This window comes from Anguilla anguilla, chromosome 13, assembly GCF_013347855.1.
Source record: "Anguilla anguilla isolate fAngAng1 chromosome 13, fAngAng1.pri, whole genome shotgun sequence".
In the NCBI taxonomy this organism is placed as follows: Eukaryota; Metazoa; Chordata; class Actinopteri; order Anguilliformes; family Anguillidae; genus Anguilla; species Anguilla anguilla.
The window spans coordinates 25,094,818-25,226,466 of NC_049213.1; the positions used below are offsets into that span (position 1 = coordinate 25,094,818).

At 40.8% G+C, this 131,649-nt stretch overlaps 3 protein-coding genes across 4 annotated transcripts; 1 reads left to right on the forward strand and 2 right to left on the reverse strand.

Moving 5' to 3' along the window:
• Nucleotides 1-40,730: 40,730 nt before the first annotated feature.
• mst1rb (macrophage stimulating 1 receptor b) lies at nt 40,731-69,085 on the reverse strand. Its single transcript, XM_035386728.1, has 21 exons — nt 68,708-69,085; nt 63,850-65,148; nt 56,037-56,213; nt 55,283-55,405; nt 54,153-54,323; nt 53,111-53,271; nt 52,536-52,671; nt 52,158-52,294; nt 51,021-51,197; nt 49,788-49,887; nt 49,481-49,699; nt 49,042-49,188; nt 48,081-48,234; nt 47,759-47,854; nt 47,044-47,250; nt 46,762-46,842; nt 46,239-46,420; nt 45,224-45,333; nt 44,763-44,928; nt 43,692-43,828; nt 40,731-42,455 (listed from the first exon to the last, which is right to left on the reverse strand). The coding sequence occupies exons 2-21, from the start codon at nt 65,050-65,052 to the stop codon at nt 42,224-42,226; spliced, it is 4,116 nt and encodes a 1,371-aa protein (XP_035242619.1). The 5' UTR covers nt 65,053-65,148; nt 68,708-69,085; the 3' UTR covers nt 40,731-42,223.
• Nucleotides 69,086-70,909: 1,824 nt separating this feature from the next.
• Nucleotides 70,910-80,058, reverse strand: mon1a (MON1 secretory trafficking family member A). The gene is made up of 6 exons (XM_035388706.1): nt 79,844-80,058; nt 78,930-79,081; nt 75,047-75,472; nt 73,346-74,111; nt 72,999-73,146; nt 70,910-72,685 (listed from the first exon to the last, which is right to left on the reverse strand). The coding sequence occupies exons 1-6, from the start codon at nt 80,041-80,043 to the stop codon at nt 72,545-72,547; spliced, it is 1,833 nt and encodes a 610-aa protein (XP_035244597.1). The 5' UTR covers nt 80,044-80,058; the 3' UTR covers nt 70,910-72,544.
• Nucleotides 79,006-87,397, forward strand: traip (TRAF-interacting protein). Of its 2 annotated transcripts, none has more exons than XM_035388708.1 (16): nt 79,006-79,103; nt 80,874-80,986; nt 81,648-81,705; nt 81,830-81,916; nt 82,354-82,393; nt 82,533-82,660; nt 82,830-82,924; nt 83,454-83,567; nt 83,809-83,896; nt 84,121-84,210; nt 84,573-84,661; nt 85,150-85,305; nt 85,408-85,453; nt 85,734-85,847; nt 85,991-86,041; nt 86,481-87,397. In XM_035388708.1, exons 2-16 carry the CDS (start codon nt 80,889-80,891, stop codon nt 86,643-86,645), a joined length of 1,419 nt encoding a protein of 472 aa, XP_035244599.1. In that variant the 5' UTR covers nt 79,006-79,103; nt 80,874-80,888; the 3' UTR covers nt 86,646-87,397. The 2 variants fall into 2 exon arrangements, with proteins under 2 accessions (XP_035244599.1, XP_035244598.1); XM_035388707.1 differs by lacking the exon at nt 79,006-79,103 and adding an exon at nt 80,505-80,683.
• Nucleotides 87,398-131,649: the final 44,252 nt, after the last annotated feature.

Sequence of the window (131,649 nt, forward strand, 5' to 3'; positions counted from 1 at the left end):
GATCTATTCCAGCTGGTCTTATCAATTGCACAAATCAATTTCCTGCACAATCAAACACAAACCCAGACATGTGGATGTTCTGTTCAGAAGTACTGCCAATTTCCAGGATGTTTAAAATTCTTGTATACATTTTTTTGTTCTAATTTTAAATGCATCACATTGCTTCTGTGTAGAACGTGATAAAAGCACTGCATAAATGTGCAACATTTTATTTTCCGATTTTTGTTAATAAACAGCCTCCATCACTAAAATCTCAATCCACTCCCTGTGAGCATGGAACCTTAAGACACTGCCCTCAGTAAGAAACATGCTGGAAGACAGCAGCACAGCAGTATCAGACCTGCCAGTGAAGCAGTTCTTCACATTATTTTGCTGTTCTTTGCAAATATGTTTATCAATGTTAATAGCCAACATTATACCTGCTCTTTGACTTTTGAGAGAATAATCATTTTCATAAAATCCTGGCACTTTTTAAGGCTGTGACACCCCAACATCCTCAGTAGAAGGAAACTATTGTATCTCTACTTAAAAAAAAAATCCTTATGATTGTGTAAACTGTGCACAACTGTGCCATTATTTGCTGTAAACTAATTATCCCTGGACTCTCAGGGTACTAAGTTGAATAGCTGAGATCCAGTGAAAGAAAAGCAATAAGAGCTACAGAGACCTTTGTCAACAGAGCCATGCCCAGAATAAAATCCCAGTAGACACAGCTGTGGAAGCTCAGGAGAAGAACAGACTTTGTATGATCACTTTTAAAGATGTGTTTCACATTTTTATCTCACATTTTTATATGTGTATATATATATATATATATTCAAATTTGCTATGCACCAGTAATTAAAATTTGTTTAGTACCGTCATGCTAAAGAAAACTGCATGCAAATTTTATTAAAGAAATTCCCAGAGGGATTTAAAAGGCAAAGGATCCCAGCTGACTAAATGAAAATCTAAATCTCCCAAGCATTGAAGCTCATCTGTTTACAATGCATGGAAGCACGTACGACTTACATAAGGTAACATATACACCCAGAGTTCTCCATCTTAACATTTGCTTGTGAAATAAAAATAACATGTTATAAAATGCAATGTTCTGTTCTGCTTCCAAGTTAGTGTGGTGAGGATTCCATTATTAAATTTATTTCCCAAACTCCTCTCAAAAGTGCTCAGAAAGTAACCAAGCCTTTTTCACTTGTCACAAGTGTTTTAATGCTCAGAAATAGCTTGGTTGAACTCGTGACTATGCTTATGGGACTATGTGACCAAATACGAATATTTATAACTCTGCCAGATCTCCACAAGAGTAGGTATAAAACAGCAGAGAGACACACACAAGAGAGAGAGAGAGCACCAATAAGAACAGATGTCAAGGACAGACAGAAATTGCTGTTTTTCTCCAATTGTTTATCCTCAGCTCCAGGGCCACCCTCTCCCTATACACTGCACACGAAGTCAGCTCAACTGACCTAGCTGCAGAGCTGCAAATAAATAAATAAAATAAAATAAAAATTATATATATTTATATGATATGAAATACAATAAGGAAAGGCACACTTAAATCAATATTTTCTCAAAATATAAGTAAAGTGTAAGGTGGGCCTCCCTCATTCCCCAAGTGTATTAACAAACTATTCCCTGAAAACATTTAAGTCCATAATTGTGGTTGAGTGCAATTTGAGGTACTTGACCCAAACATTGTAGACAGTGTAATTACATGTGAAGTGACTAAAGATTACATGGAAACATTTTATTTTTAAATGGCAATAGAACTGGTAATACTGCAAATGTCAACCATATATGATCCTAAATCAGAACAATAACTCTCCTTTTTTGTTAATTGTTCATTTATGACCTATCCCATGAGTTCCATATGGTTTGAGACAAAGACATATTTTTTCTTGAGTTGGCTCTATCATTTTATTAAAGGGTATTTTTGTACATTTTGTCCTCACCTTGTAGAAATTACAGCACTTTTTATACATAACCCCGATTTCAGGGCACCATCATTTTTGTGATAAATGGCTTCACGGGTGTTTCTGATTGGTCATTCTGATTCTGATTGTGTTCAGCTGCTTTTTTAGTGCAAGTATAAGAGAGCTTTCAGTATCTAGTCTTGATTCTAGGCTTTTGATTGCCTTTGGAGTCAGTTATTGGCATTTGTCAGTATTAGAATGAATGAATGATTGCATTTATATAGCACTTTTCTGAATGCTCAGTGCTTTACAGTGATGAGTGGGAACTCACCTCACCCACCACCCATGTGTAGCACCCACCTCGGTGATGCATGGCAACCATTTTGCACCGGAACGCCAATCACACATTAACTAAGGTAGAGAGGGTGAGAACATTTGTTGGCCAATTAAATCAGGGGATGACTAGGTGGCAAGTTTGAAAGAGCCAGGTTGGGAATGTGTCAACATTATGGAGATCACGGTATAGGTCCTCACTCAATGAAAAAAAGTTTCTGTTCTGATCAAGGAGAATATGTGTTTGACTTTGCAGTATTACTAGTTCTCTTGCCAGTTATAAATGAAATGTTTTCAATGAAGGGTCTTTAGTCACTTCACATGTAGTTGCACTGTCTACAACATTTGGGTCATTCTGCCGCAATTATGGACTTACATGTAAATGTTTTCGGTGAACAGCTTGATAGTCGAGTCTCTGTGTTCTTTTTTACAACGCATGCTTCTAATGCTTGAGTAGCCATCACACTAAACCTATACAATAATGCATGAAAATAAACACTGCATTGATGAAGGGTGATGAATGGAGAGAACACTGTCCATTTTTCAGGGATCAAGCAGCTAAACTTAGCTTTCTTTGGGTTTGCCAACCTGGTCTCACAACCCATTCATATCCACCCATTCGACTCCACACTTCACATTTTTACAATCATTTCGAACCAGAACAAAAATCTACCATTTTTCTTTCTCTAGTGAAACAGTAACATCAAGTAACGATATTGTACGTATTTCGAGCATACGTTTATAGAAAACCTTTCTTTCTTAAATTTTGTGAACGCATTTAATGCAATATGTTGCATTATTCTCTACTATTTTTCATTTCTCATTTCTCCTTTGTGTGGGTGGCTATTTATATATCCCGTGTAGGTGCTGGAAATGTGCTGAATAGATATGAATGGGTTGTAAGACCAAGCTGGGATTCCTTATTGGTAGTAAAGGGGCTTATTCCTCCAGTCAGTGGCTCTGCTGCTCTGGCCTTATCCTCTGTTTTCCCCATTAGTGGTGGAGGCTAGAAAAGAAGAGATGCCAGGGAAGCAGACGGCAGGCTGAACCGCCCCCCCCCCCCCCCCCCCCACAAGAACCTGGGAGGGAACATGATGCTTTCGTGCACGTCTTCTCCCCTAAAATGTAGAGAGCTGCTCTGGAATTAAAGGAAAGCTCTTTCTGACTAGATGAAAGGAGGTGACAGACAGATATGCATAAAGAGGCAGCATTGGCAGCGAAGCAGGATTAAATAAATGGTGAGAAAATAACAGGGACATTTGCACCACAGCCAGCCAGGTTAATCCTGAGCTGGATGTGCAATACCTGCTGCCCACGCTGCAAAAAAGAATACATTTCATCAATTACATAAGTGAAAAAAGCTGCTATTAAAACATTTTTGTGAGCTGTGCACTGGTTTTACATACAATTTTTACCAAAGTGGAGCAACATAAATTCATTGCAGCATTCAATGCATTCAGTGTACTGTAAAACTGTCTCACACAGCTGAAATCTGTAGTTTATGAAAGGGTCACCACAGTTCCGTGGGTATAAATGTCCACAGCAGTCTATGCTGCCTCTGGGTTAGCTGATGGAAGATGGCTTGTTTCCAAGGCTCCCGCTCTGTTGGCACGTTGTTCCTGATTGCTCAGGATGTGTGTGACAGTGAGCCATGTGCACACTGCACAGGACCATCCATACTGCCTAGGTGTTAACTCACACACTCAAGTGTAACAGCATTCATCATTTCGACTAACACACACACATCAACATGCATATATACACACCCCCACAGACACACACACGTCCATGTACCAACATATACATCACACAAAGCCAATCAAAATGCTGTTTTGAATAATCTAACTTAATAAACATTCATATTTTTTTATGTAATTCTATGAATTCTAAGTACAGAGAGAAACAGTTCTGAAAACAGCCATTTGTAAACACAAAGATGTAGCACATACACACACACACAAACGCACACTACTTCCTGCGCTCAAAAAATAAATTGCTGGACTTGTTTAATAAATAAATTAAATCATGAACAGTGGTTACACGCAATATTAAGTATACTGCATGCAAGTACAAGTAATTAATCAGTTGAAGTCACATTATAATATTGTGTGCAACCACTGTCCATAATTTTATTAGGCAAATCCGACCATTCATTTTTATTTGTGCATTTTCATCCATGATACATGTTACAGTGCAGTGCTTTCCTGAGACAGCCTTGTACAGTACTTCCATAGAGGCTTTCCACATCCTGTGACTGGGAGCCATGTTCATGGATGGACAGAAGTGCTAAAGAGCCGCAGCACTGTAGGCCTGTGTAACATGGGACTTCAGCAGTCGGGAACAATTGGCTTCAGTTCTGAGACTGCCTCGGGGGACAGCAGTCCAGCATGAACTGCAATGATAGCACTGGCCTTGGGTCTGTGCAAAAGTTCTGCAGGCAGCGATTGAAACTGAATCTGTAAACAAAGAAACAAAAAAAAAAAGAGACTGAAACACTGCAGCCCTCAAATCTTTCTCTTTCTTAGCACTACCCTTGACTGATTCACTGTTATTTTTGCATTCTGGTTCTTTTAAACTCTTTCTTCTTGCATTGTCTTCCCCAATCTTGTACTCTGAGTTTGTGCAATGCTCCCCGCCATGGTGCTTCAGCAACACGAGTGTCATTACCCTGGCATGCAAGTCTGAGTGACGTTCTCTGTGCTTTCTCGCTGCGCTTCGCTTCCACTGAACCAGTGAAACTCAAAAATCAGCGCTTCTACTCGATTACAGGAGTGCTCAAAATGTGCGTTAGTAAAAACACAGCAGCCTAACATTTTTAAAGACCCTTTTCAATTTTTAAAAGAAGGCAATTATAACAACCACAGTTGTACCACAGTACCACAGTAATCCTCTTCATTATCATCATAACCATCATCATCATCACTTTACATTAAGAAAATTATGCAAGCACAATATCTACTAAGGACTGAAAAAAATTAGCTGTTCATACGTAGCCTGAGGGTGGTCGTAATGCAGAAATGTGAAATACACCATTCCAGGCCTCAGTTCAGCTTTTCAGCTGAGCCATTCACTCATTCTATTGTAATAAAATGATGGATTGATGGAGAGGAGGTTGGCTGATGAAAATGTCTCCACCAGAGCTGCCAGTTCCCTCACTTGCTTCTTTCAACTGCTTCTTAATTTCAATCCCACTTTATTTTCAGCACGACATTATACTGTTTGGAAACATTTACTATATTACCACTTATCTATGGAGAATATCTCACACTGTGTGGACTATCCCCGCTATTATTTTCTGCTATATTTGCTGTTTGTTAATGAACAGTAAATGGACAGCCATTATGTGCTAAGTAGGCACAGTAATGAGGTTATACTGTTGGCATTTCACATTTGTGCTTATAACAAATTAAATGCTTATAAAAAATAATTTAAAAAAAATTGACTTATACATTATTTATAAAACTGTAAAATCTGAAAAGTATTACTCATTTCCAATTGGCATTCTTTCAGTTTTTCTATATATATATATATATATATATATACAGTGTATGATGATTATAACAGTATAAATTAAATGGTTATCCTATCTTTCTTTCAACAACACCATCATTTTTTATACAGTTTCATCAACTGACAGCCAAGATTAGGCCTGACAGGAAGAAAAGAAATGCCAGCCGCCTCCCCAGACACGCTTGGTGGCAACACAAAGGGGGACATGCCAGTCACTGGGCCTGCACTCCTAGGGTGAGGAGGCAGCCTCTGGGTGAGCCTCCTCCTGCACCTCCTTCATCTTGTCCCGAAGCTTTTGATCACGCTGGTCCCTTAAATGTTGACAGCTCCTGAAGGGCTTGTGCCGCCTTTCACCAGTGCCCCCTGCTGTCTCGAAGGCCACATATGTGTGTCAATGGCTAAATGTTACTCTGCTTTTTTTGGGCTGGGTCCTCAGAGGGTAGAAAGAGTGAGCACAGAGAAAACTGAGAACCTGGCTCAGAGGTGGGTGAAGGAAACATGGTACCAGAAGCATGCATTTAGAAAAGCCCAGCAACGGAATAAGAATGAATGAAATAGCAGGAAAACTGAGGGACAAACAAAGAAGGAAAGTGCAGGCAACAAAAAAAGCAACATCACATCCCAGTGTATTCATCTGCATTTTACTGACCCAGTGTCCACTTAATTATACACCTGCATGTTAGTACAAATAGCCTGCTCTCCAAACAGCAAATCATGTGGCTGCAACTCCATATATCCATCCATTCGTTAGATGAATCATTAGAATGGACAAAGCGTGTGATCTAAACGACCTTGGCTCTGGTATATGATTGCCGGTTCCAGACATGGTTGTTGCAACAGCTGCAACAGCTGCCCTACTGATGATTTTCATACGCTACAGTTTTCAGTTTAGAGTTTACAGAGAATGGTGCGATAAAGATATAAAAATATCTAGTGAGCAGTGGTATGTGTATCTACACACCTGCACACATACATACACACACACACACACACACACGTATCCATATAGCCAGCTGCACACAAGCAGCTGGTAGGTGGCTTGTGGGTAGATCTTCTGTGAGTTTTGTAGAATGAAGAACCTTTCCATTGACGGGGAATGAAGGAGTGTCGTCAAAAAACCAGAAGCCACTTGAGAACATCTGCTGTCAGAAACATTTAATTCCTCTTCATAAAAGATACAGATTTTCTATAAGTACTCTGCGTTGCCATAGTTATGTCAAGGCAGTGGAAAAATACAACTGAATGAAACGCTAAATAAATAAGCACATTTCTTGCACAGGGCACAGTTGCACGGGTGCAGAACACATTAATAACATCCTGCTTGCATAAACAGTAGAGCAGACAATGGCCGCAAAATGTATTGGTTCAGTCTTACATCTAGTGATCTGGTATTCTGGATGCAATTTTTCCCTTGCTCTCTTTACCAGTCAGTTTGTTTTTGGCTTTGGAGGCAGTACATTTGCCTGTGAAATGAGACCAATATGTCCTCCACTGAAAAACATTTTGACTGTAAGGTTTTGTAAGCCCTAAATCTGCGATTACGGATGGCTTCACTGATCGGCTTCTGCCCAGCAGTTGTTTATTTATCAGGTGTGTGTTTTAAACTGATAAACTTACTGTTCATTGTTTTTGCCTTCATGCAAAATCAAAAAGTGAAAGCCATCAATGGTTCCCTCCATTTTCCAAGTGTTGATCCAACAAGGCCACAGATGCATTTCTATCTATGATGGAAAATAGTCATGCTCCATCAAAAACAAACCCATGAATAGACACTTGGCATCAGTCTTTTTTAGGAGATACGAAGTGAGAGATTGTTGGAATGCTTTGACTGTGTGTATGTATGTTTGTGTATGTGTGTGTGAGCACACGTGCGTGCATTTATGTATTTGCTGCGTGTATATGTGTGCTCATTGGACAACAGCAGCGCAGTCCATCTGGAGAGGAGAGAATGTGAGTGGCTAACGTGTTTTTCTGCCTGTGTTCACAGATACAGGAATGGAAATCAGGGCTCTGATTGGCTGAAGGTTTTTTGATGTTTCAGGAGGTGCTGAGCCATAGCTCACCTAACGACAGTTGCAACACATCTAACAGAATTCTTGATCAAGCTTTCCCAACCTGAACCACAAATAAATACCTTCCCTCTTGCAGTGCATAGGTCCTGAGATTCTCAGGGAAAGACACCTCTTACTGCAGCTCAGTGCCTTCTTTGTTGTTGTTCCAATTAGTACCCACAGTCAAAATACACGGATAAGCAAGGAAAATATTGAAACACACTTAACACGTTGCGACACACCACTCTCCCTTGTGTTTGCAGTTTTATTTCAAGGTAAAAACAAATTTAAGAGGAAAAAAAGAGAATTATGCCTCAGTGGTACAGAAAAGCAGTTGATTTAAATCAATGGCCTCATGGCAGAGAGTCTAGGAGAAAGAACACTTCTTCCTAGACATTATGAGAACTTTCTTCCAAAGTCAACTTCAGTTTATTTGACTTTTACTTAATGTAAAATGTTCAGAAAAGGTGTCATTCCTTGCTGAGGGGTATTTATGAATGTCTTTGTGTCTCAGGCGATTTCCCCAAAAGTGTATTTCTTCCGACTAAAGTGCTGTGAGCCACTGATAACACATGATAGCTCCACCCATTGATGGAGATTCACTCCTCCATTACTGCTGCCAAGCCCTGAAATCAGGAGGCTGAAATCTATTTGTGGTTTTGTGAAGTGAACCACCCCCAAAATCTGCCTTGTGTGAGCAGTCAGCAGGGCAGATAATGGTGGAGTGGGGACTATAGAGCAGAGGGGCATTTTCATAGGGGTTCTCATCTCAGCAAATTTAACAAAGTGGCCACAATAATAGGACCAGAGTGTCCTTATACAGCCTGGGAGTAGGATGATGCATGTTGCCGTAGCAACAGCAAATGTGTGGGTCAGGTGGGTGTGAGGCAGGAGTTGGCGAGTGGGCGTCCCTCTCAGTAGGAGTGCAGTAGTATTGGGTGGGGGTGTTCCAAAGAGTGTATCTCTCTCTCTTCCTCTTCATATATATATATATATATATATATATATACACACACACATATGTGTTTGCATTGGTCAACTGTAAAATAGCGATTTTTTGCTCCTTGATATCTCTGCTGTTTCAAAACCAATCGTGAATCCATTGGGCAGATAGACTGCAATCACCATAGGCACACCAAATATTGATTTTGGTACAGCTATGTTATGCCATTAATAATTAATAATGAACAATAATTTAATTATTATTAATAATTTCTGAACTATTTATTGCAGTGTATGTTTAGGGCATTATTTTAACATTCACTACAGCAATCACATAGAGATACGCAACAAGGCCAGTATTAATGTCTCCTAATGCAGTCCAAGCATCTTGAGCCCCTCACTCCCCGACAGAGATGTTTCCCAGAGGTCGCGCAGAGTGCTCTTCCTGGATTTCATCCCATCTTTATCTGTTCTTTAATTAAATGCTTCTACTGGACAGGAGTGGGCAATTAGAGCTCACCCTCAACCATGTCTGTCCCCAGGGGGGAACGCTGAGAGGAACTCCCTTCACCCATGAATGTTTAACACCGCTGATCAAATAAATAATTCATCAAATCAGCACCAGGCTGTGGGGTATGGGCTGTGGCCCAGTGGGGTTGTGTGGTGACCCTGACCTTCCCCCTGACCAGCGGATGTGCGTGTCTGACAAAGCATGCACTCAGAGACATTTCCATACACAGCATCTCCAGTGGGATCAGTGTGGAGAGTTTGGTTTTAGCAGAAAACCTCATGTTAATATAGTGTTTTTGGATATTGAATAACAAACAGTAACAGATGTATTTTTATATATATATGGTCATTTTCATACATGCTATTTCCATGTGTATTTTCTGGAAAATATTCCTTTATAAAAATAAAACTCACAGAATATAAAACAGAATACATAAATAATGAATGTGCTATTTTTGAATGCATGTCATAAATGTTAAGATACATGTCTTCCTCAGGTTTTGCAGGGTACATTTCACTATATATATTCATGTGTTAGTGTTCAGTATATGACTTATGGGAGGTTCTTGTGAGATTTATATGACCAGAAACAGGACACCAAATAATATATCTTTTATATTTTCTTGTTTAGTTAACAGTAAATGTCTCAGTGTTTTAAAGGCATATTCACACAATTATTTCTGTTTTAATACTATTCACAAACCAGTAAGTTTGTTTGTTTGTTTAGAAAAGAGTTTATTTGTTCCCTCTTCTGCTCAAAGACAAAGCCAACAGCCTGTGTGTACAGTATCTTACTTGAGCCCAGAAAAGGATTAAATCAAAATGATCCCAACTTCTGAAATTCTCCATTCAAACATCTTTCACTAAACACACATCATGCATTTAGACTATTCTGTGTGTACAAATGAAATTAAATCTAATTATTTTGTTTTTTTCTGTGAGTAAGATCAGGAAAAAAATGAATTCTCGATGACCCAGTAAAGATTATGTAATGTAAACATTTGGAAAAGGTGTGATTTTTGCTTGGAGTTGAGCAAAAACACACATAATTTTTCTTCATGCTGATCCTAAACCTTTATGCATAACATTTTAATTCTTCAAATCAAACCAAAGGGATAGCAATATGATTTTTCTAAAAGAATGTTGCTTCACAAGACACGAGAGTCTGAGAATTATGCATATAGTACCAGAAATAAATAAACCATTATCATTTTAACAAAAATCCAAATGTATAAATAAAACCCATTTAAATTCATTAAGCCAGATTCTGCCTCTGCCATTGGCTACCTACACATCTTCAGTGTCATACAGTTGCCTTGGCAACAAGCACACCACAAAGGTGCTATGATGAGGGACAGGCAAATGGTGTGTGGAGCAGGAGGGCGATTTGTGATATAATCATGCAATCAAGGATGTTTACTTTACTCACTGTGACCTCACAGGTCTCCACGGCAACAAACCTAGCGATTATATGGCTATTCTTACAGTACGCACCAATATGCATGTGCTGTATGTACACAAATTTCATATTTCTTTCTGCACTATAACAATGCATTGCTCTCTGTGACAGGAGAGTGTACGTTAGCTGAATTTTGGAGCTCATTGCAGGTCTATGTTGGCAGTGTTGGCCTCACAGTATGGTGTGCAAGTGGCATAGAGAGAATGGGGAATTCAAGGTTAATGCTTTCTGGTGAGAATCTTCTGGTAAATGGCACTGGAAGGCTCCTGTGCGGTGTCACCTGTCCACACATCTATGAAAAGCTCACCTGCCCACTCAACACAGACCCTGACCCTGAAGACCAGCCAAGTCAGAAGGAGGCAGGCCAGGCACACAGCAGATCTGCAAGCGTGTTTCTGCCTAAGCGACTGGATCAGCTTCCTGGTCCATAGCCAGGCCCACACCATGTACCAACACAGCCTAAATGGCATGCACCAAAGCAAGCTGTCTCTGAAATGTCTATATCATGCAACCTCTCCACAAGGGCCCAACAAGGTAGACTCGCCACACTCTTTATTGAGCCATTGCAGAATACCTGACAGATGGCTCCCAGCTGTACGCACACTTCAGTATGGAGCACTTTAGCCAATTTAGCCATGCTCAGGGTATGCTTTGATAATTCAGAGGGGCTTGTTTCAGTTTCCTCAGTTTTTATTTGCATTTGACCAATTAAGGGATTTAAACATGGCACTCACTTTCACCTACATCTACGGCGTGCTATGTATATTTATATATAGTGAGCTAAATAATGTTTGGGGCAAACACATTTTTCTTAATCTGACTGCCCAATCCAGTTCCTCATTTCAACCCCAGTTTGGCACAGCTGGTTCTGCTAATTAGCAGTTCAATGACATCTCTAGCTACTGAATGAGGTGTAGTTTATTAGGGTTGGAATGAAAATCTACAGGACTGGAGACCTCAGGAACAGGCCTGGGTAGCCCTGTTCTAGGTACTTCTTAGCAAACAATAACCTAGCCATCCTGCTGGAGCAACAACAAAGGTCTCTGACTGAAACATCAGTAATACAGTTTCTGTGTTGCAATTATTTGTCCACAAATACCACTTCTGTTGTTAGAAGCAAAAGTAAAATGTTTTTTTAGAGGTATTCAATAGCTGAGTTGGATTACCTCCTAACAAATTCATGTTTGCGCTCTTTATATAGGTATTTTTCACAATATCATAGTGCATAGCCCTGCTTCCAACATCATAAGACTTTAAAACATAGATTTGCTATGTTTCAGGTAAGACAGTCCTACGCACTGCACCACTGTGCCGCCGATAGTGGGCCAACTGTTTCTGGATGATCGGACGAGATGCTTGTTAGGGCATACAGCAAAGTCTGACAATTTCCTTAGTGCATCTGGTTGGGTAGACAAGTGTCAAGTATTTGGTGAGTTTTTATGCTGAAAAGTCAGTGATGCGACGGGGCCCCATGTGTGATTCTTGTAACGTGATTGGTGGATTATTTTGGGCAAACAATCATTTTATTGGCTGCTGGAGCTGTCAATGAAACACAGATAGATAAATTACTGGATCTGTCAACAAAATTAGCTGGAGCTGTCAATCAAATGATGATAGATTACTGCTGTATTGTTTAAGTGTGTTAAATCAGGCTCCCCATTTCACCCTAAAAGGGGTGTTCCGGGTCCAAGCTGATGGCTAATTGATCAAGCAGTTAGTTTATTGCAGAGTCACAAGAGGAATGTGACAGACACTTAATTATGCCTTGGTTGACCAGAAAAGTTAATGGTGAACACAACTAAGCAGAGGGTCAGCCCCATGGTCAGGAAGCCAGAAGCCACAAACGTTCCTGTGTATGGTTACATCCTTACATATATATATATATGTCCCTGCACTTTTGTGTAAATTTTGTAAGAAACAAAGAAAGAAAGAAAGATAACAAAAAAACTTGCCCACAACAAAGGACCAAATCCCTGGCCCACTCTCTAGAACCTCAGCTCAAGCAGACCACAGAAGAAGAAAGGGCCAGGCGGAGGACATGTTGTGCATTGGATGGGTCTGCACTGAACACCACTGTGGCCCAGACATTTCTGCTAACAAGTTGGCCCTGCCAGCAGATCAAACTACAGGAACAGGCTGCTCCCTCGCACGGCCCATTTCTCTACACCCACCTAGAGAGACTGGGCCTATTGTCGGGCGACCTACATTCACAGCGCCTGGAGGAGCTGTAGCCATCCGAAATCCAATTACCGCAAAGTGCTCTCGCCGAGAGAACACGGCAAACGCAGACGCGAACCTTGGTGCTGCTGCTGCTTCGCAGTTGGCAAGCATGCGTAGACCACTCCTCTACACTTTAAAAGCACAGAATTGGGTGTTTGATACTGCTAAGAGTTAAGGACCATGAATATGTCAACTATGTTTCATGAGATCTGCAGTAGATCTACTTACTTTTTAAGGTGCAAACCATCAATGTGTGGTATAATAGGGCAGTTGTTCTGCTGTAAAACCAACACTGACTAACCCAAGCCAATAATGCGTCTGCAAAAGTGATTAATTTCAACAAAATTTACGAGACACATTTAAAGTCCAGTAAAGATATTAAAACATTAGTCTTTATATTTCATTAACTATCTATCAAAACAGACAAAAAGTCATCAGGAAAAACTATTGTCTTATGAGAGTAGCCTACTGTTGTTCATCATAAGTAATTTATAAGTTGTTATAATTCCTGATGCTATTTGCAGTAGGTAGGTTATAATGATGGCACAAAGCAACCATTAATTTCTACATCACTTTGAAGAGCTGAGGTCCTAATTTAAAAAGAACGGATTAAAAACACTTCAGGGTCTGACATCACATTTAACAAAGAGGAACATTTAACAGCCCTTGGGCATGTAGAAATAGACTGAATGGGGAAATGTCAAAAGTCAAAAAAAGGTCTATAAAATGTTTAAAAACTCGGCTCGGTTACTAAAATCTGATTTGACAAAGAGCTCGTGGCATGTTCTTCAAAGACTTTAACAGGGATGATGCTGCCCGTGAACAGTGTTGGAAGTGTCTGAATCACCGTGCATTTAAAACTCTTCACCCTCAGTGCAGAGATGATTGCATTATATTTGGTACCCTTACATAATTCCTGATCATAAATCATTAAAGGGACATAGTGTACTGTACATGCAGGAACAGGTAGATAAGTTGCAGTTTATTTGGATTGGTTTAAAGTGAGAATTATGGCAGTGTTGCTAATATGCAATGGGAAACAGGCAAATACTGAAGCCCTGTTTCCCTGGGCAGTATTGTGTGCATGTGGGACTGCTAGCCATTTAGCAGTTACACCTTCACATTTCCATTTTTTGGATTGTGTGGTGCATCACTGCATGGTGGAATAGCGCTTTAACTAGACTCCTGGGAAGCCCTAATAGGGGTGTTTCATTAAATCCACCAACAGTGTTTCAGCACCTATATAGGCTGAGACCATCTTGTTTCCCAATTCACTGGTCACTGAGCTTCAGCCTCGCACGAACATTATTACTGGCAGAACAGCATCGCCTGTTGGCTTGCCCATTGTGTCATTAATGTGATTGATGAAATGGAAATGCATCGCGTAAAAATCTCAGTTTAATCTGACTGTCTCTTTGACCCCTTCACGGGGGACATAATTTACAACAGCTCATTTGTGATGCATGCCATGAGAATCATCCTATTCCAGTCAGTCCGTATTCCCTGCTGTGCTCCATTAAAGACCAGAGGCCTCACTGATAAAAATGGTCTTGGATTTGAACTTAAGCGTAACCTGAAGATCATTTCCCAAGTTGTGCTTACGTTGGTTTAAAGTGGCATATCTGTGTCTTATGCACCTATTATATGTAGTTCTTAAATACACTTCAGATGAATGTGTTTTACAATTACTGTTTTGTGAATGTGGCAAATAACAGCTATTTCATTCTAAATAAGGTTGCATTTCAACATTTCATGCCTTAAATTGATTTTCAATTAAATTCTTAAAACTCAAAGACGCACATTTCAGGATTTGGGTGCAGCCTTCAAACGTGCAATGCCTCTACGCACCCAGCAGTTAATGAACTTACATCTAGTATAAACTTTACATAGAGATACGATCATATCCATGTCAAAGTGGGACTGTATAAATAACTACTTAGTAATGTATTTTTTTGCCCAAGCCTCTATCTAAGATAGAATTTGATAATAAGACCATTTTATAGGCCCCAGGTTTGCCTTTTCTCTCTTCTCTGTCATCACCAAAAGTCCCAGGAAGGACCTGAAATCTCATTTTAACTATTGCTTGCCTTACATAAACCGAGGTTCAAATATCTGTCATCATAAGCTGCCATAGAGATCCACGGGTGTGCACAATATGACCTGCAGCATCTGTGTGCATGACAGCCAGAGTTTATGAGCCAGAGTCGTGTCCCTTGGGCACCCTCAGGGTCCACTGAGCTGATTATAACAGGTGACATATATAGAATATTCTGCTCATGCTGGGCTTACCATACGGCAGAGTCAGTGGACCACAAGGGTCAGTGGGTGTGACTGTACATTAGCAGTCCTACCCCAGTGAGCAGAGCTCTCGCTCAGATCAGATTGAAAATTTCCATTGCTTTCCTGTGATATTTTAATGATAAATTCATAATTTTGAAGCATTTCCTCTGCTCCTGCAATAGTAAATCCCCATATTTTTTCTTGAATTTGGGTCTGTTTCATGAAATTTCTATAAACATGTCTGTTATCTTGTGCAGACACAGACATGTTCATGCTTAGTGGAAAATATCAGATAGTTATTTCAGGCTTGATATTTGGGACTAGCGGCAGTGAAAGCCAATTATTTATTTATTTACTTTGGATTTATTTCTATATTTTTTAAATATCATGGATTTTCTGTTAAATGTGGAGGCAGATGCAGAGCTGGATATATAGGAGGAGTCAGGGCAGGATCTATGCTAAGATGGATGCTGTCACTCCAGATAAGATTGCATTACAGCCTTACCAATCCTGACACTGCAGTCTCTCTCTCTCTCTCTCTCTCTCTCTCTCAATAAATCAGCATGCTAAGCAAAGGAAAATGACGGCAGGCGTAGTGCATTTTATATCCTTGAAAATATTTGAAAAGCTTCTATATTGAATTTATTGCACTGTAACTCATTCATTAATGGTATGATTATTTAAAATTTCAGTTCTGGTATATAAACTTTAATGTGTATGTAATCCTGTCTGTGTGACATTTGCCAAAAAGAATAATGTAGAATTTGGATTTGAAAGAGAAGAGGGTGTGCAGGCATACTCTGCAGATGTGACAGTGTGCCCGGTGGGCAAGGATCAGAGGCTGTGAGGGCATGGCTCGCTTTGCCAGCTCACATTAACACTGACAGGATGGGGAAGAAGAAGCTGGCAGTGCCTTGTAAGTCGTGCTGATGCACAAGATGGCGACTCCCATGAAACAGACAGAGATAACCTCTGAGGGCCCCCTTGGCTATTGGCAGTGTCAGTGCCTGAGTGTCCGAAACAATTTGCGCACATACGTTTGTACTGTGGCACAACTGGGCCAAAAGGGCACAACTGGGTCATCTGTTCAGATAGAGCACAAACTTTCTATGTGCATTTTTATTTATATTCTTGTTTTATTTTAAAGGTTTTTTTTTCTTTGTGCTGGCAGACATAGGGCCTCATTCACGAAACCTTACTTTTGTTATTAAAAATGTTCCTACGCAAAAAACAACATGAGATTCATGACATATGTGCATAAACATAGACAACCGTAAGCAAATACAGATAAGAAAAAATTATGAATGTCAAAATGTTTTTGGAAACATTCTAATATGCAGTTCATGATCAACTGTGTTTCATGAATGAGGAGTGATGAGGAGTAGAGATGTGAGTAAAGTTGATAATAAATGCTAATGATGAATATATAAATGATAAATATTGATTTAATCAAGGGAAACTTCTTTGAATTTTGTGAATGAGTTATGAAGGGAAGATACAATCAAAAACCTTATGCTCCCATAAATTCATATGACCTTTCTCAGACAAAACATATTGGGTCTAATGCTACTGCTTTACATATTTCTAGGCACCCAAGATCATAGACTCTGCAGGTATAAATGAATTCCTGTCAAGTACAGGCATAAAACCTAATTTAGACCAACTGGCCGGACAGACTAAAACGAATGGGCAAATTATTTTATTATACAGATGAATGGTAGAACTGAAGTGAAGTCAGAAATGATTAGATCTTATTATTATTTAACAGTAATAAAAACAATGTTTGAAAGAACAAACATAGTCTTAGGCCCAACTCAGACAATCAGATTTTCACTCCTGCAGAGTGAAGAAAGGGGGGAACATGAGTTTAAGGACAAAGAGGATAAAGAGGAGAAGGAAAAAAAATTGCAGAAAAATAGTTTTAAAAAGAGGGGGGAGGGGTGAAGTGAAGTGATGTTGTGAAGTCACTCCAGTACTCCTGCATGAGCTGGATGACAGATGGTTTGCAGCCTTGTGGAATACAGGACTATATACAGACTATATACAGGACTGTGACATTGCTAGGGCTTTGGCACAGTTCCGTCTAACAGGAAATATATACATGTAGGCCATTCTCTCGGTTTTACCCTGTAAGGCTCATGTTTCACAGGTAGATATACAAAAGAGACGAGAGCAGTTACTGTTTTAAAATAATAATAATTTTACACAGCAGAACTGCTCTGCTTCTGTCATAATTAATTCAGATGACCTATCCTCACATCTGAAGTCATTAGACGATGTAATGCATATTGACAATATACTTTATTTGTACTAAAAAGACTGCGTGGTTTATATGGCCTCTGTATGCATTCTCTGATAGGCACAGTTGACACCTGCTGTGATTATTTATGAGAGAGGACATAGCTATGCAATACATGAGCATTTTTTTAAACTGATGCCTCAGTTTTAATGAATAGATATTATACAATACTGCGACATTATACCCCGAAGACCAAGCGATGATGCAAGTTCCTGATGTGCTGCTATAACTCCAAGTTCTATCTTCTTTTCATTTTTGTGAGTGTCACACCCGCAGGTTCATTATAATAAGCCCCAAGATATAGAATAGACAGCTCCTATAACGACGTATTCTCCCCGTATTATCACTTCTGCCCACTCTAGACAAATCCTCTGTATATGTGGGGAAAAGGGAGCCAGTGCTCAGTTAACATGGTTTATTCACTAATAGAAAAAACATAAAAACCTGCAAAAAATAATTTTCTCATCATTTAGAGACCAGTAGAAATAACTCTTTAGAAACATTAACTTCTCTACCCTTCAACCTCATTTAAGCACACAGAATTGAGAGCTTCACAGGGCCACACAAATATTGTTTTAATTTACACTTAATAAATATGCACAATTTTTCTACATAATTGTCTCTTTTTGCTTTGAGTTTCAACAGAGCTAGTTCTTGTTGGCACATCCGTCAATGTGTAATGTTGGCGTTTGATGTGCACTTCAAATGAACAATTGTCCAGCAAAGCCAGGCTTCAGTTAGTGCCTAGTGCATAATGACATATTTAACCACATCAAGCACCTGCAGCTCTCCATCACTGATCTAGCACCTGAAGGAGAAAAAATGAATCATGCACACACAGACACATACACGCACACACACAATAATGAATCACACGCATACACATGTGTGCTCACACACACACGCACTCTCACACACATGCATAGAAACATACACAGGTATACATGTATGCATATATACATAGATACATCAAGGCACCTTCCTGCCTCAATCTGATCAATTTTCCTTTTGGCCCTTTGGCAGTATCTTCCCATATGCAGCCCAGTATGCACCCTCCCCTTCTTTTTTTCTAAGGGAAGTCTTTTCAAAAGGTGCCACAGACCTTCTGACAATTCTCATCAAACCAACCCCTGGGCATGCCAAAGGTTTGAATGTTTAAAGTGAGTCCATGCTTTTTTTTCCTTCTTCTTTTTCTGTGGGAACTGAGTCTTTCTTTGATGTCTCCTGAACTTGAAACAGAGAACCTTGTGATGAATGCTTCCAAATGCTGGAAGCCACACCTTCCTTCTGCTGTCTTCCCATGCCCAGATATGCATATCGAGCTCTGCTGGGACTTTCTGGAAAGAATGTTCAAAGAATCCCAAGTGCTTTGTTAGGATACAGACATTCTTCATCTTACATCTCCCAAAACCTACTAGCACTCTACAGCAGAGCATTTTTTGCAGCCAACATCATAAACGTATGGTAAATGTGAAATATGAAATTAAGTAAAGCACATTTCCATACAAGAAACACAAGATACTAAGAAACAAAGAGAAATTATGAGTTATGTCAATGGCCAAAAGTGGATGTTGACTTACTAGGCCAAAGCTGACCAGCTCAAGATGGTCTTAGTTGGCTATAAAGATCATTGTTTTTCATTCAGCACTTAATATTTGGTCACAGAAGCTGTTTACACACTTACTGCTCCTTGTTTCATGGATCTAAATTGTTTGCTAATTTTCAGGTGAAAATGAAAAAACATGGACCATCCCTGCACTAGGCTGTATTCAGGCTGTATTCTGACCTGACAGTGTGCAAATTTGTTCCACAATCCAACAGGCAATTGTATGATGATAGTCATGAACAGTGACTAAAGTATTCCTTTTTATTAGTCATTCACTGGGTTTATATGAATATACGATGACAGAGCAGAAGAAAATGCTACACAGTCAAATTATTATTGTTTTTAATTAATAAAACTTTAAGTACAATATTATAAAATGCTACGGCTAGCAAATTCATCTGCGCAAGCATTTTACCGTAGTCTGCCTGCAATAGTTTATCTTGTTTTGATAAAATGTCAGTAATGCATATAATTACATACAATATACTGTCACTGCATTAAATGTTTGGGCTTGAAATAATTTTTTTTGGCTGCTGACAAATGCAATACTGTAGGTGTATAAAAACATTACAATACCAATCAAACATTTTATACACTGTAGAAAAGAGCGTCAATGAAAATGTCAAAAAGGTCAGGTTTTCTAGATCTAAAAGCAATCATAAATTATTAAAATATTTTTATGTGTTTGCTTTCATGTTCATGAATTTATATATTATATACTATATATATATATACTATATTATATTATATATTTATATTTATATATATTTATATTTGTTTTATTTATGAGTCTAGGAGAATGTATAACTTCTAGCAATAAAACTGACACAAGGACAAAAAAGTGGAATACCATGGATAGTTTTCTCTTACAGCCCAGTGATGGGTTGTCATTTTAAATAATCTTATTGGAAATTCTGTTCTTGAAAAAAGGACTGTGTTAATAAATGGGCTATTACCTAAAGTAAGAGCCCTGAAACCTGTCACCTGTATCAGATTCAATGTCCATATTATTAGTGAAAATTCATAGCCCTTTTGGAGAAATACAGGGCATTTTTGATGTACAATGTCAATACACAATACCTATAAAGTAACATAATAATAATAATAATAATAATAATAATAATAATAATAATGAAGGGTGGTACGGTGGTGCAGTGGGTAGCACTGCCGCCTCACAGCAAGAAGGTCTTGATTTGAATCTGGCCTGGGTCATTCTGTTATGTTCTCCCCGTGTCTGTGTGGGTTTCCTCTGGGTACACCGGTTTCCTCCTTGAAAATTTGTTCCTATTGATGATGCTGTGTGTGTGTATGTCACTTGTGTATTCCCACTTGAGATCAACTTGCTTTGCACAGTAGCACAAATGCAAAATATCACTGAATGCATACCTGTAGAGGAGAGACTTGTAATAAGTCTCAGTTAGACTCATTTCCGTTTTATTCTTCATTGGGATCGTTTTAAAAAGAAATGCATGCTGATGATCATTCACATTAGGGTCTTTTTTTCATAACCACATGTGCATATACATTTCTTATTTGTTTATCTTGTTTTTGATCTTTGTATATATTTATAACTGCACAAATAATTAAACAAAATTATTATTTTTTTAAACTAAACCATTACTGAGCCTCTCAGAATCCAATCAAATTATTTTCTAAGAACAGATGAAAGACAAAGGACATTGGACACCAAACTGATTAAGGACCCTCTATGTTTACTGGACACATGCCGTGACAAGAGGGTGAACTCAACTGCTCCCTTTCCTTTGGAGACAGGAGGTGCAATAGCAGTGTGAAATTAGGGGAGAAAGTGACAGAGAGAACTGCTGTTAGTACACAGCCTCAGTGACAGCGGGGAGACATGGAGAGCAAATGTTCATTAACATGTCCAGGAAAAATACTCCTCATTAACACTGATGCCCGGAACTACTGAGCATAGTGTCCCTAAGAAAGGTATGCCCTGGAATATAATTGAGAAACCAAGTGCTGTGAATATAATATACCACAGTATCGAAACACACGACTTAGTTTGTGATGTGGCCTTCTATAGGTTACACACAGTCCTATGTTTTCTGTTTTATTTTGCAATATTTTATCATTTTCCCCTCCGCTCACTTGATCAGAGTCTGTCTCTTCTCTAGTATCACATACAGCATATTAACACCATTACACTATATATAGGTATGTGCCAAACTATATTCATGCCTCATTTCTTGGCTTTTGTTCATTTAATTTATTGACTACTTTTACATCCAAAATTGTATGGTCCCAGTGCTTTTGAATGGCTGTTTTTTACAGTAAAAATTTATCAACTATATTGCATAGAATAATTACAATATCCAGTCCAAAGCACAATCTATCCATCCAAACAAACACAGGCACAGAAACAAAATAAAAAATAAAAAATAAATAATTTGCACTCAAATAAACAGCACCTGCGTTTCCAGATAAAGCTTCCTGTGGACACAACCGTTTTTCATGTGTGTTTGTGCTTGCAAATATAACCGATAACAGGCACATTATCGTAATGTACTTAGTTTCCTCATTTATCTTAATAAAAAACAAATATGAAACAAATTAAATCAAGCTAAACAACCAAACTGAATAGTGGTTCACAGATTGGGCATCTCGTAGGTGGTAGTCATCTGCAGAGGACTGATCTCAGTGATCTGCTAAGGCCTGCACAGCTTGCTGGGATGCATCCATTTTGCCCCCACCATCCTGACACCATCACTCACAAATCTCTTTCCCTCTGGTTTAACGTCCTTATGTTTTCAACCCTTTTATGGATTCACTGCAGCATCAAAAAGATTCTATCTGTCTTCATCATCTGTAAAAGAATGTGAGAGGGAGTAATCATGGTTACTGCTTGACTAGGGTGGTGAAATCAACAGTGGCTGAAGAGTTTATCCTCAGTTGGCAAAAGACAAAGAGCAGAGATGAAAAACATCAGTATGTTGCTGTTAGTAATCCCTGTTAGTAATCATTTTTTATTGTGTATATTTTTTTGCCAGTTTTTACAATTATCTTTCAGTAAATATCATTACAACTTATGACAACAACTAAAGTAAATACTTTAAATACTAGCAATATACAATGTAATGAACTATATTAAAAGCATTTCACAGTGGCACTAATCAGATTGTTGGACTTTTTTAATTTCACATTTATTGACTTGAATTTGGAATGGATAATTGTGCAATTGTTCATGCTCATTGCGGCAACCCCCTGTGCTAGTTTGGGACCGTCCATACAATAGAACAGTGTATTAACAGGATGGGTCACCCAGCAAATTATTATTATTATTGTTTTATTGCATCTATTTTATAGTGAGTGGTAAATGTTTTTTATGCACTGTGCGTATCCCAAATTGACAGGAAACAGAAGCCTTAAGATTTAAGGGGGAAACACACTGATAATTTTCAGTTGGTTTCTATGAATGGAGTTTGTTTTGTCAGCTGTGTTTATTGTTCCAGGTAACCCAGTTTTGCTCATAACATTTGGATTGCCATATCAAGCTGTCACAATAAAGGATAATATAAGCTCCACAAGGCTTTTTATCTCTTTTCTCCCGGGCTCCAGTTTTCTTCTATGTCTGCACCTAGGTATCTAAACAAACATTCACAGCTTCAAAGGGATGGGCATGAAGAAGCATCTATTTTAATGTGCCTGAGATATTGGCATAGTTATACATTATATGATAAAAATGATTCATTAAAATAATTTTTAAATAATTGAATCTACTGACAGTTTAATTCCATTGTATTCTGTGTGGATACCTATTGTCACGTTTGAAATTCACAGCAGTATCACCCCTATTGTATAACAGGTCTCTGAATCTTTTTATTTTTAAATTATTTTATTTTTTTGAAACCCAGAAGCAAAAACAATGAGTATTTTGATTCTTTGTGTGGTTACAAGAGCCATATCCTTCTAGGTTAAGGTCTTATTTGAGTACTGTATACATAAAAAGCACTGCCACATACTATTCAGAGTTGTGCAATACATGTGTTAATAATCTTCAGCTATTTCTACATGAGTAGCTGAGTCATTCTGACTTTTAATTGGGGAGCATGCTTCACTATCCTCCTCCACTGTGTCGTTGTATCTGCGTAATTAAATGCTATGGTAATTCTTGTTGCCGGGAGTGAGAGGCTGGGATATTTGCTCAGAAAGACTGAGATAAGTGCCCTGCTTGTGATGCATGGAAGAGGAGTGTGGCTCTCCAACAGTTTGAAGTGTTGATATGTTTTAAGCAGTGTGGATAAAGGAAGCTCCATTCTCTGAAGCTTTCCACTGGGGAGGACGGAGAGAGAACAGAGAGCACCACACGCTGGCGCTTCATCAAGATGCCCTGAATAATAAACCCGCTTCAAAATATTCATATTCATTTTTCAAAGAAAGAGCTCAACAGAGGAGAAAAGAAGTCTTTTTCAAAGAGACCTGGTTGCTACTTTTGTGGTGATGTCAAAATTTGGTGCTCAGGACTGGGCACCAAACAAAGAACATAATTAACAGTTACTGGTTAGATTGTATAGGAGAATGCTACAGAAGTGGGAATGCAGTAGATGTTACCTATAATCATAATACATTCAGGGGAAAATGTCATTACAGTTACATATTATGCTCTTCTGCCCTGCATTTGTAATGAAGAGCAAGTTTGCCAGCCTGAGCCATCAGGCCACTCCAGCTAGTCTAGAATGCTGCTGCCTGCCTAGTTTTCAACCCCAAATTCACTCATGCCACATCACTTTAGAGCACCTTTCATTCAGTTCAGATCACACACTGCTACACCAAGCTGTGAATGGCACTGCCCCTTGCTATCCTCAGACAATGATCTCCAGTGCACCATGCACTCCAGTCAGACCTGTCTGTTCCAGTGCTCCTGCAGGGGCCCCAGCTCTCCTCTACTATCCCCAAATAGTATAACAACCTCCCTCAATCAGTCAGGAAGACAGATTCACTGGCTGTTTTCTGAAAACCCAACTTTTCAGACAGCACATTCTATTTCTATGTAAAAAATCAACTCTTCTCTTCCACCGGGGAAGCACACTATATTAATATTAAATTAAAATAAAAGTGACACTTGTTTTACATTATGCCCTCTGAAGTCTACTAGTTCCTTAGAACTTCTCCAGCAGCTAACAGACAATATACTGGAGATCCCAGACACTAATCAGAGACAAAGATCCACCACCTTCATCCTTACTTTCAAGGGAAGGATAAATTGACCAAACACATGGACTGAAGGTATATAATTACTGTATAGTGGAATGTAAAATGTAAGCCCCTTTCAGAAGACATTTTAGTCGTTTCAAATTTTGTGTAGAAGTGTTGCAGAGAATTTGATTTAATGATTTAATTAACATCATAGCCAACAGAAAGCAAGCCCATGGCACATGAGAAAGTAAAAATAAAAAACACAGGGGTGATGAAATTTCTGAAATGTGTGCATTCACTTTGCGCTCATGATTTTAATTGCTTTAGTTTTTTAAATTTCAACATTAATTTATCTCAATAAGTGTAGGTTCCACCAATGGGGACCAAAAGATCACCAGAAAAGCACACTGCACTAAATAGGCATAACCTCATACTTCTCTTATGTTCAAGCGGAGAAAGAGAACATTATGTAAACTAATTTGATGTGAGTACACCATGCAAACACAATCTCATTCTGGACATAAAGACAGTGATAAACTTAAATCTACTAAGGGACAGGAGCAAGTCTGTTTCCAAAACTATTTGTTGGTTTGTTCTTTTAACTTTAAGCTTATTTGTTTTCAATGCCCATTATGTGCCTTCTTGGTGATATTGCTCTTCTTTATTCCTGAGACTACCACTGGTGTTCTCCACTTTCTCCTCTTCGTAAGATGGTCTGAATGACAAGATCTGCTAAGTGCCCATAATGTCATGCAGTGATTGAATTATTGTTTGCTTGATTTAACTGACTGATTGATTGATTGATTGATTGAAATGTCAGAAGGCAATCAGAGTCACAGCCCAAGCATTGCAATGTTGGGATTTCACAGTGGCAGGGCTAGTTGGTGTAGAAAAAGCCCTTTTACCTTCTGTGATGCCAGGCTGAGTGTGAAGACACCAACAGAGTGCAGCTCTGCTCCCTCACATGGGAATAGGTTTGGATGGCCTGTCTCTGTGCACAGTAGCAGCATAAACACTAAAACACAAGCAAGAAGCCTTCCCTTTCCTTTGCTGTGTTGAACTAAAGACAGGTTTATTCCCTAATAAAGCTGGTTGCGAATGTGAGTGAAAAGAATACCAATATGCTGCTATAGACTAATATCTTTTGAATATTTAATCACAATTTCCATACTCTGTGAAAAAAACCAACTGAGCCTTCAGTTGTACTGCCATGTAGTCTGGAGGGAAATGAATGCAGGACATTTTTCGTCTTTATATACCTTTTTTTAACACATGGCATATTGATGTAGCTGAGTTTGTGTAACTGAAAACGCATGTATGCATGCTATGCAGTGCAATTGTGCACTTGCTGGTTGGAATTGTCACACATAAGAAATATAAAAATTCATCGCTGCTTTTCCTTTTTATTTTTCTAATTTGTATTTATTTTGTTTAAATGTAGTGCCTTATGGCACATGCGTCTCTTTGGACATTTATATAAAAAGACTATCAATATTTAATTCAGTTTTACATAAGACAGAGAGTGCTCCATTATTTTATTTACAATACTGCCTCATTTTCCCTCACTGCAAAATATGATTTTGGTACTGTTGATTATAAGAGAGAAATAAATGCATATAGCTTTATATACTGTATCAATACACAAATATATATACACTTTTTCTTATTTGACTCATTATGTACAAATGATGGAGCAACAAGGGAAGGTGCATTCCAGGGTTTTTAAAGCGGTATTGGGGACATTTGGAGTACTAACTCACAGTCAAGTTGCAAGTTGGCCTTATTTTGGGGGTCATTAGGCTTTGTGTTCTGACCCTCACAATTCACAAAGGTACTCACTTTTGAAGACTCACCATAGATTCTTATGCTTTGGGGTTAGGGATTGCCTCCCCACAAGTGCCTGCAGATCCATTTTATTGTCAATTTGCATGCACACCGATCATACGTACACATACTAGGCAATGCTTACCTCTAAACGTAAGATTAACATTAGGAACTGGCTAAGAGTTTGAGTTGTAACAGTAGCATGGACGTATGCACATTGCTATAGAACTATAGCTCAAACTAGAGTTTTGCCAGTGAAAAAGAGGGGAAATGAATGAATGGCACAAAAAATTAAGGTGCAACAGAACACTGGGAGAAAAACACATCATGACGCATTAGCACAGGTTGCTAAGAAACAGTGTTAGAGCAAAAATGCACATGCTTTTCAGTCATTGAATGTGGTTCACCTCAATATTTCTACACACACTGCACTTCGAAATTCATGTAGATTTCACTGGAACGCTTTGTTAATTAAGAGCTAGACAGTTATTCATCAATAAACCTTCAGAATTACTCTCAGATACTGTCAATCACACATATATTCCCTCGCCATGATGGCAAAGTATTTGACAGCCTCAATTATCAAAAGCACACAATGAACAAAATGTCTGTAAACATTTGAAGTCAGTAAAATCATTACAATCACAATGAAGGATGAAGGATAATGGAAGGATGAATTATCACAGTCACAGAATTCAGTTAAAAATACATTTTACAATTAGACTACAAGCATAAATGCATAGCAAAAATAATAAAAATGGATAATACTTTCTGCAACTTATGGTTAAATAGGCATTTAAAAATAAAATGTATTATTATTATTATTATTATTATTATTATTATTATTATTATTGCTGTTGTTGTTGTTGTTGTTGTTATTACAATAGTGCTTCACGTACGGTTCATGTATGCACTACTAAGGTGTGCTCTCTGTCTATGCTCACTGACATTATTATGTGAGTGTGCGTACATGCGTGTGTTGTGGGCAGTGTGCAGTATTCATGAGTACAGTATAAGATGTTTAGTATGTCGCAGGCCATTACAAAAAATGAATTGTGAGATATCTATTAACTGGATAACATGAATAATGCAGGAGCAGGTCACCCCTGAGGGAGTGGGTCCAAGAGAGAACAAATGTTGTTTTTCCATCACATCCATCAAAGGGCTCCAAGGCACATACAATATAGATTCCTAATATAAGCCAGATGGCCAGCTCCTAAATTTCTTCTTTTTTCTTATGTCTTACTCTCAAAGGCTCTGGTAGGTAACAGGAATATCCAGTGCCTTTACAGTTCCAGTGCAAGAACCTCGACTGCCACAAGAATTGTCCTTGGTCATGTCCTTCACAAATATTCATAAGATATTGGAATTGGAACTGGAACATTTCAGCCTCTGCTTTAGAGACAGAATAGTCAGGGTTAATTATACAGAGCTGACCGTCTGGTTTGTCTATAGAATCTATGCCTAAAATTACCACCGATTCATCCAATAGCATCTCTCTTATACTCCAAATAACATCACAGATCCATAACGCTTCCCAGGAATCTTCTCTAAATAACCAAACATACTTTAAAGATGTAATGGATGTGGGTTTAAAGACACCAGATTTGATTAAAAAATGAATCCTGAAGTTGTCATCTCATAAGGCATTCACAGATAAGACGCCTGATCCAGAGAGCTGTTTCAAGAAAATATTTTTACCAACCCAATCAGCTTCCTGTGGTTAGAGTGCTTGTGAAATATAGTACAGCCCCATGGAAGCTACTTAACATCATGCTCCATTATTTGTGCAAAAACACCCAGTTGATTTACTAAAGCACCCAGATTTAACCCAGATTGATTTAACTGGACATTTTAAAGCTACCATAAAATTGTTACAAGTCCTCTGCATTCTGTTTGTTCTCCAAATAGCCCTTTTGTTCACCTGAAAATAAAAATAAAAATAAAATAAAAGTGCATTTTTATAGTGTATGAAATGTGTCAAAAAATGTCTGGATAAACCATAGTTCAGCATGGGAGCAGGAGTTACTCAATGAGTTTTTTTTTTTTTCATTAGTTTTTAATTCTTATTATTTTTTATTTTCTCATCATATTTCATAACAAATAGCAGGTCCTTTCACCTGCTGTGATGCAGTGCTGCTACATTGCATGACCATTGCAAGTCTGAAGCGTCTGTGCCCTTAACTCTTACATTTAGTCAGAGACCATTTACAGTGACATCATTACGCTCCATCGGTTGTAACACCTTCCCTAGAGGCCCTTCTAATAAAAACCTAACATCAAGGCTATGAAGGCTATGCACAGCCTAGGATTCCAGAGGGGCCTAAGAGGTGTTTGGTCAAGGTTAATGGTGTTTGGTCAATTCCATGGAATAGATTTATTCAGGAAAGGTCAGTTTTCAGCACAGAGGGCTACGACTCCTTCAGCTGTTGCCACTGACTTAGGAATCATTCGCACTGAGGCCCAGTGCAGTTCCATACATTTCAATTGTTTAAATCCTTTTATTTGTGTGATAGTTAACACAGCCCTCTCCCCAAAAATGGAGTAGTCCCTATTTATCACATGAGAGCAATGCATCTGGTTAATCAGGTGCCTGCAGTCTGCCTACACTCACAGTACAGAGTGTGCAGTCTTCTAACACAAGGACTGCATTTTGGAATGAACATCTTACTTTTCTAATTGCCAAATCTTTTGAGACAGAACAATTCAGGCAGCACAGTATGCAGTCACAGCTCAAGGTAATTGAATTTACTAGACTTAAATTAAGCTTTTTTTAAGACCCTTGAGGGCTGGTTGTAAAATAATATTGTGCCACTTACGAACTTTCAGCCATTGCATGGTATTATCCAATTACAGGGTATAAGTCACCCTCTTATTTTTTTTTCCCTTCCTTTCAAGAGGCTCGTCTGCCTCTACTGGAAACATTTCCCAAGACACAGCTCGGTCTCATCACAGACTGAATATCTTTCATCCAGCTGAAATGCTCTTCAAAGGACTCCCAATTAATTCATTTTAAGTTACTGATTACAATAGCACTTATAATAGCAAGTTTGCTCAACTCTCAAGGTTCTATAGATTACAAATTCTAAGCTCTGGTGACAAGCCTTTTATGTTGGCACAGCAACTATAAATAAGTTGTATTAACTCATACTGTGCTGTTCAGCAAACAAAATATTTATAGCTTTGTGAACAAAATTTACGTTACTCTGTTCAAATACAAAACCAAAATGTAATGTTCATGTAATTAAGTTAATGTAACTACGAATGTTACATTGGGCCAACATAAAAAATAAAGGTGTTTGTGGCATAAATAAACAAGGCATAGCAAAATTCTTCTTTCTTCTATCCATCCATCCTTTTTTCCTTTTTCTATACAGTTTGCTCCTGGACAAGATTGTTTAATGTTTTTTTTTTCAATTTTTTATGGAAAAAAGACTTCAATGTGGCATTGTACATTTGCAATAACAAATACGTTTGACTTATTAATGGAAGCTTCGTAGACTGATGGGAAGCAAAAATGGTAGAATGAGTTTCAGGGGTCTGGCTGTAATTTTCCATTATTCATATGACCATTGATTGCCTTTTAAACCTGGCTGTGGTATGGCAGGTTTTTCTGAGCTGTGAAGCTGTGGATAACCTATAGACTCATTAACACCCCATGCTCAGCTATACACCATGAGTCACGGAGCCCAACAGGAGCACAGATCCTCTGACCTGCCAATACTGTCAGAGATCAATGACGTTTTTTCCCCTCTCTTGTGATTCCAGCAGACGTCAATCCAAACCTTACTCAAACCTTTCTAAGCCCCCCTCTGTTTATTCCTCCTGTCTGATTCTCTTCTTCCTGGTGGGCTAACATCTGAGCCTGAACAAGAGAGAGAATGTTTGGTTTGGTTTGACTCCCTGAAGAGTTGTTTGGGAAGGCCTTGTGGAAGCATAGCTTTATTCTTTCTTTCCTTAAACATCATATTTTCATTCTTTTGCTTGACTTCTCTCTCTGTTTTATAATACCTTTATTTTTCTTTCAGTTAAGATCAATTGTGCTTATGCTCATTTTATTCCCATATTATGTGACCCATCCACACTAGAGCAGTGCCATCAGAGGATAAGCCACCCAGCAGTCTTTTGGGTGTTTAATTTTTTGTAACTTGTTTACTTGTTTGTTTCTTGTTTGTTTCATTTTTGGCAGTAACATTTATTCTTTTTTTTCTTAGCTCCAGGTTTGGAGTTGTCCATCCATTCATATTGCCGCAAAGCTCTCCATTAAATTGGAGGAGCACAAATAAGTAGCTACTCTCCTTTGATGTGAAGTCACTCCATTGGTGATTTAAACAGTCCTTTCCTAAGTAAAGCTATGGTCAATTATACACTAGTGTTCTATACGTGATCACTTCAAAAACAAATTGTTTTTTAGTTGGTAATTCATTCATTTATATGAGATGTAATATTGTTTGATAATGTGAGTCATTGTATGGAAAGGGGTTCAGGCTCAGAGGTCAAAATATGTTTTGCACCCGGTTGCTTTTATGCAGCATGAGCTAGCATAAGTCAATTTGAAAAGATTTCACACTCACTATGATTTCTCATTCTTCCTGTATTGAATTTCTCCACTGTTTCATCCATGCCATGCTATAATCACCCTCTCATTTTTTCCTATTTTTCTCGCTTGAACATGGACATATTTTAAGCCAATGCTGCATATTTGTTTCAATGCAGCTTTTCATCTTATTTTCACCTTTAACATTTCACCACCATTGCTTAAATAAAAATTTTTTAAAGTCCTGTGGCTCAGCATTTTCAACCGCTATACAAGGTCACGAGGATGATTCGTTGCTTTTAGGAAATTAAAGTAAGTAAAAGATGAAGGAACAGGAACATTCCTCCATGTTATATGAATTTCTGTGGATTTACATAAATAAGCATGGCTATAGTTTCATTTGTGCCATGTTCATTTCCATAAATCGGTCAAAGGGAATAATCAAAGTTGAATAGATGATTTGTATGTGCAAAGGGTAGCCAGAGTATGTTGAATATACCTATCTCCATCTACAGAAATAACAGTCACACTTTGTAAAATTAGTCATACTTCAGTTAATCAGCAGAAGCACACACAGGTCTGTAGCATGATTCAGTTGAGGCAGGGTGGTATTATGCTCAATCCATGCAACACATGCAGACAATCTCTATTTTGGCCCATTGAGATAACTATGACACAGGAACAAGGTTTTTCTCGAAATGGAACAATTCATACTTATAGAATGGAACTTAAATGGATGGGCTGCTTTGTCTTTGTATGCCTGTGTAACATATTCTGCAGTAGATTTTAAGACCTGTCTGTGGTAATTCCTGACATCTTTCATTTACTGAAAAAAATCTTGTGACTGAATGTGACTCTCACACATCATATGTGTCACATGTCCCTCCCGCATGTGATGCAAAGTCCTCCTGGCTGGCTGAAGAACTATATTACATAATTGAACCCAGTCACTCTACAAGAGTGGCCAGTGGGTGCAGCTCTATCTCATCAACATTCATGCAGAAACAAGCCCACACTCTGACAGGAAGCAAGGTAATCGTTGTGGCCAGGCAAGTCTGGCCCCAGTGATTACAAACGCAGGGCTGGATGGGGCCTGCTGTGCCTCCTTGTGTTTATTGATGGAAAAGCATCAGGGTCAGTGGCAACAGTGGCTCTCACCTAACACATGGTGTCCTTCCTGCAACATGGTCATATGCTACAGCAAGTTTTTCTGCAGTTCACTCTCCAGTTCAGGGACCTCACCTGTAAATCCTTATTCTCTCCAGTTCAGGGGACCTCACCTGTAAATCATTATTGTCTAGTTGTATGTCACTGAAAACAATCACTGATGTCTGTTTGTGGTATCCACATTCATAGTCAATCTCTCCTTGAAATAACTATAGTTTTCTTAAATGTTTTAAATATAGTACTTGTATTATTCTGTTCACTCACTTGCATCATTACAGAAGAGAAAATTATGTAATTAGATGCTCTTTTTCTCTCTCTAGTTCTAGTGATGGATTAAAAAAAAAAAAAAAACCTTGAACATTGCTGACGCAGGCCTGGTATTAATCTTTAGGTCATTTGGAGAAAAACTCAAACATTCAAACTCAAAGACAACAGCCCATATGACTCCAGAATAAAATAAAGAGAAAATATTGCTTTGTGAAGGAAAGGTATATTTTAAAACCCTTAGGCAATTTATTGCAGCATGGAACAGTACGAGCTCATCTAAATGCTGACTGTCCTGAAACAGTACAGGCAGATCTCTGTAAAAATATACTCACTGGTCTGCGGCAGAGACAACTTACTATGCAAATCTTTTGTTTCTTTGCTATGGATGCAGTCTGATGACACAAGTATGGTTGCAGATGATGTCCCATTTCACACAATGGGTCACCTCAGGAAGGTACAAAAGCCAAAAACATAAGAAGTCATGACAGACAGCTTTTTATATTGGTATATGTTTGTACCCAAAGTTCATGTTACATTTTATGTTTAATTGCAAAAGGACTCTAAGCTAAATTCTTCCAGCTCTATAAATAGATAGGGGTTTCAACCAAAAATGTACTATCAAGCAAATCATGAAACATGTTACCATTATTGCGTGTGGGGAATTCAGTTTGTCCACATTACATAATTTATTTAAGTGCGTCCAAGATCACTTGGTTCACAGGACTATGGAAATCATTAAACATGCAAGCTGAAAGGTTTGAATATCAGAATGTTCCATAGGACTATACATTCCCACATTTTTCTATATGTGTTTGTTTATTTATTACCTGACAGGTTGTATATTAGTGCACACCATACATCTCTGAACAAACGGTGTTTCATCTTGCAGTGTGTAGGTATTTTATGTGCGGTATTGCTAATGGTACGGGATGTCAGTAGCTTTTTCCACAGCATTCAAACGAAAATAAGGCATGAACGACAGTAATGTAATACTTATCGAAGTGTGCAATGTGCTCAAGCCACTGATGAGATGGGGCTCAAGGGTCAGCCACAAGCAATAATCTTCCATTTGACTGGGGAGGGGGATCCCATCCCAATATGCACTCAAATAAATGTTCATGAAATGAAATGGAAAAACAGTGGCGTAAATCATGAATATAAAAGCAAGGCAGTTTTGCAAATGGCATGGGGACCAGCCCTTCGCCTTTTGCAGGAAGAGAGGTTTAATTTCCATGTCTCCCCAAGATTAAATGAGAACCCATAACCATAAGGGTCTTGTGGGAACAGATGCTAAATGACAATGAAGCCCTGCATGCGAATATTTCAGTCGGCACTGTGCGGTGCTTTCTGTTAGAATGCAATTTAGCAGAAAGCCTTCTTTACCCCCTGGAGTGAAGCTCTTATATCAAGAGAAGAAGCCCTGTGGTGTGCAGTGGTCTGGAAAAGCTGTACGCACACATACACACACACACACACACACATGCACACAGTACAGATGGACACACAAACACACACTTTCAGAAAATATTTTCTAAACTCTATAAGTGGGATTTCCTGGAAAGCCTAAGTGAGAAAGTGCAGGAAGAATGCATGCTCTGACAGACGATCCTAATGCATTCTGCTCTGCTCCACTTGACTAAATTGCCAGGGTGTGAGACAGTTGGCCATGTCTGGCTGCTTAAGGGTCATGCTTAAGGTTTTGAAATCTCCATCTACAGACGCTTACCATAGCTGTGGAGGGGTGGGTATTTCTTTGGGATCAAACTTTAGACCTTTGCTAAATTCAAGGCAACAATTTCCAACATGTAACATGGCAAGCTAAATGCACATAAGCCCCTAGCTGGGTGCACAGTGGAGCTAATCAACTAATCAGCATCACCATCTGGAGTGCACATATTCACATACGATAAATTGGCCCCACAATATACCATTCTCGTGTCCATGGGGCACACTTCGCCTTGTGCAGGACATGGAGGTAAGCTCAGTGAAGCATGGAGTAGAGGGTGTGGGAACCAAATTAGAAGGACTGTAAGAAGTGCTTGAGATGATAGCAATAAAGAAACAACTAAACTCCACACATTTATGCACATTTTGAGGCTTGGTGCTATGCAGCCCATTGACAGCTTACTCACTTCACTTGCTAGTCAGAAACAAATTGGTATATTATTAGTTTTTTCTTTCAATATGAAATATATAAAATTACTTGTAAATTGTTCTCAACTGAAGTTAGTGGTGAATTTATTTGCCTGTATTTTTTTTCCATATCAGAGGTCTACGACAATGTGCAACTGACTTACATAAACAGTGAGGTCATTGTACACCAAATACAAGAAGTTTTTATACATTTTGTTTTGTGTTTTTACCTGCTGAAGTGCATTATGCATATATTATAATAATTTTTTTTTTCAATGTGAATGTGAACTTAGTTTAGTATCTATGTTTTTAATGCATTTTTAATGCATGCTTTTTAATTATTTTGATCTTGGTGATGTTCTGATCTTCAGGCTTGCCCCAGTATGACATCAAATAGCCTTTTTGGCTGATTTCTGCTTTAGCGAAAACTTTTTGCCCCCCCACCCCGATACTGTGAGAAAGATGCCACAAGTCCTTAAAATGACTCTGAGAAGCTACCAGCCAATAATAAAATGAGGTGAAGACTGATGGATGTAATGATGTCCTGTAGATGTAAATCTTCATCAGGCATTGGGCCTGGATCTCATTTCCCCATGACACTTGTAAATCCAGCCAAGAAAATTGGCTGAGAAACATTCTCATCTTGAGCAGTGTTTGTCAGCTATGGCATCTATAAGTGACCACAGGAATTGTTATGTTCTCTGGTATGGGACATAAGACATGAGATAACTCCACATCAGCAATGCATGTTCAGTTCACAAGCACATGCAATGAATCAAACATGTGTGTCAAGGCTTAGCAGAACAGAATGGAAACTTCTCTTGAGTGGCAAGCTAATTTAACCTGTGCAGTCCTTTCAAAAAACATTGTTAGTTCTGAGTAATGAATTTTGAATTGGTCAGTCACTCATTGGCAAAACACATATCCCCTCTCCTTCCCCCACCTTGCACCTCTTTCTATTTTTGTCCACACGTTTTCTATCAGAGAAAGCGTTACATTGCATTTTGGCATTTAGCAGGCACTCTTTTCTTGACTTACAAAAAGCCAGCTGTGTGCATGACTCTGTGTGTGTGTGTGTATGTGTGTGTGTGTGGTAGGAATTGAATTAAATGAACATAGCAAAACTTATTTTTGGCTGATAAATGCAACTGGAAATATATGTCCCAGTGTCCTCACCATCATGTAAAATGCATAACCAGTTATTACCTTTTTTAATACTGGAAACAAAATATTTATTTAGATTGATCTTCGTGATTAGCATCTCCTGCATTAATAGCTTCATGTAATATTCAGGAGGCCATAAGAGCCAAGTCTCATTAAAGATGACTTACAGTAAGAACAGCGAGGGAATAAAGTCCAGCAGGCGGCTCCTGAGTGGCTTTTCCATGGGCCAGAATCACATCCTGACCTCGCATACAGGGGGCCCCACTGACAGATGCATCATTAGCCAAGCTGTAGCATTGCAGCAAATGAGGGTATCAGTTGGAAGCATACTCTCAGGCTTGTTCTGCTATATATACTCCCCTGGCCCATCAGACCCCTCGCTGTCTGCCTGCTTAAATTGTACATTCCTGCAGCAAAGTGCCTGCCCAGCTAGGCTGGGGCATTGCAGGGTGAATTACAGCAGGCAGCTGGCTGCATGTGGTTCAGAGGATGTTGTAATGACTACACATTCTGGGATTTAGCCCTAGCAATTACCCACACAAATGCACATATTTACGTGACAACACAATTCATTCCTTCCTATAAGAAGTGTGGTGGGGCTCTTGTCTGTGGGCTGTGTGCGCCTTCCCACTGCTCAATGATAGGGGTAATGCTTGATCCACGTCTACCTACCTCCATGAGCACTAATTTAGCTGTACCTTGCACACGACTGAGCAAACCTGATGCTATTTCAGCTAAACTGCATGAAGTCGGATTCCAGCAGATACTAAATAACAGCTCAAAGACTACCAAACTGGCAATTTATTGCTTTGTTCACCATTGTAACCCTGCAGAGAAGCAGTGCCAAAAACTCTGTGTACATGCTAGCATGTGGTGTACCAAACTTATGATATAGCAGTGAGGGAAAGGGCCTATAATTATTACTGGGCAGTTCAAACTGGGGAATTAAAATTGTGGATAAAAACAATTTTACTACCAGAGCCCAGCAGAATACTGATGTTTCCCTCTGGCACAAAGAGAGGCATAGGGCCCATTCAGACAGAAATAAAAAACATACCAAGTGAACAAAAAAAAAAATCACTAATAACTTATACAAAAGAAAATAACTTGTTGAAATCAAATAATTGTCATATTATGAAATACATCAGTAGCGCAGACTTGTATTAAAAACATTTACTTGGAGCATAAACTGCAAGTATTTCCAGTAAAGTGTAATGATCAAGGACTTAAATGACTCAACAACCGATTAAGCAAGTTAATTTTCCAATTCATGAAACATTATTTACAAATAAGAACCTTGTATAACTTCAACTTTGAAAATGTTTCCTAACTCTGAAAAGAGATCTACCTGTACATCAGAGAGACCCATTACATGGAAAATGGTACACACACACGCACATGCACATGCCCGTGCACACACACACACACACACACACACACAAAATGACACGACTGCTTTTAGCAATTCAGCAACATCTTCCATCTGTATTTCTGTGTTCCTTAAATTTACATCATAACACAGTGGTAACTAACCATGCTGTTCTGATCCTTAAAATGCAATGACCAGCTAAATCTTAATGTGCGGTATGTTTCTGTCACTTAGGAGCCACTAACTGACTCTGCACCGCTTATCACATGCCTCATGAGGGTCATTGAAAACCAGAATAACCAATGGGCAGGTGTTGCATATTGTCAGCAATAGGTGTGTTCTCACACAGTGCAAACAATAGAAAAATGCAATACAAACACATGTAAATTAGCATAAAATGTCATTTCTATCATAGTAATAAAGGGATATGCGGGATTTGGTGTTTGCAATGCCTTTAAAAATGTACGGCACTTTACAGAACTTTAGTAGTCCTTCAATAACTAATAGTGTGGTATCTTTGCTTGAATAAACAAGTGATTATTTATCAGTAAGACCATATGCTCTGCATTCAGCCTTGATTCAGTTAAAATGATTCTGTGATGTTTGAAATATTTGAACTCAGGTTGCTCAGGGAGTCCAATATCTTGGCAACTGTTAGTACTGACTCACTGAAACATCCCCCAGAGAACTTTCTGCCAAATCACAGCCTGAAGGGGCTAAGTGTCTAAAAAACAGTCTAAAAAATAGAGGTGTAAAATCCAGGTTCATAAAGTAATAAAGTCCTCTCCAGTATTTTGTCCCAATCACCTGGATTTGCACAATTTGTCAACCAGGAAGTAGAACCACAGTAATCAGTGAAATCAGCTGACTGAGTTCATGGGTAAGAGAAACACACGGCAGGGTTTTTACTTTCTGAGCCTTGGACTTTCCACTTCTGCTGTAAACCCTTGAAAGACCGATGTTCCGCTCTGCCCTTCATTCGGGCCAGCTGCAGTCCTCTCTCACGGCTCTGGTTCAGGGCCACTAATTGCCTTGGCACTCAGGCAGTGAGCACTGATGGTCCTGTGTTTACAAGATGAGCTTTCCAGTAGAAATTAGCACAGGCATAATCCAGAGGGACAGGTTCAGCCTTCAGTGCGAGTGTATGTCTATGTTGCTATGGGAGAACATGTCATCTCTGGGGGAGAGTTATGATTGAAAAGATGCTAAATCTGGCTTTTTTTTTTTGAGAGATGAAATGATTTATTTATTTATTTATTTATTTTCCTGCTTGGAAATGGAAATGCCTTGGCTGTGTCCTTTTCACACTAAAATCTTGGAATTGATTTTGGTTTTTTGTAGCTAGCACATCTAAAAGTCACTAGAAGTTGCTAAAAGACATCATATATTAATTTGCATGTTATGATGTGATCACACATTCATTTACATATGAAAACATGTTAACTGCTTTGAATAGAATATCTAATTTCATTTTATATATTATGGCTGTATTATTTTATATATGTTGCTAGAATTGTTGCTAGGTTCTTTTTTTGAAATAAAGTTGCTGAAGTGAAAAGTCATTAAATCAAGTGACAAAGTCACCAAGTTGGCTACAGTGCATTTGTCACGGATCCCGGCGCATTGGGTCAGACTGAATCACACTGAATTGTGATAAGGTTGCAGATTTGCATTCAGATATGTGTATTTCCATAAATAAACAACAATATTGGGATAAATAAATATAATTTTAGTCTTGCATTAATATTTATAAGACAAAGTGTTTTTAATGCACTTTGGCACAACATCAAACTTCATCTTCAGCTTCTTTTCACAGGAGCTGCCCATTCGTAGTTCATCAACCATTAAGCCTTCTGTCTCACCAGCTTCTGCAATTTATGATCCCCCATTTTTTCTGTAATGCTGCTCCCACATGACATAAGCACAATCATTCAGGCATGATGCTGTTTAATCAATAGCTTTTAATATTACTCTATTTCAAACTGTGCCTTAGAGACCCTCCTCCAATGCAGCTCAGTCAGCATGAATCTCTTTCCTCTTGCCAGGAGAGAGCCAAAAAAAAAAAAAAACTCTCTACTCTCTACCCCTGCCTCTTTCTTTTTTGGATACCTGTAAAATATTTATAGTGTATTTATAAATAATGCACAGTACATCTCCAGAGTCAAAAATGTTCTCCCAGATAAAGAAGAGAAGCCTCGCTCACTCTCTTCTCTGTACAGTGCAGAGGCCTTACGGCACTCTGTCAGGTATCCCACAGACTGACGGGCCAGTTTGACAGTACTTAGAACTTTCAGCTCAGCAAACCTGGATCCTGAATTCTTCCCCATAGCAAACTCCTAATAGTGATTTTACACATAAAGCCTGATTACCCTACAAGCTACCCCTGAGCGTGACTGCAACTACAGTGGGGGAAATGGAGGTGTGTGCATCATCACTAAGCTCTGGCCTCCATCTGGAATACCTGATGTTCAGCACTACTGTACTGTATGTTTCTGTAATACAAAGATAGATTAATTGTTTGGCTAATATAAGTTTAATAGTGAGATTGAGACCACAAGAATGGCAGCCAACTAAATGGAAATAATGCAGGTGAAAGTCAGATTTATGGTTCGGTCATGGTTATGTGCTACAAACCTACACTGTAATTATGTGATATGTCTCACAAATAATGATGGACCAAATGGCAAACTGAGATTTCCATGTCATTAGATATTTCACTGAACGTGTATGGCTTTGCATAAATAATTTTGTATTGTATACATAACATCAACGAACAAAGTCTTCTCATCTTATGATTAAATTTAGCATTTTTACCATGCTATGCATTGCAGAAAAAAAAAAACCTCCAAAACAACGACGAGCGCTGCAATCGCATGCAACACAAGCAGAGCAGAGGCCCGCCTTTATCACGGGAGGAAATACAAGCCATCTCTGTGATTATTCACACGGCACAGAGCTGGCAAATCCCATTTTATTTTGAAGTGGATTTTTAGAAAATGAATTTGAGTGGGTAGTTAACTCAAATGCCTAAAAAAGAGCAGTGTACGGCATTTCTTCTATCCATACACTTAACCCTAACCATAAGGAGCTGGGCTCAAAGCCCATATCTTCTAGTAAAAGCAGAACACATCGTGTAAGATCTTCTACATTTCATCTTTTTAAAATATAAATTAGATTTGATCTTTGTGCATTGCTATGAAAAGCATGTGCAATATATTGTGACATTTCTCAGAAAAGCCGTACAGTAGCCAAGAGCCGGAACTGGACCCTGAGGCTATACTGTTAGGATGAGAGGGTGTGTGACTAGAATGGAATCTTACAGCATGGTAGAACACAAGGCCTGTATCTTTGTCGCATGAGACGTTAAGCTCTGTCATTCTCTCCTGGGGTTAAGCACACCACAAATGCCTGATACTCTTCAGAACTGGGATGCAGTTAATGTTTGAAAGGTTTGAGTTTAGATTATGTGTATATTTATATTATATATGTTTTTTTAGTCTGCATGCCAAGACTATTCTTAGCCAAGATCACTTCTTGTTATTGTTTTAGTTTTTTTTTTTTCCAGCAAACTGATAACGTTTTTTTCAGAGTCTTTCATTACATCTTTTTGATTTTAGTATTTAAGAAAATACTTACGGTAAATATTTATTTGATGGAGTAAGGTCTTGATGAGTAGGACACAAAGAGGTCCTGATTCTTGCTCTTACAGTAAGTTATGAGTACCATTAGAGGTTAATTCTCCAACCCTTATATTTTTAATTGTTGAACATCTTTGGAACTACAGAGTAGTATGTTGAATATATTAAGAGTTTGCGCTCTGAGTTTCACAACTCTGAGTGGACTCTAACAGCGTGGTGTTTAGGTATCGGCTCTGGGGATAAACTGGGGAATATACTGACCTCTGGTGGGGAAAGGGAGCAAGGGATGTACCACTAAATGCAAGAGAAGCAGGCACAGAATTATATCATTTATGACAATGACTCAAAAACTGACAATATTAAAATTGCTTTTATTTAGCTGATCCTTGAATTACTACAGTCTTACGCATGTAACTCCATTTATGCACAGGTCCATATGTGTTTGTGTGCACCTGTATATGTGCTTGGGTGTGGACAGCCATGTTTATATTTGTACCCAGCTTGGCAAAAGAAAATGCTTACATGATTAACCAGAGCAAGTCAATGAGCTAACACTTTTATTCTGAACCTAACATTTGACTATCCTTTCAGGTGTCACACAGTGTTCTCAGAGTCTTATACACTTTGCCCGGTCTTGCTCAGAAGGCTGCTGGTTCCTAGCCACATGTAAGCACAGCAATAATAGCACATCACTGAACCCATAAAATGAGCTGAGAATGTGTGAGTGAGGAGTTTCTGTTGGTTTACCACATAATCCTTCAGCCACATGCCACAATAAGCGACCAAATAAATAAGAAAAAAATAAAAAATAAAGAAGGTCAACTCATTCAAACACTTCTTTTGCAAGAACAGCAGGGACATAGCGAGGTGCCACAAATATAGTTTTCATATTTTTTAAATAAAAAGTCCATTCTTTTAGCATTCCATTCCTTGATTCAAAATATACAATCAAAATATTTAACTACACACATACATACATACACACACACACACACACATCATGAAAGTTCACACATTGATACAACCACATTTACAATAGACTGCTATATATATATATATATATATATATATATATATATATATATATATATATATATATATGCAATACAGGCCACAAATATTAGGCCACCAGTGGTCTTTAAATGACTTTGAGCAGAAAAGTATTCTGTTAGTATATGCTCATTTATTAAATAAAAAACCAAAGTATACGCATTTATTTTCAGTTTCTACCTATAATAATGCAAAAAGATGAGTTTTGCTTTAAAAATAATCTTAGGCATGACTTTCCTCAAAATAGCCTCCTTTGGCAAATTACTTGAAGTCTGTCCAATCATTTGTGTAAGTAAAGCCAAAGGAGAGTCATATCTAAGATTATTTTTTAAGTAAAACTCATCTTTTTGTGCTATTGTAGACAGAAATAATAAAAAATATGTTTGTGTTTGTTATTCAATAAATGTGCACAAATCAACTGAATTCTTCTCTACATTAAGTTTTCTTTTTTTCTTCTTTTTAAAACCACAGATGGCTAATACCTTTGGCCTATACTATTTACACACAATTACGAGAGAACAACAGGTTTAAATAGTGCTTTGGCACATTTGCCAGTTGAGTCCTACCAAGGAATGAACTAGCAGACAGACTCATTCCTTCTGTGCCGGGGAAGCCCCTCCATGTAGTTTCTTCTACTAACATTACAGACAGCCTGGCTATAGCCTGACATAACCATAGGTTTCCCTATCTGTTTTAAACCCCTTTATTCAGGAGACAGGAGGCTTTGCACCACCTTTAATGATGACCATGCTGTGTTAGATAGGTTGACCCTGGGGTGTTGATCAGTTGACCTTTTAGACAGTGTCTGAGTCATAGTCGCATGGGTCGGAGGAGTCATACTCGTCTGCGGACTCTGTGAGGGCAGGGTAAGGGCGGGGTTGGTCCAGGTTGACGTAGGTGACCTTGAGGCTGATGTAGTGTTCCCCCTCCAGGTTGGACAGAATGGACAGGACCTCCGAGACCAGCGTGGCGAAAGAGGGCCTCAGCTCTGGCTCAGGGTCCCAGCACTGGAGCATAACAGCATATCTGCACAGCCAGAATAACCATCATCATCCAATCACACCGCCTACTGCTTTCACCAACACCAGCCAGGCTCAAGATAACATTAATGCTACTAATTGAAAAAAAACAAAAAAAAAACATTGGTAGCCTTTCTGCATGGTGCCCTACAACTCCAGTGATCATCCAGCAGAATAGATCAGAAAATTCAGAAAGAAAAGTCAAGACGTGACTTTATAATAGTATAAACAATGTATAATGCACTATGCAAATATGCCAGCTAACCAAGTCCATTTACTAAAGGACAAATTTATACTAAAGCAAAAGCTGTGGATTGGCCATGGTTGCCATGAACTGGGTTTAGCATTAAAATTTCTCATTATGCCCTTCTACACTAATCCATCACCAAACACTTCCTGTTATCACAAATTTCCAATGTGTTGACTTTCGCTCTAAGGACACTTAAGCGAGGCCATGTAAGACCCTAGGGTTTATCAGTAATGTCCATTTGTAGACACAGAGCAGGGCGTGCTGTCTTTTTGGTGTGTTCCTGACTGCAGCGTTAATGTAGTTACAGTTTTCTAGCTTCCAGGGTGCTCATTAACTCCTGCAGTGCAGTGCCAACGGATGGCCTGAAAAACCTGTGTTGGACACACACTAAAGCAGTGCAATCCACTAACCCTTTCATGCTTTATAGAGATTATGGTCCCACAGAGAGGCTCATTCATAGTGCAAATGAGCACAACTGTGAGATGTGATTGTTCACTGCCTTTTGGACAGGTGAAATTTACAACAGGATTTCCATCAGTGCAAAATACCGTTATCACTAACACACACAACTGTAAGGAGCTTTATGTGGCCTCTTAAATTTTCTACCCCATAAACCACCCACTCATACTCTTAAGTATAGGTTTGGGAATGGGAAAATCAGAAGACAGACAGCAGGAATATTTAATTAATAAAAAGGCAGAGGTTCAAAAAAGGGAAAACCAGAGTAGGACAATCTGTAAAGGCACCAACCAAGAGAGGAAGCTGGGCTCTATAGTAGCAAATTCAAGCCTCAATTTGTTATGACCAGAGGTCACATGTGGTGAGTAACAGTGGTGGGACACAGTTACACTCAAACTCAACCATAAAAATACATGGTGCTCTATGTCTATCCATGTATTTTCTGGGTTTTACATTGTCTACGAACAGAGCCGACAGCATTTTAAATGTATGCAAATATCACTGGTAGAAAAAAAGTCAGTTAGGAAGTCTTACAGAGGATCTGGGCAGTATTGTGGCTGTGGGAGTCTTCGGCCCTTCATTAGGTAATGAGTGACGTCATAGGGGTCGACTTCTGGGTAGGGACTGGCTCCTCTGGTCAGCATCTCCCACATTAGGACCCCAAAGGACCACTACAGAAGGGCAATCAACAGCATCAGGCAGTTAAACGCGACTCAGGACACAGACCATTCCTACTGGCTGAATTCTGGCACATGGTTCAAATTAAATACACAAAATGTAGAAAATTTAAATGGTGCTGAACTGACTTTTAGGTTGCAAAATATTCTCCAGCAAGACACTAATGGAAATATCATATGGGTAGAAGCTATATAATCACTACAAACATAGGGGAAATCTTCTTAACATGTTTATATACAGTATACTGAGTGTGTGTGTGTGTGTGTGTGTGTGTGTGTGTGTGTGTGTGCGTGTGTGCGTGTGTGTGAAACTGGCCAAACAAATGAATTCCCCCTATTGCTGAAAAATATGCACTGCTGCTGCAAAACTTGTTAAGTAATGCCAAACATGCTGCGGGGGTCTGATCATCCAAAACTGGTGATTACATATGATTACATATGGTTGGCAACTACCGCTGAGTTGGTGATATGCTGGGACAAACATCTTTGCCATTTGGCAAGCATGCAAAACTAAAGAGAACTATCCATGAAGGGTGTTACAATTGGATATTTGTGAGTAAATAATTCATAGCACTACAAAATGTTACAACTTTTGAGTGCGCTCCTTGATGTACGGTCACAATCCACCTGACTATGTCAACAATGTGGAGCAGTAGCTACATTCTGGAAATGTAGGCAAGGTACAAGGTACAAGTTACACAAACATATCAGACGCCCAAGTGAAATTCTAGCAGCATAAGTGGCCTGCAGTATATGCAACATGTTTAAATCCAAAGGCCTACTCTAGCAACTGATGACAGGCCCCCCAAATGAAATATACAAATATATATGGCATGTACTTTTCTGATTGGACAGCATTATGAGTCCATATGATTTCAAGCGCATCAAAATGAAGGAGTTGGTTATTCCTGTCTATTCAAACACTCACCACATCAGACTTGGTGGTGAACTTTTGCGTCTGCAGGCTCTCGATGGCCATCCATTTGACGGGCAGCTTGGCCTTCCTGTGGTCCTGCACGCTGTAGTACTCCTTGTCAAAGACGTCCCGCGCCATGCCAAAGTCTGCCACTTTCACCGTGTATGACTCATCCAGCCTGCCAAAGCAGTCATCCACAGAGGATAATGCTCATTACCGAAGCTCCCAGCACCCAAAAAACAATTTCACAGTCAAGTCACATTAAGTCCCTGTCAGAAAACACAGCACGCGTTTTCCAAACCCCGTCATCTCCGGTGGGCTGTGGCACCTGGCTGTGCCAGTGGTTCTGTGGTTGTGTGTGGAAGCAGGGGCTGTACAGACGGACTGTGAGGAGACATTCCTTTCGAGAAATAAAGCAGAAGCAGCACCTGCTCTCTGTGCTCCATGGACAGAGGTACATGGGACTGACTCACATGCAGTTACGTGCTGCCAGGTCTCTGTGCACAAACTTCTTCTGCGCCAAGTACTCCATTCCCTTGGCCACCTGAAGCCCGAAGCCAATCAGGTCCTTCACTGTGGGATTCTGGCATATGAGGTCACACAGTAAGTTACATAGATTCATTTGTACCAATAAAAAGAAGATAAGAATAAATTAACACTGATGACAGGAACCAGGTGATATGTATGTATAACTGAAATGGATCAGCACTGCTGTGTTGGTGCTAAAAAAAATCCATAATTGGACACATTCTGCCATCAACTTATCACATGACCCAGTGGATTGCTCTGAAGTCTCTCTCACTATGTCTAATAATTAAAATGAGAATAGAGCCTGGCCAGTGTACAATATATATAGTCATATGGTACAAAATCAGATAAACTATAACTGATTGAAGGCAAGCACATTACCAGTCAGCTAAAAGCGAAATTAATTTGCCCAAGATAAGGATAACGTCATTATTATGAAAGGGCTACGTTGCCAGAGATTGCTGCCACGGTAACCTACTGAAAGGCCTTCGCTTCACTGCACCCCACGGTGCTTACTACCAAACAAACTGAGCTACACTCGCTGCACTCAGCCCCCCTTTGACTCTGCAGCAACCACGTTTTTTATGATTCTGATCAGGGTCACAGCACCAACGTAACGAGTTAGAGAACCACCCGAGGTGAGATTTGATACCGGGAACCTCACTCCAAAGATGAACGTGTTACCCGTCAGCTAAAGGTGAAATCGCCCCTAGCTAAGAGGGGGTGACGTACTTATTTATGTCGCCAGAGAGTGTTGTCACGGTAACCTGCTATAAGGCCTTCATTTTTACTGCACTTGATAGTGCTTACTAGCAAACTACCTGAATTACATCTGCTACACCAGTCTGTGTAACAGAGACAGGATGAAAAAAAAAAAAATTATCTGAGCTACAAAACATACAGGACCGAAAAATCCATATTAAATTAATTCTTTATCAAATGTTTTGAGAAACTGCTCACCCTATTCTCACAGCGGATGAAGTGACGCAGGTCCCCATGCTTCATGTAGGGCAGCACCACTAGAGGGAGCCCTTCCTGGGGCAGCAGTATCCCCAGTAGGGACAGTACATTAGTGTGGTGGAAACCCTTCATCAAGATGCCCTCTTTCAGAAACTGCTCCACCTCCTCCACATCTGTGATCCCTGAAAACAGGACACAAGCACATAAAAGGGGCTGTTTGTCTGCATCTGGACCTACTACTGGAGGATTGGCATCCATTTCACTCTATAGACAAAAGTCTTTTGATTGGCTAAAACACAGTGATTGACAGGATGTGAGCACACCACCCATTATGGGGCTGACATGGCTCTCTTCATTACAGCCCTACAGTTCTCCTCAGGAAGCAGATGAGTACATGTAAAGACAGATATTTTGGGTCCACATGTTTATATTAGTTCAGCATCTCAACTAGACCTATGTGGTGCTCTAGACAATATGTCATGCCTTTTTCTTTACATCAGCACATGTTAAAAGAGCTACTCACTGTTTAAGGATTTGACCGCGCAGTGGATTTCCCTGTCATTGTGGTCCATAAGATAACCGTGATAAACTGTCCCAAAGTGACCTAAGTAGGCAAAAAAAGGCCAGTGGTTCAGTAACAGAACAGTAAACTCTTTGAAAAAGGAATCATCGTCTGGCAAATATGCCCACGAGATGCAGAGATGTTCATTCTAAAGGGTTAGAGAATGGCCACAAGTGGAATCCACACATGCATGTGTTTATATATGTATGTATTGTGCGAGAGAGGTGGCATTAGGACCCCCACCTTTGCCGATGATTTTGTGGTGATGCACATTGAGCATCTCTGCAGGGATGAGCACGTCCTTCACCTCCTCCAGAAGCTCTGGCCGGAAGCTGGACATGGAGATCTTCTCCGGGGGCATAAGGGGGGTCAGAGTGCTGTCCAGGCTACCAGCGTAGGCCAGGCCGGGGAACACCACTGCACCCCCCCTGGCAGAAGTTAGGGGCAGGTCTGGGGGTGAGGTCAGGTGGGGTTACTCAAGGTCAGGTCACCTTTTTAAAACCACACTGTATAGCTCTGTCCATCTGTCATTCTTTCATTCTTTATTTCTCTCTATTTTATCAAAAAGTGATTCATTGGCAATACATAAACAGCAAATAATGAAAACACAATACAGTACAATCACTAAATTATTTACTACGACAATAGAAAAAAAATACTAGAATGAGTTTAGGTGTACTGTATCAAATGGATAAATAAAGTTATCACATTTGGATCGCAATCAAAGCAAACCTCTCTTCCTCCTCTCTCTCTCTCTGGCACAGAAAAATAATTCCTCTAGCAACCACCGCCTTTGTAACTTTATTGAGCAATAAGAACAAGTTTCTTCATGAAAATGTACTTCTGTAATTGTTTTGCTCCTTGCCTTCCATGCATTTACATTTCTGATTACCACTGGCTTTGGTCTATATTCTGGATTTGTCTGGGCTGTGATTGGCGGAATGACTGGCGGGCTCACCTCGTCTGTAGTCACCCACAGGAGATATGTCCGCATTGTTGTTAGCTTCAGTGTGATTACGAGGAAAATGAGACAAACGGTTCTCTGCCAAGGAGGCTGAAATTCCACAGGAGGTATACTAATTAGCCACTGGGACTGGATAGACCAAATGAACAGCATTCAAGACAATGTTTCCACTGGTACAGAGTAGGTGATAATTGTCTTTTCATTGAAATCGTGTGATGCTACCATTCAGCAACACAGCATTTCGCAGCGACACAAGTCATTGCCTATAGAGAGGTCACTGAACCAGCCAAAGGTAAGAACATAGCCCTGCCCGCACCTTTCTTCTTCTTTCTCAAGTGCTTCATCACAATGAAGGCCAGTACTGCACCAGCCACCAGTGCACCCAGAATGCCCAGCATGATGCCCACCATAGAGTGGTTACTGACAATGATCACCCGTCCGACGTCCTGCACCTGTCCATTTACGGAGATCTGGAGAAGGGGACACTCAGTCAGGACCCTGTTTATGTACTCACTGCAGTTAAGGTGTGTGTGTGCCTGTGTCCGTGTGTCTGCGTGTGTGTGTGCGTGTGTGTGTGTGTGTGTGTGTGTGTGTGGGTGTGTTTGTGTTTGTCTGAACTTGAAAATCATAAACGTACACCCGTATAAACCAATCACCCACACACACAGTCATCCATTGCTTTTTAGTCTAGTTGAGCCAGGGGCGAATCATTTACAATATCACAGTGTTTATGTTGTCTAGAAAAGAAATCATTGCATAAACATTGCATCACTCTGGAATTCTGGGTTTGCTCAATCACATTCCTGGTAACCTCTAGATATACTGGTCTAAAGCCCAAGCTACTGGTGTAAAACATGGCATATGCTGGCATATCCCTACTGATTTTCTGTCTTCAGCAATGTTGGTGATTCAATTCCTATAGGGTCTTTGCATCCGAGAAAAAGTACTACTACTACTACTAATAATAATAATACTAATAATAATAATAATAATATAGTTGTTATTGTGGTTGTTGTTGGTCTTCTTCTTCTTATTATTATTATTATTAGTATTATTATTATTATTATTATTATTATTATTATTATTATTAATAATTAATTAATTAATCTTATATATGAGAAACCCACTGTATAGAGGATGTCAACAATGAAAAACACAATAAGTTAGTAAAAAAAAGTAGGAGTAAAAATATTTGCTAAACAGTTTCAAATGATTATGTTGATTTTTAAATCACTAAATAAGATGATATAATGAGTAACCATAAAACCAAGCCTCACCTTCACAGGTAAACCTTCACTGGGAAAGGTCAGGTTTTTGGGAATCCTACAGGTTATTTCATTGTCCAGGACTTTGGCATCACAGTCTACTCCTCCTATCGTCATGGTGATGGTCATACAGGAACTCACGAGGTTCAGCTTCTTGTGCTGTTAAAATTTAATATTAAAAAGCATCACAGCGGCACCAATGGCTCAAACCACAACCAAAGTGACCCCCTTGCTCAGCGTATTTCAGGGCGATTGTGCTGTCACAGCTGGGTGCTGTGCCAAGCCGTTCCTCACAGGTTTTTTTTATAGGTTTTGTTCTAAGGATTGCCAAATTCCCTGCAGATTCCACCTTTTCTATCAAGGCCTTAAATTATTTACTTCTACATCCGAGACACATTTCAACAGTCACGATGCCTTGTTGTTGCAATAGCAACATCCCAGTTTTACGTACATGTAGGGAAACTTCGTCCTGACCGGTGAACAGCCGCAGTACATGGCCCTCGTTTTCGAAAGGAATGGGTTCTGCATACGGGTGATATGAAAACTCCTTCTTCCAGAGCCCCTTAGCTCCGTCCATGTCAAAGGAGAGCTCCCCTTCCTCAGACTCATCCCTGTGGAATGAAGGGGCCAGGCACTCCCTGTGCGTGGGACTCGCCGTACCATTGCACTCCTGGAACAAGCAGGAAAACAGACAAACTTGGCAGGGTCCTCTAAGAACCAATCAAAGAGTGAAAGGCAGTGCCCTCAGTAGCTCTTACCCTCTGCACGGGCTTCAGGTGGTTCTCATTGGGCTTAAAGTGGACGATGGCCCTGTAGACTGAATCCAGATGCCTGCCTCTGATGGTGATCTTGGATCCTCTGGAGTTGACAGAGAAATGCTCAGTGTGATGGTTAATCAACAAATACAGACAAATAACACCACCCCGCCCTTTACAGCCAAGGGCATGGAATGCCCCAGAGGGCCCTGAAACACAGAACAGTGTCAGCTGAGTATATGGCAAGCCTTCCCAATAGACACTACTAATTACGGAGGAAGACCGTTGATCAAATAGGCTGCCACACCCAGAGTCAACAGCACTGCACAGAGGTGGGAAGCCCAACAGGATGTTTATTCTGCATTAGCAGTGTGCACATCTCACACCAAACAAATCCTCTGCACATTCCCTTGTCCTTCTCCAAAGAAAAGAATGCATTCATGTCTTGGCTAAGTTCTACACTGGGAGAGTGAGACCTTGTAAAACACAAAATGGGCAGACCTTTTTTTTTGCCCGATCAAAAGACTTGGCTCAGGGCAAGACACTACGGGCTAGATTTACTAAAGGATTTTGACTGCTTTCCGGATGCATAAGCAGTTGCTACAAGGCCGCAATATCTATGTTGTGTTTACTAAAAGGTTGTAATGGGTGGAAGTACTTTTAGGATGTAATTTGTAGGGATTACGTCACTGCGACTTTCATTTTGACGCATAATTGAATGTGTTCATGCGTATGTATACCAGGAGTAAACCTGCTAAAACAGGGTGGAGATTGTGTACATAAGCTCAATTAAGTATTTCATCTAATTTATTAAAGCATGCATTAATTGCAACTCTGCAATCAAATCAGTTTCCTTTTTTGGCTGCATGGGGTAGAGACAAATGAATGCATCCCCTGATGCACAACACTCTAGAAAAGAGATGGGATTAAAATATGTTTCACATATTTTTACTAAATACTTCTAATTTATTTTCTGATAAATTGACGTATTTGACTGCGAAAACAGAACCAGTCTTGGTAAATCAATTGGTAATGTGTCAGTGTCTACAACCGCAACAGAGCCGCAATATTGTGAATGGCATTGCTGCTATTTCCTTAGTAAATCTGGCCATATGATTGGTTCATATAACTCATGGTAGCCCCAACCATTTTGGGTTAAGGTGGTTCATCTGTCCAGTACTGCTGAACCACTACCTCCTGAATAAAGCAAACATTTTCTCAGCCATGTGCACTTACCTGTCAAAGCTGCAGTCAGGGAGGACCTCGGTGATCTCTGGTGTCTCTTTGAAGTGGAATATCTTGGTGGAGAGACGGTGTTCATCAATATGCATCCTTAGAACAACATCTCTCACCTCGGACACGCGTGGAGACAGGCAGACAATGGACGAGATGTTTCCCTTCAAGACTGAAACACTGGAGGCACAGAGAGATATATTTAGAATCACAATACAGTAGTTGAAAGGCACATTGAACCAGTCTTTCTGGTCAACCTGAAACAGCTCTCTTTTTTGGACACTACAAGCAAAAACAGCAAAATGAACAAATATTTAAGCTGTAGAAAAATGTAAGTTTGCTAGAGACTCTTTAAGCTGTAATTCTTAGAGAGCAAATGGAAAAAGAAGCGTGAACAGCAATATAATATGCTGGTCAAACTATTGGTGTGTGTGTGTGTGTGTGTGTGTGCATGCGTGTGTGCATATGTATGTGTGTGTAAGCCCTCATATAAATGTGGGGTTCATGCAGATAAGTATAGCTAAAACACAAATTAATTGGATGAACCAAGCATTCATGTACTATAAGGCACAAGGCATAGGACTTGACTGTTCATCAACAGACTGCAGATTCAAATCTGAATAGGCCCTTTACACCTAGCAACCTAATTATATGGAGACACATTTTTGCAAAAACAAAGTTATATGCACACACTATCTATGATCTAGGATGTTCTCTGTTACAATCTAGTTACAGTAGTGCAGACAAATGTAACAGAATTAGACTGAATCACATGGGGTTTCAATTTCAGGTGCATGAGACAGCCCATGTAAAATAGAGGGAAACACAAATATTACATTGTTCTAATCACTTTAGAAATAATCATTTCCACAACTAATGATTCTATGTGGATGGAGAGACCAGCTCTGTAGCACACGGTTTGACACCAGATCAATTCTTTTGTCAGCACACTTGTACCTATGCTGATCACAAACATCATTGCATTCTTTCTTTGTTAGAGTTTGTTTTCCATTCTCCATCAAAGCACTGCTAACAGAACAACCTTTGCAAACCGAATGCAGTAGATGCTCAGACAGACAGAAAGATAAATAAGACATCCACATGGACACAGGCACGTGGGCACTGTCTGTGCTCCTTCACCTTTTGATCAGACACGTAGCCTCACCCAGAGTGACTCCCCTGGTCTTCCCTGCGTTCAGGTGAGGCCCAGTCATGGTGATGAGGGTGCCCCCATCCCGGGGCCCATAGTCCGGATGGATCTTCACGATCTCCGGCACCTAGCAGGGGGAAAACAGACCATTAGAACTCACTAGCCATGGGTCCACCGTGCAACTTCCCCTTTTAAAAACTAACTACAGGAATATATAGGTATCTGGCCCTTTTTGTTATGACCTACTGTACATTGCACTAAATAATATTATTTATCCATTATTTCAGTACAATCCTGTGGTATAGGGTAGGGAACACTGCACCATTGGTCTGTAACAGTATAGACATCTACTTAAATGGGGACATTACCACAAAAGTGAAGCCCTGAATCTGAGCTTTCCCGTCGATGGAGTAGCGGCCCTCCACCTTCCCTTCATGCACCTCTGCTACGATATCGACGGGCTGAAGGAGTTCCTTTGCGCCTGTGTGAATCTCACACACCAAGCTAGGGGACATCAGAACATACATTTAACCCAAATCCCCAAATCTTACAATTTAACACAAAGGTCTGTATTTTAACACAAATACCCTCCATTTCTTACCCCTTATCTTTAATCTAGTCACATCCCCTACATCCCAAAATGTAAAGGTAAATTTAAATCTTACTTTAATTTGCTAATACTAATTTTGATTAATAATACTATTAATGTGTTATTTATAATTTTATAATTTTGGCACACACAGCTATACTGCTAATGCTGCAATGTTTACATGTGCAAAACAAACATGGCTAGCATTCCAGGGCCAATGGTAGTACTATCAGAACAGGGAGAAACTTATAACTAACACTATTGAAATAAGCAAATTGCTAAGACCATTAACACCTGAATATTGTTATTATGAGGAATATTAATTTCATAACCAAATAGCAGGCTGTTACTTACTGTGTGCTGTTGCTCTTCTCTGGCATCACAGTGCAAGTGGTCTGTCCCACTCTCACCTTGTGGGTTTTGGGACTGATGACGGGCCGCAGAGGTGACTGGAATTCCCAACCACACAGGGTCAACTCTGTCTGACCATCAGGGGGCGCTGTCTTGGGGAAGAACTGTGCCAATCGAGAGATAATATTCAGTGGTCATTATTAGCTGTGATAATAACAGCTGCTCTGCAAACCACTTCTTACCCTTTTTCTTTTAAACAAAGATAGGGCAGGTATGGAATTAAAATATTAAGAAGACTAAGTTAGTGCATTATACAGTATTCCAAGAAATATCTGTTGAAAGGTTAATTAAATAATTATTGAAGGTTGTTTGTCCAACATTGCAGAAAAACCAAAAAATAACTAGAAGCAAGATACACTTAAATTCAAGTGCTTGAGAAGTAGTACTCATCAGCTAGATGTAAGGATCAATTCACAAGAGGGTGACTGTGAATTCTGTGACTTCTTATGCAGAGAGTGGTCAATGTGTGGAACAGCCTGCCAGGTCACATAGTAGAGGCAAAACCTCTGAGGATTTTCAAGACCAGGCTTGATAAAGTGTTAGATACTATCTGGCCTGCAGGTAATCGGAGCACTAGATACAATTCAGTCAGGAAAATGGTGAGCATTGTTGGGCTGAATGACATGGAGCACCCAACGATAAGAGAAGAATAAGGACAATATCACTGAGGAAGGAAGGCAGGTGGACAGGAAATTGCAGATTTTAAGCAAGAAATGACTGCAGAAAACAAATTGTGGCCTTAGGGACAGTACTGAGTTCACACAGGACTGGAGAGCTAGGAAAAATAGATTCCTACAGCTTGAATGCACACTTTCACAATTAGGCAACAAAACACGAAGTTTCAGGCCAGGTTTCAATCAGTATTTGTACTTAACTTTGACTAAATAACATGAATTTAGTTTTGATTCAACATCGAGCACAAAAAGTCCCATAATCATTGTCTATACTGCAGAAGGGCTTTCCCTTCATGGATTAAGGACCTCACCTCAGTGATGCTGGGTGGACAGGACTCGTTCCTCCACCGGCCCCCGCACTCACCCTCCCAGGAGCAAACCCCTCCACACCACCCACACCCCATGAACCTGGGAGCTCTCAGGCACATGGTACAGGTCAGGAAATGCCGACAGCCTGGCCCCTTCTGTGGCACAAGGATCATCTAGAGACAAGAAAAGGTACTGTTACAGTTGTGGCCAGCAAAAGATGGTTTTCCCTTTCATAGCTGGGCTCCTTCTGAGATTTCTTCCCACAAGGAAGTTTTTTCTTGCCACTGTTTGAGTTCAGTCTTTCTACCCACTGCAGAGTTTGTTTACCTCACTAGTTTCTTTTCTTTTTTTGTGAGGGGGTGTCAGGTGTCAGGTGTATTGTGCTTTTTTCCCCACTTTCCTGTAGACCATCTGTGACAGTGTTCATGTAAAACGCATTTTACAAATTTAATCAAACTGGACTGAATTGAATGGTGGCTGCATTATTGTTCATATTGTTTGCTCAGCAGTACAGCAGGCATACCACATCATTAAAACCCCCCAGGACTAGAATGTACTCTTATCAAACTAGTGCTAACAATTCCATCCTGACTGCCAGGCATGAGTGTTACAATACCAGTAACAATACAATGAATGATATAGAAAAAAATAGTCCATATCTTATAATAATAGAGATTTAGAAGATATTGATGAAGATGACTATTCTTATTCCTTGTATTATAATTGTAATGTATGGAGTTAAGGATAAAAGCATTCAAAGACAGAAGAAACCATTTTGCATGCCTTTGAATGTGACATATACAAATTACCTACATTTTCAAACCATTGACATTAAAACTTAAAATACTGCTTAAATACTATATAAAGGATATTGAAATGATAGGAATAAAAAACATGGAAAGAAACAAGTAATGAAACATCATTTAAGGAGTTAGTTTGTTGATGAGATGCATTTCTCTCTGCCCGTGATGTGCTGCCAGATGTATTAATATTGTTAGCTCTGTGGTAAAAACCCCTCCATAACCACCATATATGAAGTAAGATAATATGAGAAAGTTGGAAAAAGGACAAAAATTTCATTCTGCCCAGCTTAAACTGTTTTCATTATGACAGTTATAGATAATGGAGTTACCTTGTTTCCAACTACAAAGAGTAAGGATTCTGCTGAGTACACAGAGGCAATGGAGGACACTCTCTGGTTCTCCACCAGGGAGTAATTAGCAAAGATGATGGGGCTGGATCTTCTGAGGACCAGCTGCCAACAAAAACAAACAATCATTAAAGATGGATCCCATTACCCGTGGCTTGCAAGCACACACCCTATACTGTCTGTAATATGGCTGTGCTTTGCTGCAAATCTCCAAAAGCCTGCTGGAGATCATGCTGTACAAGAACCGCACCAGAACTTAATTAAGTGAAATGACGGGGCACTTCTGCCCCCAGCTTCAGAAATATACTGACACAGCATCATTGGGATAAGTGATAAGCCAGTATAGAATGTAAGGCTATACTACCAAGCACACACAAATATTTTGCGTGAGCAGTGTACACTGCTGCTCCTGCTGAACATATAAAACCAGCTCTCTATTTCAATGCACTGCTTGTCGGATGTTTCAGCTTGTTAACAAGAACCATGCAATATGTTGCAAATACATTAGGTACACGTCCTGTTAGTTGAGTATAGTGGAAATGGTGAGCTGAAAATGGTTAAATTCTAGTGTGTGCACTGGGTAAAAAAAGAACTCCCTCTAAATATTGTGGTCCCACAATTACAGTTCAACTTTTTTATGTTCCATACTTTTTGCTTAAGAGTTCGGTAATGAACTTATTATAAAACAGAGTGAGTAAGTTCTTGGCATTGATTTCATTCCTTTCCTGTGTTGTACCTGCAGCAGACGCCCCTTAGAGGTCCCTATGTGCGCCACAGTCTTGTTCTCAATAGTGGTGACCAGCAGGGAGGTCAGGAGGACGTTGCGCATCTGCCTGTTGAAAAGGTCCACTCTGTAGTAGGGCTGGGACACCATGGTTGGCTGGTCCTTGCACGTGGCATCATTTTCCATGCTCTTCTCGTTGACACAGAAGTGAAGATTACAAAAAAAAATAAATAAATAAGCAAAGTGGGCAGTAATTTGAGCATAATGCAAGACTAGAGAGCAGAGAGCACCTCAGGCCCTTAAGGACCACAGCATTCACACAGCCCAGGCTAATAGGAAATGTTGAAGATTCCACAGCATTACCATGCATTCAAAATTCAATTAAAATAACCATAAAGCACATCAAGCATAAGTGATAAATCCAGATCCAGGATATTGTCAGGTTTATGCTCCTGATCCTAAATTATAAATAATTATTTATCTAAAATTGCAATGAATATAAATCACTTCAAATTCATGGCAAGTCAATGCACACAATTTTCAATGGCCCCCACAGGACAGGTCTGTGATTGCCCAAAGCACCATACTGTTTGCCATTTTAACAAGCACTGAGGCATACAGGGAATTTCCACAGGATCTTAAGCAATTCTACATTTAGAATTAATGTGCCATTAAGCTAATATACCTTGGGATGTAACAACAGCCTCCACATCCCTTGACAGGCCTAACCCATATGGCAGGATATTTTTCTTTGGTATTTCAGTAGGGTTTATGTTTTCATCAGTGGGTACATGTTGATGTTTTCCCACATTGCTACATCTTAGACAGTGATCACACCAAACTGCCCTTTAAAAAAAAAACATCCTACTATGTCAACACAATAACAGATATAAATATTGCAGGGCCCTGTCATTATGTTCTCTGTCAGTCACCACCCTATTACAAGTAGATACTTGTGTTACTCTAATACCGAATGAGATATTTTCATCATAAATTTAACAAGATATTTTCCTGTACCATAGCTCAGAATGAGCAGCTCCCTGCTTTGCCAGTCTCACTCAGATATAATAGCAGACAGGTACCAGTACGTAATCTGCTTTACACATTATGCTGTATGCTGTAAGGTGAAACTGCAATTGTGAAATTGACACTCAAAAATAAGGCCAAGCCGGTCTATGCCTTTTAGGGAGATATTCTTTCTGAGCCTAAAATTAGTCTAAAATAAGTCTGGTTATCCCTTTTTCCTGATATCTTAAGTTGCACTTGACTCACACTGCTAAACTTTGATACGCCTAAATAGGTAACATGGTCTTGTTCACATCATCAATACTTTAGGGCTGTACCCTAGCTCTGCCAATAACTGATACATTTTGCAACAAACATCACAATGTTTTCTTTTGGCCTCAACACTCATTTATCTTTAAGTGAAGAGCAACTGCAACCATTTTCTGGGGTCAGCGACATTTTAGCAGTATGCATGAATAATAATAAAAAATTAGAAATTTGGGATGGATTACACAAGCACAATTCAGGTGAGTGAGGGGAAACATGGCTTCTGAGGTGTTTTTCTCCAGCTCGATGAACCTTCACTCTAAATGCTGTGCAAAGTGATTAAAAGCAAGCATTTATAAGGATGCTCAATCCATGGCTAATTCTGTTGTAGTGCTTTTAGTACCACTCTTCCGAGAAGAGATAAATCAATGAAACTTCTCAAACCCACGCCTCTGCACGCACACACACTCAGAGCTATCAGCAACCTGTGTCATGAGAGCCTGTTACGAAACTACAATGACATGACATAACAGTCATCAAATTGTTTTATTGTTTTAAGAATCACAATTTCACATGTAAATTTAACATTATTTAACAAAAAACAAAACACGAGTCTTGAAACAGCATACTCGGTTACAGTACCCTTTTCCACTCTCATTTTATGAGTGGTATTATTTTTATAGTTCACATGTGTACTCTTCACATGTTGGGTGTTCACATGTGGTTTTTGAACACATATTTTTTTTTGTAAGGGCAGTCTGTATCCAGCCTCTCATTTGAGGCAAGGGTTCACCTGATCCTAATACAGCACTCCCAAAACTGAGCAAATATTTCAGACACCCACCCACCATGAGCATTAAGCTGAAAACAGATAGATACTGTATGACTGTTCATCCCTTAATTATATGCTGTAACTGCACAAAAATTACATAGCATAGCTTTTCTTTCAGATACCTGGGAATATGCTTATATATGGTGTCAGGAAGAAAAAAAAAGCTAAGGGAAAGATAATGGGATTGAGCCAGTGTGTTGCTGCTTGGCACCTGCAATGCTGTTCCAGCTTTTGTTTGTGATGGATGATAATAATCCTGCTTCCTGGAACTGTACAATTGGGGAGTTAAGAGTGTATGTTTGTAGGCTTGGTGGGATGGCCATTAGTGGCCTCATATTATCAGCTGTATCCATTGTGTTCGTAGAGTGCCTGGGGGATTAGCTGGTCAACATCACCAAATCTCCACAACCCTGGTATTCTGAGACCGAAATAGAGGCAACTTTATTACCAGCTTCCTGCCGGAACCGGGGGCAGGTTCTCTTATTAAAAGGTGGTGAACAGGACAGTGATGCAGTGTTACCGTTACTGGGTTCACTCTACTGGAATACCAAATTTAGACCTTTCGTAGAAATCGCTAACAAACAATATAGTGTTAAGACTATATTTTTACTACAGCCAAAGTAGATATGCATGAAAAAACACAGTGCGGGATATTTACTTTTAGTCACCTGTAAATGTTGTTTTAACTTTTTTGCAATACTAGAAAGATAAGATTACTGATGGACACACATACACACACACACACACACACACAATTATCCCATTTCTAAAAGCGGAGAAGAAAACAGGTATGGTCCAAGCGGTCTTGCTTTACTGAAAAAATCCCCACCATTAGCAAGAACACAGCAGTGACAATATATCTGGGCAGCAACATAAAATTGATCATTTTTATGGTGTGATATGTACCATAAAGCAAACAAAATATTGTCTTATAACATCAAATTAAAACAATGACAACATTTAAACTCTGTGTTGATGGCTATGGATCAACATAACCTCTGCCGGCTGCATAAATAAATTGTGATTATTTTGGAAAGGGACATCTGGAAGAAGCTTGGTGAGAGCAAAATGGACATATGCTGATGAATGAATTAATGGAAGCTGTAAATGTTGATTGAGCTTCACTCACTGGTGTCAATAACAGTAATCAGAGCAATGTTTTAAAGTCATTCTTAATGAATGTTATACCACAGACATAATGATGGGAACAGGCAATTATAGCGTCTCTTCTTTCAATTGCATTCACTGGTCACATTATGAAATGGAATAATGCCATTACGCTTAGGCAATAAAGCACTGCAATAGGCAGCTTAATGGACGGCATGAAGTTTCATGTTTATTTATTTTCATGCCTCCTCCCATTTTTCTCCACAATTTGGAATGCTCAGTCCTGCACATGCTGCAACACTCAACACAACCTCTGTTGTCGATTTGAAAGTGTTCAGGCAAGCACGTACGCAAGTCAGGCTTGCATAGACTGAGGCAAAAGAAAACACTTCATGAGCAGTTCAACAGATGAGCATGCCTGGGTCTGATCAATCAGTGGGTGTGCACTGACACTGCCATCACGGCCGACAGAAACTCACAGCACTGACATCTGGAAACCAAATACAGAACATGGTGCCCATCCATGCACCAGAACAGTGCCTTAACTAGAGGAGCCACACAACAACCCCCTTATTTTTGGTTTTTCATCTTAAAAGACCCATGAAGCATTCTTTGATACATGTACATATTTTTCCTTCAAACAATACACTGAAAAACTTGGCTCAGGTGAGTGTGTTTCCATGGCTTCTATCCCTGTGTGAGTGAGGAAGGAAAGACTCATCAAACGAAACAGAATGGCAGGGAGGAAAACCCAAGTCACAACCCCAGATCATAGCTGACTGATAGCCCCCAAGAGAAGCAAGCCTCAGCTTAATCTATGGTCAAATAAGCTTGCAGGAAGTGGGCATGAGATACACAGGAAGCAGGAAGTAACCCGCTCTGGCTCCGTGCTGTGATTGGGATGAGTCTGAGTACTACATCCAGAGTCACCAGCCAGCAGTATTTGTACTGTCTGTGACAGTGGACTCAAAGGAACAAGGCTGAAGTAGAAACCGTAAAGAGGTCAGTTCTCTGCTGCAGGTAAAAGAGCTCCAAATGCAAGAAGTGTTAGTGGAAACCAGCAACAAATTTGACCTCACCTCATGATCTTACAGATAAGAAACATGATGAAATAAAATGCAATGGATCATGTCTGATATCTGGACATATTCAGTGACGAAAACTAAAATTCCCTAATCCCAAGACAACAATCCACAGTGTGGATGGTTATCATGTCTATTTCAAACGCAGAAGGCTAAAGCCCCAATGGAACAAATTCTTGGCTGCAGTGCAGTGTTTCCCAGGCAACAACATTACCAACATACTTACGTCAGTGGCTTACTAGAGGGAATGTACTGCTCAGTCATGCGCAAATCAAATCTCATCAATGATTCTGCACCACTCAATAATATAAGTGACCATAAGCAAGAGAATGCCCACCCGCCCCAGCACACACACACACACACACACACACACAGGAGGACTACTTTGTTGGGTATCCATAGAAAAAAGTATTTTGAGAGAACGGGAATAAGAATCTTTGTCACCCAGTGCTAGGGAGTAAGTAAAAATTGATGTGATAAAAAAAATCATACAAACATATGAAAGGAACAGAGAAGAAATTATAAGAAATAAAAATATATAAGAGATCATCTGCTAAAAATATAAAGAGCATAATGTGATACACTTTTTTTGTTATCTAATGGGCAGTCATTTGTAAAAGTAGTTTGGAAACTTTGGCTGTTAACAGAAGGTTGTACAGCTAAAGCAGATTCTGGGGGCTTTGCTAATGTCCTCTTATGCAATGCATTGTTTACTGTAAATATGGAAGATATTTCAGTTGTACTGAATAACAACAACCACAACCATATTATTTTAACTGTAGATGTAATCAATTTTTATCATATTTTGAGTTTTGTCAATGAGTATATCATAGTCCTTCTTCATACTCTAGTCTTAAATATTAAACTCAGTTGTATGTTGTGATGGCACATTATGTGTACAGTATATCAACGTATGTTATTATGTCTTGGAATGCCAATCATATTGCAGTGTATATTTAATTAGACTCACTTAGCAGATGTTCTTACCCAGGGCGATTTAGCCTATAGGGTAAGTACATTCTATACATTCTGTACACACTATAAGTACATTCACCTGATTAATACGAGCAATACCTGGCTATCAACATTTCTGAACTAGAACCAAAGTATACATTTGAAATATATGCCCATAACAAACTTCAAGCCAAAAAACTGACTATACTGCAACTATACTTGATTGATTGTTTTACACATCAGGGATAAAAATGAAAGCTAATTCAAAGACTTCTCTCAATATTCTTTATCTCATAAAATGAGAACTGTTTTGGTCAACTCAACCTTCTTCTAAACTCACTGAAAGATTAAGTGTAGTAAAACACCCTAGAACCAGGAGTTGGGTTCCATTTGGATGGTGCCCATTAAACCTTCCGCTTGGCAAACAAAATAACTATTGTTATTATACTATAATCAATGATGTCATGTATATCCATCTTTGCATGCTTAATGCAACTGAAATTGAGAATTTTTTAGTTATGTGACACAATCATGCATCTGATGAAGATGCTATTCTGTGCCAGGTGATTAAAAAACAGTATTCCCCACCTCACAAAAAGTAGATTATATTTAAAATGCACCTTCCTTTAAATCTCATAGTATTTTTTTTTTAACAGAACACCAAGTGAGCACTAGGCCCCTTTCAAAATTCTGTTTCCTTTCTCTAGTTCTGCTTAACAATGAATAATTATCATTGAAGGGGGTAAAGTTTTTTCCCATGGAAGGTAACAACATGTTATTTTAAAAGGAATATAATTTCACCAAAAATAGAAAACTTTATCCTCTCTTGCACCTGTGCATTATTAAAGCAAAATAATTATCTGAGAGAATTCAGCATTCAGGAGAAAAAAGCATTGGTAAAAGCATTACAGGTCAAGGCAAAAAGAGCACTTCAAAATCATTATTAGGCTAAAGGGATTGTGTAGAACAATGATATCCTCTAAGCACTCCTGAACAATTTAGGAAATGGGAGCATGAGACAGTGAGGCAGGGAATGTTGCACAAAGGGAGTTTAAGATGACTCAGCAGCAGTAATGCCTTCTGGGAAGCATATCTATATTGCCAACCTGATTATGAAGCTGACTGAGGCTTGGCTTGATTAAAACCTAGATGGAATAGCTGGGAAAATCAGATTGTTGTTTGAGGTTGCTTTGGTTAGCCAGTAGAAACATCTATTGTACCAAACAGAAATTACTATGCCCCAGTGCAGTCACTGGGACTTTTTTCGGATAAGACGTTGCTTTTGGTCATTAAAGTGCACTGGAGGTTTGCCGTACGTTATGGCAGGAGCACACTAGTGAATTGTGGGGCACAACTGGTAATTCCAATGAGGAGGAAAACTACTATTTTGCTTGAAATACACACAGAAGCAATTTTCACCATAATTTCATCTGCTGCCGAGAGACCAGAAAGTTAGATGGACAGAAAAGTGTCCATGCTGTGTATTAAAGTTTATAGTGATAACTAACACCTTGGATTTACTTTTTCATAAAAAGATTCCCCTCATAAATCAGCCAAGCCTGCATTCCACTGCTAATCGTGTCTCTGTGAGTGAGCCAAGAGAGGATTTCAGCAAACACTACATCACGCCTGGCTGCAGTATGACTCCTGGATAAGGTAGCACAAGTGACATAACTCATCGATGACATGTCTTACATAAAACATCATTCATCGCATACTCCTCATTACACTTTGTCACCACCTCATAGGTAAAATGATTTATGTGTACACAAATATTAGATTCACACAAATATAATCTAAAGTAAAATCTGTTTTTTCTAAAACTGCAGCAGTACTGTTTAATTCCTGGGCAAGATATTGCCATTATGCCCATTCATAATTCAACTTGAACTGAATTAATTTCGCGCTGTAAAACAGATCATTTAAAATAAATATGCACAACATTTCAAATGGTAGGCCAGCCTACTTTATAAACTTACAATTTCACACTTAAGGCTAATCATATCATGGGTATCATGGCTATACCATTCCATTACAACACTTAAGACGACAATGATAACAGCCACATGGTCATTTTAGTTTGTGCTAAATGAATGGCACATAAGTTTCAATGGAAACACTTCACTGGGGGAGAGTAATCATTTACCATCCCACATATAGTTAGCAAAGGCATTGTCTTATATACTCGTATGGTTGCTGCATATTTCAGTCACAGCAGCTGCAGTGAAATGCTCAGACTTGCAAACTTTACACTAATTGCCATCCCTGCATGACATTGCTTGCTCCCTTTGCAAAAAACACTTTTTAAATATAATCAAACAGTAGTCTTGCTTCACCATCTGGTCTGAGTGTTTTGCAACCTACAACATCCACAATTTTAACCGTACTTGTACCATTTGTAATTATTGTACTTCCTGAACAGTATATTTGCATTAAGTTTTTTTTTTCATTCATTGGTGAATTGATGTTTAGGCTATGATTAAACTGAGTAAAATACAGTTCCAGTGTCAGTGTGAGGCTAAGGCTGGGGTGAGACAGGGTGTGAGTGGGTTAACAGCCGGGCCTGTGTTGGGCTTACCTCGTGGGGACAGTTTTCACACGGCCGGAAGTAGCAGAGCCCCCTGGACAGCTGCTCTGGACCGGACTTGCAGCACGCGTCAACACCCTCATCGATGGCCTTATTTACATTGGCCACGGGGAACGCGCAAAGGGCGGAGTCATGGTCGGGCTTCCCAGAGTCGTCAGTCACTGCGAAAACGCCGTACAGGATGTCTTCGTTCTCCTCGGCGCCCAACTCCTCCGCCAGCTCCTTCCCAGCCTTTCCAAAGTGCGCAGCCTGCAGCACGTTGTACACCACATCCCTCCAGTCCTCCCTCCTCCTCCTCCTCCTCCTGCGCTTGGGTTCAAAGCGGCACTCCAGCACCACCTCACGGTACCGCCGTATATCCCACTCGTTACGCGGGAGCCGACCCAGTCGCGTTTGGAAGGCGGAGGAATCCTGATTCGGACTCTCCCTCTGAACAGACAGGAAGTATACGTAGTCCTTTGTGAAGAAGCTGTAGATGTAATCGATGCGGTACGACCCGCGCAAGCCCGGCAGCACAGTGAGGCCCTGGACGTCGGTGTGGAACCCGTTTTCAGTTGACAGTGGCCGACGCACCGATATCGACTTCCTGCCATACTTCTGGGCCACACTATCATTGACGGTTGCCGCTACAAAGAAGTAAACTGTCTGTCCCTCCTCCACCATGGTCACCTTAGTGCCCAGGGGGCTGGCCAGGCAGTCCGGACAGTTAGTCGGGGAGTTGAATTCCTTCCTAAATAAACATTTGGAGGAGGAGGGTGGCCCTTTCTCCACAAGTTGGTGGAAAGAGCAGACGCCATACTGAGAGCTTCCGCAAGTGTACAAATACATGAAATACGAGTCAAACAGCAAGACCTCATTGTCTGTGTTCTCCAGTGTGCCAGGAGCCCTTTCAATATCACACAAGTCACAGACCCTGCATTCAGGACTACCCACGGGACCTGTCCTCAGCACCCATTTCTTACCCAGAGTACCGTTTACTGCCTCGATAACATTCTGCGAGGCCACATAGACCTCATGGTAGTACGGATTAGTCACAATGTTCTGTATGAGGTCACGTGCCTGAAAGAAGGGCAGCTTGTAGGGCACTGAGAAATCCACAGTTCTGGGGGGGCTCGCGGGGCAGGAGGTGAGAGCGAGAGCGGCAAAAGTCTGCATCCAGACACATGTCACCAGCAGGGCGGCGCTGTTGACCATCTCCACTACAGGGGCAGGAAGATGAACACACGGATGTCTTCTGTTACCTACCAGACAGACGTTCCCTCCGGATCATCTTGAGAGGACCGGCAGGAGCTTAATGGAAAAATATGAATGTCAGAATGACTTAATTAAAAACTATCTTAAAAAGAAGGAATCCACTTTGCAGTAGCAGCAACAGTGACAGGCTAACATGAGTTTTTCTGATAGACAAATATCAGTCTGGTTCATTTACAGGTATATACTGTATGTGGATTATGCTGTGAAATAAGGTAATAGTATTATGTTATCATTATGTTATGATCCATTAAAAGCTACTACATTCCAAAATAAAACACGCTACGTAATAATAACAGTAATATGAATCTATGGTGGTAATACAATATGTTATACTTCATAACCAAATCGCATGGGAAAGCTTCTGTTCATAATACAATAGGAATGTAACTAAAAGCTTTTGTGTCTGGATCAGACTACAATCAAGATTCAAGACTGTGTGCTCATGGAGACCATGTATGACAGGATCCTGAGTCATGGTTAATAAGCAGTGTTACTGGCTAGAACATGTTCTAACTCTGTTGGAGATCAGAAGCTCATAGCTACTGTATAACACTAACATATGAATTTATTGTTTCAAACACCTCAGTGAGTGTGAAGCATACATAGACAATACATGACAAATAGTAATGGTTAAGAATATTGTATTGCATAGTAAACTAATAATATGTAAATATGATCAGTAGCAGCACTGAACAACAATGTATCCTCTGGTCAATCAGTTGCATCTGTCTACTGAAGAAGACACACACACACGCACACACACACACACACACACACACACACGCACACACACACTCTTTGGCAGCAGAGCAACATCTTGTTTCAAAGAAAATTTGAATGACTAACTGTTCCAACTTTGCTCTTTCTGAGTTGGAAAGGTTGTTGATTAATAAAACTTGCACCATAAAGTAAACTTGTTAGAGTTTAATGTATTCAAATTACAAAGCCTCATGCAAAAAAGCATGAAGCTGAAATTATGATTTGATTTTTCATATCAGTTCTCTCTTTGGAGTTTTTGCCACATATGCTGAAGGAATGTTAATCAAATAATGATAAATAATTATAACAAAAAACAAAACCATGAACATAATCAAAATGGTGCCTCTGTTTCCATTTATGCAAGGATTGCTGGTCATCAGGGTTAGGTACAATTATATTTCAGTTAGTTGGTGCTATCAATTTTAAAGTATTAAATTATTCTTTTTAAAATACCCATAATTATTTTTCAATCAATACATTGAATTTAAACCAATTTCCCAAATTTTCTGAATTAAAATTAATTGATAGATATGATATGGCAATAATCCAGATCTGTTAATCTCCATGAAACAACATCCATGGATTTTGTCACAGGGATTTCACAGTGGAGGATTCTACTATATATAACCTACTTGGTGCTGAATTTGTTAAAATTAAGCTTTCCAAGTTTTGTAGTAGTAATAGTATGAGCAGAACTTTATGTATTTGCAGTCAAGCTGTTATCATTACCCCAACTGCACTTCAAGAAGTGATAAAACAATTTAATTACATACCAAATGCCTTGCTTATTTGTTTGTTTATTATACACACTTTTTTTCATTCAAAAAACAATGTGTAAACATGCCTTTTCTTTTATAATGCCCAAAGTACTTAGCATGTGAGCCAGAACTCTGGGTCAATGATTAACAGAAAAATCACAGTTTGGCCATCAGACCAGGCCTGGACCTCTCCACTTTGCATTCTTGTCACACTCCGACGTGCCTTTTGAAGTAAAATATCCGTACGGACTAATGGTTGTACAATATGCACCTTCTAAAGCAACAGATGAGCTGATGATTATTCAAATACATGACATGGAATTTTCATGGTTGAATTTTATTTTTATGTGGGTGAGGGGAATGGGTTGTGGTCAGACAAATGCATGCAGTCATGCAAAGTTTATTCTGAATAAAAACATATGTTTTTCAGTCCTGAGAAATGAACTGCATGGCAGTATTTGTAATCATTTAAAGATTAATACTTCCACTGTGACACTTGTCAAATGTTAATGTGTATGGCTCTACCTAGAAATGACTCAGGCCAAGGGCTAACCATTGTGGAACATGACCATACATATTAATTGTAGGAACATGCTTTTTTCAGGTACCTGGTTAGTAAATCCAAGGTCAGACAAGTTTCCATTCTCTCTCATGGTGACAGAACTGTGCTTAGAATATAACTGTCATTCCTCATTTATCCCAGTGATGAAATTTCTTGTTGAGTATATCTTGTTTGTGTATTATTACAGCTTATTGTTATCATAAGGAACAACAAAATCTAATTAATTAATTCGTTTTGAGTGAAAAATTTGTCAGTGTTCACGAAAATGAATCAACCGTCAGAACTGCAGTAAATGGAAAACATATGTCTCGCTCACAATAAACACCAGCTGTGAATCATGGTTGCTGTTTGGGGTGGCAAGTCAAGGACATGTCCTATATACTACACTGTACTCTGCTACAAACACACACACACACACATTTTTTTTTTTTTTTTTGGCGGTTGGAGGGAAACGTTTAGAAAAAGGTTTCTAAGATTTCAGTCTCAACACCATTCTTTCAGTGCCCTTAAATAGAAATGGATAAACTGATAAACTGGAAAGGTGAGTTCATGGCACGTCTATGGTCTAAAATAAACCTGCTGAAGTCTGTATTGTCATATTGGCAATCTACCACAAGGACATGCTGCCAAGTACCATCCACATGTACTTGGATTGCAGTGCCCCAGGAAATGTTCAAGTCCTCAAGTGTCTGCAAGCATAATGTCCTGTCAAAGGTCCCAACATAACTTTAAGGGCATTATTGTCACTCATAGGAAGCACCCCACCCCACACAAAAATTGCTTTGACTTATTTGCCCTTTTAAATACTACATGTCTTCAAATGTCCCATGCACAATATCCATGAAATCAAATGCAGTCATGCCACACTAATGCTCCTGTTTTGTTCCTGTTATTCAAGTCGATATTTTTACTACACATTTCAGAAAAACACATACGATTTCGTAGTTTGTCAGTTTCCAGACGTCATTAATATTGTTTGTATTAATATGGGGGAAAAGACTAATTAGCACCCCCTCCAGGATTCATTTACCGGACATAAATTTACCAATAGGAAAAGTCTCTCCTGACAAGCTCAGGCATATTTTATTTATTAATATCGTGTTGTAAAATGCATAATTCAGAAATAACTATTAGGTTTTCAGAAATATAACGCGGTCTAATAACTTTCCACAAATACATACGCAGCATAATTCCTGCAACCACTTTATAAATCAGCAGCCTAATCTGGCAGTTACGTATTCAAGTCCTAAAGCGAGCTGTACAGTAGCCAACTGGACATAATTATTTTGTACATTCCATGACAACATAATCCACATAGGTACAAATAAAGAATAACTAATGAATCATGAAACTGCACTCTTCAATACTACACCTCATAGAAATGCAGATGGATTTTACAGATATGGACTAACACAGAACGCGTGTTTTTTTTTTTTCTTTTTTTTTTTTGTTTCAGCCCGACGACAAATTGAAAAGAAATGTTTGTCAACGGTCTGGTTGCGTTTCGAGTACGTACCTGTATGAGAGAGGTAAATGAGCCCTGGCGCACGGATGGTTCACTGCATGGCAAACTTTTCAAAGTTATCCAACGGAGAGGCTCCAGTAAATATTGTTAGCCTTTGTATCGGGTACTTGCTTGTTGATACCGCATGTGGATATTTTCAATCCCAGACTTTTATAATAATGCGTTAATGTGTAAGGTAATCTCTTTATTGATTTGTTTAGCAATTTTAAAAAGATGAACCGTACCCAGTGGAACGTTTTGGTCACAAACTGGTTCGTAGCGCTCTACGCATCGATGAACACTTGCTCCTCCCTTCCAAGGGGATGCACGAGATTACACAATTCTGTACAGACAGCTATCCCATCATATCTTAAATTTATGTCGGAACTTCCTGAAGAAACAAAGAAAGAACAAGTGCAAATGAAATGAGGGCGGGAAACTGCAGTTTTCGCTTTTTGTGTTTAGCAGAAGTGAAGCATTTGTATTATGATTTAACGATCGCGTCATAATGAGCGACTCGCGAAGAGGTTTCATTTATCATACCACGTCATTTCTAATATGTGGCACATCACTACCGCGTGTACAGCAAAGATGACCTGAATTAAAAAATTACTCTGTACTTTAAGTTTTCAAGGAAGAACGAAAATTTAAATTCCGCAGGTTGCTAGACGTCCTTTTCAGTTATGAAGAATAAACTGCAGCTATTTAAACCTGCACGTTGAACCCAGATGTTTCATGCCCACCTGCTCCAAACATCCTCATGTCATAACATGAAGGTTTGTTAAGAAACACCAAAGCCTTACCAACTGCTTGAACAAGTCAGGGAGTTCTACTGTAATACTGCCCCTGCATCCTGTCCTGTAGGCTATGCTTCAGGCTTCCTGTGAGTGACAAAAATTAGAGATCTACAAATTAATTAATATGCTCGGCTGAATAAAACAAGTTTATTTGCAATAATATATTTGTTGCATTTAACATAACTATTTGAATCCATTTTTGCTAAATGACTTGTAACACTTGCAAAACAGAGGTAATAAATCATTTAAATTCCAGTCAGATGGTCCTCAGAGAATTATTTCAAGGTGGTGAGACTGAGAGAATGGCCTTTGGACAAGGTATTTTACTTCCAGAGAACGCTCAATCGGTGTTAAGGTAAAGTGTCCGAAATCTGGACTTCCTATGGATTTTGGATGTTGGGCTGAAGTCTGCAACTGCAGCATAAAAGAAAAAAGAACAAGACCGTTCACTGTACATAAGCAGATACCTTAGGAAACATGATGAAATTAAAGCATTTGTCAGATATCATTGATAGAACACTGATTCCGCACAACCAGCCAATCCTCTCACAGTAAAATAAATACACTGTTGGTTTAGGTCTGCAACAATTCCGACAGAATGAAACCAGCAATAAAGACAACGTTCAGCAGAACTCTGTATGCACGTGCATACAAGCTTGTTCACACTGCCCACAAGTCACGTAGCAATAGCCAATATTGTCAGTACAGTATGAATAGCACAATAATATTAGTTCAGCTTTGAAAATCTAGTATTTTTTGAAATATGACAATTGAAATACAGTAAAATTATTTTTCAGCATTTCAGCATCAAAATTATGCAATAAGATTTTTTGCTACGTGTATGTAGTTAAATATTGACAAAGGTGAAACCACAGCCTGTGTAGAAGGTAATGTTCTGTTGTACAGTAACAAGTTATTGCACCATAGTTAACCAATGAAGTTACTGCACATAGCAATGGCCTCACTTATATCGGAGTGTGGCACAGTGGTGGCACTGCGCTTGTAACCGAAAGGTCGCAGGTTCGATTCCCGGGTAAGGACACTGCCGTTGTACCCTTGAGCAAGGTACTTAACCTGCATTGCTTCAGTATATATCCAGCTGTATAAATGGATACAATGTAAAGTGCTATGTAAAAAGTTGTGTAAGTCGCTCTGGATAAGAGCGTCTGCTAAATGCCTGTTATGTAATGTAATGTAATATCACAATAAACTTCCATTCATTAAAGTACCAAGCAGTGCACTCTTTGTGACAAAGTGAGAAATACACTGAAACTTTTAATAAAATTCAAAATAAAAACTAAAAATAATGAAAGGCAATGTATTCATATTTCAGGTTTACTTAATGTGTGTTTGTGTGTACTTCAAAAAAAAAAAAAAGTGGTGCAATGACAGAAAAGAAAAAACAAATTACTCACAATTACCTGTTTAATAATTTTATTCATATTATTAAGACCTCAAGAACAGTCCTTGATGCTTGATCCCAGAAATAACCATAAACTGCCCCGATGCAGAGGTGGTCACACAGGGATGTACAGAGCACTCGCAGTGTGTAACAGTATCAGTGGTCCCAGGTGTAACTGGAAGCAGCTTAGGGTATTTGCCCATTAGTGGCTTCCACTCAGGATAGTCATAAACTTCTAGTACGACCTGGAATGGCTCACACTGACATGGGTCACTGGTGCTACTGCCATATCTGCTCCTGTCCACACACTTACAGCTTTACGACAGTCCGAAGTCGCGCAGTAACCTCAACTTAAGCACAAGCTTCCGCTGTAACTGCTGTCCGAGTGCCCAGCTGAAGTGAATTAGTTGAGACATAAAGGGAGATAAAGAAAGGATAAACCAATAAAGCAAAATGACTAATTTATTACTCCATAAAATTATGAAGTGCCTTGTTTCAAAATAAAACAAAAGGCTTGTTGCTGAGTGCTGTAACAACTGCAGAGAAATTGAGATTAATGTTTGCAGTGAGACATACAGATAGTTACTGGTCTGCTGAGCTGAATGGGAAAGGGGGCAGATGTACTGTATAGTAATAAATAACAATCTTGCTTGTATGCGTCGACTATGGAGGCTAGTCCATGATGGAAATACACGTGCAAATTTTAAAGGGCCCCATTTAACCCCTTGATAACAAGACACACACTCAGCAACAGAAAAATGTAAGTAACAAATTACATAATCGGAAATTAAGAAAAAACAACACACTTTTCATGTCCTCTCTAAAAGCATAAAATAAAACCAAGCCTGGAATGGAGAGGCACATAAAGTGTGTACATAGTAAAAAGGTTAATAAAGTTTCCATCACAGTTGTAAAGGTCCTGGTGTGATGAAATTCTCAGTTATTGTTCTGAAGTAGTTACATTCTTTGGAACATATTCATAAGCACACTACTTGGTCCTCCTGATGCATTTCCAGCAAGTTTTTAAAACTGCTCCCCATGGTGCCCGTTTGTTTGCTTTACTTTATTTTTTCTCACTAAAATAACCAACAGGGGTATTTCTGATATGTTCACATGGCAACTTATTACAGTGACAGGTCTCTACTTATAGGCAAAAAATGTTTGGAACTCCAAATGCAAGCACAGCAGTGAGAAATTAAACTACTATGCATCATGACAAATTTTCAATATTGTTATTCTTGTTATATATTATTTCTATCATTTTAATTTAAACATTAGCAACGCATCTCTCCCATACTAGATACCCTGATCACTGCAGAAGCCGAGATGGTTCACTATTAGCTAGGAAGCAGATTAAATGTAAACACTGAACCCAGCCACTGACCGCAGGCTGCAACCCTGACCCACGGTCAGCCGTGATTGAGTCAGCACACGCAACCCCACCGACCAATAAAAGCCACGAATGCACATGAGCAGCAGGTGTGAAATTAAGCCACAATCTACAGGGCCTACGCTTTTGACCTCAGCCCCAGTTCTGAATAATAGGGCTCTGATGGGTTTTGCTCAAGGCTGTGGTTTCGCGGCTTTAACAGCAGTGGGTGTGCATGACAGCCTGTGCATTTCCTGACATGGTGGAGGGCGGTGCGGAGCTCAATACGTCTGCGGGCTGAGGATGAAGAGACGGTCTTCCTCTTTCCTGATCCACTTCAGCAGCTTATTGATGGCGGATATAGCCAGAGCCTTCGTCCCCAGGGGACTGAAGCACAGGTAGAGCTCAAAGCCACTCGTTACCTGGGGGGGGGGGGGGGGGGGGGGGGAGAGCAATCAATGCTGGTTTAGCCTTCTAAGAAAACCTAAATTCAATTATGAGGGTCCAGTACACATTGCCCATATGTATGCACTTCCTCAACAGGTGGTCATCCACCTTTTAAAGGGATCATTTATACACATGAATAAACAGGCCCGTCCAAAGCATTTGCTTGGTAAGAAAACCCATTTTAAAAGTGTGGCAAGCGCTCAAGAATGAAAAAGGAGCTGTTGATCACAAAGGATTGGATTGACCCAGGAGTTCGGTCACTTGCCCTTCTCAGCGCAATGAGCTTACCCAGGACAATAGGTTCTCCCTCTCTGCACAGTGGTAGATGAAACGTAGCGGGCGTGTCGGGTGGTGCATGCGACTGTGCAAGTACTGGTACAGTCCCATGAGCCTCTCCTGCTCCTCCTCGGACTGGTATGGAATGGGAATCTCAGGACTGTCAATCAAGAGGAAAGAGAAGGAAGTCAGAGGAAAAGCATGCAAAACAGGGGAAAAAACTACAGATAAAAATAATATGGAAAAATGTGGAAAAATACATGCACATATCCTCAAGAGAGGGAGGAACCCGGAGAGGGAAAGGGAGAGAGAAAGAGAGAGAGGAAAAAAAGAGAGGGAGAGAGAGCATAAACACTCACCTGGTGTAAAGTCCAGAGCTCTTGGACTTGTACACAAAGTGCCGCAGTTCTGGGATGCCCACCTGGGACACGGGGTAGCTGGGGGCCAGCAGCGCCTCCTGCAGGGCCTGGTAGGTGCTGCGGCGGCGGAGGCGCTCCAGGAAGCGGCGCTTGCAGTCAGACAGTGTGAAGAAGTCCTCCCGGTCGGTGGAGATGAGGATGAGGCACAGGTCCGAGGCGGGCTCCAGGTAGGAGATGTGGGCGTGGAAGAAGCCGGCGGTGTTGAACTTGGGCAGGCAGATGGGCGTCCAGCCCTCGCCCTCGCGGAAGGAGGAGGACGAGCCCACCAGGTTATACAGCAGGTGCAGGTCCATGTGGTGCAGGTACTGGTCCTTCTTGCGCACCAGCGTCACCAGCCTGCTGCCCGCCAGCAGGATGGAGAACACCAGGTTCTTGGCCTTGGCGGCCTGCAGGCTGGAGGACACCACGTCGCGCAGGGAGCTGGGCAGCGGGACGCAGGTGACCGCGCTCAGGAAGAGGCCCGGGTCGCAGTCCAGGAGCCTGAGCAGGTTGTCCGTCAGGTGCTCGGAGCCGGCCAGCAGGCGCCGGAGGTCGTAGTTCTGCTTGATCTGGAAAACGTGGTTGAGCTGGGTGAGCGTGAGGAGGCTGATGATCTGGTAGTAGATGTACAGCAGCTCGCGGGTCAGCTCCCGCTCCGACTGCCGGGTTCGAGACACGCCCACCAGAACCAGGGGACTCTTGCGCAGGAACACCACTTTGTAACCCTCTGCAAGAAAAGGCAGGAAAACTTAAGGCCACCAAAAAAATGTTAAACACCCAGGGAAGGGTTCTGGAAATGCTAAGCAGGGCTAAAAAGCATAAATATTTATTTTCAGCTCAGGCTGAGTCCCATTATTCAAGTGAAATTTTCATGAAGAAAAGCATTCTTCATCTACAATGGTCTTCCGTGCCCATTGTCCTGGTTTTTATTAACTGAACATAAATAACTGAAAAGTGAAACCAAAGAAAACAGAAGCTACTGGCCAGGTAGAAAAAAAGAAGGGCAGCTGGTTTTATGATTTCAGTTTGAGGCAGTTCCTTTTTCAATCCTATCTTTCAGAAAATATGTGAGTAGGCTCACACAGTAAATTGGCAGCAAATGATGACATCACCCTCTAGAGACTATAAGATCTATGTTTACCCAGCAACTGCACACCAAATATGCACTTTCTTCAAGAAGCTGGAGACAAAGACAAGCCTGGAATAAGACTGGTGCTCTGACTGTGACCCCCAGGAACTGAAGCTTCTCAGCCTTGGGGAATGCTCTGTCATCTGTTTTGAGAGCTGAAGGATGTAATCAGCATATTTCACTTCATTCAAGGCAACCTACTGCTGCAGATAATTAAACGAAACTGAGGGTTTACACCTTCTGCTTATCAGCCAAAATATCAAATTAAATTCCTTTCACGCCATAAAACAAAATGGACTTTCCAAGGCCAGCACTAATAGTCATTTGTTCCCTTCTCTTCATGCTAGGACTAACTCCCAACAGTCTATTCAGCTAGCTCTTTGTCACAAGATGAGAGGTTTCTACAGCATACCGTTTATACTGGCACACTGAGGCAGACAGAGATGACCTCCTTTATTATAGTACAAGGCCCACCCACCCCAACCCATCTGCATCTGTCTGGAAGCCATCTGCTCCACAGACCCACCCCTCACCTGCATGGATGGAGCGGATGATGTTTTTCCCCGCTTCCACAAAGGAGACCAGCGCCATCATGACGCCCATGGTGCTGGAGAGCGCCTCCTCCGTGCCGTAGCGGGAGTAGATGGGCTTCCCCGCTTCGCTCAGCACAAACACGTGCTTCCGGTGCCTCCGCCAGGCCTCGCTGTTCACGTCCTCCTCCTTCACCCTGCCCCCACCTGACTGAACCTCCTCCTGCTCCTGCTCCTCCTCGCCTGGTTGCCCCTGCATCTTCTCGTTTTCTTCTCCTTCGGTCCTGGGCTTCTCCACCTCTGGGCCTCTTTCAGACCTGTCCCCGCCCTCCGGCACCTGCACCTCCTCCTCTTGCTCCTGCTCCCCATCTGCTGTCAGGTCCTCAAATGACTGTGCATGTACAAACATGGCGCTGTCTTGTCCGGCTCCTGGAGAAGAGGACGAGAAACAATCATAATATAAAAGAACCCAATCTAACACACAGGAACCCTGACAGAATCCAGACACAACACTGACAGAACACTACCAATGTGTTTTCAACCATTTCACTGACAGTCTTTCCTGTAATGCTGTGAAAGACATGGCAGCAGCTTGCTGTTGATTATGATGTCACATGCCTACCAATTTTTTGGCAGCATTACATTATGAATCGAGGAAGCAGCCCTAGAAATGACTGTGTTGTATACTCGCTAATAAGAATAGCTTTTATGAGAAATGAAAGGTGGTAATATTTTACTGCCAGAGAGCAAAGAGACAAGAAAGGAGGTCACAACCACTAAACTGCCACTTCAATTCACTGCAGTTTTGTATCTTCAGGAATGGGCAATATATCCCCATAAAATGCAGCCTCAAATAAGACATCTATAATCATATAACTATTGGATGACAGGCTTCTCTGGGCCAGCTACCACAAGGGGAAAAGATACAAACACAGCTGGGTCACTGTGCCTTCTTTTCATGACTCAGATCTGTTGGCTGAAGCATTTGGCAGGGTTATGGTGGCTCACGGTTATTCTGTTTCCGCCCACTGAGTGAGGGAGCAAAGAGCAGTGACATCCAATTATATTACTCATGTCCAGAAATATTCCTGGCCTGACTTTTGCATCCTGTTTTTACAAATAATTTCAATGACATTAATCAGCCATGTTGGAGATCCCCTTAGCAGGCAAGTCAGCCTAAGAATACAATAATTATGAAATAAATGGTGTTTTGCATGTGTCAGGGTCTCTAGCATCTACTACAGCACAAATGAGAAAGTGCCAAAACCGTTTCTGGCAAAAGCTTGTTGAGCCGAGAACACACAGGAACCATGTCAACTGGGAAAAACCCAACGGTAATGACAGAGTGCATTCCTGAGGATGAAAATTCAAACCACAGTGGACAACTACTGAGCAGCTTAAATGGACCAAAACGCCCAACACCAGGCTGCGTCTCCTCTGAAGCTTTTGAAAATCATTCCTATTCACAGCCTTTGTCATTCAATGCGTGGTCATTACTAACCACAGCCTCCTTCGCAATTCCTCCAGCATCTTATCAGCTAGCATTCACGTCATTGAAATCAGCCCTGCCACTTCCTGCCCCTCCAGCAGAGATGTGTCATGGCTCACCATGCGTAATAAGTAATACATAATGGCCTTATCTAAAGTACACTGGCTAAAAATAAGACATTTAATGTCAACTTAGTTAAGAAATTACATTTGAAAACACCAATCTGGTCAGAAATATATAGCCCAAGTCACGAAGTGTGTGTGTGTGTGTGTGTGTCTGTCTGTCTGTCTGTCTGGTTTACAGGACAATGCATCAAGGCTCAAAATTAATGAGGTTTACACTGAACGGGGCTGGCTGCAATCAAGCCTGGCTGTGATCAATCAGCTGAATCTATCAATCAAATTTGGTCAATTGGCAGATTGAGTAACTAACTAATAACTTTTTCACATGGGTGATATGGGTGTTTGATAGCTTTTTTCATTAAATAAAAGAAATAATAATTTTAAAATGTGTTTTCAGTTTACTCGGTTTCCCTTTGTTTAATAATACATTCTGTCTAAAGACCTGAAACCATTCGGTGTGACAATTACGTAATAAAAGAGGAACTCAGTAAGGGGAAGTGCTTTTTCACGGCACAGTACAAGCCACAATAGCACTCAGATTTGTCTTAATTGAAATATGTCATATTTGGAATAAGGCCTTTTTTTAGGATATTTAATCAGAATGTGCTGTTCACATGAGCCATATCATATTCAGGATATGGTCTCATTCAGAATAATATCTAAATACGAGTGTGCATATATAAAAGTATCCATTGGTGAATTACTATTTCCTGCAAAGAGGGGGTATATGTTCATCTTTAAAAAATCTGATATATATTCTTTATGAAAAATAGCAAAACAATTTTAAACAAAATTAATTATGAAATCAACACAGACAGTGTACTGTTGAGCAGTGGCAAGCTGCAGTAAGGGCTGCAGAAACAAGCTTGCTTTTTTTCAGTTGAACACTATGAGCTAACATAGAGATTCTGCTCTTCAGTTACTGAAAAGATGACAGAAAACAGTACTCACAATCTGGGATTTAGACTTACTTTTGCAATAATAAGTGGTTTTGCAAATTCCCACTGCAAAATTCTATTAGCATATTGGGATTTTTTCTTTTGTGAGTTGTCAGTTAGATTAATCTCAGCTGCTGCTTTCCAGTCTGTATACTTACAAGGCAGCAACACTTGTTTCATTTCAGCCTCATTAATGGAAGTTCTGTTTGTAAGTTTCCATAAACGCTGGAGGGCAAGATTGTAGATCTTGTGAGGGAATTTAGGGAGAGACATTGACGTCACCGGATCAGCACAAGTCTGAAGTGTATGAATTTGCCTTCTGCTTACTTACCCGCAGCTGTGCTGTGCTGTGCTTGTTCAGCTTTGCATAGCTATGGCAACAGACTGTCTGACTACAGCTCGCGTGCCAGTACCACAGCATTGACAATGAGAGCCTCACAGTGTACAACGCCTAACGAGTCACAACTAGCCACTCACTGGATGAGACCTCAATTGAAGAGAGGTCAGATAAGGAGAACATCTTTTTTGTATAATTCCAGAGCAACAGGACATTCACAAAGGAAAGCAAAAAAAAAAAAAAAACACTAAAATTATAAGGACCTTAATACCACATGCACATGAATATTAATACAAAATGACAAACATGTCAAAACTGAAAACACGTCAAGCCTTCATTACATAACTGGTCAAATATATATAAATTATCGGATTAAGGGCAAATAATCAGCCAAGCTAAGCAGTTTATATTCAACAGTTCTATACATTAGTATACATCTTGCAGTAGATTATTAACATGAAGACCTTTTCTCAATGGTACAGCAGCAGTGGTTCATTTGAAATTCGATCAAGCACTCTCCACAACCCCAACCATAAATTGTTACTCTTGTAGTGGCAGAGAAGTCTTTAAATCATTCCATGCTTCACATGGAATGATGGAAATATGGAACAAAAATGATGGAAATAATAATATAATACAGACATGATTATATTAGGCTATATTTTATTTATGAGTCCATTTGCATATAGGCCACACAAATCTCTGTACAGAGAAGGCTAAAAGTAGCAACAAAAGATATATTTTATAGACTAACCATTTCTGACAAATGTAGGCATTGCACTTCCTTAAATGCAATAACCTTATATTGCACACACTACACTGTAATGGAAGTAAGCATGCATGATAAGTAATGGCACCTTACTGCTCATAAAGCTTTCATGTATACCTTGTCTTGAAACATCAACGCCCAGAGACTTCTGGGCTCAGCACCACCAACACCTCAGTGAACCTCATACATTTCTGTTGATTTGCCTTTTAGAAAGGTCACTAAAAAACCCACCTGGTTCCGTCCCTTCCACCAGACCTGGCGTAGGACTGTCCGACCTGTCACGGCGCAGACGGTCAACAGGGGCTAGGTTGCCGTTCTCTAACGGCACACTGTTATTGTGCACGTCGGCCTCCATCCCTGTATCTGGCTTCAGAGGCAAACACCTGTGGGAAAAAAAACATGTAGGTAGGTCTACCGGTAATGTTAACCTTCGCAGAGGTCTGAATGCACAGAAATGGCTCACCTGTCTTCTAGCGCCAAGAGAACATAATTTAGTGAAATTATAGTCAGTCATACTCATTCGCGCAACGTGTGCATGAATCTGGAGTTGGACAGCTAGTTAGCTAATTAACGTTGTGGCAACAGACAGTAAGGTGGGTTACTTTATATTATTCTACTTCAGAGGTAACGTCAATGTTATAAAACATATAGACTATATAGAAAGCAACTAACGTTAGTAAATTAACGTTATACTATGCAACGCTACTGCTCACTGTAACTTACTGGGTGATTTGTAGCCATGCCACTAGCATTAATCGCCAATGGTCATTGGAGAAAACGCTAAATAGACGGTTTGATATTATCCATTATAGAGCACGTTTGGTGGCCACATTACGAGCAAACGTACTGGTTATGACAAGTTCAAATTTCTTGCTATTTAACGCTAGACTATATGCTGTGCCCGTGAAGAAAATATGTCCGCTAACTAGCTATGTAGCTACGTAGCTAATACTAGATGAAGTTTGCTCGCAAGTGAATCAAGTCCCGTGCCAAGCGTCGTTAGCTTGCTAGCTAACCACATTTAGGCAACGGATTTACGTTTGTTCTTTGCAGGAATGCATTTGGGAAAAAAACATTTCTACGAAGATTTTTAAGGAATCAATAATAACTCTTCGTTGCAGCACAATTTAATTTTGTTTACGAACCTTTCAATGATCCAAGCTAAAGAATAGCATGCTCTGATTGTTTTTTCTTGCCCTGGTTGCGAAAGGAACTCCAGTCCTGTCACGGAGGTCACCTCCGTGAAATGAAGAATGCATGGAATTGTGGGACGTAGAGTTTTCTCACTACATTTTATCCTTGTCACACTCACTAGTGGAGGCTCGTGTTCGTTCTCTTCTTGCATTACTTGTCTTGGAAATTCTCGGTTGAGCTTGAATACATGATGAGTTCTTGCTTAAACTTTTTGTGCTGTATACATCTTAATAAATATAGCAGGCACTTCTGTGAAAGTTCCTACATATTAGAACCGCAGCCATCCAATATGAGATACAATTACCTAGACAAAGTTCAAGGTGCCCAGACAGGGAACTATGTCCACTTTTGGCTTGCTGTGATTCAACATTAACATGCTCGTAGTTAACATGCTTTTTTCAAGCAGGACCTTGCTTAGTCTCACTTTTATTTTTATTTTTACAGTCTCTAATTCACATTCAAACCAAATACTGCTGTACTTCCACGACACGTGGAACAGTTGTTGTCGGTGGAGTTAGTTTGGTCAGAAAATAGGCAACTTTGCGTCTCTCATTTCCCTCAGTCTCCAATAAACAAATTTTGGTTCCTCCAAGCCACCATAGTTGTTACGCGTTGTGTAAAATGGGCGGAGAAAGACTACCTTTTGAACAAAGCGCGGCATAGCAAAAGCTCTAAGCAAAGCAGCTAGTACAAATTTTGTAGCTAGTTATTAGCGCAGAATTGACTGTATTAATGTGCGAAGCCATGAAGGGGGGGTTTGATGTTCAAAGTTAAAACCCAAGGCGTAATCTGTGCGTAAATCATAACATTTCCGATTGTAGTCTATAACGTTTGCCAGTAAGATGTGTTTTGGTGATGTAACGCACCATTAGCTAGCTAGCTAACTAACTTGTTAAATTAGCAAGATTGTGCATTATTCATTGGATAACTAGTTAGCCAGTTAAATGTTTCGCACTGTTTATCTTCCATTTCCCCGATCAGGTATGTTCGCGAACAATGCCAATTCGAGCCTGCTGTACAATCTGTTCGGATTTCTTCGATCACTCTAAAGATGTGGCAGCCATTCACTGCGGCCATACCTTCCACTATGAATGGTAAAGTCTTACGTTACAAATCGAATGCTTTGACATGCCTGAAATTAGCTCGTTTGATGTATCGGTGTTATGCAATTCACTTGTGGCTTACTTGTTTACATTCTGGACAGATTAGATGGCGAAGTAAATCTATCGTTGTTTCTTTCGCAGCACTTTCGACACAAGAAATATGGGAAGCGCTTTCTTAAAATGTATTCTTACTGTGAAGAGTGCCTGACTCGCAACCATAGAAATGTGTTACAGTTTTCAGGAAGTTACAGATTATGGGCCATAGATTAGGCTATGCAATACATTTGACTGTATAGTCAAGGTAACGCTGTAACTTAACAAATTACTTTTAATGGCTGTTATAATGTAACTTTTAAAAGTGGCTTTCCTCAGCACTGCTTCTAACACACAACGTCCCTCTTTCTTTGTTCAGTTGACAGTTGCCATATTGGACATATGACAAGTTAAAAATATTAGAACCAACTTATTTGCTTCCTTAATTGATTGAGTATTGTAATCTTTCCTCACAGTTTGTTGTTGACACCTCAAAGGTCCCTGCCACATTGTAGGCAGGGTAATGCTTTGTGCAAATACAAGAATGACTAGGCTGTGTATGGCCAGCTATGTAGTGATAATTTAAATGTCCATATTGCTAAATGTTATTTTATTGCAGTCTTCTCCAGTGGTTCCAGACAGCCCCGAATAAGACCTGTCCACAGTGCAGAAAACAGGTATTCGAGTGACTTTATTGTTCTTTTACATTTTAGTGTTGGCTGTGCACCTATGTTGTACTGATCCAGTATGCACACCTGTATGTGTGGTATTCTTTTGTGATCCCCGAACTCCCATCCATAGGTCAGCACCAGACATATCATCAGTAAGCTGTTCTTTGACTTGGGCGGGGAGGGGGAGAGTACAGCTGTGGATCCGGAGAGTTTACAGGTACCTTTTTAAAGTGGCTTTTCATTCTTTTTAACATTCAAGTTGATCAAGGGAACTGTTTGTTGTGGCAAGAACATGCAGGGCTTACCTTAAATCTGTTGTATGGCAGCTGTGCTCCCGAAAGCTATGAAAACAAACGTTGTGATATATTTTGTATATTTATTGTCTGCATGTGTGTGTAGGACTCACACCTGTCAGTCAGGATAGTGTCGGTAGTTATAGCTTTGGTGAAACAATGCTCTAACTAGTGACGCTATCCTGATTCCCAAAAGGCCAAGCCCTGTCAATGTTTTATATTGCTATGTTGTAGAGTGAGAAACCAGGGTTTAATTCCTATATCCAGCATACCAACAATTTGCATCATTGAAAGCCCCCAGTGCTCACTCCCGACACACATATCTAATAATTTTGTCATTTCTGTTTGTCTTGGTTTTCAGAATGAACTTTATAGAATTAAAGTGCAGCTTAGTGACAAAGGTAAGACAAAAGTACTGCTTGTAACAAATTTACCTTTAATAGTCATGGTTGAAAGTATGCTGTACCCCGAGTTGCCTTTCAGAAGTACTACTGAGGGAGTGCAGTGTCTGTGTGTGTTTACCTTCATTCTCTGTTTCAGAGAGAGACTGGCAGGTACAGCATAAGATGATTAAGACCTTGAAGCAGACTGTGGACAGCCAGAGAGTGGACCTGGAGAGTGTGATGAAGGAGGTCACAGAAAAGGATATAATCTGCTCAGCATTGCGGGTAACCACTACCACCTGGCATCTCAGGTCGCATGCTGCTACCTAGTGCAATTCACAACATGCTCTTTCTTTCTGCTATATTGGTAACAATGGGCAATTACGCCAGAAAGATGTCATATTCGTGTGTTTTTGGACTTGATGTTTGTATGTGTGTTCTCTGTACCTTTCAGAAACAGATGAAGTACATGGAGAACCAGCATGGTGAGATGCAGTCTGCTAAGGAAGAGGCCCAGCGCCTGAGAACCAAGTTGAAGACCTACGAGAGGTACAGATACTTTTATTTTGTTTGTTTGTTTGTTTTTTTTTTAACTGAACACATGTATTTTAATGAATTAATTTATTTAACCAGGTACGTCTCATTGAGATTAAAATCTCTTTTTCGTGAGAGGCCCGGCCAGGAAGGCAGCATAAAACAGTTACAACAATATTTTAAATCTAGACAACATAAAAAGCCAAATGTTCTGTCACATACTGTGTACATTCACAAGAATTGTGAGGTGTGGCCTTGAAAAATTACTTTATTACTATTATTATTATTATGATAATTCTGTTACTGACCCATTGGAGATCGCTTTAACACATTATAATCCATACTAATATATTTGAAGATTTGTATGGTAGTACGATGTGAACTTGTATGGTGTAATTTGAGCAATCCTGATCCTGTAGTCCCGTAACTTCACATGTCTGTCGTGCGGACACGTGCTTGAGGCTCACAGAAATGCTGCAGTCTTATGTGATTGTGTGGTCTGTCATTATTATGACTGTTTTGTCACTGACCTGTGTGTGTCCAGTCTGAACCTGGTTCTACAGGGCCATCGCGATGAGGTGGAGGCTATGATCACAGACATGGGGGTGGGCCATTCTGCTGTGGAGCAGCTCTCCATCTACTGCATCTCTCTCAAGAAGTGAGTGATTCATGCCCTGCTCCACCATTGCTATCCCAGAGGTGGGCCGAGATGCCCGCTTTCTCCTGATTTGCTAATGCGTTTTCACCTTCAAATCACTTCCTCTGTTCAGATGCTCTTGATATCCTTTCACCAAGCCCTGTACGACAATGAATATTTTGTGTATACTTGCCTTTTTCTCTTTGGTAATGTAAGATGTTGGGTTTCTCATGATTGTGTCATTTTTCTTTGTTCTCTTCAGGGAGTATGAGAACCTGAAAGCCAGCCACAGGTCCTCCAGTGAGATGGGTGAGAAGCTCAGGAGGGAACTCTTTGCATCTAACAGCAAGGTAATGTGCTCACGTCTGTTAAAGGCTGTTATGGCAGTCCTCTGGCTAGAGTATGTTTGAATGCATATCTCAAGAAAGGAGATGTTTCAGTTAATAGATACAGACTCACCGGTGTAGAATCTCTCTGTCACATGTTAGTATAGGAACAGCTTCTCGGTGTTTAGAGTGGTGCTGGCTCTTTTTGTGTTAGAAGATTGTATGTGCTCACCAACCGTGCTCTGTAGTTACAGAAAGCTACCGCGGATATGAATAGGATGAAAGAGGACATGAAGGCCATGCAGGAGGACCTGAGGAACTCTGACAAAGAGATCACTGTGAGCCCTTCTAATCAAGAGCTCCCAATGCATCCGCATGTGGACATTTCTAATGTGGACATTTCTTTTTACTCAGTTCATTTAACATTTTGAACAGCTCCAATCCTCAATGGGTTTGGAGCTTGTACAGAATGTAAACTGTACATCACTGTGTAATTTTAAAAGAAAAAAATAGTGATTTTTGATATATTTATACTTTAACATTTTTCAGACCCGGCAAAAGGTTGTTATTAATGATAGACCTGTCTGTATTGAACGTAGCAAATTCCAGTCACTGTGTAAATATTCCCATTTTCTGCCTTTCCCAGAGAGTTTGTACATTGTTTGAAAGTGTCGTATGGTTGTTTGCTGTTTCCTGTCAGAGTCTGAAGAAGAAGGTGGAGATCTTGCAGAAAACTCTGAGCACACCCACTCGCACCAACGAGGCACTTAGCAGGCTGGTCTTCGAGAGGTCTGTGGCATTTTTAATACAGTCTCTCCACCATAAGCAGCTCTGTACTGCATTAAAAGGGGGTATAGATACCAGATAATAAATGTTAGCTAAATATTACAGAGTAATATTTGTATTTTTTTCTACATACTTAATGGCACAGGTAAACATTGCCATATCCCAGAAAGTACCGTTTGTTCAGGCAAGTAGGTTTCTTACTAGCTTTCCTGACTGGGCAAGTGTGAAACAACCTTATACGTGAAATCTAGTGACGCTTTATATAAACGAGGGTGCAGTAGTTGTGGCATTTCCCAATGAGAAACTGGGTAGTGTTAAGGACTGGATTTGGATTTAGAATTCTGAGGCGCAATACTGAATGCTCTTGGTGATTTTGGTGTGTGATGATATTTGTAAGCAGTACTGAGTTCACTCATTGGTAGCTTTTTGATAGAGCTGATCAATAGCCAGTGGATGTCGCTAACATGCTAATTGTGCTTATTTCTGGGCAGCCCTGCCCCTATGGAGCTGAAACAGCCTCGACTGCACCAGCCTGAGGGGAGCGGGGACATCGACCTCAACGTGACCTTCGACGTCTCCACCCCTGAACTGCCGGACAAAAAGGCCGGGCACGTCCCTTCCAAGAAGATGCGGCTGGACCCTGCGGAGTGAGTGTCCTTTCAGAGTCTCTGCTCCTCTTTCACTCCTCCCCTCTGAGGAGTTTGCCGCATTCCTTGCGGATTGAGTTTGATTTTGTCTGTCTCCTCCAGCTTCTCATCTTCAGCGCACACTGACCGCTCCTCTGCAGGAAGCAAGGTACAGAGTTCCTCTGAATCCGGGGGATAAAGCACTGGGCAAAGAATGCTAGAATATCCTAAATTAAAAACTATTATTATTACATTTTTATTAAATCCGCCTTCAAATTTGTTTAATCTTTCATTATTTATTCTTGATCTTAATCCTGGAGTTCTGGATCTCTCATCTCATGATATATGATAAATTTTATTTTTGACAATTTACTCTAAAGTCAGCAAATTCTTGGACTTTGCGCTCTGTGATTGTAATTGTGTGTGTCTGTCTGTCTGTCTCTCTGCAGAACCGTGCCCCAGAAGAGGACATCACCATGCAGCCCTTCCTGCGCAACTCCATCCTCTTCAGGAAGAAGAATTTTGGAAGCATGCTAGACCCCCAGCGGACCAGACTAGGAGCTGTGAGTCACGCTTCCTTAGCTTTCCTCCTCCTGAGACTGCAGGATTGGGTACTTCTCATCAGGACCTGCCTCTGTCTCCCTCTCCCTGTCCCCTGTGCTGGTTCTCCATGCCATTGGCCCTAGTAATTCCTGGAATCTTTCAGGTGAGAACCGGCTACGATGGTCTGGGCGGAAGAACCAAATTCATCCAGCCTGTATCCTTATCTGTGACTGTGGCGTTATACACCATTGAACTACTTCACCTGTGAGGCAATGTGCTACAGCTGGTAGGGTATTGGTCACATAAAGGATCAATTCCAGGGTAAGTACCCAGCTGGGATGGAATATCAGTGAACATGGTGCTTAACCTGAATGGCTAAATACGCTTCTGCAGTTACACAAAATACTGAAAAACAACACCTGAAATGCCTTGATGAATTAAAACGGCTTCTTTCAGTTTTGGTACTTTCGATATAATCATATGAGGAACTGTAGAACTGTGTCTTAATTGGTTCATCTGTGAATTTTAAATGGGGAAATCCTGAGTGGATTTTGTAGGAGGTTGTCCCTGCTTTGGATGCTGTGTCATCTGTATTACCCTCATTTCTGGGGAGAGGGCCGTCCCTGTTTTCCTTGACTCCGCCCCTCCTCCAGTCCCCTATGTCGGATATCCGCCCTCTGGTGATGAAGGGCAAGAGGAAGGTCTCACGGCCGCCAGGTGGCAAGCTGCCTGGCTGTGCCACCACCTTGGACAGCTTCCTGGACCCTCAGCCTATCAACGCCAAGTCTTCACCAGCAGTGCTAGGGGACAAATCCTAAACAGTCTTGACAAGGGACAGCCCACTTCAGTGAGGGAGCGAAATAACTAATGGGGAAAATCTTGGCTTCCAGCAGTTGCCACTAGAGGTCGCTCTTTAGCCACGCACGGTTCCATGGAGATCCGTGTTCTTCCTGTAGCAATTGTAAGGGGCGAAGCGAACGAGTGGGGCTTACCCTTAGTTTCTGTGCACTTGGTGTTTGTCTTTTTTGTTGTAGCTGGAGCGTGTTCTTCCTTTAACCGAAAACGATACTCTCCCACAACAGTAAATCCAGGCACCCGTAACTAGTGTGTCCGTTACGGGAGTTAGAGATGATCGGTTGGGGAGGAGGGAGAGATCGTTTTGATCTGCCGTCAACACGTAAAAATATATTTTTATACTTTGTGTGGTCAGGCATTGTGGTCTGTCTTATTTTATATTGCTGTGTGCAGTATTAGTGAGTCAGTGTGCAGGCAAGGTTTGCTGGTAGTGTGCTCCGTGATGATATTTCCAGGTTGTATCATCATAGTTAATTTCAACCGAAGAGCAAACGTAACTGTTTTTATCTGTGTCTGAATGTGTGATGGCTTGGGCCAACAGGGCGTTTATGCTCTACTGTAGATAACAAAGGTTATTTATTTTCGATTTACAAGAATGAGGTTTCCAGTTCATTTTAATTGGCATCTGTCCCTGTCAGAAGTCTTGTCTTTATATGTGTGAATTTGAAGATGTGTATGGTCCTTCATAAAATAAACAAAAATTTCTAGTCCTTTGTATGGTGTGCTTAGTCTGAGTTGTGGGTGTGTATCTGTTAGCAAAGCGCATCCATTTTGATGTAGAAGTTTATGTTCATGAAAATCCTTTAAACAGGTTCACCCAGGGGATCTTGTCATGGACTCCCTCAAAGCTTGACTATTGGAGAGGAGACCTACAGAGGGCATTGTATGTAAAGCAATGGCAGTGAAGTACAGCCTTTCATTGTGACTGTATTTATATATTCAGTGGCCAGTAGAGGAGGCCATCTGCACAGTTATATTCACTGAAAGTTCCACATCTGGTCAGACTTCAGATGGCAACTTATGTTGCTAATGAGACAGGAAATGGTTCTGAGTCAGGTGGTATTTCCTGTTGATGTTTTGGTCCAGGGTGTGACTAGTCATTTCTGCAATGATGGTTTGTTATTTTGAGTTTCTATTGATTATCACTATATCTCATATCCTTGCTCATTATGACAGTTGTAAGTTAAGACCATCATTCCATGCAGTCTTGTAATAGCTAGAGCTTAAATATTTAGTGGTCCTCCAACTATTTTAAGACATGACTTGAACAGAACTGAAGTTATTAGATGTTTGTTATTAAAATACATTTTGTATAACTTTATATTATGTTGAGTCAGAACAAGCTTTGGATGAGAATGCATGTTTATCATTTTAGTTTTTGGGCAAGGTCTCAGCCAAACCAAAAGGCAAAACTTATAAAGCCACAGCATTTGTGCCATGGCATTCACTTGTTCTAAACTCTTATTAAAATGTCTTTCCCAAGTCTGCAGTATTGAGGGTGTGTATGCTTCTGCACACTTCTCAAGCATCGATGCATGAACTAAGAAAATGCGCCCGTTGCCCAAAATATGTACAGTCCTCTGGATGCATCTTAAACACCTCGTCTATTTTTAAATTGTGCTTTTTGTGCCCAGCAGAGCAGCCATGTTGTCTCCGTTGATAGTGTAGTCGTTATCTGGATTGACAACTTGCAATATGTTTGCATGCGTATGAAACTGACTTGTGTTCAGTTGGAGGCTTCTCTAGAATTTCCCTGATGGATTGCAATGTAGGAGAGGGTAGGCCACATGAATGGATTCCACTCTAAAGGGAAATCTCACTGTTTTTATTTGGTTTCTCTGGGGCCAAACATCACAGCAAGGATAGATAGCCCTGGAGAATGGAGCACTGTTATGGATTCCAGTGTACTCTGCTGGTGTACTGTGCCAGCAGAATACATAATGTTGTGGAAGGAATCGTCAGGCTGCGCCCTGTGTGTTATATTAGCCAGTTATGGGTCAAAGGTTATTGATAATGGTCAGCTGGACAGCATTTCCCTGATGTCTCAGGTTGTAAAGAGTGACCATTACTGCGCCTGTGGTTCATTTACAGTGGACACTGACCCATGACTTAGCTAAATTACAGAGGCCTGAGTTTTATGGCCATGTCTGCTGGCCACGTGTGTTGTTTTTGGAAAGTAAAAGCCTCCAATAGTTTTATGGGCTAATTGCGCTCCTTCCTGTCCTTGCAACGGCTCCCTGTTGCCTTGTATAAAATTTCCTGTGTATTAATTGCACCATATGTCTCATTCAAATTCATGGTGGTGAAGTTAAATTTCTAAGGATGTTATCATGGATGTGAATTAAGTACACGATTAAGGAGCGCCCAGCACGCAGCGGATAGGGTGCCGCGGGGTCATGACCTGCCGGGACAGGCAGGAAATGGGACTCTGCTGCGGTGCAGACGGTGTCTGCTGGCTGCAGGGCACTGGAGGCTGGCTGACTTTAGAGGATGCAGCACCAGGGGAGTCAGTCATCTGGGGGGCCATGGTGGAGCCGAGGGTCCCGCTGTCCAAGTGACTCCAGTCCTGCTCACATCACTCCTTTGATGTCCCATGGAGGATGGGTTTTTGGAAGGACACCTTTTTCATGCTTTGAATTTTTTCCTCTGTACTTAAATTCAAAGAGCTTCATTGTCATGAAAGTAATTAAATGATATCGCCAAAGTGGTAGAGTTGATATGCTTGAGTGAATACAATTCTGCTTTTGATTGGTTAAAACTGGTGTGATGTAGGGATAATTTAGTTACTCAGATCCTATTTGTGACATGCCATGACATACTGTATCCTGCCACAATTGGGGCAGTTATTTCCTCAGCTAATGTTTCCAGCAGGCAGGAAAATCTCATGATGGAGGAAAAAGTGCTGTTTCTGTTTCTACCTCGCATATCATACAGTGACCGCATTCCTCTCTGGACTTGTTAGTGACTTGTCCCTTTTGAACAGGCATTTCACTCTGGGGCACAGCTGGTTTCAAGGACTCACGCTTTTGTGGAAAATGTATATATTTTTTTAAATGATTATTCTGACCATGCTCTCTGTACTAATACACAAAGTATTTCATTCTGGTGCAGAAGGCTTCAGTAACACTGAAATGCCATTTGTGATAAGGAACACTATCATGACAAGACAGGCAACTATTTGCCGATATAATCCTTCAAGTTATTCGTTTGTATTATCTGGTAGAGTAATCACATCAAACTGCAAACACATGGAAAGCCTTTTCATGTAGGCCTGCAGGGTGCCTTGCCTTCAGATACAGTATGAAATGAGAGGTTAGAGATTCAGGTTGAGCACACGGAGTTTCAGAGTGGTCAAATATTCCTGTCTACCCAGTGGGCTGCTGGGAGGAATTCATCTGATGTGTAGACTTCTAGTTTTATGAGGATCTTCTTGAAGGCTTACCTCAGGGACCAGAGAGACCCACCTGCATGAACGATAACAGTATGATCAAATCATCTCTACCCACCCTGTATATTCCCCTTGAGAAGACTACTGTAAATTCTCATCTCGTGTTGTTGAGACTTGTCATGTGACTCTTTTGCTTTTTTGAGATTTAATTCAGCATTTCTCTTAACAGCTGAGATGGCTCCAGAATGTGTTGTGATTAATTTTCCTATCATTGTAGCATGAGAGGGACTATCACGCTACAATGGCTAGCTCTCTATGTTGTCTTTTACTTCATTATCCTGAAAAAAAAAAAAAAAAAACTCTTGGAGTGTTTCTTTAAGATAAGGCTCTTCACAGTCAGGCATTTGAATAATGTTTGTTCTTGGTGTTCATACTTGAGACAAGGACAGCATATTCCATTTATTATGAATGGTTGTTGGGTCTTTTGTCAAGAATAAGTCTATTATTTTGATCTCTCACCTTGAACTCTAACACTGAAATGAAAAGCCTAAAACCTACCACCCCTGTACACTGCCATGTAGTCTGTTCCTCTCATACTGCACTGCACCCAAGTCCCACGCACTGTCCTGCTCCATATCACTCTCATACTGCAGTGCAGCCATCCATTACCCACTCCTCAACATCCCATTGTTTAAACACAGGTCCGTGTGCTAGAGGACATAAGTTGTCATTATTGTGCTCGCTGTGTGCTGCTAACCAAGGATCCGTGTCTCATAGCTTCTCATGTTTGTGCAAAGATACCTCGTGGGCTGCAGTGTGAAAAGAAGCAGATGGAGACATGAAGTGCTTCAGTTGAGAGTGTATGCTTGTATACACTGTCCCACATTGGTTTCGCAGACTGCAATATGAGCACAGCTGTATACAATTGGGCATTCCTAATTATGGAGAGAACTCCATGCAGTGTTATCTATGATTGGTCCTTACATGCTGGAAGAAGACCAGATGCTCCTTTTTTTATCCTAAGGGGGCAATGTATGTTTTATGTGGGAGCTCAGTGACTACGTACTACAGCTGGGACATCCGGGGGGGGGGGGGGGGGGGGGGGGGGGGGGGGGGGGGGAGTGTTAAAAACAAAAGAAAAACACTGACCACGAAGGGTAACTATGGAAAAGGTCTGTATTTACATGGGCACATGGACCCTGATATCGGCTGCTCTGTCTTTTCACCTGGGGTACCATGGCAACAGCAAAAATGTCCTCTACTTAACTGTGACTTTCCAAATGGATTGGGCTTGTGATGTGTTGTGTCCATATTTAGTGATGAAGTAGGAAAACTCCCCATCTGCTCACATCGGCCCTCCGGTTTGATTCATGGCCTATAATTGTTTTTGTAAATGTAATACATCTTCACAAGATTAAGTTTTAGCCCCTTAAAAGGCATCTGAGAGTGTGCTTACAGGGGAGTCGGGATACAGGGACATTCAGTCCCCCAGGCTCATCTAATGTTTCCAAGTGTTTCCCAGGGAAAACATGGCTGTCTTGCAGACACATCCAGGCTGTGCTTTTACGCAAAATGATTGTCCCTTATCTCATTCCATGATAATGCTGAACCCCCTCCATTGCTCATCCCATTACTCTCCAAAAACCATACTTTGTTCCATGGTCAACCAGGCAAATAAATTAGTCAGTCTTCATTTTTTATGTTGCCATTGCAGTCACAATATTTTCTCGAGGGAATGAAAAGCCAATTGAGCTGAACTGGGAAATGATTTTTGCCTTATAGGTCTCCCATAAAGGACAGCTCATTAGTTTTCATTGTCCTGTGGAAATGTCATTGTTGTAATTCTGTTCTCCCAATTAGTAAGCCAGTTCTCAAAAAAAAATGTGCAAGGATTATTTATGACAATGGAAATATGTATGTTTGGGGGGATGGGGGAAATGCAGCTTCCTGTAATGAGCTGTGGCTGATGGGGACATATACCTTGAAGCTATCAGCTCAAGCAGTGTTGCTGTTTTCCAGACTCATGGCTGTGGCCTGCTGCTTCCTGTTTAGGGCCCTCTGAGTGTAAACATCTGCAGCTGATTTTTTTTTTGCTTTTGGTACAGCACTGTTTAAAAAAAGGGCTGCGGTGTTTACAGTGGCCCTACCGGGGAATGTCTGAACCCAAGCAGGAACCAGAGGGGGCGTGTGACACAGTCCAGGGTGCCGTACCCATGACCCCAGCAAACCAAACCCTAAAAAGGATTAAAAGATATGATGCTTTTATTAAATATTTTACATATTAATAATATTAATATTTTAACAAATGTAAAAAAAATAAATAAAACATTTTAGTTGAATATGAATAATTAAATCTATCAATTAATAAAAATAAAAGCAAAAATTACGTGTATAGTGCACATATTTGTTCCTGCATGAAATCCAGGGAAACCCTTTAGCAGTAGAACAAATGTCTTAAATACATTCTGTTCAAACTGGGAACTTTGTTTAAGTCTCACGTGGCAAGAATGTGTGGAGCTGACTGAGATTGTGTGTCCCACTGAAAAGGGTAGTGGTCCACATCCTGCTGAGGGCTATATTTAAAATCACAAGCCATTTTCTGTCAATGGAGATGAAAACTCCAGCCATTGAATAATTGTTCTAATCTCGATAACATTTTGTCTTTGTGTGTAAATGTATATAATCATTCAGCTCTGTGTCATAAATATACTAATTCTGTTCTTTTCACTCAAAACCATAGGATGTCTTTCATAAGCAATTATAGTTATCTTGTATCAGATCCATCAAGAGGCATATGATGAACATGAATGTGTTAATTACATATTTGCATTTGGGACTAATTCCATTTTCATTTTATATGAAGGTTTACAAAATCAAAGACTCAACATATGAAGTACGCTCTGAATAGTCTGCATTTGTGAAGTTTGGAAATGACGACTCTTGGGCACCTCTTTTCCATTGCCTGTGTTTTTTCACTCATGAGAAGTCATTTTATTTTAGGGTGGAGCAATAAGAGACCACAGCTATTAGAGCAGTTTGTGTTACAACATTTCACCCTTCTCTATTAATGATAGATGTATCTTTAATGTGGTAATTTCTGTTTCACTAGCACAGACAGTATGTTACTGTGTGATGGTCTCTCTTGTTCTGTTTGTCAGGAGGGTCACGAGACACTAGCAGTGACCTCCTCCTTTCAGCTCAGGGAAACTGTCTCACAGGAGGGTATTTTACAGTAGAATATCCTTTCTACTCACAGAAGCTGTCCCACAGGAGGGTATGTTACAGTAGAATATCCTTTCTACTCACAGAAGCTGTCTCACAGGAGAGGGGATTACAGAATTACTCTTTCAGGTCCAAGGCATGTCCATGTCACAGGGGAGAAGATCATTCTGAGGGTTATGCCTTTATAGGAAACCACCCCACCTTTCAGATAAATGTAAAGTCTGTCTGAACATACAAAATGTCAGTTTGAATTGTCGCGCCACTGCTGCACCCTTCTAATATTGCCCCACCATGATTCAAGTTCAGACCTGACAGCGATGTGACACTGCAGGAAGTGGGACAATGCCGGCGTTTACAGGAATCTCTGTGACTGATCAGGACACTGAAAGTTATCAGCACAGCTGTCATACTTTTTTTGTCAAATTAACCGTCCTTTTATTGCCCTTATGTTGTTAGTGTAAGGCTGGATTACTCAGACCAGTAAGTCAAGTCCACCTCCGCACCCATTTCATTGTAATGCTACCTCAGGAACAAGGCCGGTTTATGCATGGTTACTGCAGTTATACTGTATATAATATTACTCCCAATTTACCATGACTGCTGAGTGTATAGGTTCATCCACTGTGGCAATTCATTGTTATATAGATTATGCATGCTGAATTATAAAGCCTAATTTACAGTGCTTAGTTATCCTGTATGGTATATAGCTGCAGTGCTGTTGTGTTTTCAGAGGGTCTTGCAGAATTTCTATTGAACAGTCAACTAAAATGTGATTGGATGGACACAAAAAAAGGCATGAAAAAGCAAATGGCTGGCTCATCAAACCATTGCTGTACCTGGGTACTTGAGCATGTGACGATTATATATGGTCCATTTACACCTCCCCCTCACACAACCTATCTAGCTGCTGCAGACCATCTGGCCAGCCCAGAGTAGAGAATTCCTTTAAGAAGCATGCAGTTTCCTGAAGTAGCCCTGTCGCCACTCCTTCACCATCTTTACCTCACCGTTCTCTCAGCTGCCCATCTCTTTGAAGTCATGTGCCCACGCAGAGCCATCAGGACTTGGAGAGAGTCCCATTGTGCCCATGTCCCCCTAGGCACTGCCTCTGACTCTGGACCAATGAGAGATGGTGAGGAGTGAGTGAAAGGGGATGAGGGGGTGAGGTCAGTGGTGGTCCCCAGGATATGGGTGGGGCATTGGGGCGGTGGGGGGTGGGTTGGGTCAAACCCCCTGGGGACATACAGTACTCCTTACCTATTGGGCCTACTCTGTGATTGATAGCCTGTATTGCAATGAAATTCCAAAGGTGTCCAGTTGCCCACATGAGTTTCCATTCTTGCCCCCTGGCACCTCATAATGACAGTTACCTCCTGAGCCTTAGGAGGTCTGTGTCACTGAAGTATAACTTCACATTATTTGCCTACAAAAATCTAAGCAAAAGCCATGCTGTGCTATAATGCTCTGATAAAAATTGCATCAATAAAAATGTCCCTGAGTATTCAGTTAATTTTGTTTTTGAAGATTAGCTTGCACCTGTGAAATTGTCATTGAATACTTTGGGGTTGAAAGTCCATTTTCATTTTCTGTTTATGTGTTTGATAAAAATTTGTTTTTTGTTATTCAGATTATAACCTCTAAAGTGGAAGCAAAGGGGGCTGCTCAGATAAAGCACTAGCTTGCAGTGTAACAATGCACACTGAGTTCATGGAATCTTGACCATGCAACACCCATAGCAACATCCATAGCAACATCAAGGATGATCAGGCGACACCAATGCCCTCGAATACCCTCGTCTGACTGTGCAGCTTGCCTGGTGTACTGCAAAGCAAAAAGAGAAGCAGCAACACAGGGCAGAGGATATTGCAACACTGGAATAGGCTTATGGACATACGGTAAAACATATGGACATGGGGGAAAAAATACATAATTCAGACATTGTTCAAAAAAGGACAAACGGAAGTGACAGCAAAATCAAAGTCATACCTTTGCAAAAACCTAAACTTTTGGCAGCATCCCTTTTAAAGTTCCCATGTAAATGTGTTTGTTGCAGACCAATCCATTAAGTTCAATAATGGCAATATTATCACAGACAACTGACCACAAATTGAGAATGTGGCAACATTATCCAGAAGCCTTTGAGACAATGTCCACGTAAGGCTTTACTGAGGCCAGCTGTAGCATGCGGTTGCACGAGACACATTTGCTCAAGCAAGTTTTGGAGTTTAGCCACAGACCTTTGCAGTGAAATCCTGACAAATATCTGAGTAAATACAGGAGAGCAACCAAGGCCACAATTTACAACCTATAGCCTGAAGAAATTGCTGCGGTCTGATCCAGTCCAAGTTTGCATCCACTCAAGTAATAAATCCTCTCAGAGGAGGTAGAAGCTGCTGACAGAAGGACTGTCTCTGACTTTAAATCGTTTATCCTTCCCCTATTCCTGTCTGGCTCTTCCCTCTATCTGCCTGTGTTTGTCTACCCACCCACACCTGCTCACACACCTGCCCTGCAGGCACACACTTCAGCAGGGTGGAGCAGCAGACCCCTCTCATTTATCTGTTATCAGAATGACTCACAGCACTTTACCTGTCCTTGGGGCGTGTGTAGAGGTTGCAGAGTGTCCAGAGAGATGAATTGGGGTGAGATTCTGTGTCCTTACGCTGAGCATGACAGTTGTTGAAGTGAACAGGGAGTATAAGAGTAAGGGGTTTATCTGGGGAGTCGTGTGTACGTCTGTGTGTATTATGGTGTGTGTGTGTGTGTGTGCGTGTGTGCATGCATGCATGTTTGTGTGTGTGTGTGTGTACATGCGTGCATGCATGTGTGTGTAAGTGCTTTTGTGTGTGTGCGTGCGCACGTGTGCGTGCATGTATGCGTGTGTATGTGTGTGTGCAAATGTGCCCTTTGCGTGTCTGAGTAGGCTGGGCTGGCAGGGGTGGGGCTAGGGAGGTTAGCAGACAGATACCTCCTGCGTCAGGGTTTCGCTCACTGTGTCTGAGCTTGTCTGGGGAAAACCACCACCTGCCTTTTTTATTTTCTGACTTTAGTATCAGGCTGTCTGTTTTTTTTTTTGTTTTGTTTTTTTTTTTGTTCAGGGGCAGGGCCATGCTTGAACATCATTCATTTGTATAGTGACCTATTTTTCTATTGGAACCCCAAACACCACATGCAAGGCATGCATACAGGCTGCCTGTGTATTGAGAAGAGACCCCCAGTTGCACAGACATGCTTGACACCTTCCCTGACCCTGTGCACACTGCTGGACATCAGCACCTGAGACCTGCCAGTGTTTCAGTGTAGCCTTCAGGACAACCATTTGTAATGGGGAACAAAATGTGGCATATTTACTTTCCTGTTTAAAACAGGCGTCAGCAACAGTAAGGTGAAGCCAATCACATCATTATCCAGCTATACTGTAAATTCCATTTTGTGGTAATGTGATGTATGTCTGACCAAAAAACCAAGTGCTTCGCTGTGTAGCGAAGTAGCCCTCCCCATAGCAGCAGTTATTCTAAATATGGGAGTCGTTCAATGATCATGGTCTCTGTAGATGTGTTACATGTCCATGTGTCACTGTGTAAAAATAAGCTAACAAACTTTTAAGATATTATTTTAGGCTGCATGAGAAAACATTTAAATCCTCAACAGTCAACGCCTTTGACCTTCAAAGTGGTGAGTGCATTTTGTTTGATATTAACCCATGTCTATTTTGTGAACTCTTTCAGAACTGGCAACTCTTACAGTGACCAATGGCATATTTTGTAATATGCAGTACATATGTATGCTGTACATGTGTGGGTGCGTGTGTTTCGTATGTACATGGATACTTGTATTTCATGTACTCTGTTGTGTATGTGTATCGTATATTTGTGCTCTATATAGTGTGCATAATATATGGTGAATATACAGGGTATAGTACATATATGCATGCGTACAGTTCATTTGTGTATGTGCCCCCTGTCATGTGTAAAGTACGTATGTAGTGCGTAGTGCATATATGCATGTGTGTGTGCCCTCTATGGTGTGTATAGCACATATGTAACTATGTTATCTGTGCTGAGTGTGGAAGTGTGTCCTACAGATATCAGTGCAGTAGAGGTGGGAGTGAGTGCTAATGGGAGCGAGGAGTCGATGTCTCCTTGAGAGAGGTAATAACTTCCCCTCCACCTGGTCCCCCCCACTATTAAACTTTTAAACCCGGTCTGTCTGCGGGCAGACGGTCGGCTGGCGCTGGGCCAGCGGTGGGCCGTCTGTCTGACCCCCAGGTCTGGCACCCATCAGCGCACAGCGGAAACGCGGCCTGAGCTTCACATTAAGCACACAGGAAACGCAGTCTGAACTCTGCTAACCCGGCTCCCTGGAGGACAGCCAGCCCGAGCCTCCGCAACACAGCTGACAGCTCACCCACCACAGCATGCTCGCCTCCACCACCGCCCAGAGTCATCCTCCACCCCTACCCCACCCGAGAACAGCTTTACAGGGCTTCATATGTACTGTCAACACTGCACACGTGTATAGGAAAATAGCCCCATCACACCCTGTGCAGCATCCACTTCCATGTCATTATTGCCCCTCACTTACATTTAAAATTTGAATCACAGGTTTTTACATAAACCAACCACTGATATTTTCACATAGCAATGTCTATGGTTCATAATGAATGCTTTTTGGCAAAGAGATACAATGCATGGAATGTATTGGTTTTCAAAGTTGTACTTAAATCTTCACAACTTTGAAAAGTTTTTTTTTTTTTTTAGTTTCCAAACTAAAACAGTAGGGGAGGAAGAAGTTTGATTTTCCATTTGAAGATGTGAACCATGCATTATTTATTTTTCTGAAGATTGTTTTGCATGCACCCACCCTCCCCCTCACACACACACACACACACCAGCTATCAACCAGCCCATGTGAAAAACATGTCACCGCGTGACAGTTGCCATGGCTGCACAGTGACATGTAGAGTAAATATTCATAGAAATATGTCTTATTGAAGAAATAGGGTGATCTATTACACTCCTGCAGAATGGGGGATTATTTTTGAGAGATGCTTATACATGGCCCAGTTGCTTGTTTCTGAGTAATTACAGTCATTATTTATTTGGACTTTTTCAGGTCCAAACGAGACGTTAAATTTCATCCTGTCTCATCATTTTTGGAACCTAATCTTTTTTCATTAGTTCAATCACATCCAAATAATCTGGATGCATTAATGCTGCAAAAAAATGTTTAAATTGATTGAATTTAGTTTAATTACAGTTTCCACAATGATAGAAAGTTGAGGTCTGTCTCACTGAAAATATGTAATATCTGGTTGTCATTGTTATCTCTGTCCAAATGATGATTTCTAATACACTACATTTTCTTTTTATCGAATTTTGATTAAACTGGGCCATCAGTCCTAAAGAAAAGCCTCCCCTGTGTAACTTGAGCCAAAGAGTAAAAGAAAAGGTTGTACATCTTCTGAAAGACACACCAGAGACTTCATAACTGCTCACACACTGAGTTATTAAATAACAGCTATGCCCTGAGGAACACTGCATTTCTTGCGGCAGCCTCCTGTCACAACCCGTGTTTATGTCTGCATCTTTAAAGCCCACTCAGGGCAAATTGTTTCAGACGGCTGCCTTCAGGGAGGGAAGGGCAAAGGTGGAACCTGAAACTTAAAGTTTGGTCTCACGTCAGCAATTTAAGCCCAATAGTGGGTCTGATGCTGTGAGCAGATTTAGACGTGGTGAGAAAGGGCTGCTGACCAATACCCTGAGCCTGGTTTGCACTCTCTCTTTTTTTACGGCACTGTCTTTTTGGTTGTTGTTTTTTGCGCATGGAGTGTTTTAAATGTCTCACAGTGCTTGAAGGAGGTGAGTCTACTCTCTCCAAAGATCTTGCGCCATCTGGATCCACCGAGATGATAAAAGATAAGGATAATGAGAAAACGAGTGCAGCCAGTGGAAAAATAGAAGAGACAGGAGAAAGGAATCAGAGACATATTGAAGGAATAATTGATACAATGGCCAAAGTGAAAGACATGAAGAAAGATTTAGTGATGTTCTGTTTTTTGGGGGGGTGTGCTTAAGGGTGAGCAAGTATTTGCTTTTAGAATGTTTTCATACTAGATTACATAATCCTGTTTGTTGTAATGCTAGTAAAGCTCATTTGAATTTAATTGTGAAAGGCAGTGAGGAAGAACAAGGAAAATAAGGGCTGAAAGAGAGGGAGTGGGAGAGACAGAGACAGAGAGATGGTAAGTTTGTGGAGCTCTTGACATGGTAAACTTGCAGCAGGACTGCAGTGTTGTCAGTTAATGTTCAGCTAGTCTGTTTGTCATCGCCACCTTCATCATCCCAGACAGGCTCTGCTCTCGCTTCATCTCATCTGGTCACCGTATGTTTTCCTAATCTAGCACATATCTTTTCACTCCCTGAAATCCTTTTTTATCACAGTACCATGTTCTTCACATGTATCCAGGGTAAATCACTAATGCCAGCCAGAGCATTTCTTTTTTTTTTTTTCATTCCCATTTGCTGGTTATTTCCCAGTTTGGAATTCCATTTTTAATGATTTGCTCTTTCCTTTTACTACACCATTCATTTGGTGAATAGACTTGGAGCTAGCCAATACCTGTTCTCACTCCCACAGCTGAGCCACAGTGCTGCTGTACCAGAGCACTGTGCACCTCACACAGGTACACCAATCGACCAGAGATGTTACTATTGGGAAATAAGGTGCTGCTGAAAAAGCCCTCTTTTCCTGGTTGAGGCTATGGGCAGTTATTCCTCTACTGGAAGTTAATTTCTACCATGTTAAATACTCACACATTTCTGGTGCAGGTGAAATGCAATGAGAGTCTCTGTGTCTGGGTTTGTGGAATAATGCTCAAGGGGAGCTTTACCTGGGTATTACTTTTGAGAGAGAGAGAGAGAGGGGGGGGGGGTGCAATATGATGCAGATGAAGCAGAGAGAAAGCCCACAATATTATCCCTCTCCCATGCAGGTGTCTAAATAATTCCTGTCATATGTTCAGCTTTAACCAATGTGTAACCCCACTCCCTCTCTTTCACTGTCCCCTCAATGATTAGAGAATGAGATGAGATGGGGAGTGCAACCCTCACCAAGTAAATCAGCCTCACCTGGTTTGTATTACCTCACAAGCAGCTCTCCAGTCCACAGCCCATAGGCCTGCATTCACAAAGTATTGTTCCATTTGGGACCTGGGGTCTTCTATTCCTAAGTGTGTTTCCGCATGTATTTGTCACTATGCTTCCTTTACTAATTGCATTTATCCTGAAAACCATGAGGCCAAACAATTAATCTGAAATTGAATTTTAGAACTATTACGCCTCTGAGCTTAGAGCTGTCCCTTTTTGTCATCGGAGCCTGTGGTATTTCTTTAAACTGGAGAACTAAGAGCTGGAGGCTGGGTCAGCAGGAGTCCAGTTACCTAATCTGTGAAAACCACACAGATAATTTCACCTGTGCATGGTTCAGCTCAATTAGGAGCTTTTTGCTTTGTTGCTTTGTATTTTGAGTTTAAGGAAATCCACCAGGTTCTAATCTTGGGTTATTGTTGCACAGAGCTGTTTCTCCAAATTCAGCATGCAAAATCTTGGTTGGTTGCTGGCAATGCCAGGTTTTATGATCAGATAGCCAGAAGGGTACAACACGTTTTTGTATGAAGTAAAGAGCAAAGCACAAAATTACAGTCAGGGGTTCTGTTACAAAATTGGCATTAGCAAATAAGAGCTGTTCTGAATATAGTTACAATCATTTTATTCTATTCAAATGGAGGCTTACAGTAAACATACATTCGCTAACTAAAACCGAAGCAGATAGTTTTCTTCATGCTCTAAATAATGTTACTTTATTGGTGAAACTTCATGTTAAATGATATTGTTAAACTAATTGCAGTTAACATGAGAAGTACAACCACCACCTTCCCCCCCATTATTTGTTGTGTGTGAAATATGAACAAAGCCTGATTTAACTTTTGTTTACTCTGGATTATGAAGATGAGAGTAGATGACATCAAAATGGTAATTAGTTTGGAAGTCTGGTTGATGGCGACACAGTGACTCAAGCTGTCTCTGCTTGCATAGTCTTCCCCTCCTCTTGGTAGTCTGATATTTCCTTTTCACAAGAAGATGAAACATTCTATGCAAGGCTGAACTTTGCACCTTCCCATTTAAAAAAAAAAAGCCTAGATGGTGGAATGGTGTGAACGTACACTGGGTACAGTATGGCCAACCTCTTCACATATTCAAAAGACTAAACCTGTTATTCAGACTTGCAGCTGGGGTCGGATGTGGGTCCAGAGGCATAGCCCTTAATAACCATTTCAGTGCATGTGAGAACAGGACAGATTCTGCTGTATACTCCCTGTCTGGTGTGCAGACTGGGATGACTGACACTGGTCCTAATTGGAAGTTAAGCGGGAGGATAGGTCTGTGAAATAAGCACATCCAAAATCTAATACAGGATCCATAATATAATGCAGGATTTTTGGTGGAAACCAATCGCATGACCTTCAGCTTCCCCTTCCAGATGCTATAGAAGATAAGGTGTATGGGTTTGAGCCTACCTGCATTGATCCATAATATAATGCAGGATTTTTGGTGGAAACCAATCGCATGACCTTCAGCTTCCCCTTCCAGATGCTATAGAAGATAAGGTGTATGGGTTTGAGCCTACCTGCATTGATACAGGTATGAATAATTTACCTGTGGCTGTGGTGAATCCCTACAGTGTATGCCTGCAGCAGTATAAGCATATTACCTGTGCATCTACCAATGCATACTAACAATGGCACAAGTGGACTGTTGTACCTACAGCTCCACAGTCGTGTCTGTATATACTTAAAACATTTTAAAAAATTGTGAGGTGTCTTCTACTCAGCAGACGTAAACAAGTCGCAAAAAGACCCACGTTTTATGAGTAGCCTACCAATTTAATTAATGGCAAAAACTCATTTTGTGTTGTAGACTGTTCAAGAATGGTATTTCCGTTTTTAATCATTACAGTATAATGTTGATTGTTCTTTTTCATTTATCTAGAGAAAATTGCCCTGAGGATATGTAGAGTATTTGCCACCATGCTACAGACTTGTATGTGGACTACAGCTGTTTCATTTCACATAAATGAAACCTAAGATGTTGAATATTTTCTTCAGACAAGTCAGATAGAGTTAGACCTCAGCACAATAAATTATCCCTGGTCAGAGTTCTGCCCCGGGCCACCCTCTGTTTTGCAACTTAATAGGGGAACTCAGGAGAGTGTGGAGTTTTCAGCTGAGTGACCTTAGGGCTGGTAATGGGTTTTTAATACCTAGAGCAGTGTGCAAAGCCAAAGAGGTGCTGGAAAAACAGCGTTCAGTCAGCGCGGGCCCACGTAAACACTAATAAGGCTCTTAGTTTACGGCCTGGAAACTCAATCTGAACAAGCAGCTTTTTTACTCGGCTGTGTGGTTCCATCAAGGCGCCACTTACAGTTGTTTGAACCTGACACCCCCCAACCCCACCACCTGGACATCAGTGGCAATAATGTGGACACACACCATAGAGCATTAGGCTTGGGGGTAAGCAGGCAGTTGCTGGGTGCTCGTAGAAGCAGTTCAGCTGAGTTTTATTTTTCATTTGGTTCTTTCTCTTAGCCCAGACATCATGGTTCAACAACCTACAGCCGACTGTGTGTCCATGTCATTTCGTTTAGCTACTTCTCATGGTTCCAGACGTCACGGGTCAGCCTTCAGCTTATGCATCTGACATTTTATCTTTTCCCCATGCTCAGAAGAGGCATGTTATAGTGGAACCCTCAGCTGAACAACAAAACCCTTCACTTCTCTCTGTTACCCATGTCATGTTCCAGCCCACGTGCACACAATCATCAAGCCTTTAAGCCTATTATTCATGATGTGTGTGCGTGTGTGTGTGTGAGAGAGAGAGAGAGAGAGAGAGAGAGAGACTGTGTATATGTGTGTGTTTAAACCAGGTTGACAAACTTGCTATTGTTTAATGCGATACTTATCATTTCTCCTGATGTGTATATCCTATTCTAATTTAAATTGCATATTGTAGATTCCATTTTCAAGTAAGAAAGTTATATTTAACTCCATGGTATCTATGTGTATAAGAGGTGTATATGGTGTATTCTACTACAGTATTCAACAGATATTACTTACAGGGGAGTATGGTATATTCTTGCAAGTGTGAGTGCTTAACTGGGTTAACTCAATGTTTTGCAAATCCATTTTCATACCCCCACAGCACCCTGGGTACTCTGTAGAAGAAAGCCCTGAACAAGACTGTGCACAAGTCAAAGTGAGTCCACGGCAGGTCTAATGTCTTTGAAAAACTGGAGCCCTCCGAATGTGTGGCACCTAGCACCTCTTGAGACAAGAGAGGCCATTTCCCTTCCTGTCGCATTGTCTCAGCTTTGAACAGGAAATAGGGCCCTGCCCAGCTGCTGTAAACTACCACACAGCAAGATTCAAAATCGTCCTCTGTCTCTTGCTCCAGGATCTCTCCGATTAAACAGCTGTTTCTTAATACAGTGCAATCAGCTTGTCAGAATGGCATTCACTCCCAAAGATTTTACTCTCACAAGAAGCACATTCATTGGGGTTTTGAAGGATGCAGTCAAATGAATGGAGTGTGCAAATTTGTGTCAGGAAAATGCATTCATAACGTGCAAAAAAATATTATGAACATAATGTCAGTGAAAACTGCGATGGTTGTTTATAACATAACTTTTGTTTGTTCATCTTTTTTTCAGATGGTCTCGTATGACTCAGTGAGAACACAAAAAGGGGGCAATGCTCCCATTAAAATATTAAATATGTGTCTTTGATAGGATCTTTTATTAGACCAAAGTTTTATGCCCTGTGGTTTACTGACACATGGTAATGACTAGGTGTATTACTAAGTTCACACAGCTCCATCAGGTTACTCCAAAGCAGCTGGCTGTGGCATCATGCATGCTTCTGTGAATATTTGCCAGGGGCATGTGGGGGCTCATAATTACACCCCAGTGTGGCAGTTACTGCAACAGGGTCCAAACCCTTCACCAACAGACTTGATGTGAGGATGTTTCTGTGCTGATCTGGGAATGTTTTGTCCTATATAGAAAGTCACACTGGACAGGAGCATCTGGTAAATGAATGCTATATGATGGCATGCAATGATTATCATTGTGGTGGTGGCATCATCCTGCCTGTGTGACATCCTCTTTTGGTCCTGACTGTGCCAGTGGCCAGCAGAGGATCAGTGCTTACTGATCGGCCAATGTGGCAATACTTCTAAAAGGGAAATGTTTATTTCTCTAGCTTGATAACTGTGCCCTGTGCCCCTCCCCCTGTTTCATAATTGAATCCCTTGTGGCTGGAGTGGGGCTACAGAGTTCAACAGAGCTGCCATCTCTCACAGTGGCTGCTTTGTCAATGTCCTGCAGAAATGATGGCTATTTCCTACTTTCACAGGAAGCGACATATTGGAACCAGATTTCCCCGTGCCTCCTCGTTCTGGGCTGTGTTTTAAAGCCTGTACTGCTCAAGAGAAAAGGGGCAAGGCTTTGAAACTTCTGTTTCCATTTTGTTTGTTTTCTTTCTTTTTACAATTGTTTGTTTTTTATGGGTTGGTTTGTTTTCTCTCTAAAGATTTTCAGTCTCCTTTCACTACATCGACAATGTGCAAGGAAGACCCTCGCCCGTTCAGGAACGTAGAGCAACGGCAACCCAAGGCTTTCCGCAAATGGTCACGCGCCAACTCCAATACAAACACAAGAGATGTAGCTCCTTTATAGTCGAACCCCCAAGTGTTAACATCTGAACCTCAACAGCAAATATACAGTCGTCTGCTTGAGTATGAAACTGTCAGTAGAAACCCAACTGACCCTTGAGTCAACCCAAACACTGTTTTATTTCTGCACAAAGTCAGCTATTTGAACTCCAGAGGTGACTGTCTGACTGGCACTGGGTGCTGATCGTATGCCATTTTCTTTTTTCTTGTTTTAATGAATTCATTTATTTTGAATAATTTACATTTTATTTAATTTCATAATATTTTTTGTGGGAATCACTGTTGCTTGTTATTAGAATGCTCTGTGCTCCTCTGGAGTTGATGGTAGTTATACATAGGAGTTACATAAGAGGCGGTGGAGCGGTGCCCCTGCTTTTTCACTTGGGAGGGGATGTTGAAAGTTTAATGCTGTGTTGCCCCAACCCCCCCACCGCCCACCCCATTCTCCCCTTAGCAGAAGGAGAGGGCAGAGTCATTGCCCAACTACTATAATAAGATTTCCTATGCTGTACATTCTTGGGATATGAAGAGAAAGGGCAAGTATTTGGGGTTTGTTTATAAGACTTGGGAGCCAAATTGTTTACAGAGCAAAAAGTCTCCAGCATGAAATGAAGGTCTCAATAGACTTTAATTAGATTATAATCCAGCTCGTGTGCAAAGGCAAAAAGCAGTAAATACAGTACTGTATACACAGCACTATAATTCTGGAGGTTCTCCTTGCTCTCTGGCATATTATTATTAGGGGCCAAGCATCAATGGCGCAAAGGCACCTCTTGTAATTGTTAGAATATCTCAGGTAGAGTGGTGGGGGATTCCAATTTTTATAGTGCCTTTGGAAGCAATTAGTCTGTTTCCTTCCTCCCAAAAAAATAATCCTTCTCTGACATAGCAACTGGTGTGTTCTTCCGAGAAAGCTTCACCTGTCAAGCTATCTAACAGTAGCTGTGTTCATTCTAGGTGGGAGCCATGGCCTGGACTACCATGGTGATAACCCTGGGGTCATATAAAGTGCTGTCGGGATTATGCCAAGCACAGCCCCCCCATCCTCCCCCCAGAGACCGACTTCTATCCTAAAATGGCAGCAAGCCTATGGTAAGCAATGCACTACTGAGTACTCTTGAGGGCTTCTCCACCACTGGCATGTTGCTTATGCTTTAAAAATGTCCTTTGAGCACTGTTTCGGGTGGGAACGGTGCCACCAGCTGTGACCAGCAGTTTCCAGGGTTCGTAGGGTTCTCAGGGACGGGCTCTTGGTTTGAGGTGGAGGCATGCATGTGTGTGAGATGATGTGGGTGGAATGCAGCAAATTTAGCCGTAGGATAATATTCACTTTTTGGTAACTGCCTACAGTGCATGTGGCCTCTGTGAACTCACCCAGGCTGTCCACTTTAGGATTCCTCCTGCCCACCTCCACCACTGGACTGTAAAGGGCAGTATTGCCTCTCTATAATCATATTCCTAAACATGGACTACCTTCAGAGGGACCTCTGGGTGGGGTGGATTAAATTATGCGCTATTTATATTACACCTGTTATTTTGGGGGGTACAGATGGATGTTTTTATGTGTGGTTGTCACATTGTTTTCTGTATGTTTTTCCTTTATTTTGTTTTGTTCTCTTGTCAAAATGGACTTTCCGGCTTTTTAGGTTGCTAATTATATGAGCCAAAATTATATGAATCAAAATAGCGAATTTTCTTCCCCAGCAGTCTTTGTTGATAGTGAAACAGCTTGGTATATTAATATTAGCATTCTGTAATCTTTTGGGATGATCAAGAGAGTCTGCAGCACAAAATCAGCTTCCATAGTACCTACGACTCAGATATGAATTTTAATCAAAATGAAATTTTGTGAGGAGCCTGTGACCTGTAGTGCGGGGAGGTGCCGTTAGGCCTGAGTTAGCTGTTCGCCCCACTCTTCATATGGGCTATAGTTGCGACTGTCCACATGGTCACCAAGCTATCTTGTGTTGGCCCAGCCCACAGGATCTGTCTGGCCCCTCTGCCCTCAATTCCATGAGAAGGGCCTTTTTGCTTTTCTTTTTTAAATCACTGCTCTGATTAGAGGGCAAGGATCTGCCACAGAGAGAAATCCAGTAAAGGGCTAAACCACCATGACACCATGTGGAAAGTTTGTTTGTCCGCAGCCTCACGGTGACACAAAAGAGAAGCAATTAACGTTGACTGGGCCGATGTGAACCTAGACTTTGAAAATGGAACTTCTGGAAGTGTAATCCAAGATGGGGCATGAAAAGTCAGTTCAGAAGGTAGTGAACCAAAACGGCTTTTATTTTCTTTCTGCTTTGGTTGATTATACACATTATACAGAGGATTTTGTCTTCAGAAAAGTTTGAGGTTACATTTTGCACACTTTATCTGGCTGAGTAACGTCTCCTGTGCTAATCTGTGAGTTCTTCTTGTTTGTTGTGTGGTTGGTGCCGATGCATTCACCTGTCTCCCTCAGGGATTTTCTTTCCTTTGGATAATCCTTAGCGGCTTTCCCTTCGTTTGATGCATCTCTTTTCATCCCACCATTTCTTCTGCACCACTGAATGTCACTCTGGCTGGCTTCAAAGCCTCTGTGCTTTCTTCTGTCAGTTTAAAACTCTATTTACCTGAGCAGGTGTTTCTAACAAAGTGGGAGGTGGGGGGTGCCTAACGACTTAGCAGGTGAAGCTGGCTTAAAGAATATGTGTGTGATGTTCTATCCAAAGTCCTCATGCACATGCACATGAAGAATATTTGCTTCTCATTTGACAAATTCTTTCTTCCTGGCAAAGTTGTATGTCTATGAGTAAGAGGAAGCACAGCTGTCATTAAACAAATAATCTTGTGCAATACATGTAGGCAGTTTTGTCAATGTACAGTATATCAGCCTGCAAAAAGAAATAGTAAATGTTCATTTTGCCGTTCAATATCTACAAAGAAAAATTACTTGTTCTGAGACTGCAGAGCTTCAGATTTCTCTTCATATTCTAGGCACGTAACACGTAACAAGATAAAGATAATTTATGAAACAGGCCAGCCAGAGCTTGGAACGTTGTCTGCGATCAAGGCGCTAGCAATCTCAGTTGTAATCTCAGATAGTCCCCCAAAGAATTCACTCCATCCACATCAAGAAACACCAGAGCTCAGGTTAGCTGTTTGTCAGCTGTCATGACTATCAAAACAGCCACAGAGGAAGCTATTTTTACTGCCTTTGCTATCCTCCATGAGATCTGCTTATCTCTGAGCTTTCTACAAGCGTGGGAGAAGGGATAGCATTTTCATGGTTCTCAGCATGTGGCCAGCCCAGGCTGAAACTACGGGACATCCTTCTCTGGTCCCCGTATTTCAACCTTGAGGTGCACAGCATGATGGCAAGCGACATATTGCAATTTAGATGGAATTTGTGCGGCCAGAGTTCTAACCCATCCCTGGGAAAAGGATCCTGGCTATCTTCCAGCGATTCAACTCTCGCCTATATTTGGACATCAAGTCAGTCCAGTGAGGAGAAGCAGATGGCTTTGTGCAGAGTTCAAAAGGGATACTTTCTCAGAACAAACTGATAATAAAAAACTCTGAAAATCCAAGATCAAATCTTCGTTCCCATTTACTCACCGCAAATTAGTCATGATTGCGCCGACAATCCATCAGCAGGACAGCCATGCTACTCCAGAGGCTGTGTATGGGCCACAGCTGCTCTGAGCTAGCTGAGGGGAGGCAGCTACAATGGCCATTGCTTGTGGTTAAAAGGAAAATAAACTTATTTACTTATTCAGTTTGGTTACAAAAACAATTATTATGTTTTCTATAACAATGGGAATGCATGATGCACAATATTAAATGAAATAATCTGTTGTTTTATGTGTTGCGGCACAAAAACTCTGTCTTCACTTAGATATCACTAAAGGCTTTGTGGATATATTGAATTAGTACCTTTCTTTACACATTCACAGACAGTTATTGGGAGACAAAAATGAATTGTGAAATGTTTTGTAGTCTGTTAGTATAATCATTGTTTAGTTTTCTGGCGGTGGAAAAGCCCTTGTGTGTGGCAGCACTGCAGGGAATAACTACAGTTTGCATCACCACAACCATCATTTTCCGGTCTAATTATTTGTATTACTTCTAACCCCTATTTTGGTTAGTAAAAAAAAGCATCACATTTCCGGCAAAAAAAAAACAACAACAATATTAAAAACTGTTGTATAACTGCAGTATAATAGAAAGTATGTTGTTATCTAACTTTTTTCTTTCTATCCTGAAGCATCTATTTATCCTGAAAGTGTCTTATTTCCCCACAGTCAAACAGTCTGTATTACAGCAGCATGTATAGAAGAAATGGGTCGTCGTCCCCCTCGCCCCCCGCCCCCCCACAAACACACACACACATACACACTTCCTTGACTCATTCCAGTTCTTCACACCTGGCTATCAGGGACGGGGTATGTTGCTGTGGAGCACAGTATAGGACCCTCATTAGCAGGGTTAATGAGCTGGGCGGCAGCTGCTTATCCACTGTATAGAGCGCAGTCAACGCCTATAAATTCAGTGACCTTCTGGGCAGCGCCTCTTTTGCCCAAGCTTGTTCTCAAGGCCTAATTAAAAGGAAGCTTTCTAACTTGGCAAAGGCAGAAATGTGATATTTTCTCAGGAGAACCTATTAATGCTTTGTTTCAAGAACATTTTGTTGAATTTTTACTGTGTTATTCTTCCTCCTCTTCAATAACTCTGTTTGCTTGCCACTGAGGGTTTAGTGGACCAATAAATGAAGAAAATGAATGTGTATGTGTTTGTGTTCTGTGTTCATTTGACCTGTCTCACAGCAGCACTCAGCTTGTCATTGCTCATTTGCTATCGCAAAGGGTTACCTTTTGCTGTGGGTTGTTTTTAGAGCATGTTTGTCTCCCTGGAGATGGGCATCTCTAGCCAGACCTTTCCCAGAAAACCGCACCACCACCATTACTTCAGGTAAGGTTTTATACCCTGAACCTGTATAACATTAAACAACATTTTTTTAGACTGGACCTGACAACAAATCTTGATAAATCATAAATCAGTGTGATGTTCAGCTGTAAAATCAGTCCAACTCTATACCTACAATACACACGTTTTAGAGTAATGTGTATGTTTATTATTATTATTATTATTATTATTATTATAGTGTTGTGGGTAATACTTGTGGACTGAAATAGATGGAGTTATTGGCTCATTCATCTGGGCTGGGGTTCGCACGCCACAGTGTCTTCCTGTGCAGAACAGTCCCATACTGTATTCTCTGTAATGGAACAAACAATCTAAGGGTCTGCTGTTGGTGTTTATTTTTAATCTCCTCTATCTTCAGGGATGTGTGACCCTGCACATTTGACACAAACACTGCCATTGCTCCACTCTTCCCTCCGGTCTAGAGCTCTTTTGTACAAAAACAATAGGACAGAGCCTACACAGAAAAAAATAAATAAAACAAAATGCTACTCATGGACAAGCAGCAATCTTTAGTGGCTGATGAATAATATATCAATTCTTTGTTTGCTTGAGTTCATTATTATTTCACAATGAGCACCAGTGTACCATTTATAGCCTAACAACAGAAGCGCTGAAAAACATATTATGTCAGCGCCTATCTATGGCTTTTTATGATACTTTTTCAATTTACTTAATGCAGTCATTGTCAATTGCTCCATCACATCAATGTGCATCATGTGCTTTGTGCAGAGCTTCGGATATATGAAAAGTTGTTTTTATATTAATATTAATTTGCCATCATCTATAGTTACAATAATAATAATAATCATTTTCTTGCTCAGTATGTGCTACATGTCTGTGTGCACTAACCTCATGACAGACACGGAGCACGTACGGAGCACCATGATGATGCCCCATGACATTCAGTCAGGCTATAGGTGCCGGGCTATGAGGTTAGTGCAGTACGTCATTGCCTTGAATGCAGCTCCTGTTTGGTCCATCCTGGCCAAAGGTTACCTGTGCTGTAACTGTGTGGGTGTGGGGCCAGATCCAATCTCCACAGCAGGGGTGACGTAGGGCTGTCCCAGAGAGTGCAGGCTGCGAAAGTAGCATAGAATGAATAGATCCTTTTATTCGTGAAGCTTGTGTGGAGTGGCTATTGAGGGACAGCGTGGGGTGCACTGAGGGCCTGGATGGAGAGGGGTAGATAGTCTGCTCACACAGTCGTTATTAACCATAACCCCAGATAAGCATGCTATGGGATGGACATTCCCTCAGAAGACAGGGGTCAAGTTAGAGTCACACTTCCTGTGGCATGTCGTTTATGGCCCTGTGGTCTGGTTCTTTCTCACTCGACCCCAGTTCTGATTCATAATCTCCCCCTGGCTTTTGCATAATCTCCACAGCAGCGCAGTGCCGTAGGTCTGCAATGTACTATGATGCTCGTCTCATAATGACCATGCTTGTGCTGCCCCTCTCTGTGGTTTGATGCGTGTGATGTTCCATTTGGGTTTTCCTCTTCTCTCTCTGATGTATTTCAGCACACTCACTTATCCCCTCCTCCCTTGTGCACAAAACAAGATTCTGAGCTTGTATTAACACAGCATTCCACAGCCCAGTCATTTCCTCCTCATTAAGATCATTTGGGTATGTCATTGGATGCCAACTGACCCGTCAGCTGACCTCACCATGATCCTGTTTCTTAGTGCAGGGGATATAACAGTGTAATAACCCATCTAAAACAAAACCTTAGGAGAAAATTGAATAATGGTTAGCTTCACAATTGTGAAATAACATTATGAAGCAAATGTTTGCCAAACAGTCTCAGAATGTATATATTGTGTAAAATAAGTTCTACCAAAGTCATAGAACCAATTGGTATCACCCTCTAATGGGTCATTTGGACCTTAAAAATATCAGCAATGGTTAGGAATGCGCTAGCATGTACTGAAATTCTGAATTCCTTTAAAATGACTAATTTTATAAATAAAATTCACATGAATGACCATCCACTATACAAATAGTCCATTTTAAATAGAATAACAAAAATGAGCAATGTTCTTAATGTAAGACTGTGGGCAGGTTTTCCTTGCTTGTGGTAACTCTGTAAAGCAGCAAGGTGTTTAAAGCATCCAGTCAACCTTTTATTTCTGGGCTATATACAAGCTGGTTGTTTCACACCGCTAGATTACTACTTAGAGTTACTGCTGACTTTAAAGCTAGCTATTAGATGAAGTAAATGAACCCATTCCTGCTACAACATTCACCCTCCTCTCCTCAACTCCCTGCCACCATTTTCTTCACCCAACCTTGCAGTCTCACTCAACCACAAATTACAGAGGCCCTCTAAGTGCATGTAATGCTTACAACATCTCGTTATTAAAAGAAACTTTCAATCTATCTCAGTGCGGTGAAATTTTTTCTTTGTTTATATACCATTTTATTTGTCTTTGTTGCACTTGAGTATATTTTAACTGTCTGATATGTGGACATTCTCTTTACTGAGGAGTAAAATGAGCAGTTGTCCAAGTGTTTATTTTGTGTAAATTTGATCTGGAAGGGCATTTTCATTTAGGAAATAACCATTTGTATCCAATGAACCTTTTGGTGAACATATGTTCCTCTACTGTTAGCACATTTAACAGAAAGACAGAAGCACCCAGTACTTTTACTGCCACAGATGGTAGGGCCTGACTTATTTTCAGTACCAAATTCTGGTAATGTGGTAAGGGGTAACTTTCCCAGGGAGCCGATAAATGAAGGGCCCCATGTGGGGCGGTGGTGGTGGCGATGCTGGGCTGATGATAGGGTGATGCTCTCCAGCATCAATGTTGGTTGGTGAGACATGAAAGCGCCCTGTACTGTAAAGGCCATCTTATTTTTATCAGCAGCGGAAGTGTCCGGGCAGCCGCTGCCCTGCTGGGTTATGGAGGAGCAGCAGGAAGTGTGGCTGGAGCCAGGAGCTGATGTCAGAGGGACCCACACAGGGGTGACACAAAGGGCCGCAGTGTTTCCCCTCTGTCTGCCGGAGGAGCGGTGGGACGCCACGCGAAAGTGAACTCATTCTGCAATCACTGACAGGACGCTCACTGTTCCCCATTAGCACACAAGACATATTTATACCATGGGCCAAAGCAAATGCATTCTTCACTTCCTGCTTAAAGTGATGCACATGCACAGCCCTGCAACGTGAAAGACATTTCTGAAGTGTTTGAGAGGAGAGAGAGAGAGAGAGAGAGAGAGAGAGAGTTTTTGAGTTTTAACACACCTTTATTATAAAATAACAACAACAAAAACACAAGGCACAAAAACCATCAACCCCTATACATTACAAGGAAGGATAAAAGAGTAAGAGAGAAAGAGAGAGAGGGAGAGAGAGCAAAAGATGACAGAAACAGAGAGAGAGATTTCACAATAACTGCAAGTGATGATAAAAAACAATTTTAAAAAATAATTTTAAAAAAAAACACACAAAAAAACAAAAACAAACACAAGACCCCTGCAAAGAGAGGCAAGTAAGACCCAACTCTACAGTCAGTAATTGTGAAGGTCCAGCCTCTCCTCCCCATCAACATGAATGAGAGTTCAGCCTCCCCTCCCCATCAACATGAATGAGAGAGAGAGAGAGAGAGAGTTTGTGTTTAGTTTTGTTTTAGGGTTTCCTTTAATTTTGTTAGGATAATGCTCGCATCCACTGAGAGATATGTGTGTATGAATTGCTAGACAGATCCTGGCTTTGAGGCGCTGGTTGTGCTGACCCACTCAGCTGAGGACTGAAATAGATGGAGTTATTGGCTCCTTCATCCATAGCTGGGGTTCGCACGCCACAGTGTCTTCCTGTGCAGAACAATCCTATACTGAGTGAGAGAGACTCTTTGTTAGTAAAATACATTCTCACACAGGCAGTAGTGAGGCTATAGGGCAGTAGGACTGTCTGGTGTGATTCCTCTCTGCTGCATGGCTCACAAGAGACACATAACCAAGAGTCTTCTTTATAAGGTGTCAAACACACAAGACCACAGCAGCAGTACATCTCTAAGTTTGAGAACTCTTGTGTAAAATTCATGGGTGTATTAGAGTCTATCGCCATCTCAGACAGCTGCTGTGAGTTAGAGACAACCAATAGTAATTTATTGCCCTCTAAATATTACCCTGACAGAGGACAATTGTACCCATTTAACAGAATTTGTGAATGCAGATATTTAACAGATATTAAACGTTGTCAAACAAACTTTTCATGTTGCTCAGATTTAGAGTGGAAAAATCCATGCTTGTCTTCAATACATAAATTATTTAAATGTTTTTGTACTGCAAAATAGCATGTAGTATCACTATGAAAAACTTCCTCATAATCATAATCAATTTTCATGTATTTTTGTATTTTGTGTTCTGCTGTTAGAAAAACCAAAACTGAGAAAAAGTAGAAAAAATAAATCTTTAGTTTAAACTTCAGCTGTTGTATTTACTCATTAATATTTATATTTATTAATTAGATCTCCTCTATAGTCACTGACCAAGAAAAATGTATGGTTCTGCAAACAAAAACACTACTTGAGCCATTCAGTCATAACTGAATTATAACATACAGTGACCCAGAAATGGTTATTAGACCATTTAAAAGTGCAGAGACTAATTGTCCACGTTGCTCCTTCATTATAGCTAAGAGTTGAATGGGAACTTGAATCACCAGATAATTGATTATTTCCCTTGATAAAAACAAGTCAGTGACTGAGAACATATGTTAGCTCTATGAAGGCCTCAAAAGGCTGTAAGAACTGTCAGGTTTTGAGATTCAGCATGTCACTGGCTTAAGGGTACAATAATGCTGTCCTGTCCAATGCTTAGACCTACCCAGATGTTCTAGTTACAATCAATTTTCTTTTAACCACTGCTCCACCCTGACACCATGATTAACAGCAATACTCCGATGATTATGGAGAAATACAGATGATTAATCTCTGCAGATTAGTTTTTTTTTTTTTTTTTTGGTGGCAAAATTCTTGCTGGGGAGGGCAACTTGTAAAAGAAGACTGATGCAGACCTGCTAATTGCAGAATTATTTTTTTCCATAGAAAATGGCGCGTTGGTTCTCTTTCCTGTTCTTCAGTTTATTTGTTCTTGCTTCCCAAGAACTGAAACAAACACACAGGCAAAATTTGAATTAACATTCACTCTCCTGGAATGTACATTGTAATCAGTCACTCCTCTGTCTGCTCACAGTGGCATGTTCCTTGAACCTGAGCCAGAAATGGTCTTGCCATCCCCACGTGAGTTACCTGTTATACGTGTATGTGCAGAGACAGTTTAAGCAGAAAGCAAAAATGATGAATGTGTTTACATGAGGTCAGCAGAGTTCCATTAAGGATCAGAGTGCCCCTTCAGATGTTGTTTGAGCCTGGACTCCTGGGCTGTTTGGCTTTTTTGGTTACATTTTCCTGAAGGCCAGATGGCTGTTGCCTATGTAAACAGGGTCTGCAGGCAAGCAACAGTCCTTAAGCCAGGCCATAGTTTCCCTGCTCTTCAGAGTCTCCTAGATCTCCTGTGGTGGGAGGTCTGTGTGCGTGTGCGTGTGTGTGTGTGTGTGTGTGTGTGTGGGAGGGGGTGTAAGAGACGAATAGCTGAATGGCTATTTTAAATGCAGGGGGTCCTGCCCCCTGTGGACAATGTAATTAGAAAGGTGCTGGTCAGTCTGTGTGGCCACAAGAGCATTGACGTGGCAGCCTTACCAGCTGCCAGGTTTCTCCATTGGCCATGTGATCCACCAGCATGTATCTGGTCAAGAGGCAAATCACAAACCTTGTCTTATATACCCATATATTATATCTCCTTTTTCATAAGAAGCTATTAAATCTGTCTTACCAAAAAGAAAATTGTGACACAGGGCTAGCCATTTGGCATTGTGTTTGAGCAAATGGATTTGAAATCACTTACTCGGCAGGAAGATATCTGTTGTATTTTTATTTATTTATTTATTTATTTATTTATTTATTTATTTATTTATTTATTTATTTATTTATTTATTTATTTATTTATTTATTTATTTATTTATTTATTTTTGCAAGGCCCCTATGTTATTTCCTATGTTATTTCAACAATATCTCCAAAATCATTAACTGTAAGTTATACTGTATAAGGTCAGATGCTATGTAGATATTAATGGCACTGTCTTAGCATGTATACTAAAATAAGAGTAATATTAATTACACGGAAACAATGTATTATGCTGCCTATGCTGTCACTGGATTAGCTGATCCAATGGCACATGATTTTTAGCAGGCATGGTACTACTGGTAACGGCAGTATGTTTATGCCGTTTGTCCCTGTATAGAGGAGCCAGGCTGGTTTTGCTGGTTGGATATCAGTTGAGAAATTCCATGGTCACCGCAAAACACTCAGCTGTCATTCTTGTTCCCAGATAAAGCATTAGTCACTAGTTGTTTTGTGGTTGTAGAAATCAAGCAATGACTGGAACTCATATAGCAGTGTAACTGCTGCTGTTAACTGAAAGGGAGAGCTGTATAAATTGAAAAATGCAGTTATATGAGCTCCTGGTGTTTGCCTCATCAGAGCTTCATTAACATGTTTTGCCTCCTAAACAGGAAGCATTTGTTGCGCTCAACAATGTTACTGTCACCTGATAACAAGCTGCCAGTGTTTCCTCACGAAGGTGTGATTTCTGCTAAGCCAAAACTGAGTACAGAACCGGTGAATCAGTTACTCGTGTACCAGTGCTTCTGGGAAATACTCGTTAGTTGTAATGCAATTATGTGTACACAGAGAGCCACTATTGGTGGGAATTGCAGCCCTTCATCCCCTGTGTTCAGAGTGTACTGGAAGTCAACTCCCTGACCATGGTACAGAATGTATTCCCATTGTGCCTCCAATACTTTATACTTCTCTAAGTTCTTCTTGTCCACAAGCCAAAACTATTTCACGTTGCCTTGTCAGATGGATCTGTTCATGCAAAACACAATTTGACCGTTGGTTCAATCGGACTCAATGGAAAGACTTGAAATACAGGTCCATAGAGTGGTTATGGTTGCCACATTTTTTTTATTTTTTTTTGCAGTGGTGACAGGCGTGTCTTATTTTGAACTCTTTAATAGTTTTTCCTGACACCCTTTGTCAGATAGAACTGTCATGTTCATATTCTGGTGATATTCTGACTCATTCTGTGTTCACACAGTTGAGGTTAATTGAATGTGACATAGAATTTGAGGCAACTCCTACTCTATTACTCTGCTATATTATTAGTTGATGTAAATGCCACCAGCATATAAATTGTCATTTCTGATTTGGTCATGATCCAAAATAATTTGTCTTTTTAGTTTGTGTTTCTTTTTTTTTTTTTTTAGGAAACATTCGTTCCAATAATTTCTGGGTAATATGGTTCCTTAAAAATTTTATTCTAGTGTGTGGCCATTACAGTTTAAAAGTGATTGGCAATAACCAATAACGTAACTGACAACAACCTTCTGTTCCAAGTTACTAACTATATCAGGCCTTTGCATAGGAAAATATCATTTAAAAGACAACTGATGCAGGGTCTGTTGTTCTTTTACATATGAATACTTACCATTGAGTAATTTTGGCATGTGTCAAATGTTTCACTTTGCAAATGAAATGGAGATAAAGCTGCCCTCCTTTGTTCTTTTCTCTATGAATGACTGCATTTGTAAAGAGGCATACGGGCATTGGAGAAGCTGCAGACTCACAGGAAGTGGAAGAGAGGTGACGAGTAAGTGAGTTTAATGTTTGACTCCATCGACTTCTGTGAGCTAACCACTCAGTCCATTTACAGGCTGATGGCTCTGTTAACATAAACATAATCCCAGGTGTCGGACAAGCTTGATCTGTGGACTTGCCATCTGGCCTTGAGTTAAATGAGCCCTCTCACAATCTCTATTACCTGGCCTAGTTTGTCATACTTATCAAATATGCAGAGAGATGTCAACAGGACTGTTTCATAAATGCACATAATCACTTTAATGAATCAGTCATCCATTTTTCTTCAAAATGTATTGTGAGTGTTCTTTGAAGGCGATTATGTGTATATTTTGGTTCTGTATCCCAGAGAGATTTTAAACTCTTGCTGCTGCAATTATGAAAAAAACTGTCAAGTAAAGGGTAACAGATATTTGACAGATCAATTCCCTGACTGGGGTGACAAAGAGGTGACACATCCCACTCTGAAGCTGTCTGCCTAGTACTCTGTTTGATCAAGTGCCGCTGTCTGCATCTTGCTGCTGTTCACGTCTCTGTTCATCGCCTGCTGTTTACCTGTTGGATAACGCATTAGGAAACCTACCCAGTGTTCGATACATCTCAGACCCTCTGATCTACTGAACAAACGGTGACATGAAATCAGCAGAAAACCAAAGAAAAATGAGATATAGAAGTATGTGTGGACTGTATTGGAGGCAGAGAGTAGGTCAGGCAGCAGGGTTTGGTGGTAGCGGTCCTCAGGGGGTTTGTGGTGCCTTTAATTCATAAAGTTACCTGTAGTGAGGATCTTCTAGGTAATGTGGCTTCCCCCTGAATGAGTTATCTCAGGGACAGGATCAAGAGCTGATACCATCCCAGGAGCAGGGGACATCCCTACCCTCCACATTCAACTGACTATCTAAAATGAAGCATCGTGTAGTTGTGGCAGGCCGCGAGAGTCAAGCGCTCCGGCTGAATCAGCTGATGGCTCAGCTGAGTGATGTTCGCCTATCACAGTACATTCACTTAACAGGGCGGTCTACTTAAACAGCCTCCCTCTACTCATTTGGCTGCTTCTCCTGCATGCAAGCTGCTGCACGTTGCTTTGTAAATCCCCTCCACCACCCCAGCTCCATCCCTATGTGTCAAGAATTTGCATTTCTCCATTCCTATGTGTTAAGAATTTGTATTGCTCCATCCCTATGTGTTAAGAAATTGCTTTGCTCCATCCCTATGTGTTAAGAACTTGCTTTGCTGCTGGATCTGTTCTGTGTGTACCCCTCTAAGGGGGTTTGGCTGCTGGCCTCCCGGCCTTATCCACGCGGGCTGCGTGGTTGGCGGGAGAGCTCCAGAACAGAGCCATACTGCCAAACATAACTGTATTGCCTTATTGTCAATAAAGATCTACTTTGATGACAGTGGTCCTGACAGAAGTGCTGTTATTGTCAACCAGCCAATCATATAACACATATAATTGATCTGACATATATACTTAGGTGAAAACTAGTCCTTTCTAATACCTGGTGCTGTTCCATCTATCAAATGATCATAGGCAAATTTCTTGTGAATCTCTCAGTTTATATAAACGGAGGCCAAAAAGTTGCTCCGGGAAATGTACTGCATTCAAAAGAACCCACAGCAGAGAGCATGTGCTTTCAGGCATCCAGCACAGTGAGTCTGAATCAATGTGCTTCTCACAGAAGATAATATTACAACCATGTGACCCGGCATTTCCCCTTTCTTCATTAACTGTGTCAATGGTAACCTTCATAACTGTGGTCTGTGTCATCTTTGGTCCGACAGCAATGGTTGGCTTGTCCATTGACGTGGAAGCAGCCAGGAGATCACTCTGGCATATTCATTTATTGAATCCTGGAGCACTCGTGATGTCAGAGCTTGTCAAAGCTCCATTACATAATCACAAGTGCTCCCTATGACCATAGTGGAATTAAGTCAATGTCTGCCTTCTTTCTAAACTTTTGAAGGGTAGGTTTTTTAGAGTTATTATTATTATTATTATTATTTTTTATTATTATTGTAAGTCAATATTCTAGAACTTTATTGCTTTCAAATAACATTGGTGATTGTTACATCAGCATTAGAATGTTCAGTAAAGCACATTGTAATCACCTATTTGAGATTTTACACCTTAAAGGGTTAAATAAATCGTACTTGACGTCACCAGTCCTAAGAGTGGACGCCCACCTCTTCTCTTCTCAGTGCACAGACAGAGCAGCTGTAAGTCTTAAGCTATGCATTTTTTGGAATTAAAAACATATTTTTCCAGATTTCCTATTCGTTCATAGGTTAACACGATGGCATCTCATAAGAGGTGCTCTGCAGCTGCTTCTGGTGATTTATTCAGGGAGAAAAGTCTGACAAGCTGTCCAGCGTAAATCACAGCCTAATCAGATGTAATGGCCCTGGCATGGCAGAGACATGTCCCTGAGCTCCCATGCCTCCTGTGGCTGTTGCATTACATCATCCCTGCCCAGGTGGGCTTTGTAAAGGGAGGCATGGAGCTGGATTTGACATGCAGTGCCTTCTTTTGAAGCTCTGCTCACGACCTGCAGGGCCTCTTGTTTCAGGCTGGCTCTCCCCAGTGTCTGCCGAGATGCACAACCTCTGCATGTGCTGGATAAACATGGAGTGGTCCTGTGGCTTTCTGGGAGCTGGTTGTTGACTGACAGTAGGGTGCTACAGCGCTAGCCTGATTGCGTGCTCCTGGTGGGTCAGGATTCTGCTGAGAGCTGAACTAAGCAAACAACATTTCGGACATCTGCAGAGAGGGGAAAGAAATAAAACAGCAGCTCAGACATCCTGCACCCAGTGTGGTGAGCTTGCAGGATCTGTGCTTTTTCAGCCAACAAGCTCCCATTCTGAGCAACCTACTGTCTTCCAGCTATATTAGCTTACCTGCAGTCTACCACCTCTTCATCAATTCAGTGCTGTCATTCCTGCTAGGCCTACCCCAGTCTCCATACTTTCCCATGATCCTCCAGCCTTCATGCCCTCTCCCTGTACTCGCAATCCTGCCTGCTGCTCTTCAGTCCTGTCTAACTTCTACAAAACACAGTATACATAGCTACATTCATACACTCAACCCCTTCTTCCAAGCCTGAAACATGGACTTTGAGCAAAACCTCCAGTACAGCTGGACTGACCGACCCAAAAAAGCCAAAGAACCCCCACAGCTGATGTCTCAGTGAATACAAACAGAAGAATGAAATCACAGACTGCACTGAGGGATTCAGGCCTGCGTGGGATGGGTCAATCATCAAACTTATGGGGGTAGGGGGAGGAAGTCAAATGAAGGGATGTTTTCTTGCAGCTAAAAATTAAAGAAAGAGAGACTGAGAGGGGAACAAATCACAGAATGATCTGAAAGACAACACAGTGTTTGTCCTCCGTCCTTTTAGCAGATCACTCATGGTTGGGAAAAAAATGATGCCATCATAGAAAATTTGACGAGGGCCTCTTTCTGGGGTTTTGGAGGGACAGTTCTGTGAAACTGGCATTTTGTGGTGCGCTACAGGAAATGGGACTTATCAAGGTCAGCGTGCTGACCCCTGTTTCCTGTCTGTGAGAATGGCCCATTGTGCAAAAGGGCAGATTGCAGTGTTACATCATGATTGCCGTTAGCCCGCGCTGCCACAGTGTTTGGTGCATTGCTAATGTCTTTTCATTCAGGCAGCTGCCTTCCCTGCAGTTGTGCTCTCTGCAGTTGGATTCATACTGTGGTTGCCCTCTGCGGTTCGCTTATCAATCCAGACCTTGGGTTCTTTGGCCTGAATACATGATGACCGATTTCCTTTCACTCCCCCAGTCAAAGACATTTCCTGTTTTAAGCTGCTCTCTCTCTCTCCCTCTCTGTCTTCTTCTTCTTCTCTTTTGCATTTTAAGAATCCTGCTGGGCTATATCTGATAACACTGCTCATACTATTTTGTAAATTAGCACATCAAGAAGTGTTTTTAGTGATCTGTAGAAGTAAGATCTGTAGTCAGTACATCTGAAGTCTCAGGTCTTGGAATGAATGGCTTGCTTTTTGTTCACTCACTTTTGCTTCATAAAGGCGAAATGGTTGGCTTTGGTGATATGTCTCATTCTGGGCTGACGCTGTGTTGGTGTGTTTTGAACTCCAGACATCCAGCCAGTGGTGGACTCAGGCTGTTTGAAGGGCAGGGGCGAAAAAATAAAAAGGGCACCTACTGCACGACATGGGGCCCCACCAGCGCGCAACAAGCTATGATGCATCATGTTTCATCACTTGAAAGGGCATCTAAGAGGGCACTGCATGAGTTTTTTTCATCAGAAAGGCACCTGTAGGGAACCTCAAGTTTATCCCATTAAGACACGTTATCAAATTTTCTTGCTCTAAGGGGCACATCATCATTATCTATTGCATGAAGGGGCACCCTAGAGGGCACTCAATAATTTTTTTACCATGTGAAGGGCAGCCAATAGGGCACTTCCTCCCGTTTTCGCCACTCTAGAGGGCACTTTAGCAACGCTTTTTCAACCGTGGGGGCACCCCCCCTGCCCCCCCCCCCGCCCCCCCCCCCCCCCCCCCCCCCCCCGAGTCAGCCAGTGCATCCAGCAGCCGAGATTTGAAGATACGTGTCTGGTTTCCCCATGGTGATGTAGTTCTGCGTTTTCATTGAGGTTTAGAGCCCTTCAGGAATAAGTATGGCTCTGGTACAGAAATGCAACAGAAATGTCTATAGATTTGGGGATGGGGTACAGAAACACATAAGATTCAAAGATTCTGGGACAGTACTGTGGCAGTGTATAAAATAAATTCATAAATTTCAGGAGTGGCATGCAGAGAGATACACATCTGACATTGGTCCATTGTTGTGACTTTGTGCATAGAGGTCCAGAGGCACAGAGATCCACTTCTAATTCCCAGAGTGCTCTTCCACACAAAGTATGCCTGGATCTCCACGACAGCCCTGGATTGCACAGATGTCCAAACATCTGATACACCATCTCACCCTCCTTCTCTCAGAGCCATCTCTGACTCGCTGCTGTCCCTACCTCAGAGGCTCTCCTGCTGTACTACACAGATATCCTGTTTGTCAAAGATTTCACTGACGCAGAGGAAAACTTAATTGTCCAAATGTGTTCATTTTAACTTGGGGGCTACTGGGGTTGAATTTCCTGTTTCAGTCCACAATGCTGAAACAAAGTACTGTATCAGAAGATCAGACAATGTTTTGTGTGTGTGCATGTGAGTATGAATGTATGTATGAAGCAAGTGTGTGTATAAGAGAATGTGTAGGTCAATATATGTTTGTATGAATGTGTGTGTGCATGTATGTGTGTGTGTGTGTGTGTGAACCTCTCTACACTGAATGGAATAGTGTGTAAACATCACTTAACACAGAGTACACTCAGTTGCTCATGACAAGGAGCTGTTATGGTTGTATTCACAGCATTCTCATGTTACCTTAGATGCATGACAATATTGCATATCAGCAAAAAGTCAGTTGTTACTTTCAAGGAACATCATTGTTACCGTTATAAAATATGGGTAACAGGAGAGGAATCTGACACTTCACCACCATAATGGAGAGTCACATTTAACACTGTGTATCTTGTTCTTGCTGGCTTCTGCATGTTGTATTGTCAGTGCTGAAAAAAAATTTTTTTTTTCTTTTTCACTTTAATGGCTTATTCCAGCAGATCTAGCTGCTATACAAAGTCTTATCATGAATCATCCATCAGTATGTTAATTAGCCAATCACGTTACATTTGTGTTTTGTATAACTCTCAGATCTTGAGATAGTACACATAATGGATCACTCTGTTTTCATGGACAAAGCAGTTGTGTGCCACAACGAAGATACTGCACTGTGAAACTTGTCCATCTGTGTTCTAGATGTGGCATCATAGCTGTTCCCTTTTGCAAGGAACATGCATTCTTGCTGGGGAAAGAAATGCCTGTAAAATGGTTTCTTTAATCAGTGCCCCACAATTCCTAACAGTGCCTCAGTTCACAGTTCCTCCAGAGTGAGACTGTCTCTCTTTTTTATATCTTTTCTGGCATCAAACTCTGTGGTTGAGGAAGCATGCTCCAGCTGTGGGAATTCAAAACAACAAGTAGGAAAAGAAAAAGTTTGGATTTTAATTGTTTCCAGAGCAGGGTTTGGGTTTTTCCATCCTTATTTACTTTGGTATCTCTGTTCGGTGGGTGAGGTGAGTGACGTCAGGCCTGCGGCTTGCGGCTCTAGTTGCGTTTGATTTGCAGAACGTGCCTCTGTGCTGTTCCTAGAGGGGCTTGTGGTGACCTTGTCTCTGTTCCAGTGGCATTGTGTTCACTGGGGCGCAGCCCGCAAGCTCAGACTGGCCCTTCCTCAGGGACGCAGAGCGAGAGAGGGAGAGAGAGTGCAAAAATAGCCTGGTTCACATTCAACCAGAGGGGATGGCAGAGCTAATCTCCACGCAGGCCCACAGGCAACCATATGAGGTCCCAAGAGCTGAAATAGGAATGTATAATTCAAATACAGTCTACAGTCATGTGGTCCTGAGCAAGACCACAGTGCATAGCATTGGGTGGAATGACATCTTGAGACTGGTGAGGTGCCTAGTTGAATAAGCATAATTTCTTCATGGTATGTTAAATTACATTACATTACGTTGTGTTGTGTTTTTTATTTATTGATTGATTGATTTAAAGTCCTGATGACATATAATTTCATAATAATCGCGTTAAATTTCAGCACACCCAAAGTTCAAATACACATTAGAATAATGGATTTTACAGGCTGAAATGTAATTCATTCCAGGAAATTGAGAGGGAACACAGGTGTATCATGTACACATTACCATAGAAATGTCTGTCTCCATGGTACCAGCAGCCCTGTCCCGTACATTAAAGCTTAGGCTCCCTCCATTTCATTTTACCGAGGCAAACATTAGTGGGTGGTTAAGTATGTGGAAAGTTTCCTGAAATTGGAGGGGTTTGCGTGAGTCCTCATACGTTCTGTGCAATTACTGTCCTGTGAAAATGCACTCAGACATCAGTGCTCGTTCTACAATACCACTCTGGAGAGGACAAATTAAAGACCAGCTTTGTGTGAATGGAAAGTATGCCTTTTTTAAAATGTCCATTACAAAACGTTAGCTGATTGGATGATGTAGCCTAAAGGGAAACATTTCTCTACAATGTAAGGCATACTATTTTTCTGCATTTACAACAAGAAATATATGATAAAATACAATTAATATGTGATTTCGTGCAACCATAGATTGTCACAAAAATAGTCCCATAATTATTACTTATATTACTTATACAAAAAATATATATAGTAAGATTCAGTGCTTGTGTAAGAATAGTGCTAGTAAATGTTTATATAACCATGGAAAAACATAAAAATTTAGAGTATGTCTCATTTCTGGCATTATTGCAGACAGATGTGTTAGAATGATTATTAACCTGAAAATCACTCTGATTTACAACCTAAATGTAATTTAAAATGAAAGCTTTACCATCTGCTTGCATTAGTATTTTACCACCCATCCATAGGCCATAAAAATTTTCCTAGGTAGATTTTTTAAAACAGCTGGCAAGTACTTCACGTTATTTTTTTATGTGATGAATATTAAGAATACTTAAATATTGTCTGTATCTCATTTACCTCAGTGTTCTTACACAAAATAGAATAATAATAGAACAATAGAAATTCATGATTGAATTATTGATAGCTCCACAATAATAGCAACACGTTCAACACTGACAGCTTGATTCCGCCGTTTCACATCAGTTTTCTTCATATGAAACCCCAGACTCCTTCTGCTAACATGCTGTGGTGTATTCCTGTGCTGTCAGGACTCAGGACATGGAATTGTTAAGTGTGCTATTCAAGCTTCGTGCGGAGTGAAGGCCCCGCTCTTGTTCCTGATTGATTCTGTTTACCCAGCGTTCCTGTGGAAAGAAATGAACATTAATCACACCAGACCCTTTGTCACTTTAGCCCTGTGACTCTATGCCATCCTCATCCTTCCTGCTTCAATCCTTAAAAGTGTGTATATGTGTGTGTGTGCGTGTGTGTGTGTGTGTGTGCGTGTGCGTGTTGCGTGCGTGTGTGTATGTGTGTGTGTATGTAAGCGTGTGAGTGTGTGTGTGTGTGCGTGTGTTCATGTGTGCATGTGTGTGTGTGTCTGTCTGTCTGTGAAAGTTCCTAATTCATTTTACAATCTCAAACAATACATTCATACATATGTATATGTTTTTATGTATGAGAAGTTTTGGCAAAGGAGTTCTGTGGGATGACCCTGGGAATTTGACCACATCAAGGTGAAGTGTCTCTGAGCATGATGTGACCAGCTTTCTGTCCAGGCTCAAACAGAAGGACCTCTATTCAAAAGGGCACTTTGACATCTGAACTTCAAGAAGCAGGAAGTCACCTCCCCCAGATTTTCTAGCCTGGATGAGTGAGCGTACAGAGGTCTTCAACTGATTTTTTTCCTCATTAATAATACATAGAGACACAGAGGGCAAGCTAAACACATACAAGTGTCATTCTAAAAATAAAGCTATGGATCTCTTGAGAAAGTATGAAGTAAAAATACAGCTGGCAATAGTGTGGAGGAGACTTAACTTCATGGAAGAGCAATTGGTGAAGGCAGTCCTGGGACAGAACAAACCTGCATCATTTTGCTAAGATGGCCAGCACTGGCTAGTTTTGCACTACACTAGACTACACTGAGCTGGGCTGAGTTAAATTGACCTCATTGGGCCTGTTGAGGCCTAGGTGGGGCAGAATGGGGCGAGGCATGGTGCCTCCTGACTCACTGCATGTGCGTGAGGTTCTGAAAAGCACGCCTCCTGTCTCAGAAAGGTCAAGCCTTGCATGCTTGCACATGTTCAAGGAGTATTGTACATCATTTTGTGGTTTTTGAATTAGGAGTGAAAGACACTGGCTCTGTGACTTGAGTCTAAACTTTAATACTCAAATATGTTTGAATCACATCTTTGTAGTAGTAGTGTAGAATGTGTTTCTAGTCATTATCTAGCTTTCTGTTATATTCCTTTTTTTAATGGAAATTAATTTGTCTTAATGTACAACTAAAACAATCTTAATAGGTAATATAGTTTGTTCTTTCCTGCAAAATTACTTTAACTGCACATTCGCATACATACACAAATGTTGACCTGGTGAGCTTATTTTTCACAGTGTATTGTATATGACAGCCTTAAACCAGCTCTTTTCCTGGAGATCTACCATCCCGCAGGTTTTCATTTCAACCATAATTTGGCAAAATAACTCGACTGAAAACCTGCAAAATGGTAGATCTCCAGGAATTGGGTATATGTTTTTAATTATCTTACGTGTGGTGTTCAGTAGACAGTCACAGCTCTACTATGCTCCTTAAACTCCAGAGTAAATAATAGAGTAGATATGTGTGCAGTAGATGTTGCTCCATAGAGCTGCTCCAAGCTTTCTCCACCCCTGTACAACTGAAGCAGAATGTTGGAGAATGAGCAGCAGGCCAGGAGCAAGGGGGCTGGCTGTCCCAGCCTGAGCAGACTCCCTGGATCAGGAGGTGGGTGAATAAGCTTAGAGTTCCTCTTTGATGACGCTCCTGGATCATGTGAGACTCGCCTGTCTGGAGACAAGTTTCAGCATGTTCCTCTTTCCTCCACAATTGCTGTGTCACTGATCCCAAAGGGATCGAAAACACTTCCAGAATTCACTGCTTCTGTCGAAACTCGTCCTTGTAAACAACCTCACTCTTCTTCAGCTGTGCTCCAGGGGCCACTTTTCAGTGACTTGTGAAAATTCTGTTCATTTCTGCATAATCAGTGTCAGGAGATGCCTCTCCAGAACTGCCTACAACAAGGACAGCACTGTGAACTGCCTGTTGTCTGCCACACTAATTTCATTTGCTACTTGGAAAGAAAATACACCAATCTCATTTTCCTCTTTGACATGACAAGATCTTTTTTGTGGCAGCAATGAGATATTTCCTTTGTGACTTACTCAATTTCTGCTACAAAGCAATGTCTTTGGGACTTAAATTAATATGTTTAAATTGCATTCTCATTATGTAAGATACATAATTCCTTAATTCTTACAGTTAGCTTTGGTTTAGAATGTATTTAACAATAGAAATCTCAATATATAAATATTGCATATACAAGTCAAGAGGCTATTAAGTCAAGAGACTGAGATAACAGCCTATATACATTTACTCCAGCTTATGCAAGGCACATGTAATAGGAGTTAAAAAACAGTTGATCAATGTGACTTCTTCCATGGATTTATTACTGACCAGAATGGAAAACTTGCCAAAGCTTAGCTCACGAGTCCTCGGTCAGTGCTTGTAATAATTAAATCTGATCTAATTGGCCCAAGAGATACCTCTAAAATATATTTTATAAACAAAATTCAGAGATCCAGACAGAATTTGAATATTATATCTTTTTGTGGCCTTTCCATAGAGATACAATGTGTAAAAAAAAAATCTTTTTTAAATTATTTTTTCAGCCTCTTGCATCAAACCTTGCAGCTCCATTGAAAGGTATTGTCTCAATTGCAACCTACAGATTCCAGTCTGAAAAGGTAACATTAACATGCCTGAGCTGGATCTTTAAAGAGGGACTCTATATAACTGAAGGCAGTCAGCAGGTATGCCACAGTCTTTGTTAAACAGAACAGCCCTTGGATCCTACACACTTCCAGTTCTAGCTCCGCTGTGAAGTCTGTTTTAGGTGAACCAAGTTCTCATTTGGCGTTTACAACATCGTTGGCACCTTGAGCCAGCAGAGCTAGATTATCTCCCAAAATCTTCCCCCATTCAATCCCTATTGACACATGACCTAATGTCATTCAGACCTGCTTGCTCCGCAGAGAGGGAGAAGCACAGGAACCAGGCAGTCCCTTGTGTCCCAGGGCTCCAGAAAAGTCTTGCCCCAGCATGCTTCTGCCAGGAGAGAGAATGAGGTTGTCATTGACCCCCCCACCCCCCATGCAGCAAAGGTAGTTAGTCTCAGGCGGCCAGGGAGCAGGGTCCCTCAGCATAATTTCTGCAGGGAACAGAGAAGTACAGTAAGCTGTGGTGCAGAATATAATGACAGTTCACATGAATGCGACGATGTGGGCCACATGCTTAATTGCACTGCAGTTGGGTGTAATGCATTCAAATGGCCAAGACCATTGCCTCATTGCCCAGATCCACTCTGCTGCCAGGCACAAGATGGGCTGTTCAGTTCCCTTTAAGCTCAAACACATCTGGTCCCCATGTTGCCTCTGTCCCCGGCAGTTGACCCCAAAAATCTTCCAGGCACAGCCCTGTGATTTCACAGCCGACTGGCCATGGGATACACAGAGGCAGTTCCAGCACTGACAGTGTCATCTTCGCCAGTGAACCCCAGGGAAGACAAACACTGCGATCTGGGGCCACATTACATCACATTCATTTACCTGTCATCCTAAATTATCCAGCTAAGCACCCCTAAAAAACAAATGTGTATCCATTACCACTACCCATATCCCCACCCCCCCACCATTACCTCAACAGCCCACTTGTTTGTTTGGGGTGGAAGGGTGAGGTCCCAGTAGACTCCTTTTGACAGCTCTGAACAAAGGAGTGTCTTTGGGGGACTTGCCACTTGATTACAGCCCCACCCCCATACCGCCACCACCACTCCAATCCTCCCCCTCATCTCTCCCCACATGCTGTCACTCCCCACCTCGGTGCACTCATCAGAGAGCGCTGAAGGCTGAGTCATGAGACCATACTGTTGCACTCAACCTCATACATCCAACAAGCACTGAAAACTGAGGCCTAAGACCACAGAATTGCACTCATTCTGGAACTTCAGACACTGTGATTGAGGTGTTAAACCTTGCCCAGGATCTGATCTCTGCTCCATGTGCTGCTGATGTGTGTGCACATGTAGACAAAATAAACTCAATAAACATGCTGTGTTCCAGCACATGCAGATGTTCACCTCCACCTGTGAGGTGCTGCTTTAACGTTCCTTCGTGTTTACATTCCATGGAGGTAAACAGAGCTTCAGGGCACAAGAGCAACTATTTATTACCTCGGCAGAGTACTATACAAACAGCTAGAGATGACATTACCTCAACAGCCCACTGCCGTGCACTTTCTGAGAGGACAACAAACAGTTACTGTAGTTACCTCTCTATATTAATATACGACTCTTCACCAGAGTCATTGGCTCTTAATCATGTTCATGTGCACATTTACAGAACAGCCGATCACTTTCTCACTAAGAATAAAGGAAAGAAGAATCCTGCTGCGTGTTGCCTGTTGGGAGGAAACAAGGCAAATCCCACGTTCCCCAATCAGAGAAAGTACCACTGCTGTACAATGTAATCACCTGAAATATAAACCCATAGACAGCTGTAACAGGAGCCAGAAAGCGTATACATAACCATGACCCAGCAGTGCCCCTGCAAACACTCACAGCGGTCAAAGACACACTTGGAGGAAGTCTGACAGAGATCAGCTGCTTCTGCACAGGCCTCAGCAGTCCAATTTTCTGCATTCACACGCATCTCAAAACCAACCTGGAGTCTGACACTTATTTGCTTCTTTCAGAGGCTATGTCTAACCCAGGGGTGAAGCCCTCATGCTCACTGTGAAAGACCTGCATGTGAAGCTTCCAAGGGCTGGCCAGAGCCGCAAACCCAAAAGAGGAACAAGGCTAGGTTTTGGATAGGATAGAGTCTGGGCCACTCTCACTGCAAAAACATCCTGACTGACTCTTTAGCACCCACCCCTTACACAAGCACACCTTCACCCTTCCAAATCTCTTCTCCGCTTCCCTTCCATGGGTCTGTCTCTGTTGTTCTTCCTGCAACAAAGTCAGTTTCCTGCAGGGCTTGGTGTGACAAACAAAATATCTCATAGCTCAGGGGGAGGGGGCCTGAGGAACTGGCAGAAAGACTTCAAAACCAACGTTCATCTGCCACTGTATGTTTTATGAGAGCCATCTCTGTCATATTGCTTGTCCATTCTGGAGTCTCACAGCTGGAGCGACTTCAGGAGAGACCTGTTGACTGGTTTGTGAGTATTGAAGTGATTCATCACTCTAGAAAATGCATTTCCACTGCTCCAATGGTAAGTGTCAGCTGGAGTGGTGTAAAGCACACCGCCATTGGACTCTGGAGCAGTGGAAATGCATTTTCTAGAGTGATGAATCACGCTTCACTATCTGGCAGTCTGACCGACAAATCAGGGTTTGGTGGAATGCATAGTGTTGACTGTACTGGCCCGAATAGTGCCAACTGTAAAGTTTGGTGGTGGAGGAATATGTCCAGGGGCAGTTTTTCATGGTTTGGCCTAGGCCCCTTAGTTCCAGTGAAGGGAAATCTTAAGACTACAGCATACAACGACATTCTAAAAAAAATGGTGAACTTCCAAATTTGTGGCAACAGTTTGGGGAAGGCTCTTTCCTGTTTCAGCATGACAATGCTCCCATGCACAAAGCAAGGTTCATAAAGAAATGGTTTGCTGAGTTTTGTGTGGAAGAACTTGAATGGCCTGCACAGAGCCCTGACCTCTACCCCATCAAACACCTTTGGGTTGAATTGGAATGCCGACTGAAAGCCAGGCCTTATGCCCAACATCAGTGTCCAACCTTACTAATGCTCTTGTGGCTGAATGGAAGAGAATCCCCTCATCCATGATCCAAAATTTACTGTAAAGCCTTCCCAGAAGAGTGGAGGCTGTTACAGCAGCAATGGGGGTCCAACTCCATATTAATGCCCATGATTTTGATTTTGGAATGACGAGTACATATGGGTGTGATGTTCAGGTGTTCACATACTTTTGCAAATGTAGTGTATATTACATAAGCACCTTTATTTGTTGTAACTCAGGCTTTGGGTTTGTTCTGTACACTTGATTAAAAATGATATTAAATACATAGTAAGACTGCTTAT

Coding starts and splice junctions, on each gene's coding strand:
- mst1rb (XM_035386728.1), bottom strand. CDS start 65,052: ATGGTCAACAGCGCCGCCCTGCTGGTGACATGTGTCTGGATGCAGACT. Junction 49,888..51,020: donor CCTGACTGCAGCTTTGACAG/GTAAGTGCACAT, acceptor TGTCAACTCCAG/AGGATCCAAGATCACCATCA. Junction 42,456..43,691: donor CAATACTGCCCAGATCCTCT/GTAAGACTTCCT, acceptor CTGGCTGTGCAG/ATATGCTGTTATGCTCCAGT.
- mon1a (XM_035388706.1), bottom strand. CDS start 80,043: ATGCAAGAAGAGAACGAACACGAGCCTCCACTAGTGAGTGTGACAAGG. Junction 75,473..78,929: donor GGTGGAAGGGACGGAACCAG/GTGGGTTTTTTA, acceptor CCTCTTCTCCAG/GAGCCGGACAAGACAGCGCC. Junction 72,686..72,998: donor GGGAGAACCTATTGTCCTGG/GTAAGCTCATTG, acceptor CCCCCCCCCCAG/GTAACGAGTGGCTTTGAGCT.
- traip (XM_035388708.1), top strand. CDS start 80,889: ATGCCAATTCGAGCCTGCTGTACAATCTGTTCGGATTTCTTCGATCAC. Junction 80,987..81,647: donor CATACCTTCCACTATGAATG/GTAAAGTCTTAC, acceptor ATTTTATTGCAG/TCTTCTCCAGTGGTTCCAGA. Junction 83,568..83,808: donor TACTGCATCTCTCTCAAGAA/GTGAGTGATTCA, acceptor TGTTCTCTTCAG/GGAGTATGAGAACCTGAAAG.